Here is a 144179-nt window from a genome sequence, read left to right as displayed (position 1 = left end):
AATGGCCCATTGTAATACCACATGAATCTTGAGGTTTTCTTCTAAGCTCAATGAAACCAGTTTGAGTCCCTTACGATACGTGAGAGATTGATTATATTAATATGATTGAGATCGTTTAGATCGTCATAGAAGGATTCGCCTAGGAAATTCTTGAGTTATTGAACTAGAGCATAGAGTAGTGCATGTACAGAGGAGGAAAAAATCTGTTTCATCCTTTTTTTATAATAAACACACACTCAAGGGGATATTACTACCCTTATTATGCAGAGGCACAGTGTGAGCACTAGGGAGAGAATAGAGGGTTTAAAAGGAGATGTCGGTGCACATTGGTTTTGAATACCTGAATATTGCAATGACTAGGAAAGACAGAATGTGGTAATGCATTCCACATTCGCGATGTACGGCTAAAGAACGAATCTCTGTATTTGACAGTACGACCGAAGTTGGGCTCGAGGGTGTACTGATGAGTATTCCTATAGAACCGCGCGTATTACGGTTGAACTGTTTAAGGGGAGGAATGCAACTGGCTATTTCACTAGAGCATAAGCCGTTAAAATAAAGGTAAAAAAGGATCATACAAGAGACCTTACGACGATGTTCAAGCGAAATGAATGAACCTATGATGATATTAGCATCTATCAATTTAAATGCTCTACGTTCAATACTATCCAAGAGGCTTAAGTAGGTTGCAGTAGCACCAGCCTAGAGATGAGAGTTATACTCAAGCTTTGGACGTATGTAAGTCTTGTAGATAACAGCCAGATCAGAAGGGGTGAAATATTTCTTGCATCGCCTAGGGAAACCTAAACACCTTGCGGCATTTTTGGCGACATCGCGTATGTGATCATTTCACAAGAGGTGGTTGGTGACACACATACCGAGAATATCGAGGTGTTCAGTCTCATTGATGAAAGCGCCATCCATGAATAATGGCAATGCGGGTAAATCTCGCTTTAACGATACAAGACAGCATTGCGTTTTCGAAGCATTAAATTCCACACGGTTTTTTAATCCCCATTGAACAATGCTGTTTAGGCCGGAATTTAATGAGCTTATCATATTTTCTCGTTGCACTTCCACATCCGAAGAAGAGGGATGTGAGTCTGAAAACGAATATAAAAAGCTAAGAGTACTATCGTCAGCGAAACAATGTATTGGATTACATGTTGCAGACAGGAGATCATTAATAAAAATGAGAAAGAGTGTTGGAGATAAAACAGAACCCTGGGGCACACCAGCATTTATTTAGTGGTTTTCAGACTCGAATCCATCCAATACTACTTGTATTGAATGATTTGAAATATAATTACTAATCCAATGAAGCAAATATTCATGAAAACCGATTGCACGCATTTTCGATAAGAGAGCCTGAGGCCAAACCATATCAAATGCTTTTGAAATATCAAGTGCAATAATCTTACTTTATCCAAAACGATGTAAAAATTTGCTCCACTGTTCGGTGAGATGAACCATGAGATCACCAGTGGAGCTATTAGTACGAAAGCCGTATTGCCGGTCATTAAGAAGCTTTTGATCTTCAAGATATTTCTTGAGCTGATAATTAATCAGCCTTTCCATGACCTTGGAAAGAAGGGACGTAAGTGCAATCGGTCGGTAGTTAGAGGGTGATTAAGATTCGCCATTTTTGGGAATAGGCTGGACAAATGCCGTTTTCCATTCGCTCGGAAAGAGACCTGAGGAGTAGGACAGAAAAAAGAGCTTACGCAGTGGTTTTGCCAGCGTTGATACAGCTTTTGCAAAAGTCATTTGAAAATACGGCTGGTCGACACTGATTATCGAGCTACATAAAGGAAGCACTACTTCCAATCTAGAGTAGGCTAGAATTAAGATCGATCTCTCGACGAAAGCTGTATGTGAGAAAGTTCTAGTTTTGATATGCATGAGATTTCATGAGATTGATCTCACAAATTGTTGAGGGTGGGGTTCCTCTTACTCAGTTGTTAACCAATTATCAAAATGGCCGAGTTTCTTAATAATTTTGTTACAAATAGTGTTTTTAAAGTAGAAAATGACCAATTGGTGAAGATTTTCCGAAAATTGTAAAGATTTGGTGAAACAGGTATGCAATTATTGGCAGATTAGTTTTTGGGACCAACTCTAGGAACACGCCGCGTTATGCGGGAGATCCTGGATTTCAAAGCAGTGTTGGTGAAGGTATTATTGTCAATCAATCAACGATATCTAGGGTAGTACAGCAAGTCGCAACAAAAATCGCATGCGGTGCAACTGATTGGATCATATTCCCACATACTTCTGAAGAAATAGAAAAAGCGCAAAGGTTAAGGAGCAGTAAGTATGAGTTTCCTTTCGCCATTTGTGCTCTTTATTGTACAGCGTTAGATTAGTTTTAGAATCTTTTAAAATATGTCCTTAAGATTTATTTTATTTTTTTTTTTAGTTTTTTGCTATTTTGCTTTTTAAGCGGGGTTTTATATTTGACACTTTTTAAGTAATTTTTTTTTTCACTTATGTCCTCGCCAAAATTGTTTTTAAATGCATCTTTTATTTTAAGGGGGTATTCTGGTCTAGAAATAAAAAAAAACCGATTTTTTCTTAAAACTTTCTAAATGCTGGATGATATTTTTTAAGATGTTATGTTTTGATGTTTTCGGGAGTAGTTTTCTTTAATTGCTTTAACAAATGTCTAGAATTTATTTATTTCGTTATAAACATATCCATTTCGTGAAATCTTCCATTAAAAATTCGGAAATCGTTGATAGCTTTGAAAATTCCACCTTTCAGATTTCAAATCAATTGTGGAACATTGGTTTTGCCATTATCTTTTACGAAGACTAAAATATGTCTAAATAAGTTAAACCACAAGATATCTGTGGCCAATTGTAGTCTTACTTAGTCCTTAGCTAAATTGTGAGATCACTTATTTCTACTTGTGTGTCACCTGATCCGTGGTCTTCCTCTAGTGCACTGTACTGTGGGTGTGGATTCGAAGCTTTGGTTTCCATTTGTTCTACGTGACCCAGCCATCTGATCAAGTCTACGTCGCTGTACAGCCCGTAAAGCTAGTCTTCCATCTTCTCCTCCACTCTTCTTCTCTGAATGCGGGACAGTAGATCACATGATAAACTTTTTTTTCGAAACGACCCAAGGTGCTTTTATCCGCTTTCGTCGTAGTCCATGCTTCTGCACCATTTAGGAGGACGGAAATGGTGAGGGTCTTATATAGGGACACTTTGGTCCCTGGAGAGAGGCCTTTGCTACTAAATTGCTTTTTAAGCCCAAAGAAACAGCGGCTGGCAAGAGTTATTCTTAGTTTTATAACGGAGCCTTGGTAGACGAAGTCCTTAACTACCTCAAAGTAACGTCTGCCGGAGCTGACGTTTTGGCCAAAACGCCGTTATTTTAAGTCGTTTCTGGACGACATGATGTATTTTGTTTTACCCTCATCAACCGTTAAACCTTTTTTTGCCGCCTCTGCCTCAATGTTGACACCATGCTAAGTTCTTCCGATTAAGTCAATGTCATCAGCATATGCTAGTAATTGGATAGACTTTTAAAAGATAGTGCCTCTGACGTGAGAGCTTTGAACTATTCTTTCAAGTACGATGTTACAAAATTAGCATGGCAGCGCATCACCTTGTCCAAAACTTTTTTTGAAATCGAAAGGTTCTGTTAAGTCGTTTCCAGCAGCTCGAATTCTCCATGGTTTTCCTGCACAAACAGACAATTTGGCAGGGTGCCATAACTAGACGCATGGCTCTCTACACCTCGTCCCTGTAGATGCTGCGGCCTTCAAATCAATGAAAAGATGGTAGTTGTCGATTTTGTGTTCTTAGGTAGAAAACCACACCGATATTGACCTATTAGATGGCTGAGGATGGGCCTTAGACATAAATATGTTACGGCAAAGATGATTTTGTAAGCGATGTTAATTAGACTGATTCCGCTATAGTTGGTGCAGTTTAGAGGGTCTCCTTTTTGCATGTTCGGACGAACAATACTGAGGTTCCATTCCTCGTACATCTTACAGATAAGTTGGTGCATGCTCCTAACGAACTTATCTCCAGCTGTTTTAAATAGTTTGGCATTAAAGCCATCTGCTCCACCATATTTGTTAACCTTCAGCTAAGATATGGCATTCCTTACTTCGTCTAAGTCGGTAATTGTGGTAACCTTTTTTAAAAATAACACACTCAAGAATATTTTCTTGAAAAACTCCAAACTGTCATTGCGAACATTTTAGCCATATCGAGAAGCGTGTATAGTTCCAGTTTCAATAGTGGCGTAATTTGTATTTGTCAATTGTCGAAAAAAATGACTTCAAAAATGACTATTGCCAAAATAGTGGGTAATTCAAAATGAAACCCAGTACTGGAAAACACAATGCAATATGGGCAAAAATAATGAGTTGACTTGGTCAAATTTCTTTAAAACGAAATGTTAAGGTTAAGTTAACGTTACTGCTGATTTAGAATCCACAGACTTAAGCCGAATGAAAAGGCCCATTGTGATACCACATGAATTTAGAGAATTACTTCTTACTAGTCGAACTATTTTGAGGTTTTTATAAAGCGAAGAAGATATTCGTTATCATTTTTAGCTAGGTCACTTGGATTATCAAAATAATACTCTCCCAGATGAAGTCTGCGTCTTAGTGAAAGAGCAGGGCAAGTGCAGAGAAGGTGAGAGATTATTTCCTCTTCTTCTTCATTCATACAGCTCCTGCACAAGTTCTTTGAGGCAACACCAAGTCTTTTTGCGTGTCTGCCTATAAGACAGTGTCTCGTAAAGACACCTATTAGAGTGCTAATATGAAGTCTGCTTTGAGATAACAAGTCTTTAGAGCGCTTTAGGTTTAATAGCACCCTGACAGGACAGAACCTCTTTGATCGGTAAAATTTCCGCTTAGAAGACGCTACAATGATTAAGGAGGCGGAATGAGATGCTTAAGCTTATCTGAGTACACATTACTACCAACTCCCTCATTTGTCTCTTTACAAAAATGGATGCTTTTGTCATCCAGGAGTTTTTTGTCTTCCCATTCATCTCTGGATGGAATGAATACCTGGAAGTTTTTTCCAAATAGGGGTTTAGGAATAGTGTAGTCTATGTACTTTGGTATAGAACCAAAGAGGTTCAAAATGATGGAGTGCCCCACATTTTTGTTGGTCCATTTAGATGAGGCGTTGTTTGCTGAATATGTTGAGGATGGAGGAGAGTGTCTAACGCTGCTGAGGGTGTGGTTCTCAATGCCCCGCTTATGCAGAGACATGCAGTGCGTTGGACTCTGCTGAGTTTGTAGTAGTATGTGACTTTCTCCAGTGCAGTCCACTATACTGCAACCCTGTACATAAGTATTGGTCGGATGACCGATGTGTATTTGCTTCCTATGGCTTTCTTGCCAAGGAAAAGAGCTGCTGTAGCTTTTTTAACTTATTTCTGAATAATAGATTTCCAACTTAATTTTTTGGCCAATATCATTGGTAAAAATAAGTGGTACACCTTTTATTGAAGGAGATGCAATTACTGGGACCTTTATACGAAATATTTAGAATGGAGACATTTTTCTGATTTAAAGAAAATACGAAACACAACTTTTATTTGTACAGATGGGCAAAAAAAAATAATTCACAGAAATGCACTTTTCAGTTTCCGATGTTTTTATTTTATATCTGGTGATATCCAGATATCAAAATATTAAGAAGGTTTTTTACATCATTTTAATTTTTAAAACTCCACTTGAATTGTGCCTTTAGATTAGTAGTACCAATAACTCTTTTAGACCTAAAGGTTTAAAAAAAAACCCAAAAGAAGTACAGAGGTTTTAATGTGTTATCCATAACAGCTACAGTTAGCGTATTCCAAACGAGACAACCTGGCTTATATTTTTTACATTGGTTTTCACCTGCAATCATATAAAATTGTTCACTTCGAAATATTTAAAGTCGGATAATCATTGCAAATTAGCGATGTAGTTTTGGTCGAAGATCTCAATTATGGTAACGAAAATTATCCCCTCAAATGTTGCCATTTTTAACTGAACTGATATAATGACATGTTAACAATGGATTTACAAAAACTGACTTCTAGAAGCGTCTTATAGCCTCACGAGTTTTCAAATCTTACGTCTTAGTATACTAAGGTAGTATTAGGAGGAAAAGAATACCTCTAGTTGTATCATAGCGTTATTGCTAAATTTTTATTGATATTCATAGGTATCTGGATCTGTGTTTTAAGCTAAAAAAATGTTTTAAACAACATCAAATAATCACTCATTGGCCATCACGAACCATCAACTTTCCCTGAGGCTACATCAAAAATCTATGTATTTCTATGCTTACAACTCAACAACTTTGCATAAGCTTGAGGATTATAATGTGAGATTTTATTTGACGGTATGAATCTCTTAAAAAATGCAACAAAAAAAGTGCGCATACGCCCCAGGGTACATTTGAAATATCGTCGATTTAAGAATAATTTAATGTTTTTGAATTAATAAGCAGATATTGGTGTAAGAGAAAATAATTAGTGCAGTTTAGAGTACAATTCCAAAAAGTTGGTAAGTTTAAAGTTTAATTTAAAAAAGTTACAATTTAAGCATTCGAAATTATATAAATTCTCATTTTTAATTAAACAAACTAAATAAATGTACCATAACAATCTTCATATATAAATGCATTTATACATAACAATAGGTCTTTTTCAAATGTATACATTTGGGTAGGTGTATAGAGTTCAACTTCTACTCAAATTTCACCTTCTACCTCAACAAAAACAAGCTTAACATTTATGTAGGTAAAACTTTCCCTCAAAAAAACAAAAATAAATTAAATTATAATTGAAATTGAAAAACATTTTCTACCAAGTGTCAAGCTCTAAATTATATATCATTTCTCATATATAATTCTAACTAAGTATATCCTTTTGTTATTTCCATTTAAAATGCTTGCAAAACTTTTAAAATAACTCAAAACTAGGTCACAGTCAGTCAAGTGGTACACATTTTGTACTCTCTTAGAATTTCTTTTTTTTTTTTTTTAATATGGAGTGCACTGCACATAAGGGAAGTTTTCATTCAATTGAAGAAAATAAAAACCTCACTATATAAAAGTAAAAAAAGGACGACCTTTATTTTACCGTTTAAAATGCCACAATTTCCTCACATTCATACACAAACAAAAAATAATAGTAAAAATAAAATAAAACTTAATAAGGACAGTGCAATAAGTGCGCAAGTAAATTCATACAAAAATAAAATCTCATATCTTTTTCAAATGCTACACTTTTCTGCTTAGCATTTCAAAACTAACGAAGAAAGCGAAAAAAATGAATCCACTTCAATTCGTCATTCCAACGTTTTTTTTTATATTTTTGTTAAACTGAACTCCCTCGCATATCAACCTTATTTTATTCATTTTAAATTTCATTCAAATTTTATTTCAAATTTTGTCTTATTTTTCACATTTTTTCTATGTTTGCAGGATGCCTTCCTCACATGTGTTGGCATATCATATCGTTGTGACAGTTTTGTATCCATTTTGCAATAGAAAAAAGTCTTCAAGTTTACATGCATATTATTGGGACATTTTCTTCTTTCATTCAAAAAGAGAAAATGCTATCTGGGAAATTTAAATCAAATAAATGAAAATACAATTTTAAAAATTTGAAAAAAGCAATAACTTTAGATATATGACTTTCGACATATAGGAACTACTTATATGGCAAGTTTTACACTCCTTAAAAAAATGTCGAACTAGAGATTTTAATCAAACATGACATTACGATGAAGGAGAAGTTGAAAAAAAGTAGGTCCCCCGATTCTGTCTGTCTGTCTGTCTGTACTGGCCCCCTAGAACTTAAACCATTGTGTCGATTGTGTTTAAACTTGGAAATTGTAATATTTAAATTGTTATAAGTAGTTTATTATCGGAGCGATCAAATGCCAGGATTGGCAGGGTTATAAGTACTTTACTTTTTACTTGTTTGTAATCTAAAAAAAACTTAGAACACCTTTTTATACAAATTATTATTTTGATGTTTTCAATTATTATTATATTTGAGCTGGATGTGAAGAGACTTTGTCACTTAATTTTTATTTCAATAAAGAAGCCTTTACAACAAAAGAAGATTTTACAATATCAGAAGTGGGATTAGTTGCAGTTATAAAACAAAAAAAAAACAATACCATTTTCCAGATATGTCAAGAATGAATAAAAGCGATCTTCTAGCGTGGTGTGAAACCAATAATGTGGAAGTTCCGTTAATTGAACCATAGGTCAGCTGCGAGACCTTTAAACTGAGCTAATAAAACCTGATGGGATAAATTCCGTCTTTCCTGAGCTGTCAACAACTACCAAAATGGACAGGATGAAAGGACAGAATAAGTGAAATTTCTGACTTGTTTTGAGAAGGAAATTTTTTTATTAGAAAAACGAACAAAATTGCTCACATTACGCAACGAATTAAGATTGTTAGAAGAACTTGGTTCACCAGATAATGGCAACAGTTCACAAGTTTCTTTCAAAGATATAAAATATTCTATTTCAGAATATTCTGGGGATGACTCAGATGATGCCTAAATGTAATTAAATGTTTTTGAACGAACTTGTAAATCAGTTCTTGGAGATTCTACATTCCAATTAAAATGTATACGTCGTCTTATGAAACAAGGTTCCGATGTAGAATTATTCGTTCGTATCGATAACTTAAGACTTATGAAGAATTCCGTACCAAATGTCTCACAAATTTAATTAATTACTCAATTTCCGATATAATGGATAAAATGAGGAAAACTACGTTCAATTCTGCAAAATCATCCATCATGGGATATATTTTGAAGATGCAAAAACTGGCTTCCCGTGCGAATATCGATGGGCGTCAACCAATTCAATTTATAATCGATGGTTTTCGCGATCGTTCAAATAACAAAGCTGTTTTATATCCTGCTTGCAATCTTGATGAATTAAAACAAGTAACTCACCGTTATTCTTAACGTGATATGAATTCCGCTCACTTAAATGTATCTCATTCAATCGATTTAAAACCTGCGACTTCGTCTTCAATAATTGGGCAGAATATTCGAAAAAAATGTTAATACGTATCTAAACGGACTTTTTGCTAGAATTCTTCTAGTATTGGACATTTTTCATCATCTTGGCCCGAACGAAAAAGAGAACGATTATCATGTTTTCGATGTGGCTACACACAACATGTAATCAACAATTGCCCAAAACCACCATCAACAAGCCGACAAGTGGCATTAATAGATGAATCTCGATTTGGTTCTGATGTCAAACAAATTAACACTAGAAGTTCCGAAGAAACTACTCATATCGATTAAATAAATAACGTAAGTGTTATTTTTATGTCTAGGAGTTCTGTTGTACACTGTAATACATTTGTTTCTCTTTTCGATACGGATAGTCCAATCAGTTTGATTAGATGTTCCGTTGTTCCCAAAGAAGTGCAGTTTGGACCCATTCAGCCATCTGGTTTTAGTGGAGTAGGCAGTTTCCAAATCTGTATCTATGGTTAAATTAAAATAATTGTTACCTTCCGTGATGTTAACAAACCAATCCAAAAATTCATTATTGTTGGGCCGCAATTTCCTGCTAGCATTTAAAATTCGCCTATCTTTTATTTCTAATTAAATCCAGAAACCGAGTGTTGAATTGAATACAGATTTTGTCTTACGTTATTTAGCTGGATTCTGATTGGAACTCAAATTTCAAAAATGTCAATTTTGTTACACCTAAATAGAATATTTGGAATTCAATGTTAGCGACGTTGGTATTAGACCTAACAACCAACATTTAAGTGTCCTAAAGAATGTTAAATTCCCTTCTAATGTTTCTGAATTATAAAAATGTCTTGAATTGTTTTCAAATTTCCGTCTATTCATTAAAGCTTTTTCCACAGTTTCCTATCCTTTAAAACAGCTGATTAAATCAAATATAACATTTAACTTTGTTGAAACGTGTAAACGGGTTTTACTTTTTTGTGTGATTAATTAGTGACTAGCCCAGTACTAGCTCTTTTCAAAATTAAGGTTTTTAGCTGATTCGCGTTAGTCGTTTTTTCATTTTGTTTAAGATCAAAAATATTGTTTTTAGGGATGGAGAAGACCTACAGTTTTTTTAAGCCGCATCCGAACGGCTTATTTGAGAAAGAACTTCTCATGACGAGAATTACACTTGGATAATTTGTCAATTCCTCGCAAGAGGCAGTACCCGTGAAAAGATTTAAGATGGTATAGGCAGGGATCGAACCTAAGACCTCTGGCATGACCGTTCAACGCACTTACCATCATGCCACGGGTACTACTATTTTTTGTTTAAATTCATTTTTATTGATTCCTTCTTAAAAAATATCTTAAAGCTAGACAAAAATTCATAAAACTAGCTTTATGAACCATAACTTATAACTAACTTACTGGTCCCATACAGACACTTTAACTTAGGACAACCATATCAATGGACCCATAATGGTAACCCAGTATTTTATACCAGTAAACAGAAGCATGTTGCATGCCAAGATTTTGTTAATACCAATCTTAGTATATGTTATGTAGTTATGATTACTTAATGTTGCTTTCAAAAATATTGTTGGCTATGCTATCGGCCTACGAAGATATGACAATGTATCCAATTTGTCTATCCTGCCGCTAGATAATTACCTTAAATTTCGTAATTTGTTGCTAGTACATCAGAGATTTCCCTTCCTCTAGAAGATCTCGTCAATTGATTCATCCTCGCTATACATGCTTAACATCGCAACGTAGTTTTTTTTATAATTTCAGTCCGACTATGGGACTCTCTCTCACATGTGCTATTAAGTATATCCAAAAGGCAACAAGAATTAAAAAGGCTCGTGAAGATTAATTTTTAAAACAGCATTCAAAAACTTTAAATTATATTTTTCAATTGAGCAATAAATTGTAATTAATCATTTTCGCATCAATATTTCGCTTGGACAATCAATTTTAAATAAAGTGTGATTTTTTTGAGGTTAGGATTTTCATGCATTAGTATTAGACAGATCACGCGGGATTTCAGACATGGTGTCAAAGAGAAAGATGCTCAGTATGCTTTGACATTTCATCATGAATAGACTTACTAACGAGCAACGCTTGCAAATCATTGAATTTTATTACCAAAATCAGTGTTCGGTTCGAAATGTGTTTTATCGACAAATTTTGTTCAGCGATGAGGCTCATTTCTGGTTGAATGGCTACGTAAATAAGCAAAATTTCCGCATTTGGAGTGAAGAGTTGCCAAAAATGGAAGAACTGAATTTGGTTGACATGTGGTTTCAACAAGATGGCGCTACATGCCACACAGCTCGCGATTCTATGGCCATTTTGAGGGAAAACTTCGGAGAACAATTCATCTCAAGGAATGGACCGGTAAGTTGGCCACCAAGATCATGCGATTTGACGCCTTTAGACTATTTTTTGTGGGGCTACGTCAAGTATAAAGTCTACACAAATAAGTCAGCAACTATTCCAGCTTTGGAAGACAACATTTCCGAAGAAATTCGGGCTATTCCGGCCGAAATGCTCGAAAACGTTACCCAAAATTGGACTTTCCGAATGGACCACCCAAGACGCAGCCGCGGTCAACATTTAAATGAAATTATCTTCAAAAAGTAAATGTCATGAACCAATCTAACGTTTCAAATAAAAAACGTTTTTTAAAAAAGTTCTCAAGCTCTTAAAAAATCACCGTTTATTATTGAAGAAGATTAAATAAGATTTCATCGCTTTAATTTTTTCTTGAAACACAAAAAAAGATGATTCAGTTTTTAGACGAATATAGGTAGTATAATGATGATATAAGTTGATATTCCTTGTCAGACTAAGACGTACATATGTGGGCGGACTATTACGCTAGTTGACAAAGTTTTTCGGAGTTTCGAATTAAGATTTCTTTTCCCAAAATTTTGCCGGTATATTGACAATAACGCTGCTGATATTGTTTTTTAAATGAGCAATCGATTGAGTCGTTTCGGCGTTGACATACTCCCACAGTAAATATTCAAACGGTGGCGTTAAATTGCATGATCTTAGTCTCTTGCCAAACTTTTCCTTCGATAAATCAATGGAAGAGTGATATTTGCGAAATGCCGTCTTGTTGGTACCACAGAATATGTAAATGTGATTTACATAGGCTGTGGTAAGCAAACTAAAAAGTTAGTGACAACGCCCCCTAAGCGCTGTTACGTCCTGTCTTCTACAGTTTTTAAGGAAGTACGGATTAATTACTCTATTAACCCATCAAAAATAAGAGTCTCTTAGCATACATATTATGATGATTATCATCAGTTTAAATACTTCAGTTGTGTTCATTGACGTATCTACTATTTAACTAAAAGCGATTTTCATTGCCTAACAAAATTAGCGCTTTGCGTATTTCGAACAGAACCATGATTATCAAAATAAATTTGAGCAATTTGAAAGCGTTGTTTAGTGATCAATAATTCATGTTAAAACGGCAAACCAAACTTAAAATTAAACACTTTACACTTGAAACAATGGCTATCAGTTAAATGGGGTAGACAATTTAAAGTCTTACACTTTTGAAACACCCGGTATCAAATGCAGATCTAAAATCCACATCATTTGTAGAATCTGCTCTAAATCCTTCCTGAAGCTTCTTGAAAAGCTTGTTGCCTTCGATTGATATATTGAACCGGCTTAACTAATTCTTAAAATTCCTTAACTATGTCAGCCTATTGATCAGCTCTTCTGTGCCATTCTCATATAATTCAGCAATATCATGGTGACGTTTCAATTGACAGCTGAGTTTGACAGGTATATAATTCAAACGCTAATTCCAATTCAAATACTCACTTTTTTCTTTGAAATGATCCTTTATAAATTAGGAAATGACATTTTTAAATTTTGTATCAAATCAATTTTTAGTACGTCATTTATAGCTGTTTTTGACGTTTTATTTGGCTACTCTTAAATTATTATAGTATTTTTAGCCTTTTTTGATGTTTTATTTCTTTTTTTTTTTGACAGGAGGAAATCTTCAAAACACACTTGGCAGTATTTGACACCAAGTAGTGTAGGACTCTAAACCACTAAAACCACCGCTTCATCAGGACCAATCTTGAAGGATCGACTTCCAATTTTTCTTTTTTAACTTTGTACAATCACTTTGGGGGAAGTTTAAACTTTTAATACTTTCCCGTGTTTTTTTAGACCATGAGCTCATGAGGCTTGGTTCTTCTTAGTCTCCGAACATGGTTTCTTATATTCAAGACGGACTCCATTTCAGAATTAGTATGTTTTATTTATACAGCCCCATAATTGGATTCCATAGGTACAAACAGGCTTTAGTACTTGATTCTACAGCATTATTTTGTTTTGGATTGATAAATCAGAGTTGTTACCAAGTAACCAGTACATTTTTCTATATTTTAAGTTTAGTTCTTCTCTTTTCTGTTTGATGTGTTCTTTCCACTTTGTTTTGCATCCAAAGTCATTCCAAGGTATTTGGCCGTATTAGCGTTAGGTACAGCTTGATTATTAATCAATATTGGAATATTGTTTATCTTTTTATTTGTAAGGTTTATATGTAAAGATTTTGTTTCATTGAGTTTGATACGCCATTTTTCGGTCCAAGCTCTCACTGTGTCGACGACATTTTGTAGTTTTACTGCTACCTTAGAGACACATTTGTCGGGTACCAAAATTGCGGTATCATCTGCAAAAGTAGCCATTATGGTGTGATTACCAACTGGAATATCCCCTGTGAATAGTAAATACAAGGTAGGACCTAGGACACTTCCTTGTGGTACACCTGCTTCTATTTTCTTAAATTTCGAGTATTCTTGATCGTACCTAACTCTTAACAATCGGTCTGAGATGTACAATTTTAATATTTCAAAGTACTGCCTATGAAGATCCCTTTGCAGTTTGTACTCAAGTCCCTCATGACAAAGCTTGTCAAAAGCTTGAGCAACATCTAAGAAAATAGCTGAACATACTTGTTTTTCTTCTAATGCTTTGTCTATTACATCCGATATTCTATGAACTTGGTCTATCGTGGAATGTTTATTTCTAAAGCCAAACTGATGGTTTGGGATGAACCTTCTTTCTTCTATGATTTTGCTAAGTCTCTTCAGAAGCAGTTCTTCAAAAAATATTGCCATCACTTCTGTAGGTGGTTTACCTTGCTTTGGTATGACAATTACTTCAGCAATTTTTAATGGTGCGGGACATACCGGTGCTTAAGGCATGCATTTATTATATATTGGAGTTTTATGAAGGCTTTCAATGCATGAAAACAACAAACTATTGCCGAAACGTGCTTGTCATGCTAACTTTATCCATTTCTTTTAATGGTATTCTAATAAACACAAAACTTAATCAGGAATTACGAATATTTTAAAAATCGCTATCAATATTTCCCAAAACTCTAATTACTAATCAATATTCCACGAGTGCCCAACGGAAATTCGTCCTTGCTGTCTAATTTGTCATCAGGATTGCCTTTGGCACTAAAAAACCTTTCAATTTTTTCCCTCTAATAGCTCACCATTTGTTATTATCTAAACAAAAATGTCAGACAATTTTTTGTCTGTCTCGTTTTTCTTGGGTTTAAAATTGTCTCACCACACTGGTCATCCGCATAGCATCTGGTGCAAAGGATTATACTCCACACGCTCGCCATTTAACAATCACATTCAACCATCTATTTGATAGTTATAGTATATAATAACAGTAGCAGGAGCAGTTGCAATATCAGAGTCAAACAAATTGCCACAAGTTTATTTGATGGTATATAAAATTTCTAAGCAGATGTCCTGGGATACTGCAAGCAAGAGTGTATACGTACCCGCATCCTTTTTTTTTGTTTTATTTTTGTTGCACCCACTCACACATAAACAAAAACGCCACACACTTGTATTAAGGACACTTATACACAATTATATTCACACAGAGACAAATACCCTTACTTTAGTTCTAGATTTTGATGCCCCCTGGGGGAAATATGGGGGCATGCTTTAGTTTTGTTGTTTGATTATTTTTGTATAAATTGTGTTTTATTTTCTCATCATCAGCCATGCAAAGGATTTTCAAGGATCAAACAAATGAGGTATGATAGTACATACAAAACAACAGCATACACCCTTCAGCCCGTTTTTGACAGTCCTCTCTTGAACATCACCCAACCACCCACAGAAGAGACACGCCACACGGAAACTTAATAAAGTGATTTATTATTTTGTTCCGAAAAGGACTTGCATATCCTCTTTTTATCCAGTGTACATCCAAGAGATTCTTATAAGCTCGACGTTTATCATCATTTCAGGCAGAGCACACTATGATGTCGGACATTGTATCACAATAGCAAGAGTAGTGCAGTAGTAACACAAATTTGTACTCACAGTAAAGTACAGTCAATCTGTCGTTTGACAAAAGAACAATTTGAGAATTTTTGATGTTTTGAATTTTTTTTAAATCAATGAAAGGACTTCTTAAAGTGCTATTTGTCGCTTATCTCGTGTGAAAGTAGCCAAAAATTAGCTGTATCATTGTACTTTAAGGCTTGTTTAGTTAAAAAGTATTAAATAGCAGGTTTTATTCTCTGTTAATTCTACAAAAATATCCTACTGGAGTCTTCAAAGAGACAGAAACCTTAACTGGCTAAAGTTGAAAAAAAAACCCTAAACAATTTTGTATATATCATTTTGAAGCTTGGAGTAAAAAGGCTGTTTAAGCAGATTCATGGTCAATTTTTAAACCGAGGGGTTTAAGTCTGAAAATTGTACCAACTTTTTATAAGTATCTATGATTTAGGTTCCTATTATTATCAGAGTTTAAAATAAAACTTTCAATTGTCGACTAAAAATTTAAAATCATAAACATAATTTGCCATTTCGAATTTTGTTCTCGTTTAAATGATAGAGTGACTGTATTGGATCTACAAGGACCTTGTTCATTTTATGCATGCAGTCATTCAAGGAAGGATTTTTATTCAGTTCAAATTGCTGTGGGTGATGTATACGAGTACGTTGTTCTTGCTTCTTCTCACGCTGTTGGCTGCTGCTATGGCTCTTGCAAGGATTTTAACTCGCAATAAAGGAGCAATTTAAAGTTTTCATGTAAATTTGATTAAACAGACAAAAACACACTTTTCTCTTTCTGTGTCTGTGTGCCTCTCGCTCTCCTTTTTATTTGCAACATCATGTTTGCCCACCACCATCACTGCCACCATCACATCGCATGCATGAGAGCAAAAGGATATACCAAAGGACAGTTGCAATAAATTGAAATTTATTGTAAGACCCTTTCATACTCCCTTTGGGAGCTTATTCATGTACCCCCTTCCTCTATGCTAATATATGCTGGAAAATTTACAAACTCATACAAATAGCAGTCGCATCACACATAGCGGGCGATGCAGTTGCAGTCTTCCAGAGCTCTCACATCAGGATAAAGATATGAAGGAGCCTGAATTGATAAGGCCATACCAGAGTTCACCTCTATATAGAATAGCACTCAATTCCGGCATTCCGAACCAAATGCCATTGATGGTGGTTCTGGTGCTGGTGGTGCGGGCAGTCGTCGTCGTTGTGGTGATAGTGGTGGGCGGTGTTTGGTGATCTTTTGGTGCTTTTAGTCGTCTCTGGGCCAAGGGGCAAATCTCTGCGGAAATCTATATTATGGAATGCATGTCCCTCTGGACGACGAACTACTATGTGCGATGATGGTGCGGGTTCGATGTGGTGAATGGACGAGATGCTTTTGCCTTAATGCATCTCAGGTTCAACGTGACGAACAAGGATCTGTGATGAAAGGAGATGGGTTTGAGACTATGCGATGATGGTATGGTAGACCGAATGTCAAATTGATTCGAGTAAGAGACCGATGCCGATGCCGATGGATGGCAGCCCATCAGTATTATTATAAAGGTCAATTAGTTTTTATCTACCTACCCTCTGGGGAAATCCCTTGAATGTAACCAAGATGAGAGTGCAGTATAGTTACAAATTGAATTTTAAAATAATATATACATGTACGTGCACCGGGATCGAAAGGATGACTACGTGGATGATGATGATGGCAGGCGTCAGGAATATTACAATGAGAAGTCATTAAAAGTACAATCATTGGAGGTGACATTTTATACTAAAGCTCAGGTTTGTGAGTACTTTAGCACTGGTTTAAGGACAGTAATCATGTTGAATTATAAATTGCGTTTAAAAGGTTAAAATTTAAAATTTTGGAATTCATTTAAAACGGAATTTTAAAGTGAAATGTTAAGGTTTGGCTTGATACAAGTTCTATCTATAAATGCAATACAATGAATAAAGCTATGAACGGAATTGCATTTTATCACACCATATGTTTAAAATTTTGTTGATATAGTTTCGAGCTGTAGCTCAAAGATCTCTTAGGTGATATTGGCCTTAAGAAAATAAATGAAGCGGTACAATTTCTCGGTGAGAACCAAAAAGCTAGTGACTTACAACTATCAAAATTGTTTTTGTAGGAGTAATGTCAGGAATAAAGGAGACCTAAAGTTTTTATGCTCAATCCGAATTGAGAAAGTAGATTCCTTGACAAGAATATTGCTCTGGAAGGATTTCTCAATTCCTAGCAAGAGGCTGTAGTTTTAGCAGAACTTTTGGTGGAAGAGGCAGGGATTGAACCGAAAACCTACGCACTAACCACTACACTATGAATTGTACAAAAAAGTATTTTTTTTACAATGAGAAAAACTATTTCATAAAAATTTTCGATTATTGAATAATTTTATTTTTAGTCTTCAAACATAAACAAAACGCCAAACGTGAATTTGCATAATTTCGAAGTCTGAACTCAATCGAACAAACTTTAAGGCGAGGATGGGAAAAATCGCTGAACCCAATTTTGCCACGTTCTCTAACATCGTAATGTCACTGCTTCTAAATTGTTTAACAATTTGACAATCCTTAAAATTTCAAATTCAAAACTTTAGGTTTAGTGAAACTGAAAAGTAACACGACAATATAGCGTATTTTTTTAAAAGTTTGTATAACTTTATCAACTCTAAAAAAGTACATTATTTTGAATATTTGTAAGATTGGTCGATTAAAAACCCGACATAAATATATGTTTAAATATAGGTTTAAAACGTGATAACAAAGAAATATATTTTTGGAAAAATTAGATAGAGTGTGGTATGGAATTCCATATTCGTGTAGTACGGCTAAAGAGCGAATCTCTGTATTTGATAGTGCGGCTGAAGTTGAACTCGAGGGTATACTGATGAGCATTCTTAGATGCGCGAGTATTACGGTTGAATTTTTCAAGGGGAGGAATGCAGTTATCTATTTCACTGGATCAATACTATCCAAGAGGGTTAAGTAAGTTGCAGGATCACCAACCTAGAGATGAGAGTTATACTCAAGCTTTGGTAATACACAAGTCTTGTAAATAATATCCAGAGCAGAAGGTGTAAAACATTTCTTGAATTGCCTGAGGAAAAACAAACAACTTGCAGCATTTTTTGCGACATCGCCAATGTGATCGTTCCAAAAGAGGTGGTTGGTACACCTACCAAGAATATCGAGATGTTCAGTCTCATTGATGCATGTGCCATCCGTGGATAATGGCAAGGGGGTATGTCTTGCTTTAACGATAAAAGACAGCATTGGGTTTTCGAAGCATGAAATTCGGTTTTTTAATTAATATTGTACAGTGCTGTTTAAGTCGGAATTTAATGAGCTTATCATATTCGAAGAAGAGGGATGTGAGTCTGAAAACGAATATGAAAAACTAAGAGTCTGCGAAACAATGTATTGGATTTGAAGTTGCAGATAGGAGATCATTAATACAAATGAGAAAGAATGATGGAGATAGAGCAGAGTCCTGGGGCACACTAGCATTTATTTTATTAACTTCAGACTTGAATCCATCCAACACACCTTATATCGAACGATCAAAAAGGTAATTACTAATCCAGTAAAGCAGGGATTCATGAAAACCTAAAGCACGCATTTTCGATAAGAAAGCCTGATGGCAAACCCTATCAAATGCTTTTGAAATATCAAGTGCAATAACCTTATTTTCTCCAAAGCGATGTAAAGATTTGAGCCATGAAATCACCAGTGGACCTATTGCTTCGAAAGCCGTACTGCCGGTCATTAAGAAGCTTCCGTTCTTCAAGATATTTCTTGAGCTGATAATTAATCAGCTTTTTCATGACCTTGAAAAGAAAAGACGTAAGTGAAATCAGTCGGTAATTAGAGGGTGAGGAAGATTCGACTATTTGGGGGATAGGCTGGACAAATGCAGTTTTTCATCCTCTTGGAACGAGAACTGAGGAGTAGGCCAGATGAAAAAGCTTACGCAGTGGCGTTGAAGAACACCTCTTCACAACAAAAGCGGGGATACTATCCGGACCAGCGGATTTTTATGGTTGTTTAGATCTCTAAGGACTCTTGCCATAGGATTGCTAACTCGCTCAAGTACAGGCGGAGTCATTACACGTAGAATTGGCGGTGAACTGCCTAGCAAAGAGATTAGCTCTCTCCAAAGAGCTAACAAAAGGATTTTCATTGACAACGAGCGTAGAAACCGATGAAGAGGAAGAATTCCTCATGTTTTTTACAAATGGCCAAAAATTTTTACTGCCTTTGGGACATTGCAGTATTTGTTGCCGTAATTTTTGGTCATGTATAAATTTAGTCCGTCGAATATGCACATTGCAGGCCTTTCTGTCTTGTTTAAACTTTTTTCGGTTATCCTCAGTGCGGTTGGCTTTATAACAACGGAAACTTACTTCTTTGGTGCAATAACCTCTATACAGCTCGCATCAAACCATGCGTTTTCCTTGGGTCTGATGTTTTTAACTCTGTTCGGGATAAAAGTTCTCATTCCCAGGAGAATCAAACTTGTGATCATATCAGCGCTGGCGTCAACGTAAGTATCGAGGAAGCATAGTGACCAGGTAAAGATCCTGTAGTAATTATTGACACCGTCCCAGTTGGGTTCTTTGGTTCTCTTAGGAGCTCTTTCTTATGAAGAATTGCGTGCATTGAAATCGCCCGTAACGACGATTTCAGTGCGAGGATAGGACGAAACAATTCTTTGGATGGAATCAGAAAAAGCATCAAATTCACTAGAAGTTGATACCCTGTCTAAATTTTTGCTTCGATAAAGGAAGCAGTAGTGAATGATTTGCTTATTTACGGAAAATTTAAGCCACATACAATTAAAAAAAGAATTGGTTGAAAGACCATATTGTGGTAAGAACTGATAAGCAACATCATTCCTAATGTAATTCAAGTAAACTGCTGAAACACAGATTAGCATATGCACAAATGCAAATTGTAATTGATACATAAACTATAGGCTGTGGGATGGTACTCACTTTGATGTGCTGTGCTGAGTGAATTATCATTTTTAACTTCCCATAGGAAGTTATTGTAATGGGTCCGATTTGTCAAATTGAAAATTTTGACATTTCTTGACGTTTCAAGGTCCCTAGAGCCAAAATAAAAGATTTTTAGAAAGATGTCTGTGCGTGGGTGTGTACGTACGTTTGTACGTCCGTACGTCCGTACGTTCGTACGTTCGCGACGTTTTTTTCGTCGTCCATAGCTCAAGAACCAGGAGAAATATCGACTTCAAATAAATTTTGTTATACAGATAATAAGGCAGAAAGATGCAGAAAGGGCTCTCAAGAAAATTACGTGGGTGGTTTTTTTTACCATAGCAGTTTGAAAAAAAGGTGAAAATTTTGGTTAACCCCAAATATCTTACGAACCAAAAACGCTAGAGACTTGAATTAAATTTAATATGATATATGGTAACATGATACCAAACAAGTATATTTTTTGAAAAAAAAAACAATATAACGGTTTTTTTTTAAAAATCAATAAAACTGAAAAAAAATTTGTCACCTCATAAATTTTACGTCTGAAATATGATCTCATCTCTAAACCAATTTTGTGCAACGAAGAATTATGTTTTTGACATCTGATAAAATTTTGAGAAAAATCGAATTGACAGTTTTTTTATAAAAAATAAAAATCTAAAAAAAAACATTACTCAAAGTTCGTAAAAAATTGAATATCGATTCAAATATCTTTTCAAAAACTTGAAATTTAGGCCTCAAGCTTATTTTATCTTATAAGAAATATTGTTTTCAACATTTTGAAAAATTTTGAGAAAAATCGAATTAACAGTTTTTTTACAAAAAATAAAAACCTAAAAAAAAAATTTATAAAAGTTGGTAAAAATTGATTTTCGATCCGAATATCTTTTCAAAACTTTGAGATATTGGCTTTAAATTACTTTTATCTTTCAAAAAATCTTGTTGTCAACATAGAATTAAAGTTTGAAAAAAATCGAATTGACAGTTTTTGTACAAAAAATTAAAAACCTAAAAAAAAAATTAACAAAAGTTGGTAAAAATTGATTTTTGACTCAAATATCTTTTCAAAACTTTGAGATAATAGCTTCAAACTAATTTTAACTTATAAGAAATATTGTTTTCAACATTTGGACAAATTTTGAGAAAGATGGAATTGACAGTTTTTTTACAAAAAATAAAAACCTAAAAAAAAATTAACAAAAGTTGGTAAAAATTGATTTTCGACTCAAATATCTTTTCAAAAATTTGAAATATTGGCTTTAAACTACTTTTTTCTTTCAAAAAATATTGTTGTCAACATATAATTAAAGTTTTAAAAAAATCGAATGGACAGTTTTTTTTACAAAAAATAAAAACCTAAAAAAAAAAATTATAAAAGTTGGTCAAAATTGATTTTCGACTCGAATATCTTTTCAAAACTTTGAGATATTGGCTTTAATTTACTTTCATCTTTCAAAAAATTTTGTTGTCAACATACAATTAAAGTTTGAAAAAAATCGAATTGATAGTCTTTGTACAAAAAATTAAAAACCTAAAAAAAAATTAACAAAAGTTGGTAAAAATTGATTTTTGACTCAAATATCTTTTCAAAAATTTGAGATAATAGTTTCAAATTAATTTTTACTTATAAGAAATATTGTTTTCAACATTTGGACAAATTTTGAGAAAGATGGAATTGACAGTTTTTTTTACAAAAAATAAAAACCTAAAAAAAATTAACAAAAGTTGGTAAAAATTGATTTTCGACTCAAATATCTTTTCAAAAATTTTAAATATTGGCTTTAAACTACTTTTATTTTTCAAAAAATATTATTGTCAAAATTCAGTAACATTTTGAAAAAAATCGAATTGAAAGTTTGTTTTACAAAAAATAAAACTCTACAAAAAAAACAATACTGAACCTTGGTAAAAATTTACTTTCGACTCAAATAGCTTTTCAAAAATTAAAAATATTGGCTTGAAACTTATTTTATTTCACAGAAAATATTGTTTTCGATTTTCAGTAATTTGTATATAAAAATCCAACAGTCCGTTTTTTCATAAAAAATAAAATCTACAAAAAATAGTACGCAAATTTGGTAAAAATTGATACGAGTTTATATAGACAAACTTTTAAGCAAGACAAATCGACAGACGGGATGGGAAGTTATCAGTGTGGGTCGCATCCCAGCCTCTTTTTTTTTTTGTTATTGGTGTTTTTTTTGTTATTATTATTTTTCGATATGAACATGTCAAATATTTAACCACTGCTTCTGTACTCGCTCCCATAAGTCATTCAAGTTTCTTGGAGGATTATCATAAGATGCCAAGCGTCTTTCAAGAACTTCCGATAAATTCTATAGGAATCCGAACATTGTGTCCGCCAATTTATGATTTTCAATAACTGTTCCCCAAACCAGCTCTAGACAATTCGTGCAGTGTTATTTGGATCCCCATATTGTTGAAAAATGATATCCTCACCGGGTTTTGTGTATTGGTGAACAAAATCTGCTAAGTTGTTGCTTCTTCATTATTCCTTCGATTCTGATCAGCGGACCGACGACGCGACGTTCCGCCATGTAAAACATTCCCATACCACATTAAGCTGCCACCTCAATGCCTTATAATTTCCTTAACCCTATGCTTCTGGAGAGTTTTATTCTGTCGATACCAAACAAATTCCTTACCATCTAACTGAAATAGATCTACTGTAGTCTCGTCTCACCAAACCACCTTTTTTCGATCTTCAAAACCCCAGTTTTATGGGCTTTGCAGAATTTAAGACGTGCTTTAATTTTTTTATCAGCAAGTTTTGTTTTTTTGCTGTTTAATAGCTGCTACTAAGGGCTCTTCTAGCTATTCATTCACTGACGTCCTTCTTAATCATTTTGCCTTCTCATTTTGGCATCTTGCAGTCTTTTTTTCTGTATCAACAAAAAATAGGACAAATTTGAGTAAATGAGAGTTTCTATTAATAATTGATTATTTAACGGTTATCTTCGAAGCAACGTTTGTGTTTTTTTTAAGTTGTCAATTAAGAACTAAGCTTTCATAATAAAATGAATTTGTTTTTATAAAAAGCATACAATTCTTACCTTTTGTTTCATTTTACTAAAACATGTACTCATTTTTGTTCTTCACTGTATATCAAAACAGATATTATAAGACACCATTCATCTGCCATTGTAGCTTGTACTTCATTCCACTTACATAAATTCAAATCAAAATTGTATAATCAAAAGCAAGCAATCAAAATGAAAAAGACTGTTGCCTATTATCACATCAATTCATACACAAAACATTATCATTCCTCATTTGAATATTTCTAAGTGAACAGAAATTGAACTTTTTATTGACATTTAAAATTCACTACAAAATATTCAACCAGAAAGACTTCAAGAATATTGAACAAAACAATATTGTTATAAAATTTCCAATATTCTCTCAATTTTTGTTTTTCCCAAGAATATGTTGTTCACATGTGCACTTGATAAGGTTCTTATGGTTTGGGTAGGCAATGCGATTGAAATAAAATCATCCAACATAACTAAATCACTTTATCCAGTTCCCGTTCTTCTCAGGATTCTTCGGTTTCCTCCTTTTTTCTCTGGGTTCATCCTTCATCTTAAAGAGACGATATAATATAAATACAAGGATACACAACAAGAATTTTTGTTGTATTTTTCCTTCGATCAAAAGGATGAGCAAGGAACCGCTAACATCATTCAATCAAATAATATACGTTGTAGCCTGTTTCTTCTTTTTGAGCTGCTAACATTCTTTCGTATAACCCTTTTTACTTAACATATAAGGCATATCCTTTCCTATCCTATCCTTTGGATCCATATGTAAATATTTTTTCTTGGTAATAAAAAAAAGATGGTTTATTTTTCTTTTTGTTGTTGATGATTGAACTTAAATTCTTTGTATATATTTATATGGATTTTGTATAAAATTATATTTTTATGTAAGTTCAATGAAACGAAAAAGAAATCATGTGTAAACAGTTTTTCGATATGAAGTGTGAACAAGACACAAAGATAATTTTGGGCTTGAATTGATTTCACATTATATAAAAGACTAAAAAATGTTCTCGAATTATGGAATATTTATACAAGTATTTGATTTGATTTTGGGGAATTTTTGTTATGATAGATATTTTATTTATTTGATGATGATCTTAGTTTACCAAGTCTAAAGGAGGTTGGAGAACAAAATTATAACTTGACATTTTCTACACAATTGGATGTCAAAATCAAAAGAGCACTACGTACAAATTGGTTAAAATTATTCTTGATTTCATATAAATATTAAAATATTGGTTGAAGATTGTGGTCAAACGTTGTCTTGAATTACTGAAAAATGGCGGGTTTTGATTTGACTTTTTTAAGACCTCTCATCAATGTTAGCAGAAGAGTTTTTGTTGCAGAAAACTTCAGAAAAGACATCATCTGCAGTTGACAGTAAGTAGATTGATATTTTACCGGAGAAAGTTATTTTTATATGGAATTGATAACCAAGAAAACAGAATATGTCCTTTAAACTTAAAAGAGTATTTCCACAATTTTTACTATAATACAGAGGTCCTAGTAGGAGTAACCCGATTCTAAAATGAAATTGCTCGAACTCGAAAAATTGGTACGTACCTATTTGACTACTTACGAACCAACGAGGGTCGAAAAGTTCTAGTAGTGCCAATTATATTCTTATGAACTTTCGAATAAACGAGGAACTTCGTAACTCGAAAGTAGAATTCAAAACAAGGAAAAATCGAAAATAATCATTCTACATCAAATGTGTTTACGAGCGAAGTTTTTTTTTGTCAAAGTGTAAGTAAAATGTTGTATATGAGCTCAATCTACCACCCAATTACAACGGTAAGTCGTAATTTTTGGCAAAAATAGCGTTTGGACTTTCGTTTCTCTTCCTCGTTTATTTCAAAGTTCATCATCAGCGGGCACATGACTTTCGATTGAAGTTAAAACTTCGGTTAGTATTTTTGACATGGTTTGCTGTGCAGCTCCAGCGTTCTTGTCACAACCGATTTGGTTTTGGTAACTTCCTGTTGCCAAAAAAATACAATGCGGCTAATAACTTAATCGGAACAGCATTTTGTCTTCTGCGAGCAGTCATGTTGGATGATATGGTGTTAATTAAGAACATAATTCCGCCTTCAAAGACGATAGCTCTTAACAAAACTAAAACAAAAGTATATATTTTTCATTAAGAATGCGTTATAAACCTTTTCTAACTCAGCTCTATTATTTTGGAATTATTTCTTATTCTTCTGCGTTTAATTTGCTTGCACCGTTCTTCATTTCCTTGCAAATTAAACCAAATTCCAACAATGTCCATTTTTGTAATAATTATTCCTGTCCAAAAATTTGATGTTTTATTAACTTTCCATAGGAAGTTATTGTAATGAGTCCGATTTGTCAAATTGAAAATTTTGACATTTCTCGACGTTTCAAGGTCCCTAGAGTCGAAAAAAAAGATTTTTAGAAAGATGTCTGTGCGTGCGTGTGTAAGTACGTTTGTACGTCCGTACGTCCGTACGTTCGCTACGTTTGCTACGTTTTTTCGTCGTCCATAGCTCAAGAACCAGAAGAGATATCGACTTCAAATAAATTTTGTTATACAGATAATAAGGCAGAAAGATGCACAAAGGGCTCTCAAGAAAATTACGTTTGTGGTTTTTTTACCATAGCACTTTGAAAAAAAGGTGAAAATTTTGGTTAACCCTAAATATCTTACGCTTGAATTAAATTTTATATAATAGATTGTAACGTGATTCCAAATAGGTATATTTTTTGAAAAAAAAATCAATATAACGGTTTTTTTTTTAAATCAATAAAACTGAAAAAAAAAATTTGTCACCTCCAAAATTTTACGACTGAAATATGATTTCATCTCTAAAACAATTTTGTGCAACGAAGAATAATGTTTTTGACATCTGATAAAATTTTGAGAAAAATCTAATTGATAGTTTTTTTAATAAAAAATAAAAACCTTAAAAATAAATGTATAAAAGTTGGTAAAAATTGATTTTCGACTCAAATATCTTTTCAAAACTTTGAGATATTGGCTTTAATTTACTTTTATCTTTCAAAAAATCTTGATGTCAACATTTAGTTAAAGTTTGATAAAAATCGAATTGATAGTTATTTTACAAAAAATAAAACTCTAAAAAGAAAAACAATACTGAAACTTCGTAAAAATTTACTTTCGACTCAAATAGCTTTTCAAAACTAAAAAATATTGGCTTGAAACTTATTTTATTTCACAGAAAATATTGTTTTCGATATTCAGTAATTTTTATATAAAAATCCAACAGTCCGTTTTTTCATACAAAATAAAATCTACAAAAAATAGTACGCAAATTTGGTCAAAATTGATACGAGTACATATAGCCAAACTTTTAAGCAAGACAAATCGACAGACGGGATGTGAAGTTATCAGTGTTACTCGTAGTCCCATCCCAGCCTGTTTTTTTTTTGTTTTTAAAACTGTCAAAAAACTCGATACTCGTTCGAAAGTACACAGATTTTTGAAAAGACGTTGAATCAAAAGTAGAATCGAGTTACAGAGTATTTATTTAGTATGTTTTTTTTTTAAATTGTTAATTTGACATTGACAGCTGTTTCCTGTAATAAATGAGGTACTTTACAGCTTCAAAATTATTCGATAAGTTAATTTCTTTAAAAGAAAATCTTTGCCCCTACGCATAAAGAGGATTGAATTCAAAATTAAAAACAAAATTACAGCAGTGCATGCAAACATTTTTTGGTCAAAAATCGAACATTCAAGTTTTCTCAAAAACAGCATATAGATTCTTATAAAATGTAATACCAATTAATTTTTCAAAACTTGGTTTCTCTCAATATAAATAATACACTAAACTGCCATCCAATTTCTGCATTGTTCTTCAGGAAATGACTTGGTTCAGAGAATTTTTCCGGATAAACAGAGTTATTACTTGAATCATAACTGGCTCAATCATCTGGCTATTTTGGCAACTAAAAATGTTGTTGTTGACGAAATGAACATCCAGACACAACAGTTGTTACCACTCTTTTAAATCAATGCATACTGTTGTTAATGAAAATGTTAGTGCAAATTTTAAAATTGAATTTTTAATTTCACTTGATATACCTGGAAAACCGCCACATAATCTTCGTTGAAAGATTGGTTCACCTATTATTCTCCTACCTAGTTTGAATCCATCTTAATTATGCAACAGTACACATTTGGTCATCAAAAAAATCACTGGAAATATTTTTGAAGTAAGAATTTTAACTGTCAAGTTTAATTGAAAAATTGTTCCTGTTGCCACGTATTCCAATGATACCGTCCGATACCTTCAAAAGGTTACAGTATTCAATTCAATTAGCTTTTGCCATTTCTGTAAATAAGTCTCAAAGCCAAATAATGTCCATTTGTGGTTAAGATTTGAAAAAGTAATGTTTTATCATTTGCAGCTTTATGTCGCAAGTGAAGGAAAGCCGTTGAACCTTTTAAAACCAAAAATATTGTGCACCGATTAGTGTTAAAATAAATTGAAATTAAAATATTTATAATTCTAAATATTAAATATTATTGTTAGATGATTTTAAACTATTGGCCCTATCTACTTCATTTATAAGTTTAACTGTCAGATGTTATTAACTAAAAACTTTGTAAGATACTCATTTATTACAAACTTGTATAAAAAAATAATAGATTTTAAATTTATTTTTTGTACTGATTTTTGCTTTACATCAACTGTTCGAAAATTGTGATCAAACCAGTAAATTTCTATACCAGCTTTTTCTATCGTTTCCGCTTCCTTCGTAAATAATAATTTTATTGTAATAGTAAAGGCTTATGGGTACAAAATCAGTCACGAAGGTTGCCATGTTTTTGTACAAATGGCATTTATGTAAAAAGGCATAATGGTGGTCAAGTCTGATGTTCTCATACCGTTCCCCTTAAATAGTTTACAACTACAACAATGTAATATGACAAAAACCCACAGCAACGCGTTTGGCCAGGTAAGCTAGTTTTATATAAATAAAAATGTGACATGATACCAAATTAGAATGATTTTGGAACAAATTTAATTTAAAAACTGAAGAAAAATGTTTGTCATCTCGAATATTTTACAAACGAAAATAATTGTATGCAATGAAGAATATAAATTTTGAAATTTGGTAAAAAACAATACTAAACGTTGGTAGAAATGGATTTCCGAATCGAATATTTTGCCAATAATTGAAAAAAATGCCCTCAAACTAATTTGTATCTTTAGGAAAATAATGATTTTAAGATTTAATACATTTTTTAGAAAATTCAACTTTTAGTTTTTGTTTTCTATAAGAAACAGGAATTTAAATTTAAAAAAGACTTTGCAAAATTGGTAAGAGCTTATGGTTGATTCGAATATTTCAAGTACAAACAAATGTTATTGACCTCAGTTATTTCATTCTTAGCAAGATTTGTTTGTTAACGTAAGATAATGTTCTTATGAAAATCGAATCTGTATTTTCTTATAATAAATAAAAACTTTCAAAATATGCTGCTTATATTGATAAAAATTAGCTTTCGACTCAAAATGCCTGGAACAGAAACATGTATTAAAATCAAACTTATTTTATTAAATTGAAAATATTGTTGATAACTTTTAACTAACGTATACAAGGAACGAAAAAAGTAATCCTATTATGTATTTTGGTAGTCAAATTGACTATTTGGTAGTCAATTTTCAGCCGATAACTGCAATGGTCAATAGGACAATTTCGGTTGTCAATTATCTGATCCGAAATTTTTTTACAACTTGGTAGTCAATATGACAGCTTTGATTGATGGAAATTGAAACTAAGGTTACCATATTGACCAATTTGGTAGTCAATGTACGGTAACTGCGGTAGTCAATACGACAACTACGATAGTCACTATGACAATTGGTTTCTAAAACCGTAATCTATTTTAACTACCAGATAGACAATAGAATAATTTTCTATGGGAAGTTATCAGTGTGAGTCGCATCTACTCAAATATAAATAAACGTAAATAAATTAAATATTCCAAATATAAAAATACTTCTTTTTTATAAAATACTTTAAAATAAAAAGGAGAACCCTGAAACCACTCTTAACATCTGTACGTTTCAAAATTTCATACGAAAATGTTTCCCTGTAAATCGATTTAGAAGACTTCAAATTAACTTCTTTTCAATTATCCCAATTTAACGATTTTAAAATAAAAACTAAAGCATTCTCACGTATAAAACTTCACTATCGATTATACCACAAAATTGCAATTCAATCAAAGAAATCAACTTGACTTTTGAAGGGTCACCTTTTGCCACCTTCAAGTACACTCAAAAACACATAATATACTATTAAACAAAAACCAAAACAAGCAGCAGGTGTTAAATTCTATTGTTTCGCTCCTGACACAAAATAGAAAACTCAATTATTCTGTTAAACCTATCAAACTTCGATACCTAACCTATATTATAGTTTTTTTTTTGTATCAAGACGTGACGTGTATCCAACCTACATCACCCCCATGTTTACATTAATTTATTTACTTTTGATCGAATAACAAAGTACGAATATTCAATTTACGGTCGGATACATCTCGAATTCATCATGTCAAACATATAAAACAGTTTTCTTTTTCCCTGAGTCCTCTTCTCGTACAATTACTTTCGAAAACTACATTATAAATGATTTCACTGAGAGGCAAGTAGTTTTCTTTTATTTATTTGCAAGACTCCAAATAGTCCATAAAGATAAATTTAGGCTTTATATTTCATGGTCAAATAAATATCTGTATAGAGGACATCCTTAAATAGAATAGAAAACTAAAGATAGAAATAAAGATATTTTATTTCAGAGGGAAATTGAAGGACTCTGATTGTGTTGATTTGTCCTAAATATCCATCGGACCGAAGAATTTTTGGTTGTGGGTGAAAAGATATTCGTGGGAATTCAGGTGACTTTGAAACATAAGTTCTCATACCATAGCGTCTTCATCATTATAATCGCCAAGGCTATGATATATAGCTTCATTTTCTGTTTTTACGACAAACGAATGTGACGTTAATGATACAAAAAAAGAAGAAACATTTTGCTGAAATGTGATACACAAGAAATAATATTATGTAAACGTTGAGTGCCACCCTACGTTTGGGATGAGGTTTAAAAGCACTTCATTTGGGAAATGGTATTATAACATTTTATGACTGTATACCCTCTTGTTCAGTTCATGTCATTTCGAAGCGTTATTTGAATGTAATTGCTTCGAAACTACTTAAATTCCATTCAAATATATCAAATACATGTTAAGAAGTCCTGATTTTTGGTTTCGGAATCAATTACAATTTTGTATTCAATTAAGTACACTTCCTTAAGGGAAGTGTTTCTGCGAAGAGTCACAAAGGATAAAGCAATACAGAAGGCTAAAATTACATCTAATATATTCCTCTTTCAAAAAAAAAAAGGAATAACATTACGCCATTTTCATAAAATGTATAGGATCTATTCGGAAAAAACGGTTACGTCCATTTCCAGTTCCAAAAGTTTAATAAAAAAATGCTTTTTATCAAGTAATGTTAGAAGTGCTCAAGTAATGAGGGAACAAAGTTCTATAATTTCGGTTTTCTAAAATTTCACCATTTTGTTTTATTTTTGAAAGTCTTATATATGAAGAAGTCATATTTTACAAATTATAAAACACCTGAGATATTATAATGCATAAACTTTGGCTGAGCTTGAGCTATAAAAATAGTTTTTTGAATTTTAGGATATCATTTATTAGAAAAAGTCTGACGTACCATTCATGAGGTCAACATTTTAAAAAGTACGGTTCAGCTATACAACAATATATTGGAAATGTTTCTACTTGGAGAAGCTCTTAATATGTTTTCCGTAAACCAATCAGTCAGTAATTTGAAGAAAGATAATTTGTTGGCCTTCAACTGAAATATACTTTGAATAGTCATTATCAATCTTGTACGAGCGCATGATGCTTGGCCTGCAATTTTGTTAACATTTTAGTGCTGGTTTAGTCAACCGAATGCCTTAAAATGCCTTTAAATTGAAAACCTGAAAGGTTGTTGAGATTGCCAATAGATGGTTGTTAATTCTCATGTAAATTTAAAGTTATCGAATAGTCGACAAACCCCTAGAAAATAACAAGGGTCGTAACAGTTTATTTGAAAATTTTCTACAGCATTTGCATTTAGCAAAAAGGGAAAACGCTTCTCCCTTTTTTCAACCGATTTTAAACCATTTTCTGGAAGATCATAAAATCTTAAAGGTAGCGCTACAGTCCCGTGGGACCTTAAGCCTTATGCAACAGACTTCTACATCTACATAGCTCTGTTCCTGACTAGAGATTTCCAGTTGCGCAGTTCGAGTTGTTTAAGGTCACTTTCCACTAGTCTGAGCCACCTGAGTCTTTCTCTTCTGAGCTGTTCTGTGGGTATTTATTCGAAGACTTCCCGGGCCGGAGCATTGGTTTCCATACGCTCTAGGTGAAGCAGCTATCTTAGTCGTTGGACTTTTACCCTTCTTGCTCAGTCTACGTCGCTGTACAGCGACCTTTCCACTCCCCTTCGATGCATACGGGACCGTAGATCACACGAAGAGCTTTTCTCACGAACCGACACAAGGTGCTTTCTTCCGTATAGCAGGACGGGGATGATAAGGGTCTTACATAGTGACACTTTGGCCCCTTGGGATAGTACTTTACCAATCAATTGCTTTCTTAGTCCAAAGAAACAGCGGTTAGTAAGAGTTATTCTTCGTTTGATCTCAGCTCTGGTGTTGTTTTCTGCGTTTACAGCGGAGCCTAGGTACGCGGAATCCTTGACTACCTCAAATTTACGTCTGTCAGTAGTGACGTCGGTGTTGTAGGTCGTTGTTTCATGACAGCATGTACTTTGTTATGCCCTCATTAACTGTTAAACCCATTTTTGCCGCCTCTGCCTCAATACTCACAAAAGCCCCATTGACATCACGCTGAGTTCTTCCGATTATGTCAATGTCATCAGCATATACTAGCAATTAAACAGACTTTTGAAAGACGTGGGAGCTCTGCACTATTCTTTCAATATGTTCTGAAAATCGCATGACAGCGCCTCACCTTGTCTTCGAAAAGTTTTGTTAAGTTGTTTCCAACCTTTATGGAGCAGCGTGAATTCTCCATGGTCATCCTGCACAAACGGACGAGTTTGGCAGGGATGCCAAAACTAGACATGGCTCTAAATAGCTCGTCCCTTTAGATGCTGTCATATGCGCCCTTGAAATCGATGAAAGGATGGTGGGTGTCGATTTGGTGTTCTTGGGTTTTTTCCAGGATCTGCCGTAGTGCGAATATTTGATCGACTGTGGACTTTCCTGGTCTAAAACCACACTGATAAGAACCTATCAGGTTATTTACGATGGGCTTTAAACTTTGACATATTACGGCAGAGAAAATTTTATAGGCGATGTTAAGTAGAATGATTCCTGTATAGTTGGTGCAGTTTAGAGGGTCTCCTTTTTTCAAAACCGGGCAAACAATACTGAGGTTCCATTCATCGGGCATGCTTTCTTCCGACCATATCTTACAAATAAGTTGGTGCATGCTATGTTGAATGGATCACCCTGCCTGAGAGCGGAATTCGGTTCGTCATCGCCGTTATCGCAAAAGTGGTCATTCCATATCGTCAGCATGGACTACGAATCCTTTACGATGTTTCCACTTTTGTCTTTGCAGCCTTCATTTTTAGGTTTATGTACCTGTGAATTTCGTTTCACCTGTTCATAAAACTTTCGAACTTCATTCCTGCTCTTAAACCTCTCAACATCTTCGACCGCACGCTTCTCCTGCTCTCTCTTTTTCCTTCTCAGAAGTCGGCGATCCTCTCGCCTCTTCTGCTCATAGAGCTCATGAGCGGCTCTCGTCCTTTTATGCAGCCGCTTTGCGTGCCTGTTGTTTGGCTGCATTTGCCTGGCGACATTCCTCATCAAACCAGGGGTTCCATGTTGGTTGCTGTTTGAAACGCAGCACATCAGAGGCGGCTTCTCTGATTGCGTTTTGGCAATGTTGCCACTGGTTTTCGATACATTGTGTTGTCGGCAGAGAACTCCAAGAGAGGTTACTTGTAACTCGGTCGGAAAAGGATTTGGCGATTGTAGCCGTTCGACGTTGTACCTTCTCCTAGCACCTCCCTGTTTTGCTTTGGGTCTGTAAATCCGAAGTGCTACCTTGGCTACAACGAGATAGTGGTCCCAGTCGATTTTAGCTCCTCGGAAAGTTCGGACATCCATAATGCTGGAAGCGTGTCTGGCGTTGATCGCATTATGGTCAATCTGGTTGATGGTAGATTGATCTGGAGAAGTCAAAATTCCTTTGTGGATGTTGAGGTGTGCAAAAATGCCTACTGGCTACCATGTCGCTTCGCCCCGCAACAAAATCTTTGAGCCTGAATCCGTTGTCGGAAGTGTTGTCGTGCAGGCTTGTATTCCCGATTATTCCACCAAAGATGTCTTTCCTTCCTAGCTTGGCATTGAAATCGCCCAGGACTATTTTAATATCGTAGCTAGGACACTGCTCATATGTTTTGCCTAGGAGCTCGAAGCACATATCTTTGGCGTTGTCGTCTTTCTCTTCTGTGGGGGCGTGTGCGCATATCAGGCTTATGTTGCCGAATTTAGCCTTGATGCTTATGGTCATGAGGCGTTCATTGATGCACCTATAGCTCAATACTTCTTGCCTAAGTCTTACGCCAATGGGTTTTTGCCCGGCCCATCCCATCGTATTACCTGGATGGCGGTGATGTCTGTTTTGAAGCTGTCTAGGGCCTCCGCTAATTCTTCGGCCGCACGTGGTCTTGTAAGGGAACTAACATTCCACGTGCATATCCGAAGTTCGTTGTGCTTTATTCGTTTACGTTGGTTGTCAACAGTAAATCCGTCCGTATCAGAGGCTTGTTGGTGCTTCGCAACTATGAAAGCTTCGGAAATCTAATAAGCTTTAATTTTGTAGAAAATTATTTTTTGAGACGACAAATATTTTTCAAGATTAACCCGAAAAACCAAAAAAAACGTATGATTCTCTTCACTGCTCCTTGAGTTATTTTAAAAACTATGAAAGATACGAAATGTAATGAGCTTTAATATTGTGGAACAACATTTTTTGATACAACAAATAGTTTTCGAGATAAACGCAAAAACCTGAAACAAACTCCATGTTTCTCTTAACTGCCGCTAGCGATCACGTCGGATTTTTGGGGTCATCACCAGATATCCCTTACTAAGTGTGCCAAGTTTCAAAACTGTTGGATTTTTTTGAGTTGAAAACTTTTTTTAACTGGACTTTTCTTTGACAAATCATAGGAAGTACTTGCAGTTTTGTTTTATTGTTGGAATAATAAACCGACAAATTTCATCACCATCAGTTCTTGGAAGTTTCAACTTTAGTTTTATTTGTTCAAGTATAAGACTCCTAAAACCATTGAATACTTATTTTAGCAGATCAAACTATGGTGTACATAGCCCCTTAAATCAAATAATTGAAGTCTTTAATAAATGTCACTCTTTTATTTATTCAACAATTGATAATATAAAAAGTATAAATTGCAAATTCATATTTTTCAACAGTCTAGTTTAAGTTAAAAGATTTTAAGTATATATTAAGAATTTTTAACGTAAGTATAAGTCGTACATGTCCTAATGTCTCCTTTCTGCTGTTATTTTAAAGTATTAGTGAAATATCTAGTTATATTTTTAATTTTAATCAATTCAACCGTTTTTCTCTCTCATCAACAAATGTTCGGTGAAGAACAGAGATTAGTTGTTTAGCCGTACAAAAAGAATGTGGGATGCTTTTACTACACTCTCTCTTGTCCCGTCATTGAAATATTAAAAAATAAAATCAATGTTCACCGAAATATCCTTTAAACCATCTTTCTCTTTCCTCGAACTCACCTTGTGTTTTTGGCATAACAAGGATACCAAAAGATCCTTGAATACAAAAAAATAATTGAACTCGAAAATAAATTACAGAAATAGAATCATCGACCCGAAATAACTGATTTTTGTTTTTGAAGGCTTATTTCGGACATGTTTACCTGTTTTCACTTTGTGATTTTCGTCCGGAGACAAAAAACAACCATTTCTTAACTTATTCGCTTATACCAAATATAAATCTTGAATTTTATATACACACATTCAGCTTCCCTCTCCTAACCCCCCCCCTCTTCATCCCAATTTACCTTGACTTTCAAAAAAATACATACAGGGAAAAAAAAGAAGAAAATAAATCATTTCGAAAATCATAAATCACTCTTCACACAATGAGAGTCAAAAAGTTAATCGAAAAAATTCACTTCAAAACAATCTTATCACCTTTTTTTCTTCGTATCTAGCCTGCGCGTATGCTGTTTATTTGTTGTTGTATTAGTATGAAAAATGAGCACTTCAAATGTTGACACTTACAACCACATCATAACAGTACACAATATATAGGCACATTTATTGTATAAAAATCTCTATACCTATCGGTTAAATGCTTCATCCTTATACCATACACAACATCATAACAATGTCCTTCTTCTTCTCTTCTATATGATCCTCCCTGAAGTATAGAACCATCCAACAGAAAAAAAAAACAATCTCCTCAGAAGACAAACATTTCAAAAGTGTCTTAGTCCTTAAAGATGACTCATATAAATATTTTCTTCCAGGTATCTACACATATTGCTCAAGTATTGAAAGATTCTCAAAAAGCATCCATCTAGTGAATGGTTTGCCGTTAAGTTATTAAAACTTCGTTCTCTAACGCATATTGTTCATATAAAAATTCATCCAGTTGATTTAGGATGAAAAATCTGTTCCTTTTTCTATCTCAAAAAATCCAGATGAATGCAACAACAAAATCATACACACGAAAAGTCACTCAAAATTGAGTTTAATATTGAGTAGGTTAGATACCTGCTGAAGGATATAAGGACGAAACAAAAACCTGCGCAGGACTCTCTCAAGCTAAAGTGTCGATGCGCCTTGAAGAAAAGCACACAAAAAACACTCCCGGAGCCTCTTAAAACTCCACTCCGCATGTCCAAAACTTACAAGCCCCCAAAAAAACAACCCTCTCAACAGAAGGTACAAAAAAAAACAAAACCAGGCCTGAGAGTATATGGCGTAAAGAGCTTTTTTGCCAAGGGTTGGCGAAAAAATCAGCACACAACTCCGACGTGAAACTTTCAACGGATTCACCGTTTTTCATCCCTCGTAGTCGGTTGTGCGACTGCAAATTTAGTAAGTCATCAGCGTACCTCGAGTTCAGTTCTGAAAAGAATTTTCTGTGCAAAAATTTTGATCTTATTCCTTTTTGGTGTGTATAAAAGTCCTCTTGAGAGGGTAAAATTTTTCTGGCTGGGTGAAATTTTTGCTACGCGATTTCAAAGACGAGGTGTGGACCGTGAATAAAATTTGAAGAAAAAGAAAACGGATCACAAATAATTAAGTGCATCTAATAAAATTTGTGGATAAAGTTGTTTCTTGAGAAAATAAAAGTGCCAAACAAGTGAAACAGAATTTAAGAAGAATTAAAAAAGAAAGAAGAAAATAAGTTTACCAAAAAAAGAAAAAAGGTAAAAAGTATCTGACAGATACCAAAGCATCTTTTAGTGTGTGATATAAGTGATTTTCAGTATAGTGAGCAAGAAAGAGAAAAAAGATATTTTTCCTGCATCAAATCACATCGATAACACAAGCTGATACTTTCAATCCGCAGCTGTTAGGAGGACATTTCTAAGTGACTGACATCTCTTCTCGTCTGCAAAGGTAATTCAAAAAGAATTATTGTATCCTCTTTCTCTTCTCGTGTAGGTGTCCTTTTGTTAGAAAAAATGTAATTCTAAGAACGGAATTTTACTCCCGTTGCGAGTCCTGTCATTTTGATGCTTTGCTAAAATCGATTTTTTCCCGTTTTGGCGTCCCGACATCATCAGCAATACAAAGCTGCTGCGGAGTAGTCTTTTATTATGTCCTTTTGTATCCATCCATCTACCACCATACCTGCTGTGTACAGTACACTCCCGTTTGTTGTTCCTTTACACAGGGATATACCCTGTGAATCTTCGAGGATTCATCATCAGTTGTGTGTTGTTCCAGGAGCGCGGGCAGAGACTTAGGCGTGCATATTAGACAAACTTCGAATGCATATTTAATGAGGATGTTTTTCTACCCTGAGAGGTTCCTCCAGCATCCAGCATTCAACATCCAGTATTCAGCATCAGATGAAGACAAAGCTTAAGTAGGGAGTTAATGCAGGGTGCGATGGTAGGCAGGGTGGTCCACCTTACACGAGCTTATATCATCAAAGGATTTCTTTTTCATCAAGGAGGAGCAGGATGATGACGACGACAACGGGAACGACAACGACGACGACGATGAAGTCGATGATGGAGTATAAAAGGGCCTCAAGTGCTGCTTTTCACAAGCCAACACACTCGTGTCTAGGTCCTGGCTCTGATGGTTATGGTACACGACGTAAAGTACAGCCAAAGCCAGAAAATCGAGTGGGTAAGGGAGAGAGTAAGAGCATGAAGAAAAGAGAGTTTCTACATAAATAACACGTTGTAATGGAATGAAATAATTTTCCATCTTCGAGGGGGGCCCAGCGAAATAAAAAGGAACAAGGACCAAAAGCACCATCAGGTGGAGGCAGCATCGGCTTCAGCATCTGGAGTTGCTGGCTGCCTAATGGAAAATTACGTTGGGAAGAGTATAGTGATTTTCTTAATTTCGTGGTAAAATATTTATTCCAATCGATAATTCGTTCGTTTCGTTCTCTACCTTCGAATAAGCTTATTCCGGCGATAGATAAAAAAATATCCAAAATTCCCACCCTCTCTAGGTAGCTTCTTCATCATCCATCTTCATTTGAGTTTATTTTTTGTTTCCTTTTTCTTGTTTGATGTCTTAATAGGATGTCGAAGGGAGGGCAGAAGTTATCCTCTTTTTTTTTATATCAAAACACTTATCAAAACGAAGATTGATTTTTGTTGTTCCTTTCTTATGTTCGGTTTTTTTTTCTTCTTTTTATCTCATATCATTTTAGAGGCGTAATACGATTAAATTTATCAGGTTTATAATCGTTTGTCCCAAGCTGCCAATAAGTTTGTATATTTTTTTATTCTTCCTGATTGGGGGATGTTTTCTTTTAATTTTTCTTTTCCTTGTGTGAGAAGTTTGGTAGGCGAAATATTTCATTAGAGGGAAGAGGGAGGAACTTCAAACAAAAAAAAAAAACACCCCCTAAAGTGCAGGAAGTTTGAAATAAATTCAGCTTCTTCATTTTTTATTATTATTTATTTGTCTGTGCTGATGGTTTGGTAAAACGTGTGCGTAGAACCGCAAATTCTTAATTTAAGTCGAAATTTGTTGTTGAGTTTTTATGTCTTGAGAGTTGGTTTTGTCGTGGGTGTGTTTTCTTTATATATTTCTCAGGAATTCTCATCCATTTTGTTTTTCAAAAGAAAGCTACAAAAAGAAACACACTCTTATACTACTTTATATCCCAAAGGAGTAGATTGAAAGCAACAACAAAAAAGAATTCGAGCACAAAAAAGTTTGAGGAAGGTGGAAGATATATAACACCCTAAGGATTTCAATTGAGGGGGGGATTGTTTTATTTATTTTTGTATTAATATTCATTTCATAACTGAATAAAGGATTCCAGTTGAGCAAAACTTAATGTGCGTGTGTGTGTGGAGCGAGATTGAGAGTGTGGAGATTTCCTGTAGAGTTCTTTTTATTTATTGTGATGGAAAGGATTGCGGTGGGTGGGTGCTTTGTTTGGGGGATATCATTTATAGCTATAAATCATAGATGTTTTGGTTTCGATTCGAAGAAAATACACAGGATATTGGGGAAATAACTCATATAAAATAGATGAGGTCAAGTATGTAGGTAGTGTGTATGGGTGCAGGGTGATGCAAGGTTTTGATAAATGATTTATGGGTAATTTCTTTAATTTAATGATTAGTTTGTTTCTTTATATTCTACTTTGAGATAAGAAAACAACAATGAATTGCATTATGCTTTTAGAGAAAGTTATTTTTCTTATGACACTTTCCGTATTTTTGTATCAATTTTTTTCAAACTTAGAAAAACTATTTTAAACTTCTTTAAGTAGTGTAAAAAATTCATATAATGTAGGATAATGTTATTTGAGTAAAACCCTTGATATCCTGTTCTTAAAATGACATACCTAATTTCTTAGAATAAAGGTAAACATGGTTTGGAACGATTTAGTAGGCAAATACTAAAATATTCAGAGCAAATTCTTACTAAATCCTGGAATATTTAATGCTTTACTCCTGAAAATAGATTCTCTTTTACTTTCTCCATTTCGTATGTTTAGTGGAGATTTGGTGCGTAAGAAGTAAAATTTAATTTGAATATTGGTTTCAAAATGTTATAATTTTAAGTATTTTTGGGACATTTATTCAATTTCATCCGTGATGGCTTACGTCTAGTCTGAATAACTTTAAATATAACATTTATCAAACATCAGATAGCTGAATTCATTACGCGGAAACATTTTTTTTCGCAATAAGTCGTATTAATTTTATTATTATATTATAATAATAAAAAACAATAAAGTTGTTAGCCAAACCCATAAAAAATACAATTTCTGCTTTTTAAATCAAATCTCTTGATTATCTTAAAATTGCGGAAATCTTGGAGAGCTTGCTGAATTGTAGGAATAAGAATTCTGTATATGGATTTTTGTCTTCTGTTTGTCTGTTAAGTAGTCTGTTAATAATAGAATTTAAACAGAAATGCAATCTTAATAACGTTTATTGGCTTTTTCGCAAAGAATCAAACATTTGATCGTAGTTTGACGATTGCTAAAAGCCTTCTACTTTCTGAAAATTCTGAAGTGTAAAAGAAAATAATTTACTCATAGAACAAATCAAAAAGCAGTAGGCTTATACCCGCTTTTAGTTTCGTATGAGTTCTATCGCAAAAATCCTACGCTTAATAAAAAAAAATTGTATTTTTGAATGGATGGTTTCAAGAGCCGAATGGCTTTAGTTTAAATTATTTTTGAAACAAACAACTTAAAACACAAAATCATATCTTTCTGAACTTAAGTTTTCTCAAGCCCAAATAGTGACTTTTCTTGTTCAGCCGTTCTTGTTTCTAGGATAGTTATGTTTTCAGTTTAATAATCAATAATCAATCAGAATGAACTATTTACACCCAAATAGACTCATTTTGCACCGAATTGGAAATGTTCTTCATCTACAAAAGATTTTAGATCAAAATTGTTGTTAAAATTGAGGTATATAGGGTATAGGGTTTACTAAATAACTTTTTTTTTAAACAGAAACATCGAGTGTAGCTTCAGCTGTGTGGCACGTAGCGCCGTCTTGTTCAAACCAAATGTTGCCAATACCTTCTTCAATTCAATTCAATTTTTGAGAACAAAAATTTGTTCAACATGGCCCGATAATTTCTTGCTCATTGTCGAAGAAAAATGGGCCAATTATTCCTGTGGACCAAAATACGCATTAAAAAGAGACATGTTTTGGGTGTATCAGCTTTTCTGTGCCCCAAATGCGACAATTTTGCTTGTTTACATATCCGCCAAGATAAAAATGAGCTACATCGGAAGAGATGATTTTTTTGGTAAAATCAGCACCTTCGTTAAGCGTTGTTGAAGCGTATACACAACCATTTATCAACGGAAGGATAAAACTAATTATTTGTCAAATCAGACATGAGTGAAGTGTTACCATTCACGAAATAAGCACTATTTAAAAAAACGGACCCTATAGAATTAGATATCAAACACTTTCTTCAAAACGTTATTAAAATTATCTTCTGTTACTGAATTTTTTCAAATGAAACTTATCTTTAAAATGTTGGAAAACTGTTTTTGAATCTTTACTTTCTATAATGCAATTTTGTTTAAATCTTAAATCAGTCGAATTCTTATAAATAACAGTAGAACGGGATTTTTTGAAAATTGTATGATTTCTTCCAAGACTCAAAAAATAAAAGATTGTTCTAAAATACAATAGCTTGCCATTGCCAAATGCACTTAAAAATGTAAATGAATCAAAAAATTACTTTAAAAACACATATTTTTTGTATAAGGACACATTTTTTAAGAAGTAAGGCGGAAAAGACCATAAACAATGTTTACCGAGCTTCGACCTTGTTATGATAAGAAATAATGGGTACAGCAAGCAAGCCAAAACATAATATGGTGCATGTTTTTGAAATCTAATCACTGCTATGTTTTTTTATGAGAATATAATAAATGAAGACAATTTATTTATATTTTATCAAAATAAATACAGTTTTATCAGTGCTTTAAATTTTGTAAAAAAAAATGTTTTATATGTCCAAAATCTATAGTATTTGAAACATCCGGGCCTTTAATATCTACAGTACAAAATTTTTAAATATTATTGAGCTAAAGTTTTAGTTTTCAACCTAAAATTGTTATCACTCGAGTTGATCAACTTTAGATTTTCTCAACTTAGAAGAATAATAGAAGTTAAGAGAGAAAACTTGTGATTTTTCTCTCTTTTGTTTTTTCATCTTTAATAATCTAAGTCGCTACGTTTTGAAAAAATAAAAAAAAACCTGTTAATAATAGTTAAATCTTAAATGAATATTTTTTAAGAGCTGTTAAAAAAATGCAATTAAAATATCAAAAGGATTTTTCTAAAATTGTGTTTCTTTATTAAAAGCGACAAAATGGACTCTGCATTTCTCTTAAAAGCTGACTTTTTAATTGTTGCAGTTGCATGGCTAGCCGTCCTCTATATATCTTTGTCTCGTAGCGTTCAAGCTCAGTCCGCTTAACATTAATTGGTAGCCTTCTGCGTTCACGAGCAAATATCTCTTTTTTTAAACTTCTAAAATCTATATTTCAATGCCTCTATTAAAAAACAGTTACTTTTCCTCTAAAAGCTTCGATTCCTTATTTTGGGGTCCATTGTTTAAATTTTGTGACGGTTTTTCTGTAACAATACATTTTTGGGTTTTTAAGTATGGCAGGATGTCCCAGCATTGTCAACGAAATTATCGTTGATTTTTTATTTATTTCTTTCTCATTAATCGCAGCAGTCTTGTCGACGGCTTTGACTTTGTTAGCCTCTACCATATTTATGAGGCAAAATTTTATGATTTTAATAATATTTAGGTTAATTAAAGGATTTTTCACTAACCAATCTTCTTCTTGTATAGAATAAGTAATTTTTAGGAGTTTAGTAATATTCTTTCTCTGACACTATCCTTATGTTTTATTGCTTATTTGACAAACAACAATTCTTAAACACAAATGGGCGTTTTCATAGAGAATTACTAAAGTCGTGATTTCTTGATCAATAGTTTAAGGCTTGTTGGTTTCTATAGTTTGCAGGGCCCATTGTACTATCTTTTTTGTGGATGGGAACAATTAGAGACTCCTTAAATTTCTGTGGTATCATTCCTTGATCCATCATGTTGTTAAATATGTCCGTTATCTTGTTGATCAGCTCGTCCGACCCATACTTTTAGAATTCCGAAGTTATTCTATCGGAACCAGCAGCTTAACCATCCTTGAGGCTTTTAATGGATGCATTTACCTCATCCCTCTGGATTATTCCGTTTAAAAGTTCCACGTTAAAAGCTGGTTGAGCAGACCGAAATAATGCATTTTGAGATTTCTATTGATAACATAAACATTGCCATTTATTTTTTACGCTTTCTTCCAGAACTCATTCGTCGTCTTACAACTAACTAGGCTTGAAGCTTCATTTTCATAGTGAGATAATTTTTTCTCCTTACACAATGTTTTAAATTTCCGGTTCTTCCGTAATTCTTTTTTTCAAACTCATCGTTGGCTCGCCTGTACCACTTAATCGCCGTGTAGGATTAGTTCCTTGCTACCATGTACTCTGAGTCAAACCAGTACTCTTTAAAACTCACCACTTCGACTGTGCTTCTTAAGTACCGGAGCCGCTTTCCTTATACAATCTTTGACGGTTGTAAGATCACTGCTTACTTGCGTCCTTAGACATATATCCAATTGATTTCTGTACGCAGTTGCCTTTGAATCTTTCCACTGCAGTTTGGGCATCAATTGTAGGTTCACACTTTAATCGTTTTCAGATGTTCCAGTGTTAAAGTAGATGACAATTGAAATGTGATATGAAAACGGTACTTGCTTCACCTCAACATTTTTTTTCTTGCTCGTGCAGTAGCCCGTAGATCTCAATGCAGATAAATACCTGCATCCTCATTTTTGTGCAACTTCACGATGCCATTTGATGTGTTGTATTCCTGGACCTTAACTAAGTCATACTAATTAAAGGCATAATGACTATCAGCCTTAAGACTCTATAAGTAAACGGAAGGTTTGTAGACAATCTCAAACTGTCATTACATATGTTCACGAATATTAAAAATATTTAAATATGATTTGGTCATAGGTAGGTAGAAATGACGATCTCAAGCCAACCTATCCTGAGATCCAATTAGCGCTGTAGTGCGCCGTTTTGATACCAAAAACTCGTTTGACCTGTGATAGAAAGGGAAAGATTTATAGAGAAGCTTCATAGCGATTATGTTAGAGACATTTTGTCGCATTGAGAAAGAAGATTGGTCTCTAATCTTTGTCTCAGATAGCTCATCAAGTTCGTGAAAGAATGCTTTTCCAAAGTATTTCATTCTAGTGTTTGCCAAAGCAGGACATTTGCAGAGGAAATGGATTATCGTTTCACTTTCTCTTTGGTCACTACAACTACGGCAAAAGGTTTTGTAAGAGATATTCAACTTCTCCGCATGAACTCCTATAGGCCAATGTCCGGTACAAACCGCAACAATCCTGGCTATGTCTTGCCTTGGCCTGCATAGAAGATCGTTTGTACGGGTTTTATTATAGGTGGGCCATATCTTTCTAGGTATAATGCAGTTGGGTAAATTTCTCCACCTTCGGTTTGATTCAGTTTGGTAGATAGAAAAGATTTAACCCTTCATAGCACCTAGAGGAATTTTAACTATTTCCGCAAGTGAGCTATGAAGGGCCGATCCGATCGAAGGTTTAGCTCGTCAGCCCGTTCATTTCCCACGATACCACGGAACCCAGATCAGGGTGATACTGAGGTTAATATTCAGGCTCGCAAGCTCATTGCGACATTGCTGGACCAATTTGGATGAGGATGTGGCCGAGTTAATATCTTTGACAGCTGCCTTATAGCCGTATTTCGGTTTTGGTTTGGGCTTTTTTTAAGTATCTTACATGCCTCCCTTATTGCCAGCATTTTAGTCTGAAAAACGCTATAAAAGTCAGGAAGCCTAAAGAATTTAGATACATTTAGGGACTCAGAAAAGATCCCAGAACCAACAAGCCACTTCCTCTTTGAGCCGTCAGTAAAGATGGTTGTGTCGACACCTATCGACACGATGTCATCCTCCCAATCTTCAAAGTAGGAGTGCAGTAGTCAGTGTCTACCGAGATAATATCTGACTGAATCAATTTCATTGTGTTGCTGTGACCATAAGGTTTTGACAACTAGCTGTTTGATTCCTTCAGCCTAATAGCACTGCAGGAAATTATGTATTTAAAAAAAAGGTAGAAGATGCAAAATAACGTTTAAGGTGTCCGTTGGGCAAGTACGCATGGCCCCTGTAGTGCCCACGCAAGCTGTTCTCTGAACCTTCTTTAGCTTATCAATATTATAGGCTGCCAAGAGCAGGACACCACACAATCGAACGGCTGTGTACGTCCATCAAATCATCTTCGACTGAAGTCCCCACTTTTTGCCAAAAGTTTTGCTGCAGGATTAGAAGGCAACACAGGCCTTCTTAACCCGTACTTCAATATTTAGTTTCCAATTTAGTTTAGGGTCGAGTATAACTCCCAAATATTTTGCACTGGAAGACAATGATAGGATTAGACCGTTGAGTCGAGGTAGCGTGAAAGGCGGTTCTTTAGGTTTGGTGGTAGAGAGCAACAGTAAAGTTTTACTTTGGTTAACTCCTAGTCCACAACTCGTGACGCAGCTGCTAACTTTCTTCAAAGCTGACTACGTGATTTTACTAATTACAGAGGTGTTCTTTCCAATAGCACCAAATCATCCGCATAGGCTACCGCCTTTACGTGATTTGGTCATATTCTATATTGAAAAATACATTAGTTTGCAATGGACATTTTATCGGTGAGTGCAATTCGCATTACTCAACCAATACTTCAAGACTACCTCGCCACCACGACCTATTCACCTAACCCAGTCGTTAAAACAGATATTAAGGTCCATAGACGTTACAAAGTAGATAAAACGTCCATGGACCTTGGAATGTTAAGTTCCATGGTGATTCTAAACCCGGACATTATGTCATCCAACGACACAAGAAAATTCGTCACAATAAAAGTCAAACATTTGTTTAAACCAAATAAACATGGTAAAAGCAAAATAGTATTGAAAACAAAAAAACTTCCAAATGACAGTGGTACACAGAAAAATAAACGTTAAAATAAAATCGGCAATTTATTTATTGAAGCAAAATAATTGACAAAACTCTTAACGAAAAATCAAACCTGTCAAATGTTCAAGATTATTTGTTGGTCGAAAATCAGAAATTAATGTCAAACATTTTATCGGGTGAAAGCAGTAAATTATTCGTTAAAGCTTAGTTTTATAAAAGCAAAATTAAGTCCTTAAAACTCACTAATAAATTTACCTTGAGTCTTAAGGAAATTATTGAAAGTGAAAAAATGCTCGAGTTTTTGATATACAAGTTGAAAAATAAATTTCGAGCTTTTAGAACGAAATTAAAGTTGATTTTAGAACTTTGTCAAGGAATAACCTGTTAGTGTTTTTTCTTAAGAACAAATTAACTTTTCCAGACCTTCTCACTTCCACTTTTTATTTAAAAAGACAACTCACAGTCTCAAATGTATGCATATGTAATTCTGGTCTAATTCCTATGACCCGACATGTAGGTTAGGTACAGACATAAACTTATGTAGGTTATAATTTTTTGTTCTTTTCTTTAAACAAAACATTTGTTATTCTGTTCAACATCTTTTATTCCTTGTACCCATGTTTTGTTTTACAGTCCCCCAAAGGAAACCAATGCCAGATTAAGGTTAATAGTACTTTGCACATTTCACTCAAGTTTGCACGAGTTACAAGAACTCAACCCCACACAAAGCAAAACTACTATTTCCATGTCGACAAAATCCAATTTAATACAAACAAAAAAGAGAAAAAAAGGTTCTTGAGGTTGTTCATGTTCAAATAATTACATCATACAATGCCGCCGCCACCGCCGCCGCCGCCGCACAGTTGCTGCTAACTGTGCACAAATATTTTAAAGAGCATCATTAAAAATTTAAGTTGCATATTTTTCCAAGTAGGAGGAGACATTAATTTTCAAGAATGTATTTTACATTAAAACAAAAAATTCATAAATAATATTTTGCACTAAATAATTATAAACAAAAAAAAAACAATTCTTCAAGTTGAATAACCGCATTACCACTCGAAATGAATAAATTATCATATTCACTATAAAACTACCGCACCGGACATCCGGTATTTTTGAAACACAAACAAAAAAAGTGTTTTTTTGCTCGACAGATTTTTAATTATAATAATTTATTTCATGAAAACCATACATTTTTTGAATATCAATTATAAAAAAAAACGAGGTAGGTTCGTACATAAATTTTATATTGTTGGCTTAATGATTCACCACAAATGAATCTCGTCCTGTGCTTCATCTGTAAAACTCATTTTAATTACTATATAGCACATTCGAGTGCACCGCACATTCAGATTCCAGTCCAGAGAAGAGAAGGACGAGTGAGTGGGAGGCGAAAATTGGGAGTGCACTGTACCTATATAAGGATAAGGACTCCACTATACTCGTATAAGGACACAAACCATCAGCAAATCAATTAGTAACACTGTGCCGGTCATCCAAAGCAAATTAAACACAACTCATTGTCCTTCTTCCTCCGAAAATAATACAATAAACGTATTGCCGATCCACCATCACCGTTATGTTCGTTCTAGCCGAACGCATTACAAAAACGAATGTACTGTACATATTTCATTAAAAATTTATTTTATTGTTTTTTCGTCCTGCAAACAATATCCTCGTAAATTCTCTGATTTCATACGACATAAATTTAGCATCAATTTGATTTTATTTATTTCTTTATTTTGTAAAAAACATATTTTTGTATGGTATGTAGTTTTGTGGCTTGATATCAACTTTTTGTTGTTGTTGTGTTGGTTTATAATATGTGGACAGTGTCCTGGCCCGTCTCAATACCCCTGCCGGTGTCTATATTGAATTACTACTTGGCAATTTGTGTTTTGAGTGAAATAAATTTTCCCTTATCCATTGTTATAATATATTTTTTGGCACCGAACTTTATGGAGAAAAGCAAAGCCACAAACAAATGTTAGAGAATAGTTCCCAACTTTTTGATATGTTTCGAACGTAAAAATGATAATAACTTACCCTCTCTTCTTCAGTGTCCCTGTTTATTGTCCAAAATGGTTGTGAACAAAATATATGCGGGATCGTGGTTTATGAAACTGATATAAAAAAATGAATACTACATAAAACAAATTTTTTAAGCTATAAAAGATTTTAGAACGTGAAATTTATGTGAACCCTTTCATAAATGCAATTTAATGTGCATGAGAGTGTTTATTTTATGATCGTTGTCTTTTTGCTTTTGTACGTGTGATTAAAGACTTCCGTTGGTGATTTATCACAGTGGAAATGAGAGCTAACATTTATTTTCGGATGAATTTCATTTTATGGGGTTGAATTCTATACATCCCTATAAAAACTTGTAATTTTCAATCTTTTATTATTTTAATTTTTAAACATCGTATAAGGAGACATCTCTAAAAATTATAGCTGATTCCAAATAGAACTAGAGTAGGACTGAGTCATATGAACTTGCTCCCGTATCCAAAGAGTCTGTTTCAAAATTGTAGCCATAATTCCTTAAGGCAAACAATTTTTTAATTTTAGTTTTAGAAATATTTTTGGTTCTCAGTATTTAAAACTTATATACAATAGTCCAAAAAGTTCCCGTACAACAGCTTTGTTCTTGTTGATTCTGAGATAAGTATTTACTATAACAATATATTAAAAACAAGAATTTTGAAAATCACAATCAGAATTTTTAACTTTTTTTAAATTTTTAACCATAGGAAGTTATTGTAATGGGTCTGATTTGTCAAATTGAAAATTTTGACATTTCTCGACGTTTCAAGGTCCCTAGAGTCGAAATAAAAGATTTTTAGAAAGATGTCTGTGCGTGCGTGTATACGTACGTTCGTTACGTTTTTTTTTTGTTGTCCATAGCTCAAGAACCAGAAGAGATATCGATTTCAAATAAATTTTGTTATACAGATAATAAGGCAGAAAGATGCAGAAAAGGCTCTCAAGAAAATTTGATGGGTGGTTTTCTTACCATAGCAGTTTGAAAAAAGGTAAACATTTTGGTTAACCTTAAATATCTTACTAACCAAAAACGCTAGAGACTTAAATTGAATTTTATATAATATATTGTAACGTGATACCAAACAGGTATATTTATGAAAAAAATCAATATAACAGTTTTTTTATAAATCAATAAAACTGAACAAAAAATTTGTCACCTCCAAAATTTTACGACTGAAATATGATTTCATCTCTAAAACAATTGTGTGCAACGAAGAATAATGTTTTTGACATCTGATAAAATTTTGAGGAAAATTGAATTGACAGTTTTTATTACAAAAAATAAAAACCTAAAAAAAAATGTGTAAAAGTTGGTAAAAATTGATTTTCGACTCAAATATCTTTTCAAAACTTTGAGATTTTGGCTTAAATTTACTTTTATCTTTCAAAGAATCTTGTTGTCAACATTCAGTTAAAGTTTGAAAAAGATCGATTTGACAGTTTTTGTACAAAAATTTAAAAACCGAAAAAAATTTCAACAAAAGTTCGTAAAAAATGATTTTCGACTCAAATATCTTTTCAAAACTTTGAGATAATAAGTTCTTACTAATTTTTACTTATAAAAAATATTGTTTTCAACATTAGGACGAATTTTGAGAAAAATCGAATTGACAGACTTTTTACAAAAAATAAAAACCTAAACAAAAAATGTATAAAAGTTGGTAAAAATTTACTTTCGACTCAAATAGCTTTTCAAAATTTAAAAATATTGGCTTAAAACTTATTTTATTTCACAGAAAATATTGTTTTCGATATTCAGTAATTTTTATATAAAAATCCAACAGTACGTTTTTTCATAAAAAATAGAATCTACAAAAAATAGTGCCCAAATTTGGTAAAAATATATATAGACAAACTTTTAAGCAAGACAAATCGACAGACGGGATGGAAAGTTATCAGTGTGGGTCGCATCCCAGCCTCTGTTAGAAATATGTTTGGCATGCAGTTATTTAAGGCTTATATACATATAAACATTTTGGATTTGAACTTCGTTAAGACATTTATGATCATCAGTACTATTAAGACAATAAAAAAGCTTGCAAAAAAAATGTAAGCCAGTTTACTAGTTCCCAGTCAAATTTTACATCAGAATGAAAGGTCCAGCGGAGTACACTTTTGCAGCAATACACACACAAATTAGAGAACATTTCATAAAAATGTGTAGGGCCGTTTCTGAGACAATTGGAATTTTTCTTCTCTGATTTAGTCTGTAGGAGAAAGTACAAACCCAATATCGCGTTTAAAGATCCAAGCAGAATATTTTTAATACAATTCCTGCTAGCGGACGCTATTTTGAATGTTGCCATTTTCAAATTATAAAAAAATATGTTCTTAAAATTTTAACAGAATATTTTTGAAAACATTTTATCATTCTAGTCCTAAATTGATTTTTTTTTTAAATTTAATAATTGGATTTCCACTTAAAGTTTTTAACAATGATATGATGAAGAAAATTTGATAAATTTACTGAAGTTTTGTACAAACATTTTAAATTCTTGTTTGCCTACAAATGTTTAAGAAATAAACATATTTATTCTCCTAAAAATTTCAAAAAGTTAATTTAAAAAAAAATATATATATTTCAAAATTGCTAAATCCGAAATATCACATTTCAAGTTTCAACAAAACATTTGTATATACAACATTTTAATATTGGGTAGCTCTTGTAATTTCGATAGTTACTTTTTTTATTAATCAACTGATTCAAAACAAAGTTTAAAAATTAATTTTGGTTTCAAATCTAATACATATAATTGAGTTTCTTTGAAACTAGTTTTGCGGGAGAACTACATTACTCTCGAAATTGAGCGTACAACAGAAACAAAAAAATTGTTTTGCTGTTTTAAATTATTAAAATGTTATGTTTTTTGTATTTTGGTTTCAATTTTCCTTTATTTAATATTTTATGTTGAATAAGCAAGACGAAAAACAACAAAAACAATTAACAAAAAAATAATGAAAATTAAAAAAAAAACTAAAAAAATCATCAAATGCATACAAAAATGTTAATTAGTGGTCAAATTTAAATTTTAATATTTTGTAGGTCTACCTTTAGCCGTAATCACAGCTTATAGTCGCCGAAGCATTGATTCAAAATATTTTTATTAAAAGACGGGGGTATGTTTTCCGTAATCTTCGCTTTCAATTGACTTTTGTTGGTTGGGTTGCAATTATTCACCCTTCGCTTTATTTTTTCAAACAAATTCTAGATGGAATTGAGGTCCGGTGATTGAGGTGAAGTTTTGAGCATGTTTCTGGCATCATACAGTAACTATTCCTTCACAACAAATGATGTGTGTTTTAAACGGTTATGTTGTTGGAAGTGAACGGTTGTTAATAAATTAAGTTTTTCTCCAACCTTTCAAATATATTATTTAAGAACGTCCAAAAATTCCACTTGTCCTGAATTGAGTCAATAAATTCGAAGTTCCCAGTCCCAATTGCCACTATTGAACCCCATAACATAACATTTCCTCCCCCACGCTTAAGAGTGGCAAGCAAATTCTCTGTCTTGAACTGAGTATTGGACTTTCTCCAAACAATTTACTCTCCGTCAGACCCAAATAACTTAATTTTGGTCTCGTCCGAGAACAAAACATCGTTCCAGAAACTTTGGGATTTGTTGAGGTGCTTTTTAGTGAACTCAAGACGTTTTCAATTATTGATTTTGGAAATAACTCTTCCCTTAAAATCATTCTCAGAAGAACGAGACGAATAGTTTCAATAAGTGTCGCCATTTCGGCCACCAAGTTAGATAAACTGGTTTTGCTGAGAGAACATTTTTTTCGTCCTCTTTCCAGTTTTTTTTAGGGTCGTACCTTTATACTGATATTATTTTTTGGACCTTTGAATGTGTTCTGCCGAAGATTTCGCCAAATTTACGTAAGGATTTGTTGTTTAAATGTAGTTTTAAAATTAATTGTCTTGTAGCAATGTTGGTCTATTTCTTTTCTTTTCCCTGCCATTTCACCAAAAAATTAGAAAGTGAATATTGCAGAGAAAATTGTAGCTTTAAAATTATTTCAAGTTTTAAATTTGTTCAGAAACTTAAATTAAATGAATGACATTTAAAACAAATTCTTAAAAAAACTAATAAGTCCGAAACTTCTTTAAATATAAATTTTGTCGTAAAACTAAATAATATGGTAGTGAATTAAAGAAAACCTGTGATCACTTTTAACTGCTCCATAAAAGAACTAATTTTCAGTTTCTTTAAGGCTTTGAAAACTTCAGAAATGTCTAGCCACTGATATGATTGTTCAAAGACTCTTACACCCAATGCCTTCACATAAGCCCCTAGCTATCCTAGTGCCCCCTAAAACTAGTTCGAAGTCCTAAAGTAAACCTCAGAAAATCAAGTACTCCTACATTTCTTGACATCACTAGTACCCGATCTAACTTCACAAATCGGTTCTAGAAACTTATTCGTCTAAGACTGCTAAAGTTTTAATTTTGTCACCGAATTATATTTATTTTTTTTTTCTATATCCAATTAACAAAAATGTTAATATTAATGAAAAACAAATTTGAAACAAGGATGAATCTGTTTGATTTTTGCAATTTATTTAATTTTTTCATGATTGAAAGGACGGAAAGTACTAGGAGTACTTGGGTAAATAAATGAGTTGACTCGTATTTAAATACTAATTTCGGGTTCAGTACCGGCCATAACAGTAGGACTCTGAGAAGAAATCACATGTTAAGTTTTAAAAAGAGCTTAATTACCACTTTTTTACACATATTTGGCAGTATTTCAGCCATACTTTAAGAATGTTGGTTTTTAAATACTCAAAAGTTAAAGGTTTATCTTCATAAAGAAGGTCTTTCAGGAAGCCCCACAGTAAAAAATTGAGCGGTATCAAATAGCATAGAATGATGCAGAAATTTAGGGCTCTTTTTGTGACAATTTAGTGCTTGACGTCAAGCTCAAAACACCACTTCTTTAGGTTCATAATTTCAAAGAACTGATGATGAGGGAATTTAGGGCTCTTTTTGGGCTTCTAAGTTTGTGGAACCAAATTTGGTATCTCAAGCTCTTACCCCCTTAATCACGTCGCAAAGTTGAAATTTTTGGAGACTTTCTAAACCAATCAAAATTTTAAAAATCTAATGATGGGGTAATTTAAGGCTCATTTTATGCTATCCCGGTTTGCTTAAAAAATCACTTCCCCCTTCTTTTTATTTCATTGCAAATTTAAATAATGATATTTTTTTTAAAAACGTCGGGTTCAGAATTTCTCCACAGTAATTTTATTTTGAGTTTAAAATTTAAAAGTTGTTCAAATTTCGTCAGGGTAATGCAATACAAACATTTTTGAACTTTTGAAAATAACTTTTAGGGGGAAGGTATTTTTGAACTAAACCGGGATACGAGCACTTAACTAGCATAAAATGAGCCCTAAACCACCCCATCATTAGATTTTTAAAATTTAGTTTGGTTGAGAAAGTGTCCAAAAGTTTAAGCTTTACGACTTAATTTTGGGGATATGGACTTAAAAATCAATTTGGAGTTCCGCGAAATAAGGAGCCAAAAAATAGCACTTAATAACCCCATCATTAGTTTTTAAAAATTTTGCTTGGTTTAAAAAGTTTCCAACAATTTCAACTTTGTCACTAAATTTAGGGGGTAACGGGTGAAGATACTAATTTGGAGTTTCGCTAACATAGTAGTCTAAAAAAAGCCCTAATTTTCCTCATTATCGGTTTTTTTGAAATAATGAATCTTAAAGTGTGGTGTTTCCAGCTTTACGTCAAGCTGGGAATACAACACGTTTGAGGAGGAAGGGATTTTTGAAAAAATTCGGGATAAGAGCACTAAATTAGCACAAAAAGAGCCCCAAATGTCTGCATTACTATAATTTTGAAATTCAATTGTAGTGTTTCCAGTTTTATGGACTTAAATCGCATGATCTTGGTGGCCCGTTGATAGTACGGTTGCAGAAAATTGCTCTTGCAATAAAGCCATATTCGCTCCAGTTGTGTGGCATGTGGCACCGTCTTGTTCAAACCAAATATTCTTTAAGTAATATACTTCAACAGCAAGCAAAACAGTTATTTATCATGTGATTATAACGCTCCGAATTAACGATGACAGTCGTTCCATCGTCGTTTTGGAAGAAGTAATGTCAAATCACACTCATGAGCCAAAGTGCCTCCCAAACAGTGACTTTTTGTGGATGTAAATGCCTTTTTTTAATTACTTGAAGATTCTCAGAACCTCAAATACGACAAATTTGTTTGTTAACAAACCTACCCAGTGAGAAATGTGCTTCGTCGCCAAAGAAAATGTTGTTCGAATAATTGCCTTCCACCGCTTGTAGTTCAAGCATCACTACGAAGTTTTTACGACCTTGTGAATTGTCGGCTGGCTTCAGTTGACTTTATGCAAAACCAAATGCAAACTATGCTAGAATGTGCCGTAAAACAGTCCTAATTCCTGAGAACGAAGAGCAATCGACACATTCGGGTCTTCTGTAACACTTTCACTTACAGCAGCGATATTTTCAGTGGTACAAGCGAACCGATGATGTACAGACCTTAGAACATCTGTAACCAATTCAGCTTCTTCAAATTTCTTCACAATTTTGCCAGTTGCTTTCGTAGTTGGACGATTGCTTGCATTGTGGGTCGATTATATAAACCATAATCTCCTCTCAAGGCACGTTATTTGGCTGTGGCAGAATCACCATTTTTGTAGTAGGTTTTAACAATTGTATGCGTTGTGTAATAGTTAAGCGATCCATTTTCGTTAATTTCAGACTTTCAACTTATAAACAAAATGGTTAAGCAACTTGGTTTGGCTGTTATCGAATTCCAGCACTATACTTTTGAAACAACAATTTAATGGGAAATATTGAAATACAATCGATTATTTCTAGATTAAACTTTATTTGATTCGATTTTTCTACTAATTACAATAATTTCTGTTATATTTATCAGTAAAAATGTTTCCATAACTTGTTTATTATTCATAAATTATTTTGAATGAATTTAAGTTGAATTATTCTTTTTTCATAAAATAAAATAACAATAATACTCCTTCTGGCAATATATGTTCATATTGTTAAGCGAACATCAATTTCATAAATAAAATTTTTTATTATAGATGCAAAATTTTCAACTTAATTTTTCTATACATTAAAAATAATTTGAATTAATTTTTTTTTAAATTCATGAGCCTACGCTTAAAAACAAATTCTAATAAGCATACAATTATCATGCAAATCCTTTTATCAACACTGAATGTATTTATTTTTGAAAACATACCAAGAGTTTTTTTAAAAATATCGCCACCAATATTTTAAAAAGCAAACTGTTTACCCGAAAACATTGGCTTCTGTGAATGAGATTCCAAAGAAACAATAAACCAAAAATCAAATACGATAAAAATGTATTAACCCAATGAAGTTGTTTCAATAAAAATTCAAAATACACAAAGAAATAAAAATATGTATAAATAAATTCTTCTTCCAGGAATAAAACAAAAAAACAAACAAAATAAAATGAGTTTTCGAGAATCAATATTTTGTTTCCATCAACGAAGTGGAAAAAATATCCAATATTCCAATTTGTTTTTCTTTTTCCTCTAAATTTTATTCCTAGAAAAATCTGATGCATTTTCGAATATGTATGTGCGGTATGTAGTTACCACCATCAATCATCATTTGAGAGCAACAGCATCAATCAACTATAATACTCCCTCCCCCTGTTCTATCTTCAAAATCCAACCCCATCACATCCCAATTTTCTGCCACTCGTAAATTTCATCGAACTCATTGCAAATTCACTGAAACTAAAAAACGAGAAGCAAAAACGGGGGAGGTTTTTTAACGTATTTTATTTCCTTCACGTTTGAATTCTATCGCGGGTAGCGTAGCGCATAGGTTTTAAATACATTACAGTGAAAACTTTTTCAATCAACTAATAGGAGCGTAGCATTTTTTTTATTTTTTTAAAAAACATTTTTAAACTTTCAATATTTTTCGAGAAGATGAGAATAAATTCACCACCACCCAAAACTGATTGACAACCAACCATGATCACAAACTAACTGAAAAACATTTTACCTTTATTTTTTAATTTTAATATTGGCACAAGAAAAAAAATAAAGGATTTTGTTTTTTAAACATTTCAAAACCAATATGTGGATGGGGGTGGCGTCAGGTATTGAAAAGTTTGCCGCCATTGATGAAGATGAGAAAAAGTGGAAAATTATGCATATTGGAAATATAGTTAAAACAAAAACAAATGCAAAACATAGCTTTTTGAATAAAAGCCAAAAGAACTCAAACAAACAAAAAAGTCAGGGACGTAGTGATCTAAGGATACTTGGAGTGAGAAATTCCCCTGCAAACTTTTCAATATCTGATATTTAGCGGTAAAATAAATCACACAATAAGTTATTGAAACGGGACCGATTTGAAGAATTGTCATTGACATTTCTCAAAGCTTCAAGGTCACTAGAAACTTAATTAAAGATTTTTAGAGAAAATTGTTTGTTTTATAGATGAAAAGATCGAAAATTGCTAAAAGCGCTACCAAAAAAAATTGAGTGGGTGTTTTTTTAGCACCATTAGGAAAATAGGGAAGAATTTAAGAGGAGATACCGGTGCACATAGGTCTTAAGGTTCTGAACATCAAAATGGGTAGAAAAACAGAGCTAGCTATTTCATTCCACTTTCTCGATGTGCGATTTAAGAGAGAATCTCTATACTTGACACTACGCCCGAAATTAAGCTCAAGGGTAAACTAATGATCATTCCTGGAAGTACGAGTATTACGGCAGAATCTTTTAAGGGGTGAAATGCAACTGGCTAATTTGACGGAACATTGTTTGTAAAAATATTGATAAAACAACGAAAGGCATGAGACATTACGGCGGTGTTCTAGCGATGTAAATGTTTCGATTTTAGTTCTATTACCTATCATTTTTACAGCCCTTTTTTGGATTCTATCCAGATATGCGAATTATATTCAAGCTTTGGACGGATGAAAGCTTTGTAAATTACAGCCAGATCAGAAGGCGTAAAAAATTTCTTGCATCGTCGGAGAAATCCTAAGCACCTAGCAGAAGGCAAGAACTGACAGTTGATAAGTTTCCTGGATGCAAGTGGCACTCATAGATAGTGGCATCGGGGGTGTGTTTCGCTTTAACGACAGGAGACAGCATTGAGTTTTTGAAGCATTAAGTTTCTGACTCCCCATTGGACAATGTTGTCAAGATCAGAATTTAATGAGCTTATCAAACGCTGCCGTTGAAGTTCCACATCCGAAGGACAAGGATGTGAATCTAGAAATGAATATGAAAAGCTGAGGGCACTGTATGTCGTCGGCGAAACAGTTTTATGGATTAGAAGTAGCAGACATAAGATCATTTATATAAGGAAGAGAGTCGGAGACAAAGCGGAGCCCTGTGGGACACCTGCATTTATTTTATGAATTTCAGGCTTGAAACCATCCAATACAACTTGTATTGTATAGAAGAGATTCATCAATACCAAAAGCACGCATTTTCTATAAGAGAGCTTGGTGTCAAACTTTATCAAATGCTTTTTAAATATCAAGTGGAATAATCTTACTTTCTCTAAAACGATGTAAAGATTTTCTAGACTGTTCGGTGAGGTGAACCATGAGATCACCAGTGGATCTATTGCTACGAAGCCAGGTTCATTAAGAAGCTTCCGTTCTTTGAGATATTTCTTGAGCTGATAATTATTCAGCGTTTCCATGACCTTGTAAAAAAGGGACGTGAGTGCTATTTACAAATAACCAAACATTTTTACTACCTTTTGGACATTGTAGTATTTTTTGCCTTAATTTCTAATCATGCAAAAATTTCGTTTGTCAGATATGACCATTACAGGTCTTTCTAGCTTGTTTGAACTTATTCCGGTTTTCCTTAATCTGGTTGGCTTTATAACAACGAAACTTACATTTTTGAACCTAATAACCTCTTTACAGCTCGAATCAAACCATGAATTCTCTTTGGGTTTGATAGATTTCACTCCATTCGGGATAAAATTTTGCATTCCACAAAGAATTAAATTTGTATCCATATCTGCGCTGGAATCCACGTCACTATCGAGGAAGCATAGTAACCAGTTAAAGTTGCTGAAGAAGTCATTGAGACCGTCCCAGTTGGCTTTCTTATATTGCCAAACGGTTCTCTTAGGAGTTTTTTCTTTAACTGAGTTTTTTAGACATGAGAATTTTGCAGATTCGATACAATGGTCTGATGGGCCTAGAGGCTGTAATACACTTATTGTGAATTTATTAGGGTCAGAGGTATATCTCGTAAAATTTTTAGAAAAAGCAAAGCAACGGTTTTCTTTACAACAAAAGACAGCATTAAAAGTTTGTAAAAATTGATTTTCACATCGAATATCGTGCCAAAAATAAAAGTTTATTTTTTTCTTATACAAAACATATTTTTTTTAAATTAAGTACAATTTTTAGAAAAGTCACTTTGTGTAAATTCTAGATCTTTCTATTCTTCTGCAAATTTTAGTTATCCAAAAATATTTGAGAATCCAATGATACTTAATTTTTATGGTTTAAAAAAAAAAATAATATTGATCCCCTTTCACTCCCCCTAAAAACTTTTGTCCTGGTCTTAAATAAGTGAAGTTTCAAGGGATGTGTAAATTTAACTTTTCACCACAATCCAGTTTGTGTTTGAAATCTGTTCAAAGTAAGGCAAATTTCGCTGAACGCAAAACTAAATATTAATACTCACCTAAGACTTTGCCCTTGATCATTGGTCTTATACAGCATCGTCTTAGTGGTAGTAAAAGTTAGATTTCTGTGTTTCAAAAGTTTTCGACCGCCCTTTTTTGATGGACAAAATAATGACTACGTCCCTGTCTCCATTCCATACATCACCGCTAACTGGACTGATGTAGGTAAGGTGAGTTGGTGGGCGCTGATGCAAAAGTGTATGCGGCTACATTGAGTAATGCAAGGTGAAACTTTTTCTAAATTAGGCGAAAAATTTTAACCATTATTATCATCCCTCAAAAATTCAAATCAATTTCATTCCCTACCCAACCCAAGTCAACCTTACCCAACCCAACAAACTAGCCCAAACCCCAGAGACTTTGTTCGTCCAGTCTTCAACTTCAACTTTAAATATCCCTTCATCATTTGGGTGCCTCTGCTATATGCACTTTTATGTCAATGAGGTACTTATATAAAAAATATATGCATGCGGGGTGAAACCAACAAAGTGGCATGAGACTAGAGGGTGCGTCTAAAGTTTTTCCTAATTAAGCTCGTTTTATATAAAATTTGCACAAGTTTGGTAAGGTTTTTGCGACAGACAGGTTTTTGAAGGATGCTTCTCTCCTAGCTTATACCTTAGAAGAGGGTGCATACTTCTCAGGATGTGGATGGCCAGTTGTAGTGAAAGATGCCATACCTTTCTACTTTAACCAGGGATCTAAGTTGTCAATTTTATAGAAAAGAAGCAACGACAAGGACGGTTGAGTTTATTTATTTTTATTTGTTTTTTCATTCAATGATAGACGTTGACTTGAAATCATGCTGTTAGGAAGGTGGTGGATTGGGGGTTGGGGTTGTTCTAGTAACTATTTTTTTCTTTTTTTTTCGAAGCTAGTTTCCTTAACAATCTTGTTTTCACTACTGATAATGATGGGCGTATACAAAATATATAAGAAAGTTTTATATTTTTGCTTGGCTGATTAACTGGTTATGGTTTTAAGTTTTTTACTTTCTTTTCTTCTGTCCACGAAACTTAATAGTTAAGTATGAAAATACTTAAGGAAAAGATTTTTAATGAAGTGCAAGTAACGGCGATGGCGCGCGTCGTTGCGGTGAAAATTTTAAATTAATTTTTCTTCAAGTTATGTTGAAGATTTTCGTGTCCTTTCCTTTTCCTAAATTAAAATTGATGTCCAAATAAAAGAAAGTTTCGTTAATTTAAGTTTGTCATTTTTTCCATTAATTTTTTGAGCGGAAAAATAGAGATTTATAAAAAAAAAGTTCCATGTTTGTTAAGGACAAGCAAGGAAATTCACATTGCTTATAGTAGGTTGTGTATTTAGCTAAAGGAACATTGTTTAGCATTAACAACGAACTTGCCTACCGGGATCAACATTGTAAGACATTAAGCATGAATAAAATGTTTGACCCATACAAATTCACCAATAATTGATTATGGCCTTGTTATATACCTATGGAAAATGTGCAAAATCTTGCATTCAACCTGTTCAACTATCAAATAACGCCGCCGCAATCAGAGCCAGCCTCAAAGCTATTAAGACAATCCTATAAAAATAACTTCGCTGAGGGAGGTTTTTCGTCCATCTTAAAAAGAAAAGAAATCCTTACATCAAGAATTGTAGGAAAAAAACTTGAATCCTATGACTCTCCAATTGTTTTGGACTGTACAAAAATCTTAAAACGCTTAAAGACACCAAAAAATCATCAGCACTTTACATAACTTTAATGTTTGCGAAAAAATCAGCATCGAAATGAAAGTTTAAAGAAAAAGAGTGTAGTCCTTCTTGGCTTTTTCGAAATGAATCCATCAACACTGAACTCGCTTGATTTAAAAAAGGTTCAACTGCGAAAGAGATATATTTTCAGCATTCTTATGAATTAATGAATCCTTATCAGTAAAAATTGGAATATCCTCTTTAGCGATGGTTCTAAGGGTGAGAAGGTACCTCTTTCGCAATTGTTGACTCTTACAACAATCTGCTTTCTTTAGAAAAGCTACCGCCATTTTTCTCTGTATTCTCTGCCAAAGCGTTAACGGTTTTTAAAGCCATGTAATTTGCATACAAATCCAAGAAAAAAGCAGTGATATCCACCGACAGTCTTTCTGCTTTGGCAAACATCGAAAACGTCAACCATCGATCATCCAACATTGGCAAAATCAGAGATAACGTCATCAAACTTTGAAAAGCAATATTGATTTTTGGGTGCCAGGTCACATCGGAGTAAAAGGCAATGAACACGCGACAATGAAGCCAAAAAAACAGCTAGGAACAGCAACTTAACAATACAAAATTACCAACCTACCAAAACGATATTTTAAAACTGACTTGCTCTTATTTGCATACTCGAAAATCTTTTAGATTGGTCTGATTATCATCACCATTATTCTTCCATCAACCAAAATCGCTACCCAGTAATATACCCTATCATCATCATTTAATCATGAACAAATGCTTCACAAGGTTGAGGATTGCACACACGTAGCTCACCCACAGTCACAATAAGGACCAACCACCCATTTGACACCTCTCCTAACTCAATATCTAGCTGACCATCAAACATTTAACAAGAGACTTTCCAATAAATGGAATTTGTGATAAACTTTTTAACAATAATCTAAAAAACCTCCTTTTGGTTACTTATGAAAAAAACAAACAAAATATTTTTAAAATTTTAAAACTATTAAACATGTATGTATGGTCGATAAGTCTTCTGATGAGTACCAGTAAGGTATGCGAGAAGGCTATGAACAGAGCTCTGCCCAAGTGGGCTGAGAACAACAAAATAATTCCGGTTAATCAGTTCGACTTTAATGCGGGACATGACACTATTCATGCTGCGTCTAAGCTTGATTCTGACATCCAGTGGAACAAATCTAAAAGGCAATGTACGGGTGCTTCAATGGTTGACTTGGAGAAGGCCTTGCAACATCCTATGGTTAGAGGGTCTGTATCGAAGACTTGGCTTAAGTAAACCACTGTTGTATATGTTTTATGACATGCTTAGTGGTACACGGTTTATTGTCGAAATTGGCAATGTAACATCTACGAAAATCTTTGATACTAAAAATGGTCTTCAACAGGGAGCTGTTAACTCGCCGATCTTATTCTTTACACCAGTGATCTGATAGCAAGTCTGAATCAGACAATAGCGTACGCTGACGACCTAATTGCTTACAGAACGTCCCCAAAAATTGAGGTTATCAAGACATTTTTGAATGGTGCCTTCGACAAAATTCAGCAATATTGCGATGACTGGAAGTTGAAAATCAATTTTCAGAAAGGCGAAACTATTCTGTCGACCAAATCGACAGCCACTGGTTAATAAAAGTGTACTAAAGTTCCTTAGCATCTGGTTGGATCAGTACTTGTATTTCGACAGACATATGAGTGCTACTCTGGGCAGAGCTGGGGAGCCTTTGCTCTGACACAACAATTGTTTTTTAGCAGCCGTCTTGACAACAGGATGAAGGTAATTTCTTTCATGGCTCTTATTCGGCCGATGATTGCCTATGGATGACCGGTATGGTTCAACGTTGCCCCATCTCAAATGGAAAACATTCAGGAGTTTGAGAGACAATGTCTGAGACGTTGCCTTGGACAACACAGAACACCAGAGTCGGAGTACAAACTTTGCTATTTCAACCAGGTTCTATACAACAGAACCAACATAAACAGAATAGATAATTTCTTGCAGAAGCTTGGTAGGCTCACATTGCGTGAGCGACGTCTTTGAATAACAGCTTAATTTTTGTACTACGAAGTGCACGTTTAAGTGCCAACATTCCCCGCGAAACTTTTCTCTACAGGATTATAAGGCGAATCCGCTAATCCACCATGGCAGCCGTAAAACTTTAAGTAGACGACTTCTTTATAGTCAAGACGTCCTCGCACTGGACAGAGCCGAGCGCCTTCGGTTCAGTAGGACTGTTTCCGATAGGGATCAAAAATTAAAATTGTCACTTGAAGTTGTCAAGGGCGTTTGGTCTTGGCCGGCTTATATAGGTTTAAGGATTTGTTTAGTCAGTCAGGTTGGCACCAACAAAAAATGATTTAAAAAAAAAACAAAAACAAAGATTACTGCGACTGTTTTAGTTCTCAAGAAGTTTTTAAGTAGTTCAAGTAATTTTAAGTAGTATTATTGGTTTTGGTTAGTTTTAAGTAGCTTAAGTATTATAATGAGTCTCGGTTTATTTTTTACCCTAGAACCCTACACATATTTGGAGTGAAAAGTTCCTACCCTGACTGCCATGGCACAGTGTTTTTTTTTCAAGGTATATTATTAAATATCCCTTATTTATATAAAACCTCTTTGGGTCGGTCGGAATAAGTCAGATAAAATACTTTTACTAACTAAGACCGACAATGACTTTTTAACTGCAAATCCTTGACTTTCTGAAACTTTTGAACAGTTTATTTCCTTCACAAAAATAAGTTTGAAATGATCTTGACACAAGATCTCATAAATTAACGATTTCACTGTTTAATAAGTGAGAATTATTTAATTTCACCCATAGAGTGACTTAAATATTTTTCGAAATAGTCAGCAGCTCCAATTTTTACTTAAAGACAAGTCATTTTACACTTCAGACTTTCAGAAAGTAGTAAGCTTATAGCAAGCGTCAAACTACGATCAGAGGCCCATCATAAGTGCATGTGTTAGTTGTTAGTAAGATAATAATACAATTATAACCTAACACACGCACAAAATACAGAACAAAAAAATAAAATGAGAACGTTTACGACAGTGGAGCACTGGTTCTAAACAATGATTTTTAATCCCACCTTATTTAAATTTAAATCTATCGATGAACAGTTTAAGTTGTATAAAATGCTCATTGGACTTAAAGCTTCATTCTTCCGATAGTTAGTTCTATGGAAGTCAATATGTATAAAATCAAATGTGCGCAGGTGATGAGTTCCGCCCCGGTAATTCAAATATACACAAGATAGCAAATAAGGTGCATCAATTTCACCATTAATGAGTTGATGAAAAAATACTAAGTAATTATTAACACGCCTTTTTGATAAAGAGAATACGATGTTCCTAGGGAGGCAGATCATAGGGATCTTCCCAAGGAAGACCTTTTAGGGCAAAGCGAATGAAATTATGTTGAATTGATTCAATATGTTTTCTATGAATTTCGCAATAGGGAGTCCATACCTGCGAAGCATATTCAAGATGAGGATGAACATGGCTACTATACAAAGAAAGGGTAACATAGGGATCATTGAACTCCTTTGCCCAGCGTTTTATTAAACCAAGCATAGAACTTGCCTTATTAACAATAAAATTAATGTGATGTGTTAACTCTAAGTTGGAACAGAAATGTACACCTAAATCTTTAAATGTGGAGACACTACAGTGTTTTTGCTGTGATATACAATATTCAAATACGTAACTGATTAGTTTTTTAGTAAAAGTTATAGTCTGGCATTTTAAAGGGTTGAGTGAAAGTCTATTTTTGGCACACCAAAATGAGAAACTATCAATGTCGGCTTGTAAAAGGATACGATCATGGGTGGACTTTATAATCTTAAAAATTTGTATGCCATCAGCAAAAATGAGAACTTCTCTTGAAAGTAGACATGACGATAAGTCGTTAATAGACCGGATGAACAGAAAAGGCCCCAGATGGCTTCCCTGGGGAACATCAGATTGAGCAACAAAAGGTTCAGAATGACAATTTATAAATTTTACCTCATGGGATTTGTTTTCAAGGTATGATTTGATCCAAGCTAAGAAAAATGGTGGAAAACCAAGAGCTTTAAGTTTCAATAAAATAATTCCGTGGCTAAGTTAGTTAAAAGCTTTAGAAAAGTCAGTGTATACACATTCAACTTCATAACCTTGTTTTAAAGCGTTTGAACATATTTTTGAGAATGTGAGGAGATTAGTAACGGTTGATCTTTTTTTCACAAAACCATGTTGCTGTTTGCAAATGAGAATTTTATTAAAAACTGCAACACTTTAACAAGCAACTTGTTTAAACAATTTAGGAATGCAAGACAGCTTTGCAATGGACCTTTATTTGGTTATATCCACCCTATTACCTTTCTTGAAAATTGGTGTTAAAAATGACTTCTTTCATACCCTGGGAAATTTGCCTGTTTTAAGAGAGAGTTTGAATAAAATCAACTAAAGCATTACTACACTTTTTAAGTACTATCGGGGGAATACCATCAGGACCGGCTGAGTAGTCATCATTCAACTTAGATAAAAGATCAAGGACCGTACGCTGTAGCACAGGTATGTGACTACAACTAGTTTGCGAAAAGGTGTTGAGATTATGAAAATATACTTCATCAACTTCTTGTGGGCTATTAACAAATGACTCATGGAAATTTGTTGCACTTGATTTTAATCAAACATGATACTACGATAATAGGGTAATCAAAAAAGTGATTCCAATTTCTTTTAATTTTTCCAATAAATCTGACCGTACTGCGTCAATGATGTCTTGAATATTGACTTCCAGTGTTGGGTTTGTTAGCTTAACTTAATAATTTAACATTTTCCTCTTAAAATTTATTCTAAGGACAATACGACACAAAAACAACCTGTTAAAAGGATTTCTTCCGGAAATGAAATTATAAACAAATTGATTTTGGAATGGTTAAACTCTAGATAGCACTCCTTATATTTACCATAACGGAAGTTATATCCTTATTTTGAAAGCAATAAGGACCGATGATGCCGCCGGTGTGTATAACACTTAACAAATAAGTAATTTCAAATGGATGTCATAGAAATTAGATATTACCTTGAGGAATGCCTCTTGAGCCTCATCATTAAACACCATTCTGCTCTATGAACTTCACAAACACAATTATTTCTATCAATTTTGAAAACATTCTTCTGTCGTTAAAGGATTCATTATGCATTGCTTACGAAATAGAATCTTCATCACAGTTTGCCACTCTCATCTGTCAAACTATAGACAAAAGCCATCCAAACTTTTCATACAGCTAAGAAACAGTTTTCAAATTTCACAACATACACTATGATAGTAATTTCATCTAAAAGCTTGAAGTGAGGACTAAATGTTTCATAATTAGAATTTTAAGTTCATTAAAATGGGTATTTAATTAACAATGCAATAATTCAATTATCTAAATCACATAATTCCAAGAAATCATATTTATTCAAAAACAAAATCAAAATTTCCTATTTAAGTTTCAAATTTGGCCTAAATTTGGTTCACATTGCCCAAGCCCACGTGTCCACGTCTATATATTTATTATTCTGCATACATAAATCCAAAACCAAATGCCTAATATTCACATAAAATTATTACCTTTAATCGGAGCATAATTAATTAATGAGCTTTTCCATTGTATACACACAGAGAAAAACCAATGTAAATTCAAAAAAAATAAACATCATTCAACATGTTTTACCAATGATTTTGCTTCATAGATGTTTCATGTTGATTTAATATGTAAATTTCGTAAAAAAATTTAAATTAATTTAATCTTAAATCGTGTTATTATAACATGTAAATTAAAGTTAAATTTATATTGATCTCATGTTAAAATAACTTTATGATTCTTTTTGAATCATCTTTATGGTCATGTTGAATCAACTTGGTAGACCTTGTTGAATCAATTTAGTCTTTCTTTTAAATTGATTCGAACATTCCTTTTGAATCATTTTGATCATCATGTTAAATCAATTTTACTAATCCTGTTAAAATACATTTTTTGACATGTTGAAACAACATGGCTTTTCCTGTTGAATCGTTTTGATTCACCTATTGAAACAAAACGATAAATCATATTGAGATAAATCGATCTCCATGGTAAAACAACAGGGTTATTCCTTTTAAATCAATTAGTTGTCATGTAAATTTATTGCATCATTATTCAACGTGAATTGCAAGAAATTGTTTTAATAGTATAAATAAAATAGCAAACAAATATGTTAGTTTAATTAAATCTTTCATGTTTATTGATTTCTATTAGTTTTATATGTACATATAATTAATAAACAGTAATTTCAAATATTTGTTTTTTAAATATATTTACCCATAATCGCAAAAAAAGACGTACGGGCGAGCTTGTGAACTCATACGGTACTTTCAATAGCGTTTCATTTTTAAATTTGCCCAATTCTCAACTTCATATAACAAGATTTAAATTTTAGTACAAACTTTAGCAAAACAAGATATATTATACAATTTACACAATTCATTGGCTATTTGTACATAGTTAAAAACAGTTTTTTTATATTTGCACATAAAAGTTTTGTAATACATAAAAACAAATTTTATTAAAATTCTGATCTGGTTCAGTCATAATTAAAAGAAAAGTGTAAACTTACTAGCTTGGCAGACTTTGTATTGCAGAAAAGTGCCAATTCGTCAAAAAATCGAAGTAAATTGCAGATGATTTAAGTTCTAGTTGTAATGTAAATGTTCTCTGCCTTAAAGGTTCATTTTCCAATCGCAAAGATTCATTTATTTTCGTTTCTAACTGTAAACGCCTGGTTAAAGCATCTGTTCGAAAGGTTACCCCCAAGGTTACCACAAGGAATGAAGAAAGATTCCTGAAAATTAGAATCTAAAATACAGTTATTTACCGAACAGTTTTGAGAAAATATGCCTACCTTTTTTCGTAAGGGAATTCCTTCAGTATGTCTTCTAATTTTGTTGGAAAATCCTTAGGCAATGCTGTTAACTAAATCTCACGAAAGTTATATTGATTAAATTAGCTAGAAAAGAATCACTTCGATGGCCGTTGGTTTCGTACGTTGTCTACCTTAGATCGGTTCAAGTTTCCGACTTGTACAAACAAATATAATAGTAAATCTTGTGGAAAACCTAGTCTGGCTTCCCAACCAAGAAACGACAAAGTATCACCATCAATTCCGAACTGTATCATAAGTAAGCAGGAAAACAATTAAATATAAAAAAAATAAGTACATGAACAAGTATCTCACTCTTTTCCAACTGGATAATGTTTCTTGAAACCCGCGTTGAGACCAATTGGTGAAATCGCTTCTTGAATAGATATTCATTCTTTCCACAAGTCAAATTAAATGTGTTCAATAAATCGCCCAACTTTCATGAATAATTGGTGGGCTTATTATTATGTTGACCTCAATTTCCGTTACAAAACTTATTGTTTCATCTATTTCTTCCGAAGAAGAACAGAAGAAGCTTCGTTTTCTTTTGAACTTATTACTTTTCACTTAAAAACTTTTAACTTTATTAAATCCTTCCAACACGAGACGCGACTATAATATAAGTGAACTGATATAATTTGTCCAAATGTTTTGCAGAAATCTAGTTAGGAAAAATAACGGCACTTCATGTAAATTTTGTGGAATTCAATATATAATAATTTTATTTCAACAAGATCTCATATTAAAATAAGAACTATCAATTTTATTTCATGGAGCTTCGATATGTTTTAACACGACCGAATCTTGTTTTAATATGATTAAATATTAAAATAAAATTGAATTCATTATTTATAACGGACTAGTTTTTTGTTATTCCTAAAATTAAAGGAAAGGGTATTTATGTGGGGAAGACAAAATATAACTCGATTTCAGATATTTTTATTTTGAATTTTCTCTCATATTAAATATTTCATTTAAAAAGTAAAATTATTTGTACTTTTATTTTGAAAAAAATTCAATTCCAACAATGTATTTGTTTCTTTTTTCATTGTTATAAAACTAAATACACAAGAATGGCAATAAGCAACCAGAAATTTTGTGTAAGCGTTTCGATTTGTTTCAACACGATCCAATCTAATTAAAAAAAATGTATCAAGGATTGTTATTTCAATTAGCTTTCAATTACGTTATTCAAGATGTTTTTAAGATCAGACATTTTTATTTTAACAATAAACATTTTTATCATAGAATGTCTGTATTGAACATTTCATTTTAACATTGTTGAATATCAATTCTAAATAAAACAACGTAATTTTAACATGAATCTTTTTGTGTTGTTTTTATACCTTGCATATTGTTAATTCATTGATATTATTGTACATAATGACATGCTTCAACATTAAATCAAAATGAAACAACGTTGCATCGTAACGAAATCATTTAACAAAGAACAGATCGCATATTATGAAAATCGACAATTCTTCCTTTTGATTTTACATTGCATTATTTTTCTGTGTGTACGATGAATCTTTTGTACTATATAAAAGCCTAACCTTGTTTATTCGGCACAAGCACGAATGTTTTCCAGTGAAAGTAATTTTCATCATTCGAGAGTACACAGCTCGTTTTTTGAAAAGGGGTTCCTTTTCTCTTTCCATTTCTACATAATATAACCTGTGCATATACTTCATCTATATATACAAAGGTATATGCATATTCTATATAAGAGAAGCTTTTATTTCTATTTTTCCGTAATAATTAAATGAATATTCCACTCTGACTGACGTTTAATATTCGTGTACATACCATTTTTGTTCTTATGTTATTGAGATTGAGTTCTCCTTTATCACTTCCCTCCTTCCCCTAAACTCTACCCTCTTTACCAGTTAGATTTCATTTTGCCCATAACACTAGAGGGATGGATAATTTGCACTCAAAAACAGAACGGGAGAGCCAAGGGGTGTATAATTTTGTTCAATTGATGTCGAGAGTGCTCGCCGTTCTATTTCTATATTATACTTTGCATAGAAATTGAATAAGGTATTGCGCTGCGCCTCCACGGCTCCAGGGGGTAGTTTGAATTTGAGTTTGAGTTTTTTTTTCTTGCAAAACCCCACAAGGGTTTTTAAACTTTAAATACACACCGGGTGCAGTTGACGACCAACGGAGGCCGGAGGGTATTGAGCAATAAGCAATCATAAATTGATTACAAATTAAAAACTCAGATTTATGCTAATTTAATGTTGTTCGGATCTGGAATTTGTAATGTTGTTTATTTACTATTTCTAATAAATAAGTGAGTTAGTTAAAAACCTTTGTGTTTTATTAATTTAGCAAAAATATTGTGAACCACTTTTGTAATTATAATTTAATTGCAAACTAATTCCAATCAGTTTTTTAATAAAAAAAGTACGTATACGCCCAAGTGTACCATATTGGGTTTTTATTGTTTTTAATGAACTTTCAATAGTTTTTCATTTGAAAAATAATTGTTTTCGAAACCATGAATCAAATCTAAATATCATGTAGGCTATATAAATAGAGGAACCCTTGAATAAGTGATGTAGACTGAGATTTAATGAGACAATTACAAGGATGTTGAGAACACCGAATCGAAGGTATGTGTTTAGTTTTAAGCTTGCTGCCTCTTTTTGCCTTATTTTACTAGGCTATCTGTTATTTCAAACCAAAAACACACAAAAGACATTGAATAAAAGAGCATAAACAATGAAATATACAAATCTACATAATTTCAATATTCCTCATGTGGTAACAATTTTCAAAAGAAAATGTGTTTTGTTTTTTTATTTATTCTTTCATTAGGATAAAATTCTCAGTCATAGTAAATAAAAATGCTAGAGGAATGATTGTTTTCTAAAACATATATTTTTATAGATGTTTGCATATATGAAGGCTTTTTTATACACAAGAGATATGAGAGATGCGAGAGATATTAATATTCTATTTGAAAGACTCTGATGATACCAATCAAAGTTTTTCAATTCTGTGATTCTATTTGGACAAAATACCAAATGATTTTCATGCCAATATCTTCCTTTTCAAAGACCCGAGATGTACACATCCTCGTACATATGTATAAAGTTATTTTGGATGGAAGTCCGACTATATCCTTATCTTCTCTCGAACAAAAACACAAGGACCAAGCATAATTTACCAATAGAATTATGTTTTGTTATTTATATGCTCTCTGACTGTATTCGACTGTTTCGTCCTTAATATACTCGTATATAGAGAAATGACATTGGATATAGAGCTGGTTCAGGAGACGAAAACAATCTCGGTGTTGTCTCGCTCGCTTATCGTAAGGCCGAGATACTCTTTAAACGATATTCAAAATGAGGTTTTATAGGTATATTTTGGACAGAAAGTTGTCGACACTCTCTCCAGCATTGGATTTTGTAGTTTTATTATACAAAATACCTTATATTTTGAATATTTTGTTATATTGCTCATTTCAAAAATGTTTAATATGTTAAACAAATTGGGTTCTTCAATTCCAGTGATTGTATGACAACGTTATTCCAGATTTAAGTTTGAGTCCAGACAAATTTAATAGCTTGCAGGATTTCGTAGAAAATTACAAAAACATCTCATTAGCTATATGGGAAAATCTAGGCTAGCTAGGTAGGTAGGTAGAAATGGCGATCTCGAGGTAACCTAGCCTGAGATCCAATTAGCGCTGTAGTAGGCCGTTTTGATACCAAAAACTCGCTTGACCTCTGATAGAAAGGGAAAGATTTATAGAGAATCTTCATAGCGATTATGTAAGAGCCATTTTGTCTCATTGAGAAAAAAGATTAGGTATCTAATATTTGTCTCAGATAGCTCATCAAGTTCGTGAAAGAATGCTTTTCCAGGACATTTGCAGAAGAAATGGATTGTTTCACTTTCTCTTTGGTCACTACAACTACGGAAAAAGGTGTTGTAAGAGATACCCAACTTCTCTGCATGAACTCCTATAGGCCAATGTCCGGTACAAACCGCAACAATCCTGGATATGTCTTGGCCTGCATAGAATATCGTTTGTACGGGTTTTATTATACGAGGTAGGTGGGCCATATCTCCTAGATATTATGCAGTTGGGTAAATTGCTCCAACTTCGGTTTGATTCAGTTTGGTAGATAGAAAGGATTTTACCCTTCATAGTACCAAGAGGAATATTAACCATTTCCGCAAGTGAGCTTTGAAGGGCCTGTTCATTTCCCACGATACTACTATGGCCCGGAATCCAGATCAGGGATACACCGAGGTTAATATTCAGACTAGCAAGCTGATGAGGATGTGGCCGAGTTAATGGCTTTGACAGCTGCCTGACTGTCTGTAAAGATAGCCGCATTTAGGTTTTGGTTTGGGCTTTGTTGTTTAAGTATCTTACATGCCTCCTTTATTGCCAGCAGTTCAGCCTGAAAAACGCTAGTAAAGTCAGGAAGCCTAAAGGATTTAGCTACATTTAGGGACTCAGAAAAGATCCCAGAACCAGTAAAGATGGTTGTGTCGAAATCTATCGACAAGATGTCATCCTCCCAATCTTCAATGGATGGGAAAATAACCTTAAAACCCTTACTAAGGTTCAAAGTAGGAGTGCAGTAGTCAGTGTCTACCGAGATAATATCTGAGGGAATCAATTTCATTGTGTTGCTGTGACCATAAGGTTTTGACAACTAGCTGTTTGAATCCTTCAGCCTAATAGCGCTGCAGGAAACTATGTATTTAATAAAAAGGTCGATTGGTAAAAGATCCAAAATAACGTTTAAGGCGTCCGTTCTTTAGCTTATCAATATTATAGGCTTTGCTAAGAGCAAGCCCCCACACAATCAAATCATATGTTAAGATTGGATTACGGCTGTGTACGTGTATAAAATCATCTTCGACTGAAGTCCCCACTTTTTGCCGAAAGTTTTTCTGCAGGCGTAGAAGGCAACACAGGCCTTCTTAACCCGTACTTCAATATTTAGTCTCCAGTTTAGTTTAGGGTCAAGTATAACTCCCAAATATTTTGCACTGGAAGACAATGATAGGATTTGACCGTTGAGTCGAGGTAGCGTGAAGGGCGGTACTTTAATTTTGGTGGTAAAGAGCAACAGTTCAGTTTTACTTTGGTTAACTTCTAGTCCACAACTAGTGGCCCAGTTGCTAACTTTTTTCAAAGCTGACTCCGTGATTTCACTAGCACTAAATCATCCGCATAGGCTACCGCCTTCACTTTACATCTCTCACATCTTTAACGAGAATTGTATCCATGACCAGAAGCCTTAGAAGAGGCGAAAGGACACCACCCTGGGGTGTTCCCCTACTCACGTGTTTTGTTGCGATGGTATTGCCTATAGTGGCTTTAATCTTCCTACTACTGAGCATGGAAATAATCCATTCTCGAATGAAGTCTTCTACACCGAACTTAACGAGCGATTCTTCTATGGATTCTGTAAGGACGTTGTCAAAAGCACCTTCTATGTCTAGGATGGTACTAAGAGTAAGGTCTTTATAATGGATTGTTTGTTCCACAGTACGCACTACCTCATGGAGGGCAGTCTCCGTAGATTGCCCTTAAGATAAGCATGCTGAGAGCTTTCGAGAGGTCTTCGAGAGGAGTGCTATGAATATCACTGTCTTTACTTCGTGTGGTTTTTGATCTCACAATTGCTGGAACTACCAGCGGTGAATGAGCTCCCCTTCAAGGTCTCCTGGCTGGAGGCCAAGAGTTCATCCTCCAAGTCTGCGGATGGTTCTACGTTTGTCATGTCTAGTTCGTCCATTTTGTTTAAGTTTTTTGAATGTTGGTCCCACGAGTAGGTCGGAAAAAAAGAGGTCAGCCCCGACAGAGCCGATATACCGGGGTAAAGCAGAAAATAAGACGGACCCTGCCAAGGCATCCGAATGAGCTCGTTAGCTAGCTAAGAATTATAATGATCAAAATTAAATTTTTTATTATCTCTTCAAGATGGTAAATATATTGGATTTTGTTAAGAATAGATGCCTTTTGCACAAATAAAATTGATAACAGAAAATTCTCAAAAAATTGACATAACCCTGTCTTTCATAAGGCGTCGATTCCATCGACTCTATTTCTAACTAGCCATTTATGTACAGTTTTAAATGGTTTGAAAATATAATTAATATTAAAATATATGTCACTGAACTTATTAAAACGAAGAGCAGACGAGACTTATAATCAAACGTAACCGAAACCAAAACTATGGACGAGATTGAGACGATAACTATACGATTTTTTGGCGTTGAAGAAACCGAGACGAGACTACCAAAAGTCTCATTGCCAGCTCTAATTGGATATAAATATGTATGTATGAACAAGATGTGTTTTCGAAGAATGAATGTACATTAGAAATCATAGAAAAATCTTAAGACATTGTGTGATTAAATTGCTAATTAAGATGTTAGTTTTCCTAAAATTGAATGCTCAACTTGATTGAAAGTAGAGAGTGCACTAATTAATTTTTTCTCTGGAGCAAAGGATTATTAGCCCCAATCACTTAACCTCTGAGGTAAAAGATTTAAATGCCTTTAATTGAAACAAAATGACAACAATTGAAGTAATTATGAGGTGCAAAGTTTAAACCACTGTAAAAGTGATCAAAGTGGTCTTTAAGGCTAATTTCCAGTTCAATTAAGAGACAAAATTTTACTGAGATCAAACTCAATGGAATAAACGTCGAAGATATTTGTATTCGATTTCGATTTCGATTCGATTTATTGAATTCGTTAAAGAAACTCAAGTTAGAACTTAAAATTAATAACTTATTTTTAAATTTATAATGCTTTAAGCAATTTTCAAAAAAAAGCTAAACTGAAGTATTGAAAAAATTTACTTTAATTGTTTACTTTTAAAATCATCAGAAATCAATTTGTTAATTCAATCTACTTGATATAGGACGTAAAGGAACTTGTCTTCTAACATTTGAACGGCTATAGAGAAAGTTTAATTGTTCTAAAATTGATGGTGATATGACTGACCCATTGACTAATTTTATAATAAAGCACAGCTGAATGTTTTCTCTGTGATTAGAAAGCGATGGAAGACTTATGAGCGTGAGCTTATGACTGTACGGTGGAAGTTCAAGCCTATTGGACCATGGGAAGAAACGGAGGCAGAAGCGCATGAATAAAAGGGAGCCCATATTATATTCCAATATTGGTCTTACAACGGATATATAAAGAAGTTTAAGAATATAAGGGTCGCGATACAATTAAACGATGTGACGGACAGTTTTGCAATGGGACTATAATTTTGTATTTCATTTTTAATAACCTTTTTATGTATCGGTGTTACGTACGAACTCTTCCAAATTTCAGGAAAACTTGAAGACTTGAGCGATTCATTAAAAGAATATGAAGAGGATAGGATAAATAGGATACAATTTTTTTCAAAATATAAAAAGTTACAGCATCTGGACCAGGGCTATAACAAACGGCAAGTTCGGAAGCTTTGCGGACGATTTCATCTTAAGTGACCCAAAGACTAATTAAATTGAGAGACATTTTGTGAGAAGGCGAATGACTCAGGCGTTTAACAGAAGTTCGCTACTTCGAAAGCATCTTTAAAAAAATTTGCAAACATATTTGAAATTTTTTTAGAGTCATGGCTAAGGTCGTTTTTGTAAGACATGTAGTTTGGAAACATAGCTCCAAAAGCTTTTTGGGTTGTTTTTTATTTCGGTTTCAGTATTTTAAATAAAGTCATTATAAAGAATATCTGAATAGTCAATGAACATATTTCTTAGCTCATAGTATATATAGCCATACTACCTTTTGTTTTCTTATATTCAATCCAGGTCTTGTTTCTTTTATTTTTTAAGCTTTTTAAGCAAGAGTCAAACCATGGATTAAATTTAGAAATATTGCGTGGTTTTCTTAATGGTGTGGTCTCATAAAAAAGTTAAAGAGAACACAGTAGAATTTAGAGCACATTATTATCACAGTTCTCAAAAAATTGATTCCAATTAACATTATATAACAGGTTAAAAAGTTCATTAAGTCTGCATTTTTTAAAGTCAAATTCAAGATTTTCTTTAGAGAAATTAGGAACATTACATATATTTAAATTAAAAGATATGTCTAATGCTGGATGATGTCGGTTTTCTTCGACAAATAGGGTGTTGGCTGAATTTACAGCAATATCGGCATTGAGTGTATCCGAGAAGAATATAAGGTCCAATATTTCGTTGAAGTTGTTGACAATCCCATTAAATTGGCTTAGTCCACATGAGGAAAGACCGTAAATAGTCAAGAATTCGTTGGTAGAGGACATGTTGATAGGAGATAGATAGTTCTCATGTGTCTGTTTAGTCCAGATCAAGTTTGGAAGATTGAAATTTCCTAAGACTAGTAACTCGTCTTGTGGCTTAGTTTAGTCGTTTATTTTCTCTATTTCATAAACGTTGTTAGAAGAGCTTGGAGGTTAATATATGTGGCGATAATGTTTTGCAGTCCTGTTTCAGTTTTAACTTTTACGCAAATCATTTCTACATCAGATTGATGAAAGTCGTCAACCAAAGTGCAAATCAAGCAATTTTTTACGGCAAGCAAAAGTCCACCTTCTTCAGTGCTGATGTAATTTAAGCACTGTCTATCACGTCTGAACACTTAATAATTCGAATCGAAGGGTTTCGTATTCAAGAATTTACTGTTTAGCCAAGTTTCAGTCAAAATAATTATAACGTGTGGTAGAATGATTATATTTTTGTAGACATTATTGATCTTTGTCCGTAGTCCGTATTTTAAATGATACAATAAAAGTTTACTGTAAGTCAATGAAAGCAATTATGTCTAATGGGCTTGCAAACTGCTTTTGAAACATCGAAGTGTCAATGTAGTGTCAATTTTACATACTCCGGTTAATGAATCAAATTTTTCATTTCCAGGGTTTTTTAAATAAGTTATTACAATGATAAGAGGACATATTGTCATTGTAGCAATTTTCTTTCTATTAACTATTTTATGATAAATATTCTCAAATTTGTGGATGTATGTTTTTAATAACTTTTCGAATACGAATTCTTACCTTAAAATCTGGACTTAATTTTATCATCTTTTCTTTATATTTTGCGCGCACTAAAGGGGCTATGAACAACCTTATAATGATTAAACACAGTGCGAGCACTTAGGAAAGGAGGATAGGATTACAAAGGAGAAACCGATGAACATTGGTTTTGGCTGTCTGCATATTGTAATGAGTGGGAAATATTCCACATTCCTGAAGTGCGGCTAAAGAAAGAGTCTCTGTTCTTAACAGTACTTCCGAAATTGGGCTCAAGGGTGAACGGTTGAATTATTTAAGGGAAGGAATGCAACTCGCTATTTCAATAGAGCATTATTTATAAATATATAGATAAAACAGTAGTACCTGTGGCATGATAGTTAGTGCGTTGGACTGCCATGCCAGAGGTCTTGGGTATAATTCCTGCATATGCCATCTTAAGTCCTTACACGGGTACAGCCTCTTGCGAGAAATTGACAAATTCTACAAGAGTAACTCCTGTCATGAAAAAGTGCTTTCTCAAATTAGCGGTTCGGATTCGGCATATAAATTGTAGGTCCCCTCCATTTCTGACAACATTACTCGCACACAGGAATGGTTGAGAGTTACAGTCACTAGGCTCTAGTTTTCAACGGAATGTTGCATCACCCAATTTATTTTTATTTTTATCGATAAAACAATGATAGCCATGATACCTTGCGGCGATGTTCAAGAGAAGATGTGTCTCGGTTATCATCCAATCATTTTAAGAGCTCTTTTTTAATTCTATCCAGAAGTCTCAAGAACGTTATTAAGGCACCAGCCGAAATGTGATAATTATACTCGAGTTTTGGACAAATGAAAGCTTTGAAATTATAGCCAGATCAGAAGGGGTAAAAAACTTCTTGCATCGTCGGAGAAAAACTAAACACTCTGCAGGATTTTTGGCGATATCAATTATATGATCACTCCAGGACTGATAGTTGTTCAGTCTCCTCAATGCAAGTACCACTCATGGAAAGTGGCATTGGGGAAGGGTTACGCTTTTGTAAAAGTAGACAGCATTGAGTCATATTGCAACGAAAGCCATACTGCCGGTCATTAAGAAGCTTCCGTTTTTATGCTGACAAATTATCAGGGTTTCCATGACCTTGGAAAGAAGGGATATAAGTTCAATTGGACGGTAGTTAGAAGGGAACTAGGATTAACTTTTTTTAGCGACAAGCTGGACAAATGCAGGTTTCAATGGAAAATCTTACGTAGTGGCTTTGCCAGTTTTGAAGAGCATCTATTAAGAACATTGGCGGGGATACTATCCAGGCCAGCGAATTTGTGAATTTCAAGATCTGTTAGTACTCTAGCAACTGTACGAGTGCGATAGAAGATTTGTCCCATAAAAACGTTTACGCTTTCAAGTACAGGAGGAGTCATGTCACTCATTGGCAGCATCGAATTACAAGCAAACTGGGCTGCATGAAAATTGGCTTTATCAATCGACCTTATGTAATGAGTGTAATTAGAAACGAGAGTAGGAACTGACGATGACGTAAAGTTGCACACATTTTTTACAAATGATCAGAAATTTGTACTTCCTTTGTTACATTGTAGCATTTTCTGGTCATGCAAAAATTGAATGTGTTGTATATGTCCGTTACAAGTCTTTCTAGCTTGTTTAAAGTTGTTCCGGTTTTCCTCAGTAGGGTTGGCTTTATAAATTCTGAAAGTTACACCTTTGATCCTAACAACCTCTTTACAGCTAGAATCAAACCATGAGTTTTCTCTAGGTTTGATAGATTTTACCCTATTCGGGATAACATTTTACATTCCACAAAGAATTAAGTTTGTAACCATATCTGCGCTGGAATCCACGTCACTATCGAGGAAGCATAGTAAAAAATTAAAGTTCCTGAAGAAGTCATTAAGACAAAACAAGTTGACTTTCTCATATTGTCATACGGTTCCCGTAGGTTCTCTGGCTCAAAAAATTTAAAAGATTTTTTTGATGAACCTTGATCACCTCTTTGAGAAATATTACGGTTGGGGAACGTGCGAGTGGATGAAAGATTTTTACTATTCTCCAAAGAATTTTAACAACTTTACAGTTTTGTTGAAATATATATAAGAAGTCAGTTTTATAAAAAAAGTTTTTACTTGTCGGGATTTAAAAGATGACAACTTTAAATGCGATATAGGTCAAAATATCGGGCTATTGAAAATAAAACCATTTAATGGAAAACTCTTACCGTATTCAAATTTGAACAGATGTAAACACTTGGCAAGCCTGATTTTAAGTAAGCTAGACTAAATTCTGTTCATTTTGAATTTGTTTTAAGTCAAACAATATTTTTATATTTTCTTCCTAGTTGTAGGGTGGCATAAAATATTATTCTTTCGTTATAATTTTATAATTTCCTTATTAAAAATAATACAAAATTTCCTTCATATTTTAATAAAATATAATTAAATTTTAACCATTTTATTATTATCATTTTTCTTTAAATTTAATTATTAGTTTCTTTAACAACAATAAAATATAGAAAATGTTAACCAAAACAATATTTGATATAATATAATGGAAAATATTTTGTATTCAAAATAAAAAATCAACGATTTGTATAAAAATAAAATTCAATTAACGCTCGCGTAAATTAAAATTTGATAATTTTTTTTGGACTGCTATAATTAAATCAAAACAATATAATACATTTTTACGCATACAAATTTAATGAAATTAACTATGTACTCTAGATTCATATGCATCAATGTACGAACAACCTACAAATGTACATATGTCATTAAGTTAATTAAATATCGACATGTTTATTTTATTTTTTTATATTTTTGTATTTTATTTTCTACTCATACATACATAAATGTAAATTTATATGCACCGCACGTATAAAAATATAGACAATATAAAAATCTGACAATAAATTCAGATTTAAAATTTAATTTACTGAATAACATTTTTGACATTTTATTTATTCAATTATTGTCTATTTTTTTTGTTTTGTTTATTCATAATTTTAGCTCAGTAAAAATAAAAATATGTGTATAAAATATAAATGCAGCTACTAATTGAGGACATGGTCCTGATGCATTTAATCAATTTATTTTGACTTTTTTGTTGTATTTTAGAGTAACACTGAGTTTTATAACTAATGTTTATTTAATTTTGTCATTGAATTTTTAATTGGCTCTTGTTTTTATTTCACATTTACAATACATGCAAACGTACTATGTGTGTATGAATTTAGTGAATACATATGTAAAGAAAAAAATATTCATAATTAGTTTTACTGTTAAATGACCTCTTTACATTTTTATCATTTATAACTTCCCATAGGAAGTTATTGTAATGGGTCCGATTTGTCGAATCGAAAATTTTGACATTTCTCGACATTTCAAGATTTTAAGAGAGATGTCTGTGCGTGCGTGTGTACGTACGTGCGTATATCCGTACGTTCGCGACGTTTCCACAGCTCAAGAACCAGTCAAAATATCGACTTAAAATTAATTTTCGAAAGATGCAAAAGGACTCTCAAGAAAATTTAGGGGTAGTTTTTTTTACCATAGCAGTTTAAAAAAGGTGAAAATATTGATTAACCCTAAATATCTCACTAACCAATGACGCTAGAGACTTGAATTAAATTTTATATTATATATTATAACGTGATACCAAACCAATATATTTTTGGAAAAAAATCCAAGGAACAATTTTCTAATTGTAACAATTTTCGAATTGTGACCTCGAAAATTTTACGAATAAAAATGATTTCATCTCCAAAATAATTTTATGCAACGAAAAATAACGCTCTTAACATCTGGTAACATTTTGAGAAAAAACAAACTGAAATTTTTTTTATAAAAAATAAAAACCTAAAAAACATTACTCAAAGTTGGTAAAAATGTATTTTCGACTCAAACATATTCTTAAAAACTTATGGCTTCAACTTCATTAAAAAAAAATAAAATTGACAGTTTTTTTACAAAAAATAGAAACCTAACAAAAAAATGTGTAAAAGTTGGTATGAATTGATTTTCGACTCAAATATTTTTTGGAAACTTTGAAATAATGGTTTTAAACTGCTTTCAGCTTTTAAAAAATCACTAAAAATTTACTTTCGGTTCAAATAGCTTTTTAAAATTAAAAATATTGTCTTCAAACTTTTTTTATTTCACAAAAAATATTTTTTTCGATTCGGTAGTTTTTTTTAATCCAACAGTTCTACTTTTAATAAAAAAAAATAAAATCTGCACAAAATAGTACCCAAATTTGGTAAAAAATGATGTTCGGTTCTTGATATCTCTCAAATTAATTTCAATCATCCAATTTATACAAATTTAAGAAATGCTACTAAAATTGGTAAACATCCGTTTTCAACTAAAAATCTCGAACAAAACAAAACAAAACTACATTTTCAAACTAAACTATTCCTTTATGTGAAAAATATTGATGGTGATTTAAAAATGTTTAAGAAAAATTCAACTGACAGCTTTTTTAACCCAACACGAAAACCTACAAATTTTTAAACAAGACAAATAGACAGGTGGAATGAGAAGTACATACATAAATTTTCTCAGGAACTCGTCAATTGATTTCAATAATAATTTTAGTTTTTTCAACAAGCTTTCTGTCAAAACTCTATCGCCCATGTTCCGAATTTCGATCGAAAGTGAATTGAAATCACTTTTCAATTTTACGTAAAATAAAATTGCATGTTCTTCAAATCTATTGATTTCGAAAACTTCGAAATTGCTTCGAACTGTCAGAACGGAAGGACCATCCATTTTTATTTTGTTTCTGAAGTAAAATGTTTGCTGTTTTGAATATGAATGCAACATTATTGGCAATTTTAAGTGAAAAAAGAGGCTGGGTTGCGGCCCACACTGATAACTTCCCATCCATGCTTTCGATGTTTCTTGCTTAAATGTTTGTAGATTTTCGTATTGGGTTAAAAAAGTTGTTAGTTGAATTATTCTTAAAAATTTTGAAAATTAACAAAAATATTTTTCATATAAAGAAATAGTCTAATAATCTAGTTTTATTAACGAGATTTTTAGTCGAAAACCAATTTTTACCAACTCTAGTAGCATTTCTTAATTTTTTACAAATTGGATGATTGAAATTAATTTGAGAGTTATCAAGAACCGAACATCAATTTTTAACAAATTTTCGTACTATTTTTTGCAGATTTTATTTTTTTATTAAAAGTATTGCTGTTGAATTTTTATAAAAAAAAAACTTCTGAATATCGAAAACAATATTTTCTGTGAAATAAAATAAATTTGAAGCCAAAATTTTAATAATAATATCGCAAAGTTTTAAAAAGATATTTGAGCCGAAAATTAATTTTTACCAACTTTTGTTAAATTTTCTTTAAAGTTTTTATTTTTTGTAAAAAAAACTGGCTAATCGATTTTCTCAAAATTTGTCCTAATATTGAAAACAATATTTCTTATAAGTAAAAATTAGCTAGAAGCTAGTATATCAAATTTTTGAAAAAACATTTAAGTCGAAAATCAATTCTTACCAACTTTTATTAATTTTTTTTAATTTTTTTAAAATCCGTCAATTCTTTTTTTTTTCAACATTTTTCAGAATGTTGAAAACAATATTTCTTATAAGATCAAATCAGTTTGAAGGCTAAATTTCAAGTTTTTGAAAAGATATTTGAATCGATATTCAATTTTTACCAACTTTGAGTAATGTTTTTTTTAGTTTTTTATTTTTTATAAAAAAAATGTCAATTCGACTTTTCTCAAAATTTTATGAAATGTCAAAAACATTATTCTTCGTTGCACAAAATTTTTTTGGAGATGAAATCATATTTTAGTCATAAAATTTTGTAGGTGACACATTTTATTTTAGTTTTTTTGATTTATAAAAAAAAAACCGTTAAATGGATTCTTTTTTAAATATACTTCTTTGATATTACGTTACAATATGCTATGTAAAATTTAATTTAAGTCTCTAGGGTTTTTTTGGTTTTAAAATATTTAGGGTTAACCAAAATTTGCACCTTTTTTTCAAACTGCTATGGTAAAAAAACCACCCACGCAATTTTCTTGAGAGCCCTTTCTGCATTTTTCTGCCTTACTACCTGTATAACAAAATTTATTTGAAATCGATATCTCTTCTGGTTCTTGAGCTATGGACGACGAAAAAAACGTCACGAACGTACGGACGTACGAACGCACGTACACACGCACGAACAGACGTCTTTCTAAAAATCTTTTATTTCTTCTCTAGGAACCTTGAAACGTCGATATGTGTCAAAATTTTCAATTTGACAAATCGGACCCAATAAATAACTTCCTATGGGAAGTTAAAAATGTGAACATTTTGCTTAATCCTTAATATCTCACGAACCAAAAACTCTAGACACTACTTGAATTATATTCTGTATTTTATATTGTAAAAGTAAAAATAGTAAAAACAAGTATATTTTTGGCAAAAAAACCAATTAACGGTTTTTGTATAAATACAAAAAAAAAACAAAAAAAAATATTTGTCACTTCGAAAATTTTGCGAATACAAAATTATTTAATCTCCAAAATAATTTTATGCAACGAAGAATAACGTTTTTAACATCTGGTGAAATTTTGAGAAAAATCGAACTTACATATTTTTTGTTAAAAATAAAAACCTAAGAAAAATATTATTCAAAGTTGGTAAAAATTGAATTTCGAATTAAATATCTTTTCACTACTTTGAGATATTGGCCTTAAACTATTTTTATCTAATGAGAAATATAGTTTTCAATATTTAGTAAAATTTTGAGAAAAATCGAATTGACAGTTTTCTTAAAAAAAATAAAAACCTAAACCTAAAAATTGATAAGAATATATTTTTGACTCAGTTATCTTTTTTAAAATTGAAAATATTAGCTTCAAATTAAATTTTGCTCATAGAAAATATGAATATTTTTAAATATTCAATAAATTGTTTATTAAAATCTAACAGTCAGTTTTTTTTCATACAAAAAAAATAAAATCTACAGAAAATAGTACCTACGTAAATTTGGTAAAAAATTATATCCGGTTCTTCGATATCTTGTGAAAAATAGAAGGTAATAAATCCAAATTCATTTCAATTATCCAATTTGTAATTTTTATTTAAGAAATTAAATCTTTTAAGAAATGCTACTAAAATTACTAAAAATTCGTTTTCGACTAAAAATATCGGTACCTAAAATAGATTTTGAAATCAAACTATTTCATCATTTATGCAAAATGTTTTTGGAGATTTTTAAATTTTAGAACAATTTAATTGATAACTTTTTTTAACGAAACACGAAACACGAACACCTTTTAAGCAAGACAAATCCTCAGACGAGATGAGAAGTTATCAGTGTGGGTCGCATCCCAGCCTCCTTTTTTAAATTATTTTAGGTGTTCTCTTAAAAAGTTATCACACTCAAAAAAAAATCAACCCCCCACTCCCCTAGTGGGAAAATAAAAATGTTCATTTGAAATAAATAATGCGTAGGCAGATATAATTAGTTTCGGAAAGCATTTTTTTAATCTAAGGACTTACACTTTTTGAGAAGTTAAAATTCTTTGAATTTTGTTCAATATCTTTTGAATTTTTTGCAAAGAATTTCGATAAATTGGCATAATTTTGGGAATAGTGCAGATCAACTTTTAATAGCTAGATTTAAGACAGACAAAAAAAACATTATACAACTGCAATGCTGTTTAATTTTGAGAAAATATAACTCACTTTCTGAATGATTTCATCTTGCCTAAGCTCAACCCACAGGGTCTAGCTTTTTGATGCACCTATCACCAATTACCCCTATTCTATCAAACGACGTTCTCAAAATATGGCTCTAAGCTAAGACTCGACATATGTAGTTAATAACCTCTTACTGTATGATGATTTCTTAAAGCACAAAGCTATGTCTACTAAATACCGTTTAAACCATGTATCGTACTTTAAAGCAGGATTAATTTACTTACCCATTTTAAAAAACAATAAATCCATACAACCGCCCTACAAAATTCACTTCATTTTCAAACACTACCGATATCGAGATCGACCGCGAGACGCTAGGCGTTAAATTCAAATTTAACTTATTTGAAACAAAAAACACTTCAAACTCGAGACCTTTTTCATTTAAAATTTAACTTTAAACTTTTCTATTCACTTTTTTACTGCACAATGAGAGAAAAACTAAACACCAAAGAGAACAGATTGGAATTTTCAAATTTAACCGCCATTTAACATTTTAACATCTACCAACCGAACCGAACCGACCAAATAACGGACCCGCTGAGCTAAGTGTAGAATGAAACAAAAGAATTGAATTCTAATTCACAAATTTCAAATTTAAAACACCTAAGTTTCTGATTTCTTTATATTTTTTTACATAAACTTTAAATATGCGGCTTACTTAACATTTTGTATGAAATTTTTATATCGCACATAGAAAATAAATATTTTAATTAATTTTTTTCTTTTTGAATTCGAATAACTACACGATCGCGAGCACAAAATTTCACAAACTGAACTGACTGAAACTTCCGGTCATAGACACACTATATATATATGGTTTGTCTATGCCTCCGGTTCCGGTTAACGAAGAACGAAGATGAAGAATATGAAAAGAATTTGTGATGGCAAATGGCGGCGATTTCGGTCAATTAGGAAATGGGTATGGGATTGTTGGTCGCGTTCATCATACCATCTCTTTTCGGTTGAAATGCATGAAGGGCGTTCACGATTCGATGCAGCTAACCTGGTTTCGTAATGTTGAAGAAAATCGTGCAACACTTTTGTACCTAACTATGCCCTGGTCTTATATCAACAGTTTAATACGATGTAAAAAAAGAGGCTGGGATGCGACCCACACTGATAACTTCGCATCCCGTCTGTCGATTTGTCTTGCTTAAAAGTTTGTCTATATGTACTCATATCAATTTTTACCAAATTTGAGTACTATTTTTTGTAGATTTAATTTTTATGGAAAAACGGACTGTTGGATTCAAAAAATCAATTTTTACCGACTTTTATTAATTTTTTTTTAGGTTTCTATTTTTTGAAAAAAACTGTCAATTCGATTTTTCTCAAAATTTTATCAGATGCCAAAAACATTATTCTTCATTGAACAAAATTGTATTGGAGATGAAATCATACTTTAGTCGTAAAATTTTCGATTTTCTTTTCCAGTTTTTTTGACTTATAAAAAAAAGGAATTGGATTTTTTTCAAAAAATATACTTACTTACTTACTTAAGAGGCCTCAACCAACATGAGTCTCCAGCCAGCTCGGTCCCTAGTTAGCTGTCTCCAGTTTCGGACGCCAAGTTGGTTGAGGTCCTCTCCCACCTGGGTGCTCCACCTGAGTCGCGGTCTTCCTCTACTGCGCCGCCCGTCCCTCGGGATGGGATTCGAAGACCTTCCGGGCTGGAGCGTTGATGTCCATTCGCTCTACATGACCTAGCCATCTAAGCCGTTGGACTTTAATTCTGATAACTAGGTCAGTGTCGCTGTACAGCCCGTACAGTTCGTCGTTATATCTTCTCCTTCATTCTCCATGTATGCGTACGGGACAAAAATCACCCGAAGAATTTTTCTCTCGAAGCATCCTAAGACGCTCTCATGTTTCTTTGACAGGGTCCAGGCCTCAGCGCCATAAATGAGAACCGGGATGATGAGTGTCTTATAGATGGTGATTTTACGTGCTCAAGAGAGGACTTTACTTTTCAATTGCCTTCTTAGTCCAAAGAAGCAGCGATTTGCAAGAGTTATTCTTCGTTTGATTTCAGCGCTGTTGTCGTTGTCTGTATTAATAGCTGTGCCTAGGTAGACAAAGTCCTTAACTACCTCAAAGTTATAGCTGTCCATGGTGACGTTTTGTCCAAGACGTCGTTGTTCAGTGTCCTTTTTTGATGACAGCATATACTTGGTCTTACCTTCATTGACCATTAAACCCATCTTCTTCGCTTCCGTCTAATGCTCAAAAACGCTCCACTCACATCTGCGTATCCGAGTAATTGGATGGATCTTTGGAAGATTGTGCCTCTAGTGTTGACGGTTGAGTTTTGCACAATTCTTTCCAGAACGATGTTGAAGAAGTCGCATGACAGTGCATCGCCTTGTCTAAAACCTTTTTTGACATCAAATGCATCGGTAAGATCTTTTCCGACCTTGATAGAGCAGCGTGCATTCTCCATCGTCATTCTGCACAAACGGATAAGTTTGACAGGGATTCCAAAACTAGATATTGCTCTGTAGAGCTCTTCTCAATAGATGTTCTCATACGCGGCTTTAAAATCGATAAAGAGATGGTGGGTATCGATTTGAAGCTCCTGGGTTTTTTCCAAGATCTGCCGTAGTGTGAATATTTGGTCGATAGTGGACTTTCCTGGTCTGAAGCCACACTGATAAGGACCAATCAGGTTGTTGACGAATGGCTTCAGACGTTCACATTATACGGCAGAAAGGTTTTATATACAATGTTAAGGAGACTAATGCCTCTGTAGTTGGCGCAGTTTAGAGGGTCTCCTTTCTTATGTATCGGGCACACTATGCTGGGATTCCACTCAGCGGGCATGCTTTCTTCCGACCATATTTTGCAGATGAGTTGGTGCATGCTCCGTACCAAGTCATCGCCTGTTGCTTTGAATGGTTCGGCGGTGATGCCGTCAGCTCCAGCAGCTTTGTTTGACTTAAGTTTAGATATAGCTATCTTCACTTCGTCAAGGTCGGGTAGGCGGAATTGTTGATCTGCGTCGCCGAGGTTGAGTGGTTCTATCTCCCTTACAGCGGAGTTCGGTTCGTCATCGCCGTTATATAATTTGGAGAAGTGATCTTTCCATATTCTCAGCATCGACTGTGGTTCTACTACGATGTTCCCTTGATCGTCTTTACAGGCTTCGGTTCGTGGCTGGTACTATTCTGAGGTTTTATTTACGTTTTGGTAAAATTTACGAACCTCATTCCTGTTGTGACATCCCTCTATCTCCTCGATCGCGCGTCTCTCATGCTCTCTTTTTTTTCCACCTAAGAAGCCGGTGTTCCTCTCTCCTTTTCTGTTCGTAGAGCTCGGGAGCAGCTCTAGTCCTTTTGTGCAGCGCCGTTTTGTATGCCTCTTGTTACGGTGCGTGCGCTTGCCGTCATTCGTAGTCCAACCAGAAGTTTTACTGTGTTGGCCGTGTGAAACCTAGCACTTCTGAGGCGGCAACTCTGATGGCTGCAAGGCAATGGTGCCACTGGTTTTCAATGCTTAATACAGGCAGCATAGGACTCCTAAAGAGGTTATTAGAGACTCTATCGGAAAAGGACATGGCAGTCTCTTGCGATTGTAGCCGTCTAACGTCGAATCTTCTTACAGTACTTCCCGACGTCACAACTCCAACTTGGAGGGCCTAATCCTTAGTATAACTCCAAGGTAGGGGAGCCGGATAAACCGCTCCTTACAGGCCTGGGCTCCGAATATGTCGAAGAAGCCCTATAAGGTGTTCACTAAGTAGATCAACCTTACTGGAACTGTAGACGCCACCGTTGATACCATCTCGAGAATTCGTCCACTGCCGCCTGGATAAGGAGAGGTGCCTTAGTGGAAACACCTCTCCCCCCTATCTCGTTTGCTGCCACCAACTTATTTCTACTGGGGTTGGAACTCAATCTCCAGTTGAGGTACTAGGTACCCGATGTTCACCGCGGGGAGGTGAGAGTAGGAGTTGATAGACAGAGGTGGGTTTTGAGAAAAACCTGTGGACGCTTGTGTCCTCTTGAATGCTCATGTCTACCATTTAAACATGTTTTTTATCTTGTGTGTGTATAATTACAGCAAAACTTTCAGATAATTAACTTTTAAATTTAATTATACGTTAAAATAAATATTTAAATTTGAAAATTTATCAGAGCGGCATGAAACTTGAACTATTCACTTTTACAGCAGAGTTGCCAACAACTCTCTATACCTATATACTAAAGTTTGATCAACTTCAAAAGTAGAACTGCTAACCATACGGTGACAAAATCCTTATCCTATTTAACTAGACAATCATTTTATATCAAAAACTAGTAAAATGATAATACGGTATGAATTTGGTGTCGTCCTATTAACAACCTTTTCAAGTACTTAACTGATACTTTTCAGGATACTCGGAAGAAGATTAACCGACCGCAGAACAGGATTGGAATTTTCCTTTCCTTTTTTCATCTATCGCTTTGAAAATAATAACTTTTGTTGGAATTTCCCAACATTTTAACAATAAAAAGACCTTCACTAGGATGAGAATTTGTAGAAATAAAGGAACAAAATAAATGAAATATTTTCATTTTTTAGTTTTACAATCTCTAATAACCCACTCGAAACAATCCACGTGATCCTGAAATGACTTTGCTCAGTTATGGTTTTAAATTCTTCAAATTAGCATTCATAGAAAACTTTCAAAATTAAGGATTATGCGCATTTTTTGTGTTTGTGTGTTTTTTTTTTTAAATTCATAGATATTAATTTTAATATTTCATACAATTGAAATTTACAAAACTCATATTCTTTTGTTTGAAAACCTTTGTTCTCCAAAACTTTTCCAAGAATTGAATTGCATTTTCCTGTAAATTGCTCATAATCCCCTAAACTTCTTACCATAAAAGTGTGTTTCTATTTATCAAAAATAACTACGTACGTACGTTCATACAAAACATATATGTAATGTATGTATACCAGGATATCTATACCAAAACAAGGACTCTTACATATATAAGCTTATAAGTGTACAACCAGCCATCGTCATCGTATTATCCTTTTGTATAAATGCACTCAAAACTCAACTCCAACATACACATTTCATTGAGAAGAAAAGAAAAACACCTCAGGCGTTTCGAAACTAATTTCAAAGGAAATCCGCTTAAAGGACACGCAAAGTAGAAATTAGGAGAATACAACTAAAAAAAAAACGAGAAGATAAATGCGAACAAAGACTTCAGTGTGGTGGTGCAGAGGATGATGGAGAGAGGTAAGGTGAAAGGAGGGAGGATGGATAAGGTATGGAATATGGTGGATTAAAGGAAGAAAGCTCCTTTTTCATCCTTTGTCGGATTCAAGTATAAAACGAGAGCAGACGAATTCATTAAACTTGCTACACATTGCCGCAAGGATATACCTACCCAACGTCGACTAAACATCACATACATATACATATAGCTTCATATACAAAGCACAGACAGACAGCCCAGAAGAAGAGGATACACACCTACACATGTCCTCGAGACCCCCCACCCCTTTGGCCTCTCTTGAGCTCCGCCTCTGTGTCTTCATCGTCGAAAAGTGCATTTTGATTGCTGTAAGCGAGTACGTTGTTGCTAGCAAGGACTTTTGCAGAGGTACACATGCAACTCGATCGTTATCCTTATGCCATATCTATTTCTATATACCTATAGACTAAGATAGATTTTTTTTGAATGCTCCTGCTTTCCGGTCTTAATTTGAATCAGCGAACAAAGTACGTTTCCTAGATAGTTCGCAGAAGATAGATTCGTCCTTTTTGTGTTCCTTTTTTTTTTGTTAAACTCTTTTTGGATAAAGATGCACGCTATATGCATGAATCCTTAGATTTATACAGGTTTTTTTTGTATCTATCCTAACTCGAAAGACTCGAAGCAGTTCTTACATGACTATCCTGGAGTATCGTCTTTCAACTTCAGGATAATGCATGCATTTTTACCCATTAAATAAACATGTAACCCTAAGTGGATTATATCGTGCTTATGCATTCTATGCATATAGATCCTGTAGGAGACGTCTCCACCAAAAAATTACTTGGAAAGCTCTGTATAAGTACCTTTTCCAAAAGAAAGGGGTTGCTGGAAAAACAATAACAAATCCTTGCATAAACTAGAACTTCCACAGTAGTTTATTTATGATTTGTTGTTTTTCATTTTGTTTTTTTTTATGTCTAGTAGAGAATATTTTTCATTAAATATTCTAACAACGTAGACAAGCAGTTATTCCTTTTAATTTCTGAGACGATTTATTTTGATGGAAAAAGATTTATCATTTTCTTTTTGGGTATAGAAAAGGGAATGAAAGAAAATGCGTACATAGTATAAAAGTTCAGTTAAATCTTGAGTGGCTTTTTGGCTGTCCTCTGGTGTCCTTTTTTCTTATTCCCCTCTTTTTGTGTCTTTCGATGAAATTCGTCCTTGATGCGCCTACAAAAAAAGCAATCTATTAAATGTGCGCTTTATTATGTGACAGGACATTTTTTTTCTTTTATTCTTTGCAATTTTTTATCCTTTATATATGCTTTGTGTGTTTTATTTTTATTTTTATGGCAGGACATTACTATGTAAAAGAATATTAAGTATTTTATTTTTCGTTCATTTTAATAAAATGAATTAAGGACGCATATTGTAAGAAGATTGAACAAACAAAAATATTTAATACCAAAGTGCTTAACGTTTCAGCTGACGCTTATTGCTGGATTTTTCAGCTTGGTGTAGAATTTATGTTGGTCATAATTAGATGATAAACTTCTTTAGAGTGAAATGAGAAGAAAAAAAAATAAATAATTTAAAATTTTCATCAGAGGAACATTTTGTAGTAATGCCCGCATCATCATCAAACAAAAATATACTCAAGTCATAACATCATCGCTTTATGGAGAGTATTCATTCATATCTACGGACTTCTCCGGTTCCACCAGATTTTGATAAAGCTAAAAGTTTTGGTTAATGTACCTTGAGCATTTTTTCGTCCTTTTTTATTTCATTTTTATATTGAATTAGGTTACTTAACTAAGTGCACACATAAAATTTATGCAATAAATAAAATTTAGATGAATGAGTCGTAATTTCCTTAATTTAAATTCGACATTATGCGGAATAAAGAAGTTGTGATATAAAATATAAGAAAAGATAATTCGTTATGAAGCATTACCTTAATTTTAATGTTCAATTAAGGATTTAACAACAACTTTGCATATAAATAAGTGAAGATGGTGATGATAATGATGGACTTAGCTTATCTTGTTATATTTAAGATTCATTTCTTAATCAAATGTTCTTTGTGTTTTTTCTAAGAAACAGGACTTTTTCAACTGATGTTCATATTTTAATTTTTTTATTTTTAGAAAAATTCGGTTAATAGACGCACGCACAATAACACAAAAATGAATTTCCTTATTGTATCAGCGGTACTGGTTATCGCTTCATTATCACTACTGCCAACAAAAGCTCTGGGCACAACAGAGGTACAAGAGACACCATTGGCACTGCCAGTTGTAGAACAAACACCACCAACAACAGTTGAACAAGGAGAAATTTGGGAAGAGGACGATCATGAAATCTTGATTCGTAATGAACGCGGTACAAAGACTGATGGCAGTCAGAGTGGTGAGTAATATTATTATTGTATATCTACTTCTACAGGATAATAAAAGAGTTGTTAATAAGAAGGTAATAAGCTGTAAAAGAATTTAACTAAATTACAACTTCTAGCCTTTTTTACATTGTTTCATGTTGACCCAAAAACCAACATTGATAGAGGTACGATCCAAAAAAAAGGTTGAACTTGAGCACATAATGAATAAGTGTTGCCAGATTTTATGAAATTTAATCTAAAGCGTGTTTGCAAAATTTGTATAGATTAGACCAACCACGACCACCATTTAATATTTCATACAAGCTATTAAGTGATATCAAACTTTCTTGAAAATACAAGCGCTGAATTTCTTGTAATATAGGGCAAATAGCAATGAAGTGGTAAGTATCATCAAATTCTCTTCTGTTGCATAAATCACAAGTCTGCTGAAGATCAGTTCTATGAGGGATGTAATTCAGACGAGTACTTAATGTTGAAATAGCTATTTTCAGTTAGAATTTGATGGTTAAGGTTCTTGTAGAATAACCTCGTGGTTAACGAAAAAGCTCTGGTTGGGTACTGGTCATATATCCTTTCATCGGTCTTAGCAATAATCGATGTAAGTATATTGTGCCATTCAAAAACGTACGCATCTGTTAAAGACAGAGAAAGGTCATTGGACAGGGCCAACTGATGCCACTCCCTAAAAGGATACTGATTCAATTGCAGTTGTCTCAACAGAAGCGATTTATGAAGACTGGTATTATTTCTGCTCATCACTTTTATTAGATAGTCGACATGCCCTTTTAAGTTCTTAATGTAGATAGGTGGTAAGCCAGATTCCACGTGTATTGCATAGATCGGTGCTGAATTCGGTAACCGAAATATTCGTTTGAAGAAAAATCATTGAACAGCTTCAAATTCTTCGAAGAGCGTAACACCAAAGGCTTGCACCCCATAGCACATGCAAGTGTTCACTGTTGCACTAAACACTTGGTATTTTGTTGAATGGTCAATGTTTTGGTTAGCAAAGAACCTTTTCCACAAGATATTTAGCGCCAGCTTAGTTTCAGTGCTTTTATCCTTTGCATGCTTGCCAAAGTTTAAGTTCGATGTAAATAAAACTCCAAGGTACTCGAATTCACGTTCTTTGTCAATCTGTGCAGCCATGTTTTCTCAGGTAGCCTCACCCTTCTATATCGACTCTCAAAAATCATAACTTTGGTTTTTTGGACATTGATGTGGAGATCCCAACTTTTACAGTATTCATGCAGACGATTAATTTGGAGTTGAAGAGTAAAGGGGTTGTCAGCTATTAGTACCAGGTCAGCAGCGTAGAGAAGAACTATGATAAGAGTTCCAGCGAACATAACGCCTCCAGGAAGCATTTCAGAGATATCATCGATACAAAGCGCGAATAAAAAGGGTCTTAGAATACATCACTGACAGACACCTGCTGACGTCTCAAAACACTCTGACAAATTGGAATCATCCCAAACTGCTGCACTAGATGACGACAAGAAATTGTTATAAAGCATCAGAAACTTCCGAGACACTCCAAGCCTATCCAGCTTATAAATCAGAGCCTGTCTGTTGACGGTATCAAATGCGCCTTTAAAATCAACAAAGCATACATATAGTCTCTTATTTTTCTCAGTATATTTTCTAGCAATGCAGGTTAAGGCAAAAATGTGATCCATTGTGGAAAATCCAGAACGAAATCCCGCTTGAAATATACTTAAACTGTTTGTTCTTTCTATCCAGTTCGAAAGTATTCTATAAAGAATTCCCGCAAATAGCTTTCTTAGAGAATTGAGTATTGAAATTCCTCTATAGTCTTCGGGCTGCATCGCATCACCTTTTATAAATATCGGGAATATGAGGGCTTTTAAAAAGGTCGTAGGCACGTAAGCATTATTGTACAGAAGATTTAAAAAATGAACGATTTACGTTTTGAGCTGGTCATTGCTGTTTTTGAGAAATTCAACTGGGATACCTTCAATACCTTCAGCTTTGTTGTTTTTCATTCCCAAAAGAGTTGCCTCCAATTCTCCTATAGATATCGGCGCGTCCAATTCAGACACATAAAGTCTTGCATTGTGTAGCTGAAGGTATGAAGATGCTCGTCAGCCGACAATAGAGTTTTAAAATGTGCTGCAAAAATCTGAGCTTCTACAGCAATCTTCATACCTCGGTGCAACCAACTAATTTCACGTACGCTAGACGAGAATTCCTTAGAGTTTTTACTATCTTGGCAGAGCATAATTATTTAAATTCCTTGTTGGCACTAAGACACAAATTTTTGAAGGAATTGACGTTTGTCAATCTGAATAGCTTTAAATATTTAAACAATAGTTTACGAAGCTTTGCACACTCTCTATCGAACCATTTACATTTAGGTGTGAAAGTTATAAATTATTCGCACAATATTTTCTTCAATTTGCTCTACCGAGCTTGTTGACTGTAGCTGAAGGAAGTTACATTGGTAATCGAGATTTATTTTGTAAAGAGATACTTTACTTTGAATCCATTTAAGTTTTGGTATAGTATCCTAGTTCCTCTGTTGGATTTCTTTCATGAAGCAAGCTTTAATCATAATTGGTAAGTGGCAGAAAATCCAGTCATAAGCACCTCGAAATCATCGACTAGATTGAACCACTCTCCAGATATGGGACAAAAGTCAATTACTGATTGTCCTTGACCGCTAATGAACGTAAAATTACTGCTATGTTCATTCAGCACAAAAAATCCAAGCTCTTCAAAAAATTCGGTCAGTAGTTTACCATTTCTGTTAAGAGTTATATCTTTTGAATTTCTGTTGGAACCGAAATTCAGCAGAGTTTGTGACATATGAACAGGATGATATGTTGAGGATTTTTAGTCACATATCAGATTTTTAACATGTTCTTATATCAGGTATGTCAACCGTCGTGATATAATATCAAATACAGAAAAGATGTGCCAAGCTGATATTATTTTCACAGACTTTGAGAAAGCATTCGATAGAATAAATCATATCATCTTCCTTAGATATTTACTCTTCTTAATTGAAATGGCTGGAATCATATTTAACATTTAGAATCCAAAAAGTTTAAATATATCGCTTGTTCTCCTGTAGAATCACTTTTTCATAAGGGGTTCCACAAGGAAGCCATCTAGGGCCATTACTTTTTTTGTTGTTTGACATTCGTAATATTTTCAATGATTCAAGTTGCCTCCTTTTTGCGGATGACCTCCAACTTTATCATAAAACAAGCTGTAAATCTCAATGTTTCCTTCTTTTGAAGGTCTAACAAGATTGAATGACTGTTGTAAACGGAATCACCTGCTGCTGCAAAATTAGTCAACGAAGTGGTACGTTCGCCTCGGGGAGCGATTTATTATCAAAATGCTTTTTGTAAAGAACGGCAACGCACTCAAAAGATGTCAGGTGAGGAAGCACTTTCAGTTATGGTAGAGGCCAAGTTAAGGAGGCATCAATATAATGTTATTAGAACAAAAGACCCTGAAAGGTTTTCCTTCCTACAAAGTAGTGCAACATGCAAAAAAAATGTGGTATCCGGCAAAAGAAGAAATGCATGTGACTGATAGTTCAGCAGAGGTAACAGTGCAGGCATTAATGGATCATACTGTAGATCGTTTGATTTTGGCCCAAAAAGAAGTTATATTAACTTCAAATGAGGAAGAACTTCAAAACTTGTGTTTGATCTACAAGTGGGGATTCGATGGGAGTTTCGGCCATAGTTCTTACAAGCAGAACTTTGTTGGAATAGAAGCTGATGATTTCAGTGTTTTTATAACTTCGGTCGTTCCCATCCATCTCGTTTGCAAATGTTCCTCTAAAAAAATCGTTGTATGGCAAAATCCGAGATCGTCATCAACCAGATATTGTCGCCTAATTAAATTCGAATATAAAAAGGAATCTACACAAGTATCGGAAGCTGAGAAGCATCGAGTTGATACTCAAATTCAGGCTTTGTGTCGTTCTATTATTAACATCGAGGAAAAAGTTGTTGAAGTTTCTCACAAACTGATTTTTACCACGGTGGACGGAAAAGTGTGCAATGCCCTTACATATACAACCTCTTCTCAGCGCTGTTATATACTAGTTCAAAGGACTTCAACGAAATCGAAAAGCTGTTGTTGAGATCTTACACTCCGAGTGCATTGGGGTATTCAATCTTTCGAGTGTCTCTTACATGTTGCTTATAGGCTTCCAATAAAAAATGGAAAATTTCTAAGGAAGATAAGGATATAGCTGTTGCCAATAAAGTTCAAATCTAACAAAAATTTAGAATTCAAATGGGTTTGATTATAGATCAACCTAAGCCAGGTTTTGGTAATTCCAAGGATGACAACACTGCTAGGCGTTTTTTAGCAACAAGAGAGTCGCTTCTGAAATCTTGGTTGTCGATAAAATATTAAGCGAGAAGATGCATTCCCTATTAGTATCAATTTCAAGTGGCTATGATATCCATATTGAAAATTTTTGAGCTTTCGCACTTGACACTGCCAAATATTATGTGGACCTGTATCCATGGTATTATAATATGCCTATTAAAGTGCACAAACTTTTAATCCACGGCCCTGATGTCGTTCATTCTGCACTTCTTCCAATAAGTATTATTTTAATAAAATTTGATAGTTACATAATCTTAAAGCATACTCTATCTACAAATCTAGATCAATTGACGGAAGAAGCACAGGGAGCAAAAAATAAGGATTTTAAAACATATCGTGAACATTTTTCTAGGAAATGTTCTAGAAAAAAGTGCAATGAAGGTTTTTTAAATTTAGTGCTCATCACATCAGACCCTTTAATAACCAGTTTAAAGTAAATGCTTAAAAGAACCATCAAAACATTACCTAAAGAAGTATTTGACTTAATCATTGCCCCAAATGTTTCTAATGATAAAAACTCTAACATTGTTATCAGCGAGGATGAAATTCAGTCTGACGAAAATGACTTTAAGTTTAAATTAATATACTTAGAAATTAAGCAACAAATTTAAATAGAAGTGGTTTTCAAGATTTTTGAAAAATTATTTTAATTATTTCATAAAAAAAAACTATGACAACAAATTATTTAAAAAAAAAGTTTTCAAGAATTTCATGTGCTTAGTTTTATTAAAAAACCTTAAGTTTTTGAGTATTTCCAAAAATTGCACTTTTTCACGTCCTCTAAAAATTGTTGTTCCAGTTCAAAAAAAATTTCTTTTATATAAAGTATTTAAGAAGCTTTTCAACATAATTAAACTTTATCAGATATTTTTCGAAGTGAGGTCATTTTTATAAAATGATGAGATAATAAAATCTTCCACCTGAATATTACTTCGAAAAAACTAAAGTTTAAAAGTTCAAAAAACGAAAACAAATCTTGGAAAAAATCAAGGAGTTCAATTCGTGATAATGGCACATTACATACCAAAAAACGTTCGTTCAAATATTAATATTTAATCAAGACTGAAGACATATGACAAATGTACAGAAATATGATATTTCTGTTTTAACAGAATGTTTTTGTAAATTTAAACAGGATATTTTTACAAATATTGTTTAGGGAAGAAATCGCCTACAGTGTTCAATTTCATCAACCATTAAATGCCAACTGAGTAATTGTTGTATCTTCTAATGTTTTATTCTAAGACTTATTAATATTCAAATTCAAATTTGTTATTGATAAAAAGTTTAGATTCTAAATCACACCTTCGATCAGCAACTCTTCCGCTGATACTTCAAAGTACTTATGCAACTTTCAGACTTTACACATAACATCTCCCTAAACGTGATTCATGTGATACAAATTTTCTATTAATTAAGCAAATAAAATAAGTGATATCTATCAAAGTTCAAACATCTGGAATATAACTAAGAAATTGTTTTTATTATAATATTTTGTACATTTCGTACATTGCCTATAAATTTAGTAAAACATAAAAATTATGGTCAAACATAACTTCGTCTCTTATTGTTTTATTTTGACCTCCATATTGTCCAGAAAATGTCCTTTCAAGGATAATACCTCATCCAGACAATAAAAGAAACAAAAGAAAAACATTATGAGTTATTTATGTATGTCTCTGGAAGCAAACATAAAAATAAATACATACAAACAGGAAGATTTATTAATAGGAAACCATAAAACGAAAATGAATAGAATCACAAATTCCAAAGAGGATGTGACAATTTACTTGGCAATAAAATTACCATTAACCTTTTTTAATGGATAGCAACAGTGAAAGAAAACGAAAAGCAAAAACAAAACAACAATAAATATTAATGTTATTTAGGGATAGGCTTAAATAATGTTATAAACAAAAATATTATTCGCTTTTTGATACTTAAAATATTATTTAATATCTTTTACTCAATTTATTAAGCAATTTTATTTATTTTTGTTTTATTAATTTCTTCTTTTTTTTGTTTAAGGTCTGTCTTGTCGATATGGAAAGAATCCATGGTCAGAATGTGATGCTAAGACTAATACCAGATCAAGAACGTTGGCACTTAAGAAGGGCGATCCAGGATGTGATCCCACAAGGACAATTCAAAAGAAGTGCAAAAAAGGTAAGTTTTCTGCCAAAAATCGAAAGGGATTTAAAATCTAAACTATTAAAATATTCGTTATCATAAAAACACTGTTGGGAAAAATCAAAAACAAAGATTTTGTCCCAATATTCGCAATTATTTTTCGGAAATAGATACAAAAACAAATATTAACGTATTTCCAAAAAAAATATAAAGAACTGAAATAAGGATTCTAAAGTTTCTGATAAATGATGCTTAGAAATTAGTGTTTTTTAAATGCTCGTGTAGTCTTAGAACAAAAAATACTATTGGAATTCAACATTTTTTCAAACATTTTTTCAAACACTCTTAAAAATCAACCAAAACATTTTTCCAGACTTTTCTTCTATTTCCTTTTCAATAATTCTGAAAATACTATTCTGTTAAAATAAACACCTCAGGAAAGGAGCCAATTTGTGGTTAAGTTCTCAGATCAACCCATGAAAACCTTGAGAAAGTTTCTTAGAGTTCACTTCAAAGTGAAGAAATATTTCTTGCAATGTACAGAATTATAAAGCTTCTTTATTTCATTAACAAAAATATTGAAACAATTCCATTCAAAGTCTAGAACCTAAGCTTAGACTCGTAATCCTTAAGCCACTTGTAGATTGCTTCTTCGTACTTCCTTTTGAATTCCTGATGTTTCCGAGTAGTTTCGTCTTCTTTCAAGCCTCGTATTTCTCTTACTCTTGAAGCGTTCATAGTCTTTTTCTATTAAATTAAACATTTTAGAGTGTTAAATAACAATTGAAAAAAACATACATAGATTAGAAAATTTCAACTTACATGAAAAGATGGATGATAAAATTCCATATAATTCGATATTGACATTTTTCTCGTAGTCCATTCGCCCTTATGAATGGATTCAAAAATTAAATCGATATTCTCTTCCAAACTTATACAATGCAAAGAATTGAGGAATTCCTTTTCCTTCGCCCAACTGATACTGGTATAGAAGATTTTTTCTAAAATGTCTCCCAAATCATCCGATTTCATAGAACCCATGGCCTTGCATAAAGTGAAACGTTTCAAGGATTCATCCATTGGCCAATTATACATAAGATATTCTTTGGTTTGGTTTGTGGCATAAGCAAGACACTCACTAAGCTCAACCTCACAGGCAAGCTTGTAAATGGCCTTCTTGACAATTGAATCAGCAAAAGAGAGCTTATAAAGAGGCAGTTCGAAGAAATTGTTGTAGAAATTTCCAATGATATCATTGATAAAAGTTCTAAATAATTCAAAAGCCTTGCCATCCTTTAATCTAGCCCAAAGTTCATTGATAAGTTCTGAAGCCTCAAACCACGGCAATGAGTCTTGTTCGTTTTTAAGGTATTTCAGCAATTCGAGCACAGGTTCAATAGCTTCTAAGTCGGTATCTAAAATAGCCAATAGATCTCTGAATAAAAGAGCTCTATTGAGCTTGTGAATTTCATTGGGATCATCGTTCAAGGCTTCAGCAATTAATTCGAGATTCCGATCATCGTAGATGACATAGTATAAGCCTGTTTGTTGCTTGTTCAGAATCAACCAATCTCGATTCTTGAGATTGATATTTATGTCCTTCAAGTTCAGTGAAACCCTCGCTACTGGAGGCATGATGTAATCAGTTGTCGTTCGGTCAAAGTCAGCATTTGAAGCTGTAGCGAAATTCAAAGGTATTCCCCATTTATCATTAGTATTTCCATTATATGGACTTTGTTGGATTACAAGGGTTCCATTGTTATGGTAGTTTCTCGTAACTCTAACTATTGGTATTCCTCGATTATTAGTCCATGTTTTCATAACTTCATGCAAGGATTTATCAATCTGAAAGGGATACGCATTTTCATCTATGACGACTTTTTGGAGAGCTCCAAAGAAATCATCTTCATCAACGTTTGAGTTTTTACTGAAATTAAATAATTGTTCCTGTTATAAGTAACGATTTTTGATCTTTTCAACATTTTCTCACAATTTGTTTACGTAATAACGAAGACCTTTGGTGAAGGTTTCATTTCCAATGGCATGATGGAACATTTTTATTATGCACGCACCTGAAATTCAAAGACATACATATATTTATTATCAAACGTCTTGATCTAGGTCTATGTCTAGATCTTATTTACTTTTCATGACTCACCCATTTGGAAAGGTGCATCATCCGATGTTAAACTATCAATACCCGCTTGGGTTTCAACCTTTCGCACCAAAGGGTCTTTCAAGTCGAGCTTTAATAATTCCTTGACTTCAGTCAAAATAAAATACTCTCCCATCTTCCAGGAAGGATACATCTGCAGATAAAAATGGGGTTAAAGTTGTAACGACCTCAACTTACCCTAAATTTCCATACCAAATCAGTAATTTCGTAGCTAAAATATGTTCCCAATCCAGAATTAAGCCACGCATGTGACCACCACTTGTGTGGCAGCATATTGGCAAACCATTGCTGAGAGACAATATAATTTTGCAATACTATCCTCTTCACTGTCGAATCTCGGTCTTCTAGAGTTTGCAGAAATTCATTGTCATTGTAAATTGCCAGTCCCCAGTCCATAGCAACCATATCGGCATCTTTAACATGAATATGATCCAGTTTTGGCAATGGAAATGCTATTCCCAGGTAATTCTCAAAAAACGACACAGCTTGATAGGAATTTGTTATAGCTCGGGAACCCATGTCCTTGGAGTTTAGTGGAAAGAAGACTCTATGTTCAGTGGTGCTACTATTGTTTTTGTCAAAGTAACTGATGAAATGAAAGTCGCAAATAACAAAACCCACAAGATAAGTTGGCATTGTTGGTGTTTCACGGAAGACCGTTGTGATCATGTTATTATTCCAACTATACGCAAGAATTAAAAGTCTTATGTTAATCTCTTAAGCTTTAAAAATAAAAATATTCATAGTTACCTTGGTTGACCATATATTGGCATATTTGACAAAGCCGTATAGAATCTGCCATGGGTTATGGTTATGACAAATTTTGCTCTGAACGAAGGCTCATCGAAACATGGAAAGGCTAAACGGGCATGGGTGGGTTGAAACTGGGTCACTGCAAGAGGACTGGAATTAGAATATTTTTAAGATATTAACTTAACATTTTTCACCAAATAAATGTTTAAAATAATTTTAGTGTAAACAAAATAGTTTCTTTCCCCCCCTTCTCCCCTCCCCCCTTCTCCCCTCCCCCCTCCTCCTACTGCAAATTTTCTTAAACCTTAAACTTTTAACGTTGAAGATAAGCGGCGAGAATTTCAACAAGCGGATAAACGTCTTTTTCATGTGAAAAAAGTTCGCCACCAAACATTGAATATTTGTAGAATTTTACTCAACTATATTTGAAAAAGTCAAGTAGATTCCAATCGACTATAAGCAACGCCATGAGTATCATTTTAAAAAACACTGGAATTTTTGGTTACAAATCGGTCTTCAAAAAATTAGGGTAACATCATTACTATTTTTGAGATTTTCAATAAACTATCATAACATTTGTGCGTTTTTTAAATGCTTTAAAAAAATGTGTATAATTTATGATTCATATTTTGGTAATTAAATTTTTAATATTTGGAGTTTTGTATGAAACAATATCTTAGAACAAATAATGCAGATTTTAATAAAGAAAAATGTGTGCTCTAAAGACAAGTGCTCATATTATTTTTCCATGCATTTTATCTTTTAAGAAATATGCATTACTTATATAAGTTTTAAGCAAATTTAAACTCCATGAATCAAATGAACTCCGAATTTCAATAGTGAAATCCTTTGATTTACTGAAATTTGTCTTGTTCGATTCGGTCTTGTTACACTTAACACCGATCTTGGCTTCATAACGTTTGTGGTTCAAGAAAAACTAATGCCAAAAACTTACACATATTATTTCCGTTCGCATACCTTCCTAAAACAGTCTAATTTACCGAAAAATTACTAAATTTAACTAAATCCTGTTCGCGTGCTCAAAAATTTCGTAGTTTTTCGTAAAAGAAGGGCTCATTTGTGAAAAGTGTCAAATTTGATAGAACTTTAAATGAATAAATAAATTGCTTGCTTTTGCTGTCACTTATAAAATTAAAAATTCTTTTCCCAAAGAACAGCCATAAGATTGCAATTTTCAAGTTTTTTTTATAAACAAAGTAGAATGATGTTGCTTGAAGTTCATTTTTTGTTAATTTATCAATTTACGAAAAAAATAAATACATTCTAAACACGAAATGAAACAATGATGTTTCAAAATTTATATATTTTCGACAGTCAAATTGTGGAAAAAATTGTTGTTTTCAGGTTCGCTAACTTTTTTGTAGTGTTGTCTTTTTGTGAGAGAATTTTACCTACACTCTTTAAAATATCTCTTTTTACGAATTTTAGTGCAGAAAGTAAGCAAACGGAGCTATTTCTGAAACAATTTCATCGAAGTAAGAGTTACTCGTATCATTTTCACGATAAAAACATTATTGAAAAATCCAAATCAGAAATTTTTTTAAATTGAACAAATAATGCTGTTGTTGGTGCCACAGTCCGTAGAAACCTAGGGCCTTGTGACTTACAACTCTCAACCATTCCTGTGTGCGAGAAATTGCAGGAATGGAGGGGACCTTCAGTTTATATGCCGAATCCAAACGGCTAATTCGAGAGAGCACTTTTTCATGACAAGAATTACTCTTGGAAAAATTGTCAATTCCTCGCAAAACGCAGTACCCGTGAAAAAAAACTTTTGATGGCACCCACCTGTGAACCCGAGAGCTCTGGCGTGAATGTCCAACGCACTCAAACGCAATCTTAAAGCTACACAAAAATTCATAAAACAAGCCTAATTAACAATAAATTACAACTAAATTACTGGTCCCATACGGGCACTCTAATTTAAACAATCGGCCCTAAGATATATTTTACTTCAATTTAAATTGTATTTATTTTTGTATTTATTAGAAAATTCGAAAAAAATTAATATCAAGGTCCTTTTTTATTTTTACTTAAGAACTAATTAAAATAAGGTCCTTTATATAAAACTTAAAGCTTACTTAAACTACCTATTCTACCTTTAAACTAGAACAACCAGCAGCAATTCTAATTTTCTAACATTTTTTGTTTTTCCTATTTTGTTGTCTTTTTTATTTATTTTTTGCGTATAGTTTTTTGTGCCACCATGAATATTCTACTTAAAACTAAACCCTAACACTATAAAACAAGTATATAAGCCGGCCAAGGCTTAAAACCCCATCCCGACTACCCACTATCAAGTGCCGATTCAAACCATTAAAACTGGTTCTCCTATTTCACCCGTTCGATCCCGTTCGGACACAGCCCTACTTATTCGAGAGAGCTCTGCTCCGCCTTGTGCCATGACGTCCCGATTGCACAGAAGTCGCCTATCCACGGTTCGTCATCTGACGTGGTAGATTGGCGATACTGCCAATTTATCCTGTATCAGACCGCATTTGTCTAAAAAGAGGAATGCCTCTGGTGGAATGAAGCCGCTCAAGCGTGCACTTTCAAAATACTCTTCGTTCGAATAGAACGCCCCAAAAATTAAATTGTTGGTCGAAGACATAGCTCTTGCAATGTTAGCTCGAACGAGTTTTATATATTACCTCGTTGGAATAGTAATGCATGTAAGAAGATTCGGCTGTGCGATATAAGCCGGTACAGCGTCTTAAACACTGCCGCTCGAACACCCGAAACTTCTCCATCTGGGAAGGGGCAACGTTGAACCACACAGGACAACCATAAACGATCATTGGCCGTATGAGGGCCATGTAGCAAATTACCTTCACTCTGGTGTCAAGCCGACTGCTAAAAAACAGCCGTTTCGTCAGAGCGAAGGCTGCTCTGGCCCTGGTCAATTCTTGCACGTATCTCTCGTGGCCCTAGCCAACGTAGTCAGGAACAGAATTGTCTGCGACATTTATTTTCAGTTTCAGTCGTCGCAATATCGCTGAATATCGTCGAAATTACGCTGCAAGAGAATTCTAATAACCTCAACCTTTCGGGCCGTTCTGTAAGCAATTAGATCGTCGGCGTACGCAATTGCCTTTGCAAGACTACCTATCAGATCGCTGGTGTAAAAGTGTCAAAGGCCTTTTCCAAATCAACCAGAACTGCACCTGTGCATTGTTGTTTTGATTTATTCTATTAAATTTTAGAAACGAGTTTAGACACAGCATGAATTGTGTCATGACCCGCCTTGAACCCGAACTGTTTATCCGGAATTATTTTGTTGTCCACAGCCCACTTAGTCAGAGCCCTATTAATGATCTTCTATAAAACTTTGCTGATGCTCGGAAGAAGAATTATCGACCGAAGATTTGATGGGTTGGAGTTGTGCTTTTAATTTTTCCGGAGAGGATGAACCACAGCGGTCTTCTAATGTACTGGATAATATGCATTATTCAGTGCATTATTGAAGAGTGTGGTGTAAATGTCAATTGCCTCCATCGGTAAATGTCTTAGTACAACTTTGAATATACCATCGCCACCTGCTGACTTTTTATTTTTTATTGAATTGAAGATGAGCTGAAAGTCAACCTTCGTAACTAACAAGGGACTTAGTCCTGTTTGCTCGGCGATTATGGTATTTGTTAAGAAATCGTTATTTAACCGTATGAAACCGCGGTTCTCAGATCGCCATTGTGTGATATCATTTCGAAGCTAAAAGTGAGTAAGTAGGGCTCTATTTTCCAGGTCGTGCTTGGGGCGAATGCTAACAATCACCTTGTACACTTGCTGGAAGGCAGCTCCTCCACTTTTTCCTTCAGATCTTCAATTATATAAAAGTCATGGTCAAAGATGGCTTCTTCTGGATCTATGTGCGCTCTCTGTTCTCTTCAGTTCTTTGGAGTTTCAGAAGGAAGGTCATTATCGTTTTTTTTCCTGAATATCTTGTTGATTTTAGGGAACATACAAGGGTCACTGGAATTAACTGACCGGATCTTGCGGTCCAGTCCACGTACTAACCATCATGTCACGGGTACTAGTGATATGCAACAAGCAACAAGCATACCATGTCAAAATTTTGTTGTTAATATTTTGTTAAATTTAAAGACAGTAAAGCAAAATTTTAAAGAACCAATTTCCTAAAAATATAGAAATTTACTTAAGGGAGTCCAAAATTTTAATACTTTTGAACTTGTAAATTACTAATTGCCTTTTATTAAAAAACGAGCATCCAAAAGTGGCTAAAAAGTGACAGTTCGACAAATTGAACAAAACAACTACGCTTAAGCGGACCTATTTATTGGAATTAATAACTGTTGTAACTGGACCATTCCATCCACTGCTCTCATAAGATTAATTGTACAGATGTCATGTGCGTTTAACAAATTGCTGAAAGTAGAAGTAAACATTCCGCGATTTAAGCTTTAGGAAATTGTTAAGAGACAGTCAAATGTTTAAAACGTTCAAAATTAGCCTAATCGTCTTTTAAGCCTAGTAAATTGCTAAAAATAAATTTAACAAATTATTTGATCGATTAAAATTTTGCGCCAGTGCTATAAAAATAAAACCCCAGTTCTACCATAAATTTGAACTTTTCAATATATTTCGACACAAACTAACTAAAAGCATTTTTAACTTGTCATAGGAAGTCATTGTAATCAGTCCGATTGGTCGAATTGAAAATTTTGACATTTCTCGACGTTTCAAGGTCCGTAGAGTCGAAATAAAAAATTTTTAGAGGTGTCTGTGCGTGCGTGTATACGTACGTTCGTACTTCTGTGCGTCCGTACGTTCGCGACGTTTTATCGTCGTCCATAGCTCAAGAACCAGTAAGGATATCGACTTCAAATAAATTTTGTTACGCATATAATAATGCAGAACAGAAAACACTCTGACAAAAATTGCGTGGGTGGTATTTTACCATAATAATTAAAAAAAGGTGAAAATTTGGGTTAACTCTAAATATCTCACCAATTGACGATTTTTTTTAAATCAAAAAAACTGAAAAAATTATCACCTCAAAAATTGTATGAACAAAAAATCATTTTATCTCTAAAACAATTTTGTGCTACGAAAAATAATGTTTCTGACACTTGGTAAAGTTTTCAGAAAAATAGAATTGACAGTTTATTTTTATTCATTACTCAAAGTTGGTAAAATTTGTTTTTAGACACAAATATCTTTTCAAAAATTTGACATTATGGCTTCCAGCTAATTTTATTTCATAAGAAATATTGTTTTCAACATTCGGAAAAATGTTGATCAATTGACTGTTTTAAAAAAAAAAAAAAAAAACCTAAAAAAACATTACTAAAAGTTCGTAAACATTGATTTTCGATTAAAATATCTTTTAAAAAATAAAATTATCCGCTTCTAACATAATTTTAACTCACAGAAAATATATTTTTCAGTAAACTTTTTACAAAAATCCAACATTCCATTTTTTTCATAAAAAAAAATTAAACCTGCAAAAAACGGTACGCAAAATTGTTAAAAATTGGTGTTCTGTTCTCCATATCTCTTTAACAATAAAAGATACTGACTTTAAATTAATTAAATTCATCCAATATTAATTTGCTTATATAAGAAATACAAATTTTTATAAAATGCTACTAAAATTATTAAAAATTGTTTTCGACTAAAAATCTTGTTAACAAAAATAGATTTTGAAATAAAACTATTTCATTATATGCAAAATATTGTTGGTATTTTTTTAAATATTTAAGAATAATTCAACCAACAACTTTTTTTAACAAAACACGAAAACCTACAAACCTTTTAAGCAAGACAAGTTGACAGACGGGATGGGAAGTTATCGCATCCCAGCTTCTATTTTTAATTTTGTTTCTAAATACAAAAATTTTACTGTTACAAAAAAATATGATTTAAAAATTGTGTGCACCAACAATGGAAAATTATCAGTGTGGGTTGTCACCAAGCCCCTTTTTGAATTACAGAACAATACTTTTGTTACTAGAATTGATTTACATTTCTAGATCTATCAATTGATCTTAAAATCTCAAACTATTATGAGCTTAATGATTTGTACTCTATTCGGGAATTATTTGCAAATGTTTTGGAAAATAATTCACCAAATTGACGTTCAGGATTCATAAGGTTGGATTTCTGTTCTTAAAATCAAGAAATCACTCTTAAAATCAATAATGACTTTTTTTTAAAAGCAAACATAAACAGTTCTAGATTTAATCAAAACTTGATATCAAAAACCGTTCTGCAACACGCTTCATCAGTTTCAAATATGAACGAATGTAAATATTAAAAAAGTCCATGACATTGAATAAAAATTGATTATGTTTTCTTGCTTCTTTGATAAGATCGAAAAATATGGTTGCTATTTTCTATTTTTACTAATTTTTGTTTTTGTTTTGCTAAATGTTATCATCTCTCTTAAATCCAGGGTTAAAATTAACATAGAACTGATTGTGTTCTGTTCTGTTCCCACCATAATATACAATTATATAATTAAAAAAAAAGATTATTATTGTTTACTCACATTGATTTATTATAATATTCATACAAGTAAGATGTTCTATAAATTCCCTGGAATTCTTCTTGAATCTTTCCCGTATAGATAATTTCCAGACGATAACGTTCGCCCACATTCAGCGTTTTCGGTGTGGATATTCTCAAAAAGTCCTTATCCTCTTGCAGGGAATACTTTAAATTACTAAACCTCCGTCGACTACGGTCTTCCTTAAGGCTTATCACTAAATCACGTAATTGTTTCGCATGAAGTACAATTTCACTTGTCGTCTCGCGGACAACAATTTCGATAGCCACATTTCCACTGAAATCCAAATTATTCTCATGGATACTTGAGTTTATATGAAGATTATATTTAATTGGTTGTATGGAAGTTGGTAGACGAATTGAGGATGGAGTTTGTAAATGAACTTCAGATGATTTTGTTGGGGAATTCGTAAAACAACATAAAAATACGACTAATCCGATAACAATTGATGAGTTGAATTCTTTCCGAATAGTTTTCATGTTCGAGCTCGGGACACAGTTAAACAATAATGAATGAAATGTTTTCGATTACAGAAGTTTGGTCATGAAAAATAGAGAATAAAATATTACTAAATGGATTCGTCATTGTATTTCTGTAGCTGATAAGAATTGTTAATTTTATCAGCAGATTGCTACTCTCAATAGTTGTGCGCCAAATTATCACCATTCAAAGGCTTCCATCACCATGATGACGCACTGAGTTTGAGTCGTGGCTGTGGGTCATAATTCAAATAAAGAAATGCTAACTATGTCAGAAGAGTCATTTTGAAAGAGATGACAGAAGAAAGTTACCAATGTTTGAGTCATGAGGGTACATTTTTGTTCGTATAGAGAAGACTTGTACTGTAGGCGTACGTATAAGTTAAAAATGAACGTGTGTGACGTATCGAAACCATATGATAAGTTTTGAAAATCTAATATATGCGAAAGAAGTAATCAAAGGTTTTCTTGGATTTTTTCTGCACTTTGAAAATTGTAAATAATGAAGAAAGTTTCCTTTCGGTTTGTTTCTCAGCTGATTTTCCGAGAAGTAAACATTTCTTAAATACAATTTCGAATGACATAAAGTTTTATTATCTACTAAATACGTCAAAAAATATTTCTTAAGCGTTTTTATTCATTTCATTCATTGAATAAAATTAATGGTTTGACCATTTTTAAATAAGTTCTTTGAATTTCAAACTATCAATATTTTTCCAAATATTGTTTCCTTCTGAAAAAAACTGCAGTCACCTATTTGACTTTTGATGAAATTTTCGATATCCAATTCCAACATTTGATAATGCGATAATTTAACAAATTTCATAATAAAACATCTTAACACGATATACACTATTTTTGGCATGTACCAAAAGGTAGCCAATTGTGATCAGCTTTTCAAGAAATAACACTGTACATTTTTTGTTTCGAAAATGCAAACTGCGAATTGTCACAGCAAATTGTTCACCAAATTTGTGGTTAATTTTAATAATTTTTGAACATTGTGCCGTTTCAAAAAACAGCTGCCCGAATATCGAGCAATTTAAAATATCACTTCTTATAGAAAACCCCTATACTATTTGTAACTCAAGAATGGCTTGACCGATTTTAAATGTAACAAGTTTAAAATATTTGGGAAAAAATGACTGTTGATCACTTTATTACTTCTCAAAAAATATAAGTCCAGAAAATACAAAATAGCCTAAAATCTAGAAAACCACTTTTTAGAAAACACAAAATTCGGATTTTGAATTTCAGGATTTTGTCCGTCTAGTGTTCCTCAGTTAGAAAATTTTACTTATTTGATTCTACGTGAATAAAATACAAATTTTAAATACTACATTTTGTTTTCATTTGATTTTTATTCAGTAAAAATGTTCAACATGCTTTTGAAGAACATTTCATTCTTCTTCTTTCAATCGTATTCAACTTTTCTTCTGATTTTTCATCTCATAGTTTTCAAGCCAGGTACTAATATTGTTCTCATACTTTTGTATAAATGTCTTCCTTTGGTTAATTTTATCAGTTCGATAATTGAAAATTAAAACAGCATCGGGGTCATCCTACATTAGAAAAAATACACCAATTAATAAAAAATTTGCGAATATCAATAAAAGTTGTTATATTTTGAAATATTACCTTTCCTATGCTATCATAGTAATGCAAAAACCATGCCTCAAAATATTGATTCGAAATCAGAAGATGATCAAATAACTCTAAAAAGTTCACATCTAAACTTGATCTCATGATCTCAAAAGCCAGTTTAAATATTTCCCTAAATTCAATACATTCAAGTGCACTTAAAAACGCATAGCCTTTGAAAGTGTCCGTTTCATCAGTCGAACGTGATCTTCTCAAGAGTGTGATGAAATCCACAAATGTAAGATTTTGAAAAGCTTGACAGAAACTTTGTTTACATGGCATGTCTTTATCATTTATATTTTTAAAAGCAATATAGTCAAATGCAAATTGTGTTGTATAATTTCGACATGTTACAGCATCGACTTCAAATTTTAATACCATCATTTTTATTTTTGTTTTTATATCAGCTGCTGAGAATTGGTGTTCAGAAGAAAGAAGATTGGGATATTTTTCATCATAGAATCCAATTGCTACATCGTAGATGAAGTTCTTGAATTTTGGCAATGCAATGCTTCCTTCTAATCTTGGAAGAATTTTTACTATTAAATCGACTGCGTAATACCATGCTAATGATTCCTTCTCATGCTTAAGATATTGTAGGAGTTCTAGAACTGGTTCAATAGCATCAAATTCAAAGATTTCATTGATATCCCTAAAAATTTGAGCACGATTGAACTCATGAATGGTGCTTGGATTTGAGATGAGAGCCTCTGCAATCATTTTAAGATTTAGATCGTCGTAAACAACAAAGAATAATGCAGTTTGTTGTTTATTCACAATTAGCCAATCACTGTTCGAAAGACTAATATTCAGGTCTTTCAGATCTATGGTCACTTCAGCTTGGGGAGGCATAATGTAATCTGCAACAGTTCGTTCGAAATCAGGATTTGCGGCAGTGGCAAAACTCAGTGGAATCCACCATTTCTGGAGTTTATCCTCGGTGCAGGATTTCTGTCGAATAGTTATTGTACCAGTTTCATAGTTTCGAACGATCGATACAATTGGAATTCCTTTATTATGAGTCCATGTTTGCATTACATTAGCCACTGATTGATTATTTTGGAATAATTCAACGTTGTCCTCATCAACAGCTGCTTGCATTGCGCCAAAGAAATCGTCTTCATTAGCAACCGAATACTGACTATAAAACATTTGCTTATACAAAAGAATTTATACTTAAAAACAATTAACTTACTATAGAAACAAGTATTTGAAGATTCCTTTCATAAAAGTATCATGTCCGATAGCGTGATGGAACATTCGAAAGAAAGCGCCACCTGTAACAAACAAATTAACACAGAACTAAAATAATAAAGAAAGAATTTGCGTTTCATCGAAAAAAAGTTCCAAAATTCTTTCACAGTCTTGACGTTGATATTTTGTACTTAAAAACTCACCATACTGATATGCAACTTGATTGTAATTGTCCTTAGGGTCATCTCCTTCTTTAATAATCCTTGTCAATGTATTGTTCATAGGAGGTAAAGTGTAAATAGCAGATACTTCATTTAACAAAAACAATTCAAATACTTTATCTTCTGGATATACCTAAAATTGAAAACCTTATAAATTCCCCTAAACTTATGCGAACAAAATCTGTACTTACTAAGTTTGCAGCAACATAACTAAAATATGTACTAGATCCTTCCTTCAACCAAATATAATTCCACGAAGCAGGTGTTACCAAATTTCCAAACCATTGATGTGCAATTTCATGATTTTGAACTCGAATCACATTTAACAAGTCAAACTTCGAGTAATTCTTTTGATTCGAAATTATTTCGCTATCTTGAAAAGTCATGAGACCCCAATTTTCCATTGCCGAACCGAATAGTTTTGGAATTTGAATATGATCCAATTTCGGTAAAGAGTACTTGACTCCAACTAATTTTTCCATAACATTAACTGTTTTAATGGCATTTTGAAGAGCTAGGGAACCATTGTTTTTGGAATTTGGCGGATAGAAGAAGCGGTGTTCAAGACCATTTACAACAGAACTGATGTTCTTGAAATCTGTTAAAGCAAATGCAACAAGGTAAGGTGACATTGTTGGTGTTTCGAGGAATGTTGTTGTGGTCATTTCTCCATTGGGTGTTGAACTAAGAAAAGTTTGAAAACAATATTAATGATAATCATCAAATAATGAAGACAAAAAAATCAAAATTACCTTAAAATGGAATCACCATCAACTGGCATATTACAAACAGCAGAATAGTTCGAGCCATGAGTGATACTTATGATGAATTTTGCCTTAAATGCAGGCTCATCAAAACAGGGAAAAGCTAGATGGGCACTGTTTGGTTCAAATTGTGTGACTGCTAGTTGACTAAAATTTGAAAAACAAAAACAATTTGTATAGGAAAGGCCAAAATCTGTATACTAATATTTGAACTGCGTCAACAAATTCACACTTATAGCGAAATATTCGAACATAATTCCTTGCATTCGGTTTTTAACTTAAGAACAGTATCAGAATCCTTTTAAAGTGAAACTATAATTTTTCCATCTAGATTTTCTGACGTTTCAAAGATCTGTTAAACTTCCACCAATATGTGTTTGTCTTTGAAACCACACAAGTGAAAAGTTTTGATTTACATCTCCACTGATCAAATTGCTTAGAAAAATGTAGTTGTAGTTATAAAACTTTGCAAATTCTTAATAATAACTCGATGTTTTAGAAATAAAAATCTACTCACACTGGATTTCCCTCATCGTTCAAATATGTTGATTTAAAAAATCCAAAAACCTCGCCGTCAGCAATTTTTCCGACGAAATCAATTTTCAGCCGATATTGTTGACCAATTTGAAGCTTCAAAGGATATTCAGGCCAAAAGATCCGCAACTGTTCTTTTTCATTATCAAATTCATACTCGAGTTGATTGGGGCTCTCAAGGGTCAATCCACTTTCAAGATTGTACAAAGTTATATTCAAATTTCGAAGATGATTTGCATTCAAAATTATCTCATTTGTTGGTTCTCTAATTGTAACATCAATCGAAACACTTCCATTGTAGGGCAACACATTCTGATGGATTAAGGTTTCGATGTGAAGTTTATATTTCGTTGGGATTATTGCCGTTGGTAATTTATAATATGGTGAATCCAATGAAGGTGTTGCTTCTTTGCAAAAACAAAATATGAGGATGAACACAAAAATACTGTCGAGGCTCATTAACGCCATGGCGTAATATTTGAGACTGCTTGATTGAGACTGATGCCAATTTTAAAAATACTTATTATTTGGATTTTTAAAAAACATTATGATTTTGATAAGAATAATGAATAATGAATAAATGAAAGTGCAAAATGTCTATTTTTATGTAAATAAAACAAAAATAATAACATTTAAAAAAAATAAGATCATAATGTTTGACCCAGGAATTTGATAAGATTTAATCAATTTCTCTTCCCCTCTCTCTCCCTATGGGTTGAAGTTAGGAAAATAAATATCTATATTTTAATACATAAAACAATAAAAGTGTGCTAAAAATCATTACATCTTTACTGTATGTTTATTGTTAAACGAGTTCAGCATCTTTCATAAACATTGTCAACAAATTATATTTTGAGCTCTTCAGATTTTGTTCCTGTGGAATGTGGTAGAAATCTTTGTTTAAAAATTGTGTTTTATTTTCTATTTCAAGAAATACAAATAAGTTTTTAGATAAATAGATAGATAAATTTCTTTATTAGAATATATAAGATTAACATTCTATTAAAACTAAGAACATAAGGACATGGCAAAGCTGCCGTCTGCCTGATAGGTATTTTTTTAAACTAAAATACATATAAATAAAATATAAAAGTTTTTAAATCTTCAGTAAACAGTTTTTTACATTTTTTTTTTATTTTATCAACTTATTCGACTTTTAAAGAGAAAATTGTTAAAGAAAAATCGAATCTTAAAAAAGGATTAGCTTTTGTTTAAATACAATTAGTTTATAGATCATAGTAATGATAGATAATGTTGAGATACATTTTAAATTTGAAAGAAATTACACCTTTAAGCAATTTTAATAACTTGGAGCATACCTAAATATCTACTATTCAATTTTCACGTGATTTGAAACACAAATATTTGATATATTTTTTAACTGGGAGAATATTTCTTAAGGTTAAAAAACTATTGCGATATGACAACGCATGTTTACAAAACTTAAAGAGATTTACCCAAGCAATTGATCCGTTGAGAATATCAATAAGCTCGTTTAATGTCAAAAAACTGTCTTGGAAATATAATCGCCTTATTTTTTGCAATATTGGGCAAACTGCTATAAATTGGTGAGTACCTTCAAGTTCTCTTAAATTGCAGAGAGCGCAGATTTTTGATAAATCGGGTCACAAAGTTTTGATTAAGTATTTCGACTCTAGCCTAAAAGATGATACCGATAGTTTCTGCAGTGAGTTCCTTGCAAAAATAACTCATATCTGATGAAAATTGGTGGTTCAGGTTCCTGTAAATGTTTCTACTTTCAGGTCATCAAGTAAATTCTGTCATTAATTAAGGTTATTTTCAGTTAAAGGAAGCGTTACATTTTGTGCCATAGCAAGATAGTTCGATTCTTTGAAAAGTGTTACGTTTCTTCGAAGTTGCCTAACAGAATTGACTTATGTAGTCCGTTTTCTCTTTTCACTACTATAGTCAGATATTTGTCATTCGATTTAAGATTTTGTTTGTAAATCGGTGCTAAACCTGACTCCACATGTGAAGTATACGTTGGTGTTGCGTTAGGTAATCGGAGTAGTCGTTTGAAAAAGAACCTCTGGATACTTTCGAATTCACCCCATTACACATACAAGTATTGACTGTTGCTTTGAACACTCGGTACTTTGATGCTACATCAATGTTGCTGTTGCTGAAAAACGTTGGCCACATCAGATTTATAGCTAGTTTGGCTTCACTACCTTTCTCCTTTGTATGTTTATCAGCACTCCTAGTAGCCTTCTTCGGTGTCTAGATTCAAAAATCGAAGCTTTTGTTTTACTTGTATTGATTTTTAGGCCCCAAGTTGAACAGTAGTTTTGAAGTCTGTTGATTTGCAGTTGCAGAGCATATGGTGTATCAGCCAATAGCACCAGGTCATCAGCATACAGTAAGAGTTTGACTAAGGAGCCCGCAAAAAATACAACTCTCGGAAGAATGTCAGTGACAGCATCAATATAAAGGGCATACAAAATTGGGCTGAGAATGCATCCTTGGGGAACACCCGTAGAAGTCTCAAACCATTCCAATAAGTTTTTATGTTCTTAATCCATTAAGAACAAAAAAACCGAGTTAACTTTCAAAAATATTTAAATTTTAGAAAAGATATTCATTGAATGAATATCTTGAAAAATAAGGTAAGTTTTGTAGTTTAATATTACAGTGGTAATATTTGTATGGTAATGATTTTGAAGTGAATGAAGTGGAAATTACCGCTAAAAATTACTACTACAAAAAAACAGATTTCAATGGATACAATGGAGCATTGTCGATCATCGATCAACTCGAAACAAATTATTTTTGAGAGCACGTAATTTGAGACGAGTTCCATTGTGACTTTCACTCAAACAAATCATTGTGAACTATAAAATGAAATTTCAAATGAGTTTTCTTTAAAATTATTTCACTCTTGTTTCAATTTTCTTTTTACGATGATAAGTTCTCTTTGTTATAGAATTTAATCAAAAATAAGTGTTTATAAAACCAGGTACATACCTACATCTTTCAACAAAATTATTTTGTCCAACTCCAAAGGATTATGCTGTAGGGACTCCATCAACTGCTGCTTTCAAACCGAAGCATTCTATAATTTTTTCCTCCAAAGGCGTCTATTGTTTTTTGCATGTATGGACCTCCACCAGTGCCTTTTAAGTGAAGTTTATTACTTCTTAGCTTATTCTTTACCTTGTATTTAAAATCACTCTAGGTCTAAAAAAACATTGTCTGTACATATTGTACGTTCATACATATTTGCATATTGTTTAACATCAACCAACTTTTTTCCAATCTTTAAGATCATTTTGTGGAGGACCCTCTGTGTTTAGGGATTCAATTAGTTTTCCCTTAAGGATATTGCTTTTTTTCCTCCCATGGCCAGTTTTAAGAATTCCCCTCGCTAATTCAACTCATAAAATTGGTCAAATTCTCATTCAAAAATCACTGCCGATGATAACTAATTTAGGTCGATTGAAAACTTCTGTTTCAAACGTCAATTTGAAGTTTGTGTGCTACCAAATCTACCGAAACAATAGAGGACACTTGATTGTATGGACTAAATTCGGTTCTATTAAGTTACGTGTTGGCACCCCTGATTTAAGCTCATCTGTCAATCTTAGTGAAGTAATATTAATAAACTAACCTATAGTACAAAAGTGGTGATTCAAACGTAGCTCTATCGTTATAACAGCCCGACTACGGAAGTGATTGGTACAATTGTGAAGCGTTGCTGATGTTGTAAGACCTGAGCATCATCGTGATGCACATTCTGTCGAAAATATTGCTGCTGCAGGCACCAGTGCTACTGATAATCTGTAAGCAATGACTGAAGATCAATATTTGCACAGTCAATATTTCCTACAAGCAAATAGGAAGCCCTCAACAAGGCCAATTGTGGCTCTTTTGCTTGAGAAGTCTCCAGGTCTACCAAAATTATGCGATTTGACACAATCAGTTGTTTTTTTGTGGATCTGTGAATATATTTTTTCAGACTTGGAAAAGTCCATTAAAAATGCATCGCTGTGCGTATTTTATTTGTTATAGCTTTCGGAACCAATACATTCTTTACCCTCTATTTTCCTCTCAGAGTTTTGAGAATTTTGATAAAATTTTACTTTCGGAACACCGTAATTACTTTGAAAAACTATTTAACCATTAATTTCTTTGTTGTCTCAAGTAAATTGTATGATTCGTGACCGAAACGAAAAAACACATTTTCCAGTTTTTATGAGGGAAAAAACTTTTGTTTTGTTGATTTTGCAGGAGACGATAAAGGATGCTCTTGTATCTTAAAAGATTTTTTAAAAATAGTGCTTGTATTTTAAGATTTCAAAATATAAAAAAGAGGGTGGGATGCGACCCACACTGATAACTTCCCATCCCGTCTGTCGATTTGTCTTGCTTAAAAGTTTGTCTATATGTGCTAGTATCGATTTTACCAAATTTGCGTACTATTTTTTATAGATTTTATTTTTTATGAAAAAACGGACTGTTGGATTTTTATATAAAAATCACTGAATATTGAAAACAAAATTTTCTGTAAAATAAAATAAGTTTGAAGCCAATATTTTGAATTTTTGAAAAGCTATTTGGGTCGAAAGTAAATGTTTACCAAGTTTTAGTATTGTTTTTTTTAGAATTTTATTTTTTGTAAGAAAACCGTCAATTCGATTTTCTTCAAAATTCTATCGAATGTTGAAAACAATATTTTCTATAAGATAAAATTAGTTTGAAGCCAATATTTTATAGATTTGAAAAGATATTTGAGTCGAAAATCAATTTTTACCAACGTTTGTTAAATTTTTTTTTAGGTATTTAATTTTTTGTACAAAAACTATCAATTCGATTTTTTTCAAAATTTTACTTAATGTTAACAACAATATTTTTTGAAAGATAAAAGTAGTTAAAAGCCAATATCTACAATTTTTGAAAAGACATTTGAGTCGAAAATCAATTTTTACCAACTTTTATAAATTTTTTTTTAAGGTTTTTATTTTCTGTAAAAATACTGTCAATTCGATTTTTCTCAACATCTTTCAGATTGCTTAAAACAATATTTCTTATAAGGTAAAATAAGTTTGAAGTCTATCTTTCAAGTTTTTGAAAAGATATTTGAATCCATATTCAATTTTTACCAAATTTTGTTAATTTTTGTTCGGTTTTTAATTTTTTTATAAAAAAAACTGTCAATTCGATTTTGTTCAAAATTTTACTGAATGTTGACAACAATATTTTTTAAAAGATAAAATTAAATTAAAGCCAATATCTCAAAGTTTTGAAAATATATTTGAGTCGAAAATCAATTTTTACCTTATTTTATTAATTTTTTTTTTGGGTTTTTATTTTTTGTAAAAAAACTGTCAATTCGATTTTTCTCAAAATTTTATTGAATGTTGAAAACAATATTTCTTATAAGATCAAATAAGCTTGAAGCCATAATTTCAAGTTCTTGAAAAGATATTTGAATCGATATTTAATTTTTACGAACTTTGAGTAATGTTTTTTTTAGATTTTTATTTTTTATAAAAAAAACTGTCAATTCGTATTTCTCAAAATTTTATCACATTTTTAAAACATTATTCTCCGTTGCTCAAAATTGTTTTGGAGATAAAATCATATGTTAGTCGTTAAATTTAGGAGGTGACAAATTTTTTTTTTCAGTTTTTTTGATTTAGAAAAAAAACCGTTAGATAGATTTTTTAAAAAAAAAATATACTTCTTTGAGATCACGTTACAGTCTATTATATAAAATTTAATTCAAGTCTCTAGCGTTTTTGATTCGTAAGATATTAAGGGTTAACCAAAATGTTCACCTTTTTTTTAAACTGCTTTGGTAAAAAAACCACCCACGAAATTTTCTTGAGAGCCCTTTCTGCATCTTTCTGCTTTATTATCTGTATAACAAAATTTATTTGAAGTCGATATCTCTTCTGGTTCTTGAGCTATGGACGACGAAAAAAACGTCGCGAACGTACGGACGTACGGACGTACAGACGTACGGACGTACGGACGTACGAACGTACGTACACACGCACGCACAGACATCTTTCTAAAAATCTTTTATTTCGACTCTAGGGACCTTGAAACGTCGAGAAATGTCAAAATTTTCAATTTGACAAATCGGACCCATTACAATAACTTCCTATGGGAAGTTAAAAAGTGGCTGGGATGCGAACCAAGCTGATAACTTCCCATCCCGTATGTCGATTTGTCTTCCTTGGTAGTTGGGTTAAAAAGCAGTCAGTTGAATTATTCTTAAAAGTTTCAAAAATTATAATATTTTCCATTTAATAACATAGTTTAGATTAAAAATCTAGTTTTGGTGAATAGATTTTTAGTAGAATACAAATATTAACCAATTTTAGGAGCATTTCTTAACTTTTTTATTTCTTATATAATTTGAGAGATATCGGTAACCATCAATTCATCAATACATCAATTTTTACCAAATTTGCGAACTATTTTTTGTATATTTTAGTTTTCTTATGAAAAACCGGACTGTTGGATTTTTATAAAGAAAATTACTGAATTCATTATTTTCTGCGAAATAAAATAATTTTGAAACCAATATTTTCAATTTTTGAAAAGCTATTAAAGTCGAAAGCAAATTTTTATTATTTTTTGTATGAAAAACTGTCGATTAGATTTTTTTTTTGAAATTGTACTGAATGTTGACAACAATATTTTTCAAAAGATAAAATTAGTTTAAAGCCGACATCTCAAACTTTTAAGAAGTTATTTGAGTCAAAAATCAATTTTTACCAACTTTTATTAATTTATTGTTTAGTTATTTCTTTTTGTTAAAAAAATAGTCAATTAGATTTTTCCGAATGTTGAAAACAATATTTCTTATGAGCGAAAATTAGTTGAAAGCCATAATCTCAAATTTTTGAAATGATATTTGTGTCGAAATTAAATTTTTACCAATTTTGAGTAAAGTTTTATTAAGTTTTTATTTTTATAAAATAAACTGTCAATTTGATTCTTCTCAAAATTTTATCGAATGTTGGCAACAATATTTTGAAAAGATATTTGAGTCGAAATTCAATTTCTATCAACTTTTAGCAATGTTTTTTTAGGTTTTTATTTTTTATTTTGATTTTTCTCACAATTTTACCGTTGCACAAAATTGTTTTGGAGATCAAATCATTTTTTTATTCGTAAAATTTTTGAGATGACACATTTTTTTCTTCAGTTTTTTTCGATTTATAAAAAAAACGTAAGTTTTGTTTCCCAAATATAATGGTTTGGTATCCCGTTACAACTTATAATATAAAATTTAATTCAAGTCAATTGGTTCGTGAGATATAAAGGGTTAACCAAAATGTTCCTCTTTTTTTTAAACTACTATGGTAAAAAAACCACCCAAGTAATTTTCTTGAGAGCCCTTTCTGCATATTTCTGCAATATTATCTATATAACAAAATTTATGTAAAGTCGATATCTCTTCTGGTTCTTGAGCTATGCACGACAAAAAAAAAATTCCCTTACATACGCACCCACAAAAATATCTCTAAAAATCTTTTATTTCGACTGTAGGGACCTTAAAACCGCGAGAAATGTCAAAATTTTCAATTTGACAAATCGAACCCATTACAATAACTTCCTATGGGAAGTTAATAAACATGAATTTAAGAACATAACTAAAAACAAAAAAATTAAATCAAGAATTTTAATGCATTTAAATATCTTAAAAGAATTTAGAAAAAATTACATAAAATTCTATTGGGCCGTTTTTGAGAAATTTCGAACACTTGATGTTTGACCAAATTGGAATACTTTTATTTCAGTCTAAAATTTTTGTAAAAAAAGCTCTTCCCGAATCGGCTTAAAATCTTTTTAAATTCAATTGATTCAATATTTAAGGCTGTAGGATCGAGAATAGACGGATTGACGGAATCAATGGTGACACTTTTTTTTGACTTTGGTAAGAAGGTGAAGGTGGAAACTTACATTTTTTCAATGTTAACACTTAAGTTTTTACCAAATAATGCTTAATTAGGCTGCTGTACGGGTACTTTTTGGACTACGCGTATAATCAAATAAAAAAAATGAAAAAAATTACGTTCTCGACAGTCCGTAAAGACCTAGAGCCCAGTGACTTACAACTTTTACTGTTCCTGTTTGTGTCAATTTAGGGATGGAGGGGACTTACAGTTCTTGTGCCAAGCAATTTATGAAAGCAATTTTCATTAGAGTAATTACTCTTGGAGGATTTTTCAATTCCTCGAAAGAGCCAGTACCCAAACAAAAAACTTAAAGTGGTATAGGAAGGGTTCGAACCCAAGACCTATAACATGACATGCCTCTGCAGTGACTATGACACAGATACTACTATTCAACCAATACCAGTCAAATTTTGGCTTAAGGACTCTGAAAGCTTTCACTTGGCCTAATTTAAAAAGTGTCAGCATCAAGCTCATGCGTAGGGTTTCAGAATAAAAGATTTAATTTAAAAAAAACGATATTTGGTGAGGTATCACTTTTGAAGCTATCATCTTGTGACATTTCGAAAGTAGAAACTATACTGTTGCTAAAAATAGAACGAATTTTTAATAAAAATGCATTTAAATTGTTTAAAGCCAGTTTGAAATAGTCCTGACGGTTATATTCTCGAAAATTTAAATCAACTAGCGAGATCTTGTGATATTACATCTTTCGACACTGTTCTTTGGTACCACATACAAAATAAGGTCCCTGCTAATATTGCACAATATTGTCTAAGGCCTTCTAAATTGAATTTTTAAAGTTATTGAGACAAACTTATACAGTCTCGAATGCGTGAATTTATCAATGAAAGGACATGGCTGCCCTTTGATTGCTAATGTTTTCCATTGTTGATGACATACTGTTCTATTTTCAATAAAGTAAACATCCTTTCATTGTTTTTAGAAATACTCGTTCTTAGTATAAAAATTGAAAATTCTATGCATACTCAATTATGTTTTAACATTCTGGTGACCCTTTATTGTCTATTTACAACTTCCAGAAAAAAATAATTCATTTATCGGCACTTAACCCGAAGTTGATGAACAGAGAGCTTACCCTTGTTAAGTATGCTTAAACCTTTTATAATGATAACTCACTTCTTGTGATGCTTTGCTTGTGATCCGATCCGATCCAATCCAAGCCCAAATCAATCAATTATCTGATGTTACTCATTCATTAATAAGGAAGAAAAAACCTTTTTGTTTCCGTTAAGGACGGAAACAGGAAAAACAAGTTAAGTAAGTTCCTAAACAGATTCATGAGGTACATATCCATCCCTTTGTTGGTATAAATGGTTCCTTTTTTTTAACAAAGCAACGAAAAAAACCTTTTCCCAAAAATGAACCAGTATAGTCTATTAACTTTAACCTAAAACTTTCTGTTTTTTATCCTTACTTAAAGCAGATTTACAAATACCAACAAAAAAGAGAGCGAATATAGTCTTCGTTCATTTTTTATTTATTTTTATCTTATAAATCGATTAATTTGTTTCTCATTATGGAAAAAGGGACAAGGATAAGATCGAATACTTAACTTTTCTTTGAACCTTATAAATACTTCCATGTCATGGAAGGCGTGAGTCCTTAACCATCCCTATATCTCAAACTCCCATCCAATCATGGTCCCTCCTAATTTCCGCTTTCGGTATCATCAAACCTTAAAAACAAATCACTCTCTATACACTAACAACACTGTCTGTGTAAATCTGGGTATAGGATATGCCAGGCACTCCTAATTACCAATTTATAAAGAAACAACAAATTCAAAGGATTAAATCAAAAGGACCTCCTAGCAAGAGTGTATATACAGAAAGACTACATGCACAGCGCGATTATGATCAAAAGCACGTTCGTTATTGTTGTTGCAGGTCTATGTGTATATTTGTATGTATGTTTTTACATATACTCCCGCCCTTACCACATATCCTCGTCACCGCTTTTGTAGATGGGTATAGGTCCTCGCTTTGAAGTGGTCAACTGTGTCCACAATAAATAGGGCTCCGTTATGTGTGGGAATAAGGCTCGGAATTTATGGAGGAAGAGTGCGTGTTTGTGATTTCAAAAGGATTATGCGGCATTTGGGACTCGTTTCGCAACAAAATACCAGTCGAACGAGGACAAAAATACACTTACACATACACATACTGCACTTCAGAGGAGGTACACGCTACTCACTATACTGACACTGAGACTGTTTCGTTTTTTTTTTTATTCCTTCATGTTACCTTATTCCGGAAATACATTAAAGCCGATGGAATCGCAAAGTACAAACGGTGGCTTTAATCCTGCAGCTACAAAAAAAAAATCCTTGTTGAAATATAAAAAATAAATCCTTTCCATGACACCATTATGACACGAATTAATGTCCATTTTTATTCCAAAACCAACCACCAGGGCCAACAAAATGCAAATTTCCTTCGTTATCTGCGCAAACTGGTGTCCTTTTTTATTTTCAATAGGATCCGTTATGTTTTCCTTCTTTTTTTTTCTTCTTGTTTTGTACAAAAGTTTAAGCCAAACTTCGACACGGTAGATGGTGTCAGCAGCGGTGCGACGGTGGAGTAGGGAATATTGCTTAAAAAAGGATTCAAGCTACCGTCACCGCCCACACCAATGTGCAGCAGCAACCACAAGGATGACAATCCGCCACAGTTAATGCTTCTGCATGCATGTTTTCTTTCATGCAACTCCCGTAATGTGGCTGATAAAATGTTAATGTCCGCAGGATAATTAGTTTTTGCTGTCACAGGGTGTGTCTGAGTTTATGTAGATAAAAAGGATATAAATAGGAATAGCGAGCAGAGTAGTGGGTGATGTGCAAGTGAGTGCGCCGGCCACCCTCAAACTAATTGAATTCCACATGGGATTGTCCTGCTTTTGACTCGATATAATATCCATTGCACTACACCTCCCCCCCCCCCCCAAACTTTATCACTCTTTCTGGTATGAAGCGGTATTTATAGAAGGCGGATATGCAGGATTTTAGTTATATCTACCGCTTGCATGCAATTGATGAGATTTTAATGGGCTTGCGGGCAGAAACATATCCCAGATACACATAATATAATAATAATATAATATAATCAAACGCATATACATATGTATGCATAAGGGAAAGTCTATTTACCTATGTACATACATACATATGTACATTGAAATTATCAAACTGGAATTCGGCTTTATGGCCTCATTATCAATTAAGACCCTATCACCCTTGCAAAGGTATGCAAAATGCAATGGAGGTGTTGTTTCGGTTTAATTGTGGTGCATCAGGGTATTTATGTTAATATCATCATCAGATCACTTTAAATTATTATCTCGTGGTTTAATAATTGTCAATTACAATGGAATGTCCATATTATTTTTGTATGTTTTTTGCTTTGTTTTGTTTTGTTATCGTCCCTAAGTACACAAAGGTGAAGGAATTCCATTTTCAATCAGATATTAATAATCCTTTTATTTATCTCAAAATTGACATTTAAATTCAAAATAAATAGGCTTATAGCTGACACTGAAATTTTGATTGATTGAGTTCAAGCCCATCTTTCAAAAATTGACCTTGTTTGGCTTTATTTCACTGCAAGACCAACTGTTGGAAATTGATTTTAGATTTAGATTGGTTTTATTATTTTTTCAATGATTAAATTCCTAATTTACAAAAACAAAAAAGCATGGCATTTTGCCGTCTGCCTAGTTGACAAAACATGAAAATTTCACATAATATGAACATTTTTTTTAGCAATAATTCGTATGTATTTTTGCAATATATATTTATAAAAAAAAAAAAAAATTAGTTTATCTTAGAAGCTTTCATTTATGATTTTGTTTCTATAGAGAAGAGCTAGCCTGCAGTATTTGTATAATTTTTGTATATCCATATTGTTAAGCAGTTGTATAATTTGGCTTTGTGTCAACATGTCACTTCCGAATACATCCCTTCTGATTTCTCTTAAGATCGGACATTTACCCATAAAGTGAAAATTATCTTCTCTTTCACCTAAGTTGCACAAAGAGCACACAATGGGTAAATCATCTCTATGAGGTATGTAGTTCAGTGGCATAAGTTCGCTCCGCAGTTTTACCATCATTGAAATCTCGGCTGCACTATTGTCATCCCTAAAATAATTTTTCTCCTCCAGGTTATGATTCAATTGGCTATATAGTTGTCTGTAGATAGATCCTGTTGCCTCCTTTAAATATTTATCACGATGTTTTAAGTTCACTGCAGCAATGAGTTGATAAAACGAAGTTTCTAATTCTTCACTGCACAGGTTTAAGACTATCTCACATTCTGAAGCAAGTTCCAACCAATCAGCGCACCAACTTGTCTTTGTCCTTATGACTTCAAGAGCTACTATTTTAGTTAGTCGATTATCATCCATCTTCAAGACTTTCGTGACATAATCCACTTGCATTTTTAATGTTCGAATGAACAATGGCGAGATTCCTGTTTCTAACATGATAACGTAGTTAGGTGTGCTACGCGGAAGCTGGAAGATTCTTTTGCAGTAGTATCGTAGAAGATTTTCCACCGTATCGTACTGCCTTATACCCCATGTCTGAGCTGCGTAGAAAAGGATTGATGTTGATATCGCTTCAAATAATTTGAATTTACTGCTGTGTGCTATACTTTTGTTATGAAAGCATCTATTCCATGTAGCACTGATTGCACATTTTGCCTTCATTAATTTTTCCTTCAGATGTTTTTCCATACTCAGGTTTTGCGTGAAAATAACTCCTAGATATTTGAATTCCGTTATACAACCTCTATATTTTCTCCATTATAATGCCATTTTTCGTTTGCACATTTGCGGCCTCTTCCACTTTTGAATATTAAAATCTTGGATTTGTCGAGGTTAACTATCAGATTCCAAACCCGACAGTATTCGAATAATCGGTTAATCATCAACTGCAATGATTCAGAAGAGGCTGCCAACAGAACAATATCGTCTGCAAACATCAATAGTTTTATTATCATCCCCGCGTACTCTACTCCACATGGCAGAATGTCAACCAGATCATCAATGAACATGGCGAACATGCTTGGGCTCAATGTACAACCTTGCCTGACTCCCGATTGTGTTTTAAATTCTCCCAAAAGCGCTTCACCATTCCATACTTTACTTGTTGTGTCGTCGTAGAGATTCTGTATGACTCTTCCAAACTTGCATGACATACCTTTACTATATAGCTTATAAAATAGAGCATTTCTATCGATCATATCGAAAGCAGCTCTAAAATCGACGAAGAAGGCATATAGCTTCTTTTTCTTGCGAAGGAATGTTTCAGCCATACATCTAAGGGTAAAAATATGATCGATCGTTGAATATCCACTTCTAAATCCTGCCTGGTACTAATGCAGTAGTTTGTCGCTATCAATCCATTCGTTGAATCGTTTCTGTAGTATTAGTGTAAAATTCTTGTATGAAGCATTTAAGAACGATATACCTCTGTAATTAGCTGGTTCGGCCATGTTTCCTTTCTTGTGAATCGGAAAAATAATCGATTCTTTGAATTCATTTGGTATAGTCCCGGTTTCCATGATATTGTTAAATATGAAAGTTAGCCTTGTGAGTAGTTCTGGTGTCCCATACTTACAAAATTCAGCTGATATGCCATTCGAACCTGCAGCTTTTCCATCTTTAAGCTTCGTTACAGCTGATATTACTTCTTGGTAGCTAATTGTAGCATCAAGAACACCACATTCATAGGCTGCTATAGGGTATTCCACCGAAGGTGTCTCATGTACTGGATTCAACAGTTTCTCAAAGTGAGCTGCCAGAAGGTTTGGACTCAAGTTCGTTTGGATTGAAAACCGTTTGCCATTCAGCTGTCTTGCCAAGTTCCAAAAATCTTTTGAGTTTTTGCATAGCGCTAATCGTCTTGATTCAGCTTCGTAGAAAACAGCCTTTTTTTATTACATATTTCTTTGTACGCCTTATTAGCCATCAAATACTGGTGTCTGAAATAGTCCTCATTTGAGGTCCTATACGCTCTTAACCAGCCAAACGATAATTTTCTGTATTTTTTACAGTCGCCATCATACCATGGTGCCGAAGAGTTTCGCTGAGTGTTGGTGTTAACTGTGTAGTAAGATGCTTTGATTATCTCTTCTATCTGAGGTAAATCGTAAGTTCTTTGGCATATCAGTGCATTATTTAATCTCAATTGATACTCTGACTTGTGTTTCGATTTCAATTTTATTTTCGGTAAGGTATTCATAATTCTCGATTAATTTGCTTCTCTGGTATTAAGTTTAAATTTTACGGCGATTGGAAAGTGGCCAGAGTAAGGTACATTATGGATTTCCAAATCAACAATCAGTTCATTCCATTCACTACCTACCAAACTATAATCAATCACCGAGCTACCTTGTCCTCCAACAAAAGTAAATTCTCCGTTCGTATCCGATAAGCTAGTTCCATTTTGAATTCTTAAACCGTATGTAAGCTTCAGTCCTCTTGCATTAACAATAATGTCCTTCGAATTTCGTTCAATTCATAGGATCTCATTTTCATTTCCCGCTTGTCTTCCTGTCCTCGCATTCATATCACCCACCACCAGCAGGTTAGATGTTTTACCACGAGTTATTACACCTTCTAGTTGTTCAAAATCTGTATTCCATTGATTGCAGTTGATATACATAAGTCGTCAGGATTCGGAAACATTTTTCTTTGTAAAACAGTTCAACAAAAATAACGCCTTCGTATACTTTAAATTCGCAACACATATTTTTAAGATTTTTTTTTAATCCGAAGAAGCAACCACCACTAGCTCTTCCCCTTGATTGTGTTCTAACAGCTGGAACTAATTTAAATTCAAAATTCCTAAATTTACTTTCAAAATTCGTAAAATTATTTTCCATAATAAATGTCTCATATAAAAAAACAAAATCAAATTGATTAACAAATTCATACAAATCTACAAACAAAGTCTTATTGGTTAATCCTGCAACATTATAAGAAAGTATTGTATAATTAAAAGATTCTGAACAATTTTCATTTTTTCTAATTTTAATTAAACTATTTTTATGGCAGACGGCATTACAATCAAACATGTCTCGTGTGAACACCACTTGAAGTTTGAGAAGCTCTGGTGTTGTCTTCTGTTGACTTCTCATTATTCCAGTCTTCCAGTTCCAGCGTTGTCAGATCAAATGTGTCACCAACCAGCTGTTTAAGTGTAAACAAACCATCTTCTGCGTCCGAAATTATTTTGCCACTTTTATCGAAAAAAAATTTGTTTTCATCAATCAAAAGGGTTTCTCCTTTAATTTGGCACTTAATGCCTTTATTATTTGAAGTGATGTTTCTTCTCAGATTGTTTAACCTTTTTCTTCGTTCGCTCGCCGCTGCTGGATAGTCCTTGTGAATTGTTGTGCCGGTGTTTTGTAGCTTATTCTTTGCTCGAAGAATCCGAGAAACATCTTCTCTGTTCGCCATTTCAACAATTACATTTGTCGCTGATCTTCCGATTTGTTTTGCTGTAGTTATTTTATCCGAGTTGTTTGTTTGCAATAAATCAAGACAGATTTCTTTCGCTTTCTCTACTGCGTTTTGGCTATTAGTAGGGTGCAAATGAACGACAACATTCTTTTCGTTTGATTTTTTTTCAAGCAACTCCACTTGTTTCTCCAACAAAACACATCGGGACTCCATTTTGTTCAGTTGAGTCTTTAGTTCAGCGTTGCTTTGTTTCAATATAGAAATTTCAGCACTTATTCCTTCAATGTCGGATTTAGTCGCTACGTCTTTCAGCTTTATATCCAACAAATTACCCAAAGAATTTTGCAGCATTTTGTCTAATTCGCTGATCGCCATATTGCCAACTGGGTTTATGTTTACCTTTGAATTAGATGCTTTAGGCGGTGTCATTTCCATATAAGCTCTTTTTGCTGGATTTTGGTCTTTCACAGTTGGAGATCGCGATAAGGGCATTTTTTTTGTTTTATTTTTAACAAAACTTACCAGTGGTTTTTTTGTTTTTTTATTTTGTGTTGAAATTTTATTTTAATTTACTATAAAAACTGTATTTTTAAACTAAAATATTTTTCTTTTTTATTTAAATAAAATATTCTTTTTACGGAGCTTTAATTTTCACAAACTTTCACTTATTAGCCAGAGTGCCAACCAACAAACTGTTGGAAATTGTTTTTAATACACTTGACAAAAGTAAAACAAGGCCAATTCTTCTAATTTGGCCTATTTCCACTTGGCTTTATTACAATGCACTGGAAATAAACGTTTTGAGCAGCATTTTTTTGAAGAAAACATTTTTGGACAAAAACCTTTAAAAATTATGTGTTTGTATTGCCCCAGAAAAATAACTCCCATAAATAGGTTTTTTATTTAATTTTTAATTTTATTTAATTAACGTTATTGCTAAGCAACATTTAGATTTAAAATCTTATAAAGTGATTGTAAGCTTGTTTCACAAAAAAGGCTGAGCCAAGATAATACAAAAAATACTTTAATTATTAAAACTATCATAAAATACAAAAATTCAATGATTATTCAAAATGTTCATATTGAAAAATGAGATCTAAGCAATCTTTTATTGCTTGTTGCGTTTTATACTACGAGGTAAAGTGTTCCCAAGCTTAACCGAATTTATAAATATGAGTAAAGAAGGATAATTAGATGCTAAGATCTGTTTGAGGTCACCCTTCTTACTCTGTCAAAACAATATTTTCGTTGGTGTGCGATAAGTATGTCGGAAAGTAAAATCAAACTACGAAATTCTATTTATTTTTCGAAAGACATGTCTAGTAAGCGCTAGGTAAAAAAACAGATATCCTATCATATCTACGTAATCCAAGAATATAACGAACGATTAAGTTGAAAGCTAATGCTTGTGAAACTGCAGTTTCTTTTTTAAAATTAGTAATGAATCCCACGTTCTTCGATTCAATTTGCAATAGAATTATATGGCCTGCAGAGACTTTAGTCAAAGGATTTACACAAAGTCAAAAAAGAGGTGTTTCTTTGAAAACTAAGCCAAAAGTTCGAAGTTTACAGAAATTCCTCCAAAAAGTTTGGAGTCTGTTTATAGCGAACTCTAATCGCATTAGACTTTGTAATCAGTTTGTCCTGCGCTGACACCAATATTTTACTTCTAGGTGATTTTAATTTACCACACATTGACTGGATTCCATCGGAAGACGAATCTTGCCTTGAAACCTCTCTCTTCTTCACAATTGGAACTATCTTTTCTCGATAAAGTCCTTCTTACTGACTTACAGCAAACAGGCTGTATTAAAAACTCAAAAAATTGAATTCTCGATTTAGTATTTTCTTCTGACGTTATTAGTACTCTTGTTCTAGATCAGGTATTACTAATATTGATAAATATCACCCCCCTTTGGACATTTTTTTTTTGACTTAAGAAATTGCTTTACTGATCACAGTAATTCCTTTGACTGCTTATATAATTTTGATTTCAGAAAAGCCAATTTCCAGCAGTTGTCTGAAGATTTAACCATTTCTGGAATTGCTGATACTTTAGCATTTTCTAATATTGACGAAGCAGTTTCAATTTTTTATAAGATCTCTAATAATTGTTTAGAAAAAAACCTTCCTTTCAAGAAATCAAGAAATACGAACATTAACCGCCCTTGGTACACGAAAGAATTGCGTTTACTTCGTAGCAAAAGAAATAATGCATGGAAAACTTATTTCAAAACTCTGTCTCCAAACAACTTCTCTGTTTATGTAGAATTATTTAATTAATTTAAGTCTCTTTCTTATTTTGTAAACGCTTGTTATGTTACTGATATTGGCACCTCTTTGAAAGGGAATCTTGAAAAATTTTGGAAACTTGTAAGCTTAAAGAAAAAATCAAATGGCTTTCCAGTTAACTTCACTTTCAAGAACCTTTCGTTAGATGAAACTGTTGATATCTGTAGCGCTTTCGCAACAAATTTCCGTGAGTCATTCGTTAATAGCCCTCAAGAAGTTGATGAAGTATATTTTCTTAGTCTTCATTCCTTTTCGCAAACTAGCTGTTGTCACATCCCTGTGCTACAGAGTACGGTCCTTGATCTTTTATCTGCGTTGAATGATGACTGCTCTGACAATCCCGATGGTATTCCCCCGATATTATTAAAAAGGTGTAGTAATATTTAAGTTGAACCCTTTACATTCTTATTTAAACTTTCTCTAAAAACAAGCGAATTTCCCAGTAGTCAGTATAGTCATTTCTAACACCAATTTTCAAGAAAGGTAACAAGGCGGATATAACAAACTACAGGCCCATTGCAAAGCTTCCTTGCATTCCTAAATTGTTTGAACAAGTTGTTTGTGAAAGTTTGGCACATTTTAGTAAAAATCTCATTTGCGCACAGCAACATGGTTTTGTGAAAAAAAAGTCAACCGTTACTAATCTCCCCACATTCTCAAAGATATGTTCAAACGCTTTAGAACAAGGTTATGAAGTTGACTGTGTATACACTAACTTTTCTAAAACTTTTGACCAACTTAGCCACGGAATTATTTTATTTAACCTCAAAGCTCTTGGTTTTCCACCATTTTTTTTAGATTGGATCAAATCATAAATTGAAAACAGATCCTATGAGGTAAAATTTAGAAATTGTCTTTCAAAACCTTTTGTTGCTCAATCTGGTGTTCCCCAGGGAAGCCATCTTGGCCCTTTTCTGTTCATCCTGTCTATTAACGACGTATCGTCATGTCTACTTTCAACAGAAGTTCTCATTTTTGCTGATGACATGAAAATTTTTAAGATTATAAAGTCCACCCATGATCGTATCATTTTACAAGCCGACATTGATAGTTTCCCTTTTGGTGTGGAAAAAATAGCCTTTCACTCAACCCTTTCAAATGCCAGACCATAACTTTCACTAAAAAACTAATCGGTAACGTATTTGACTGCTGTATATCACAGCAAAAACTCTGTCGTGTCTCCACATTTAAAGATTTAGGTGTAATTTTCTGTTTATAAGGCAGGTTCTATGCTTGGTTTTATAAAACGCCGGGCAAAGGAGTTCAATGTTACTCTTTCTTTGTTCAATTGCCATGTTCGTCCTCATCTTGAATATGCATCGCAAGTATGCACTCCTTATTACGAAATTTATAGAAAACGTATTGAATCAATTCAACATAATTTCATTCGCTTTGCCCTAAAAGGTCTTCCTTGGGAAGATCCCTATGATCTGCCTCCCTATGAACATCGTATTCTACTTCTTCAATTGCAATCTCTCCAACAAAGGCGTGTTATTAATGATTTAATATTTCTTAATTAATTCACAAACGGTGAAATTGATGCACCTTATTTGCTCTTGTGTTAATTTGAATTACCGAGGCGGAACTCATCACCTACGTTCTTTTGAACGTACTATGGGAAAAATGAAGCTCTAAGTCGCATGAGCATTTTATTATTATCTTACTAACAACTAACACATGCACTTATGATGAGCCTCTGATCGTGGTTTGAAGCTTGCTATAAGCTAACTACTTTCTGAAATTTTGAAGTGTAAAAAAATGACATGGCAATTGCCGTCTGCCAGATTGACAATTGACATAAATTATAGAAATATTGTAATAAGCTTTTAATTTTTTTTTTTCAACTTTAAGTTTGAATAAATTTAAGTGGATTATTGTTTGATAAATCAGAAATCTTCGTTTATAATTCTAGATCTATTACTTTACGCGATTTTGCAATATTTATACAAATTGCCGACATTCATCTCATTGAGCAAGGCATAAACTTGTTCATCCGATAAAAAGTCACTTCCAAAAAAGCTCCTTCTTGTTTCCTTTAGAGTAGGACATTTTAGAACGAAATAAATTACGTCCTCTGTTTCTCTAAGATTGCACATACTACACTCCAACGGTAATTCGGGTCTATGTGGTATGAAATTCAGGCTTATAAGTTCGCTTCGGAGTCTAACCATTGTTGAAATCTCGTTCACATTATTTGCATCACTGCAGTAGTTTCTTTCAGCAAGATTGTGGTTCAGCCTTCTATAAATAGTTCTGAATAAGGACTCGGAAGCTTCAGCTACATAATCTTCTCCACATTTTTCATCTTCTTTCGGAATCACATCATATAAGATATCCTTGCAACTTCATATACTTCCAACGTTTAAATTGAACTCCACGTTACATCCTTCGGTGAGGCAATTCCACTCCCTGTACCAGCTATTTTGATTTTGTACTGCTTTAAGATCTACTTTCTTGACCAGTCGGGAATCAGGCATCTTGAAAACTTTCAGTAAATAGTCCGCTTGTAGTTTAAGTATTTTGCGAAAAGAGGTGATAGCCCTGTCTCTAGCATAACAACATAGTTTGGTGTGTTCAATGGCAGACGAAATACTCTTTTCACGTAGTGAGTTAGAAGTTTCTCCACTGTGAGTAATTTTTGCATGCCCAAACTTGGGCGGCGTACAAAAGAATACTCTCCGCTGCAGCTTAAAACACTTTATATTTTATACTATATGCTATGTTGACGTTCATAAAAACTCTTTTCCATGCTATATTTATAGCTGTTTTTGCTTTTTTTTAAGTTGGTCGAAAAGATGACACCGAGGTATTTGTACTCCTTGACGCATTCAATGTCTTCTCCGTTAAATACCGACTTTTCATTCCATGCGTTCCGTCCACCTCCTCTTTTAAAAATCATCAACTTGGATTTTTGAGTGTTGAAAACCAAATTTCATAAACAACAGTAATTGTAAATCTTTTTTATCATAAATTGGAGTGTTTCTGGGGAGTAAGCAAACAAGATTATATCATCCGCGAACATCAAAGTCAACTCCTCCAGGAAGGAAATCAATTAGATCATTTATGAAGAGCGAAAAGAGGGTAGGACTCAGTGTGCTTCCCTCCCTCACTCCTGAAGAAGTTGCAAACCAATGCGAAAGTTCCGCTCCATTCCCAACTGCAGCCCGCCTTCCTCTGTACAACTCTTAAAGTATTTAGCCGAACTTCAACGAAAATCCCAGATTGCACAATTTGTAAAATAAGGCACCTCTGTTGATCGTGTCAAAAGCTGCTTTGAAATCAATGAAAAATACATAGGTACAATTTTTTACCCTGCCTGCAAAAGCTTTCAGCAAGGCTCCTGAGGACAAAGATATTGTCGATTGTAGAGTATCCGGATCTAAAACCAGCTTGACACTCGCTTAGCACATTTTGCGGAAACAGCAAGTGTTTTATTAGTCAGCAGAGTAATAAATAGCACGGATCATTTAAAACGGTTCAAACGAAAAGGTATTCGTTTAGAATTTTCTAGACTCCATATGAGTTGGAAAATTGAGTTCCGCAAAGTGGTTTTTTGTGATGAAAAAAAGTTCAACTTTGATGGCCCGATGATTTCAATAATATAATGAAAGAAAAAAGATTTTTAGAGCGGCATAGTCGGGAAGGTGGAGTTATAGTATGGAAAGCATTTACCTACTATTGAACTGTTGATCTTGAGTTTTAAAAGTCAAAAATGACTGTAATTACATACAAAGGAATTTTGGAAAGAAATGTTCCAAATGATCGGATATTTTTCGACCTACTTACTGGAATTTTCAACAGGACAATGCGCCCATCCACACCTCGCGCAATGTCAAAAGTTGGATACAGGACCAAAATATTGAATTGCTTTAATGGCCGCCTTACTTACCTGACCTGAACCTTATTGAAAATGTATAGGGGTGGTTGGTACGAAAAGTGTATTAGTCTGGCCGTCAGTTTTGGGACAGAGAATCCCTTATTGCAGCTAATAAATTAGCGTGGAGTGAAATTTTTCTGGACTATTTAAAGAGCCAATACGATTTCATGCCAAACCGTATTTACGAAATTATAAACAATAATGGTGACAGTACCATTAAAAGAAAAACTTGTTTCATTTTATTAAATAAGACATTATATCCAATTTCAACAGTTGTGTCTCTTCAGCTGCAGTGGAGTGTATTTTATCTTATAAGAAATATTGTTTTTGACATTTGGTAAAATTTTGAGAAAAATCAAATTGACAGTTTTTTTACAAAAAATAAAAACCTTAGAAAAACATTAATACAAAATTGATTTTCGACTCAAATAACTTTTCAAAACTTTGAAACAATGGCCTTCAACTAATTTTATCTTTTAAAAAATATTGTTTTAATATTCGATAGAATTTTGAGAAAAATCGAATTGAAAGTTTTTTTAAATAATAAAAAAACTTAAAACAAAATTAACAAAAGTTGGTAAACATTGATTTTCGACTCAAATATCTTTCAAAAATTAAAAATATTGGCTTCAAACTTATTTTATTACATAGAAAATATTTATTTTGACATTCAGTAATTTTTTGTAAAAATTCAATAGTCCATTTTTTTCTTTAAAAAAATAATAAAATCTACAAAAAATATGACGCAAATTTGGTAAAAATAATAGAATATATTGACTTCAAGTAAACTTCATTTGTTTAATTTGTACTTGTTTATATAAGAAAAACAAATTTTTAACAAATTTGTTTTCAACTAAAAATCTTGTTGACTAAATTAGATTTCAAACTATTCCATTATATGCAAAATATTGTTGGTAATTCTAAAATTTTTAACAATAATTTAGAAAACAACTTTTTTAACAAAACACGAAAACCTACGACGAAGCGATGGGAAGTTAGCAGCGTGGGTCGTATCCCAGCCCTCTTTTTTAACAGATTCTTTGGCTAAATTAGCAACTTCGTGCAACTCTACGAGTTTACTCTACGAGTTTACGACTCTACGAGTTTACGACTCTAGTTCCATTTCTGTTCATCCAAGTTTCCCGGAACTTAGAAACAAAAACTACAAGAAATGCCTTTAACTTTTCGGTATATAATTCGGATATTCATTTCTCAGTACAGTACTTTTTCGCTTGTCCTTTCATTTGAAGTATCAAAAAACATAAATTATTATTAAAACATAAGATTCACAAAATATCCGAAAGAATTTTGACATTATCCAGTTAGTTCGGAATTATCCACTTCAAAGAATCAGAATGGTTTCAAGCATTAATACGAACTATCACATAAAGTTAAAAACCTCTAACCATAAAGATAGTTCGGTTTTATGGACATTAATACTCATCAATCTCATTATCCTTATATCCGAAGTATTAAGAAATACTTAAGCACTGATAGAATCTATACAAATATTCGAAATTGAATGGATAATCCAGTTTTTAGATTTCCCTTTTTTTGAATAATCCGGATTACTTAAAATATTAACGCATACTGCAAATTAAAAACGTTTTATGAAATAATTCCAAAATATAATATAACCACATACTATTAAAATCACTTTAATAACCTATAACATTTTCTTTTATTTTTTCAGCTTGCCGTTATGAAAAAGGCTCCTGGTCCGAATGCGCAACTGGCCAAATGACACGAGCTGATAAATTAAAATCAACAAGTGACCCATCATGCGAAGCAACACGTATCATCAAGAAGAACTGCAAGCCAGGCAAATCCAAGGATAAGAGCAACAAGGAACAACGCAAGAACAAAGACAAAGGTAAAATTTCTCATAGCACCGCACAAAAATCCTTTAAAACCCATAATCATATCCCACTTTCCATATTATGTTAAATCCTTGCAAGGATAGGACCAAACTAAACATAGTTATATCGAAGACAATCATAATTTAATTTATTATTTTTAATTAAATAGTCGTATATTAAAGTTAATGGTTTTAGACAAAACAAATAAACCCAGAAGGTAGGTCCTTTTATACCTTTCTAAACCATTTCTTTTTTCTTCTAAAATTGTTGTTAAGGGTACACCTTACCCGCTTGCATATACATATAAGGCGTTGCCTAAGTGAAATTTAATAAAATTGACAATTAATAGCCCTCCATTAGATATTGAAAATGTATCCTTAATGGCTACACAACACCAGACAGAAATCCCATTAAAGCTTTTTCAAAAATGGCTATCCTGGATAAACCTACATCCTGCATATACAACCATCCGGGTTAGGTAGGTACACACAAGTACATCAGGTACTAAGATTATTTCCAACTATAACCATCAAGCTCTGGATCTAACATCCATGTGTAGTGTAGTGTATATATGTAGATAAAAAACAAAAAGGACTTTTATAAGCTTGCAAAAAGGGTTTTTAGTAGACAAAAAGGACGAAAACAGGTGCGCGCAATGGAACAAACACGAGCCATAACAAAATTTCATTATTTTATTTGTATCTGAAAGTGATGGTGGTGGTAGTGGTGGTGATGGTATAGGAGTTCAGTTCGGTTATGGGATAAAATGTGTACTAAGGAAAGCAGATACTACCTATATAGGTACACCTATCTGTGCGCAGAGTAAGAATTTAATTAAATTAACTGACAAGCTGAAGAGATGGCAAAAACTATACACACGTCGAGCTTGATTGTTGGTTATACAGAACACAGAAGTTTACTAGATATACTACAGCTCTATAGCTCAGCAGGTGTTCCGTGTCGTACTCTAAAAATCTACCCCTTCCCGTACTTATATGGTGAGTTTTGAAGGATATATTGTACTGTGATGGTCCTTTTATCAGGGAGGGAAATTTAATTTTGTGTTTGTTTTAATCTCAGACTACCTGCAATGGAGGGCGGTAGTAAAACTCTCATTTTAACGAAGTTTTGCAGTGGTTGATAAATCAGCAAAATGCTATTGGCGAAGGTACATAAATGTAGTTATTATGCTGCATTATCAGGATGTATGGTTTAATCATAGATACAGAAGCCAGAAATGCTGCGGTAAAGAAATCAGAGGATGTGATGAATTATATTAAATGGTATAACTATGTTACTCCTGCGCTGATTTATAATACTGCGACCGTTCGTGACGTAGCAACTTAAAGGTTGGAAGCACGAACGAAAGTGATGACGGCAGGTGCTACTATGAACGAAATTTAATGAATGGCTTGAGTTTGCAAACCGTGAATGGGTACTTAAAATGAAAACATGTATTTTCTGTGCAATCCTGACTCACCAAATTTTTGTGTACTCAGATCAAACACTCTTTTAATTTCTTAGAACAGTTCGATTTTGGCTTAACTTCAACTTAACCGAAGAACTTGTTAAGTTAACAATCAGATTTTTATTCTTAAATAGGTCCGCAGGTCAACTTGAAGTTCACAATCGGAATGGATCTTGGGGCCACAAACCAGAAGTGGATTAAAGTTTAGTTCCCTCGATAAGTTTTGTACACAAAACAGACTAAAGTCTATTTTTACTTACGTTTCTTCTTTATAAGGTTATGGAAAGTGTTGGTTAACTCCAGTTAAAAAAGTATGTCGAAAACCGAAAGCTTCTTAATGAGCGCCCATATGGCTTTCGTGGAATTTGATTTCGTTGGACCAGTAATTTTTTTTTGAACCATTCAATACAAGTTGCTTTAGACTGATTAAAATCTGAAATTAAGAGTATTAACGTTGGCGTGCCTCAAGGCTCCGTTTTGTCTGCGACACTTTTCCTAATTTTTTGAATTGATCTTTTGTCTGAAACTTCAAACTCAATAAATTGTTACACTGATAACAGTGTACGGAACTTTTCTTATTAGCTTTTTTAATTTACATCCTTCTCCTTCGGATGTAGACTATTACTGTGGCAGCTCAGCAAGCTCATTTTATTCTGATCTTTCACTGGATTATGATGATGTTAGTCTAGGAGACTAACAAGCTATCTAAAGCTCAACTAAATTTTCCATATTTAGGCAGTTCTCCATTAACCCACTTGAGTGTCTTGGAAAGAATTCAAAAGAGAGCTTTAAAAATGATGGATTAACAGTCAGTTAACTGAACCGTCTGGAACATCACCTACTACTAGGAGTAGGAATGCCCTACAGTTAGGACGTACTGTTTAGTGCAGAGATCAATTTTCTAACCGCACTGCACGAATGTTACTTTTTTATCTCCCTTTCTTTATGCGTTCAGTGTTTAGGGGAATTTTACATTGTAAAAAGAGTCCATGTAACGGCAATGGTGATAGTGGTAAATGATAATAAAAGGTGATTTTTAAGAAGCTATAATCAGACGATCTAGGCGGCCAATTGACCGGTTCCGAACGTGAATAAAATGTTCACCTATCTCGCCTCTCAATTAATCCATTTTTGCTCGTGCTGTATGGCATGTGGCACCGTCTTGTTGAAACCACATTTCATGCAAGTCAAACTCTTGCATTTTGTGCTAAAACAAATTTGGATATCATCTCACGGTAGCGGTCATAGCGGGCGATTTCAATGTACACAATTCGTTTTGGCTTCGTTATTCTGGCCAGTCAACACCGGAAGGAAGGTATGTTGAGGTCTTTGCTGAGTTAAACCAATTAACTCAGCTTGTCGATGAGCGAACGCGAATCCCTGATGTTGCAGGTCATTCCGCCAAAACCCTACACTTGTTTCTTACTTCTGATCTTAATAAATACATAATTAGTGTATTACCGCCTCTAGGCGCAACACAACATTTTATCGTATCTGCAAATTTCTCATGTGTAAAAACCCAGTTAAAGAAAAAACTTCTATGAGAACCGCTTGGCAATATGAGAAAGCCAACTGGGACGGTCTCAATGAAGTCTTCATTAACTTTAACTGGTCTCTATGCTTCTTGATAGTGACGTAGATTCCAGCGCGGATATGGTTACAAATTTAATTCTTTGTGGAATGAGAAATTTTATCCCAAACAGGGTAAAATTTATCAAACCTAGAGAGAACTCATGGTTTGATTCGAGCTGTAATTAAGTAATTAGAATCAGAGATGTAAGTTTCCGGATTTATAAAGCCAACAAGTTCAAACAAGCTAAAATGACTTGCAACGGCCACATTCGACGAACCAAATTTTTGCATGACCAAGAATTAAGGCAAAAACACTACAATGTCCCAAAGGTAATACAAATTTCTGGTAATTTGTAAAAATCGTACGAAACACCACGTCATCCTCGGTTTCAACGCTTGTCCACAATGGCACTCCCTATGTGAGCTCGATCGATAAAGCCAATTGGCTTGCAACACAGTTTGCTGTTAATTCGACACTACCGTACAGTGTAATGAGTCCTTCTGTTCTTGAGAGCGTAAATGATTCTATGGGACGAATCTTCTTTCGCACTCGTGCCGTCGAAAGAGTACTGAAGGACTTGACATACACAAATCCGCTGGCCCGGATAGTATTCCCACTATTGTTCTAAAGAGGTGTTCTTCAACGCTGGCAAAACCACTGCGTAAGCTTTTCCATCTGTCCTATTCTACAGGTCTCTTCCCTAGTGGATGGAAAACTGCATTTGTTCAGCCTGTCCCTAAAAAAGGCGAATCATCCTCTCCCTCTAACTATCGTCCAATAGCACTTAAGTCCCTTCTTTTCAAGGCCATGGAAACGTTGATTAATTATCAGCTTAAGACACATCTTTAAGAACAGAAGCTTCTTAATGACCGGCAGTATGGCTTTCGTAGCAATAGGTCCCCTGGTGATCTCATGGTTTATCTCACCGAAGAGTGGAACAAATCTTTACATCGTTTTGGAGAAAGTAAGATTATTGCACTTGATATTTTAAAAGCATTTGATAAATTTTGGCATTAAGCTCTCTCTATTTCAATGGATTAGAAATTACCTTTCGGACCGTTAAATTGAAGTAGTGTTTGACGGATTCAAATCTGATATTTACAAAATAAACGCTGGTGTGCCCCAGGGCTCAGTTTTGTCTCCGACGCTCTGATCTTTTGTCTGAAACTTCTAACCCACTAAATTCTTTCGCTGATGACAGTACCATCAGCTTTTCATATTCGTTTTTTAAATTCTGATCTCGACAGCATTGTCCAATGGGGAATCAAAAACCATGTAGAATTTAATGCTTCGAAAACTCAATGCTGTCTCCTGTTGTTCAATCGTAACTCACACCCGATGCCACTAACCATGAGTAGCACTTGCATCGAGAAAACTAATGAACTTTCAGTACTCGCTATGAATATCACAGATCAACTCTTATGGAATGATTACATATTCGATAATGCAAAAAATGCTGCTAGGTGCTTAGTATTTCTCCGACAGTGCAAGAAATTGTTCACCTCTTCTGATCTGGCTGTAATAAAGCCTTCATTCTTCAAAAACCTGAATATAACTCGCATATCTGGACATGTGGCCCTAAAACAAGTTTAAGTATTTTGGACAGGATCCAAAAAAGAGCTTTGAAAATGAAAGGCGATAGAACTGTAAACGAAACAATTACGTCGCTTGAACACGGCCGCAATGTTTCATGCCTTTAATTGTTCTACCGATATTTTTATAAACAGTGTTCTAGCGAATTAGCCAGATGCATTCACCCCTTAAACAATTCAGCCGTAATAGTCGTATTTCTAGAAATGCACATTAGTTTAACCTTGAGCTCAATTTCGGACGTACTATAAAGCATAGAGATACTTTTTTTAACTGCACATCCAGAATGTGGAATGCTTTACCCAGCTCTGTTTTTTCCTATAATTTTGATATTCAAAACTTTAAGACCAATGTGCATCGGTATCTTTTCTTTTATCCTTCCCTATTTTCCTAAAGCTCGCACTGTGTTTAAACTTGAAACATGTTAGAGTTATTAATAACCCCTTGAGTGCCCGTTTTTTATAAAAAATTGAAGAAGTACTGTCCAATGATGTGACCATCCCATAATCCGTTTGACTTTTTGTGGATGCATTGGTAGCTCTTGCATTGCTTCTCGCTGATATTTACTCCAAAATCGCCAATTCTGCTTATTTACGAACCCATTAAGCCAAAAATTAGCTTCGTCGCTGAACACAATCAACAACGAAAAAATTCAATAATTTGCAAGCGTTGTTCGTTTATTCTAAGATTCATGGGAAAATTATAGGCCAAACTGAAGATGTTTGACCGCAAATAAAACATAAAATGTTGCTCAAAAGATAATAGCTAAAAAATCACCCTTCATATCAATAGTTTCCTTAGAGGAACAAGGGTCACTAAAGAAAAATTAAAATAGGAACAGTAAAAGTCTTTTTAAATTTTATTTGAAATTTTGACCATCAACAAAAGTTCATACATGGTATTTTCAATAAGAGGTTTCATTTTTTAATAGAACAATATTTGGCAGTTGTCAAATTTTCAAGCTATTTGCTTTGAACATATGTAAAGTAAAAACTATGCCATACTTTTAAAAGTCACAACAAAAACGTTTCTGTATCATACCTCCTCTAAATGGAATAGACCACCAATGATTTGTTTTTGAAAAACACTCGTTTGCATTTAGTCTTTTTATTGGAAAACCCTATGTAAATGTTAAATTTCTACTATTGACTATTAAGTCTTGAATTGCTGACCCAATTTCGGTATTAAGTTTAAAAATAGAAGGAAGTTCTTATTAAAACTGTTGAAAATCACTTTCAAATTAAAAAAAAAAAAAAATAGGGTCATTAGGTCCTTCATAGACTCCTAGTTTAGTTAATTAAAAGGCATCCAAATATCCCTTTTTATTATCTTTCACATTTAAACGTTCCTTTTTATTGAAATATTGTTTCTTTTTTCTTATGTTTCCAGTTGCCCGCAAAGGTCGTGCTTAAGCTGTTATTATACCAACTATAATTGTTTCCCAAACTCAAATGGTATTAAACAATTCTAATAATTAAGATAATACAAAAAAATAAAAATATAAAAAAATAAAACCATCTTAAACAAAAAAAAAACATTCTCATACTCCAGTAAAGAAACAATAACAAACACTTATACATACTCACATACAAACACACACACACCAACCAAACCATACCAACATAAAACAAAACAAACTTTTACTAAAATAAACTGTTCAAAATCATACTTAAAATTTAATAAAATTACATAAAACACAACATGAACAGAGTTAAAATTAAACCAAAATATAAAATAAAATTAAAACTAAAAATAAAAATAAACGTTCATTACATATTAAGTTATCAAAAATGAAATAGAACTTAAAACAATTAATATTCAATGGCAGCGAATATTACAAAATATTATAAACACAAAAAAATATATAATTTAAAAACATGAGTATTTTAAAAATTAATTCTGAAATAATACAAACAAAAATAATCCCTCGAAACAGAATTCAAATAAAATTCCAAAAAACATAACAACAACAAAAACATCATACACTGAACGGATAGGCAACTAATATTGTATTTAAATTAACAAACAAAAAAAACACAAATAATTAACAAAAAATAAAACATTTAACTTTAAATAAAAAAATAAATAAATAAAATAAAACAACAGTATTTGCATTTTAAATATAATTAATAACAAAAACCAAAAAAGAAACTTAATAATATTTTTCTTTATGTTATCTTTTTTGAAACAAAATAGCAACTTTTACATAGATTGAATATTCTTCTCAAAATACGAAAAACCAAAATAAAAATTACAAAAAAATCTATATATATGAATTAATATAAAACAAAACAAAAAAATTATTAGACTATATACACACATACTACATTGTACTTCTTTTGGTAAAACAAACAAAACAAAAACAAACAACATCAACAACAAAAAGTAAATAAAGAAAAACAATTATTGTAAATATTGTATAAAATATATACACAAAGAAAAAGAAAATAATTAAAAAAAAATAAACATCAGTTTGTGGCGTTAAATTACAAAACAAAACAAAAATCAAAACAAACAACAAAACATAAACTTAAACATTTTTTCATTTCCAAAAAACCATAAACTCTTTCATTTATTCTAAGTTTTTATACTTCACAAGTTATTTTAGGTTTTTTTATTTTTTGAAAAACAAATAAAAATGAAAGGAATGAAAAAAAAGAAAGTAAAAAAGAAAAAAACATTTTATTAAGTTTAACATTTTATAATAAAACAAGAAAAAAATAAAATAATAAATTAAATCGTTAAGAAAGAAGAAAATGAAAATGAAAAAAAAGCAACCGAAAAACATAATTTTCAAAATGTGAATTCCAAAACGGAACAAGAAGAAATAAGCATAAACCATGGATTTATTGTATGAAGATGATAATGAAATCTTTTTGTGAAAATAAAATGAAATATTAAATAAAACTTTACGATAAAAATTTAAATATTTGCATTTTTATTCTTCAAACACTCGAGATTTTGTTGATTAAGGACATTTGACATTGAGTTGGAGTTTCTACAATGTAAGTATGTAGTTGATTTTTATTTCCAGGTTAATTGAATTTAAAGAGAAATAAACACAAAACGCCTCGTGTTATAGTTTTTAGCTTAAGTTTAAACATAACTGGGGGTGTTTCGGATTCTTAAGAAATTGTGTGGAGCATCAGTTTTCGGACTCTAATTTTTAGAAATGTTTGGATAGGTGTGTTATACAAAACGAAGTTCACCTTTGGTTGCTCTCTCTGAGACTTTTTATGATGTTCATGAAAAAATAATTGATCCGATTTCATTGAGGACTTTTTGAGAGGTTCTGGGTTAACGTACTTTGGTATTGGAAAGTTCGAACAGAATATGGCGAGTTCGGAGAAATCTCGGAACTGATTAGTTAAAAGGTAGAGAGTTTCATTTTTTTGAAACTTGATTTTAATTGGAATTCACAATCAACAAATTTTGCTCCTGCTCACCAATAGGACTTACTTTTTTTCTTAATTCTCATGTACAACAAAAATTTCTCATATATTTAGGTCTTTAAATTAAAGCCACAAATTATATTGAACACTTTTTTAGTTTATTACTTTAAAGATAATCGGAAGCGAATAAGATCAATATTTTCGGTGATATATTTAATGAAAATCAAGATTCATTTATTTGAGGACTCAAGCTTTCTTCAACTGTTGATATAGACCAAGTTTTGTTCTTCTTAATCTAAAATCAAGATTTGAACTTAAAAGTCTACATATTTGTAGA

At 33.1% G+C, this 144179-nt stretch overlaps 3 protein-coding genes across 3 annotated transcripts; 1 reads left to right on the top strand and 2 right to left on the bottom strand.

Annotated features, from left to right (window-relative positions):
* The first annotated feature begins 36583 nt into the window (after positions 1 to 36583).
* On the top strand, positions 36584 to 143377 carry LOC129944478 (uncharacterized). Its single transcript, XM_056053931.1, has 5 exons — positions 36584 to 37156; positions 91304 to 91565; positions 97963 to 98100; positions 135654 to 135833; positions 141840 to 143377. Exons 2-5 carry the CDS (start codon positions 91343 to 91345, stop codon positions 141860 to 141862), a joined length of 564 nt encoding a protein of 187 aa, XP_055909906.1. The 5' UTR covers positions 36584 to 37156; positions 91304 to 91342; the 3' UTR covers positions 141863 to 143377.
* On the bottom strand, positions 98603 to 108048 carry LOC129944477 (aminopeptidase N-like). Its single transcript, XM_056053930.1, has 7 exons — positions 107523 to 108048; positions 100991 to 101143; positions 100433 to 100922; positions 100223 to 100373; positions 100055 to 100136; positions 98887 to 99991; positions 98603 to 98811 (listed from the first exon to the last, which is right to left on the bottom strand). The coding sequence occupies exons 1-7, from the start codon at positions 108017 to 108019 to the stop codon at positions 98665 to 98667; spliced, it is 2625 nt and encodes an 874-aa protein (XP_055909905.1). The 5' UTR covers positions 108020 to 108048; the 3' UTR covers positions 98603 to 98664.
* Positions 109356 to 112876, bottom strand: LOC129944476 (aminopeptidase N-like). Its single transcript, XM_056053929.1, has 7 exons — positions 112357 to 112876; positions 111828 to 111986; positions 111267 to 111759; positions 111058 to 111208; positions 110856 to 110937; positions 109658 to 110801; positions 109356 to 109581 (listed from the first exon to the last, which is right to left on the bottom strand). Exons 1-7 carry the CDS (start codon positions 112839 to 112841, stop codon positions 109444 to 109446), a joined length of 2652 nt encoding a protein of 883 aa, XP_055909904.1. The 5' UTR covers positions 112842 to 112876; the 3' UTR covers positions 109356 to 109443.
* Positions 143378 to 144179: the final 802 nt, after the last annotated feature.

The sequence above is a fragment of the Eupeodes corollae genome, chromosome 2 (genome assembly GCF_945859685.1).
Source record: "Eupeodes corollae chromosome 2, idEupCoro1.1, whole genome shotgun sequence".
Lineage (NCBI taxonomy): Eukaryota > Metazoa > Arthropoda > Insecta > Diptera > Syrphidae > Eupeodes > Eupeodes corollae.
Note: the sequence above shows the minus strand (reverse complement) of the source record. Positions and strands in the feature narration are given on the sequence as shown.

What these genes read in the sequence shown, in the direction of transcription:
- LOC129944478 (XM_056053931.1), top strand. Translation starts at nt 91,343, where the DNA reads ATGAATTTCCTTATTGTATCAGCGGTACTGGTTATCGCTTCATTATCA. An exon ending in GACTGATGGCAGTCAGAGTG is followed by an intron (nt 91,566 to 97,962) that starts GTGAGTAATATT and finishes TTTTTGTTTAAG; the next exon opens with GTCTGTCTTGTCGATATGGA. An exon ending in TCAAAAGAAGTGCAAAAAAG is followed by an intron (nt 98,101 to 135,653) that starts GTAAGTTTTCTG and finishes TTATTTTTTCAG; the next exon opens with CTTGCCGTTATGAAAAAGGC.
- LOC129944477 (XM_056053930.1), bottom strand. Translation starts at nt 108,019, where the DNA reads ATGAAAACTATTCGGAAAGAATTCAACTCATCAATTGTTATCGGATTA. An exon ending in GCTACGAAATTACTGATTTG is followed by an intron (nt 100,374 to 100,432) that starts GTATGGAAATTT and finishes TTTTATCTGCAG; the next exon opens with ATGTATCCTTCCTGGAAGAT. An exon ending in CGTTATTACGTAAACAAATT is followed by an intron (nt 99,992 to 100,054) that starts GTGAGAAAATGT and finishes ATTTAATTTCAG; the next exon opens with TAAAAACTCAAACGTTGATG.
- LOC129944476 (XM_056053929.1), bottom strand. Translation starts at nt 112,841, where the DNA reads ATGGCGTTAATGAGCCTCGACAGTATTTTTGTGTTCATCCTCATATTT. An exon ending in TCAAGTTGCATATCAGTATG is followed by an intron (nt 110,938 to 111,057) that starts GTGAGTTTTTAA and finishes TGTTTGTTACAG; the next exon opens with GTGGCGCTTTCTTTCGAATG. An exon ending in TTCAAATACTTGTTTCTATA is followed by an intron (nt 110,802 to 110,855) that starts GTAAGTTAATTG and finishes AATGTTTTATAG; the next exon opens with TCAGTATTCGGTTGCTAATG.